The sequence below is a fragment of the Manis pentadactyla genome, chromosome 19, assembly GCF_030020395.1.
Source record: "Manis pentadactyla isolate mManPen7 chromosome 19, mManPen7.hap1, whole genome shotgun sequence".
NCBI classification, from domain to species: Eukaryota; Metazoa; Chordata; class Mammalia; order Pholidota; family Manidae; genus Manis; species Manis pentadactyla.
Genome location: NC_080037.1, coordinates 3,300,112 through 3,442,880, shown reverse-complemented (window position 1 = coordinate 3,442,880; position 142,769 = coordinate 3,300,112). Strand labels below are relative to the sequence as shown.

Sequence of the window (142,769 nt, the reverse complement as noted above, 5' to 3'; positions counted from 1 at the left end):
CTGCCTTCCCCCCTTGTTTACTGGCCCTCAGCCTTCGCCGGGCAGTTCTCCATCGGCTTCCTGGCGCATCTCTCCCCTCTGCGCTCCCGTTCTGCACTCCTCCACCTACTGCTTCCCTCACCTGCCCTCTCTCCCGCCCCTGGTGCCTACCAGGGGGCCTGGAATCCTGGCACGTAGTATTCGTTCCATACTGATCATTGAATGAGTGGTGAAATGAATGTGACTCAGAGAGACTGGCTCTCAGGCTGGCGTGAGCCCTGCTGGAAACGATTTGCATGTGTGTGGAAGGGAGAGCTGGGCGGCCTCAGAATAACAGTAAAAGGCAGATTTTAAAGCAGCGTCCATGCAAGCAGCACCACGGAAGCTCGCTTGTCCTGATCCCAGTGAGCAAGGCTGTGTCTAAGCTGGAGATGGAAGAAAGGGCTGCAGCCAGTGGAGTGCCAGTCAAGTGGGTAAGACCCTATTGTGGAGGTAGGTGCCCAGAGGTGACCTTGGCCCGTGCCACTGAGCATCTGATCCATCCTTCGCCTTCCTCTTACCTGCTTCCCGAGTGATGCCAGCTGTGATGTGGCTTCTCGCACACGCCTGCTGACAGGGTGCGGGGACGGGGGCCTGCAACCCCCAGAGCTGTTCTAATTCCTCTTGGACATGAACTGACTTACTTTCCGATTTCATGCATCGGCCCTGTTTGATGTGAGTCTGACCCTGCGACGTGGCTCTGCTCTCGCTGTATGGACAGGTCGTGTTTCCGGCCCCGGGAGAACCTGGATGATGGGGAACTCACCAACGTAATGATGCGTTCTCTCCCCCACGTCCCTCCACCCCCACCACCATATTGGCATGTGGATCCTGTGGGCTTTTTCCAGGGGATACCCTGGCTCACCATGTGTTGCGACCCTATTCTCTATTTTGAGATTTCCATGAAGGGTGGGGCAGAGACTTCCTTTCTTCACTTCAAATAATATTACCTGGTGCTGGGTGCGTGTTCGCTATGTAATGGGACTAGACGAATTCAGTGTCTCCGTGGCACCTGGGGTCCCTCGGAGGGAGGGCTGCCTCCTCAGGGTGATGGTGAGGCGTCTCTGGGGCCTAGGACTGAGGGGGTCCCTGCAGGACGTCACCTGGGGTCCTGGAGGGCTCTTTAGTTTGCAGCTAGGCTCTGAGCCTGGGTGTAGAAACAAATTAATTTTTTTATGGCTGGGACTAAAACCATTTATATCCTGTAAAAAAAATCCTTTAGCTCTGTCCTGTCTATAGGATTTCCTCCATTTTACCCTGGGAGAAGCTGAAACCTAAGATTGCATCACCATGATCATTATCAAAAAGTCTTTGACAGCAACTAACTGTTTCCTGCTCTGAGGATATGGGAAGTTTCAGAACCGTGATCCTGTTCTCGCAGACGGACGGTATTACATCAAACAGTGGCCGCAGACTAGACGTATTGACCCAATCCGTGTATAGATGTTATACTTTGTGGATTTTAAGATGTGCGTTTTTTTCCACATTTGTCATCTCTGAAATTAGGGTAAGCTGTTTTATAATCTATATAATGTCATGGTTTGAACTGGAAACAATTTTTCTTTCTTAATATTATTACCTACAGTCAGGGTACCCTATAACTGATGGTATCTTAGACTAAATGAAATATGAGAATAAAATATTATACAGCATTCTTGGCTGCGGGGAAGCAAGGGATTGGAATGGACTTTCTTCTCAGTTTTGTCCTTCATACACGAAATATTTTGCCCTTTGGGAAGCAAGGCCATTGTCTGAGAGGAAGAAGCACGTCCCAAATCCCATCAGGAGGAAGGGGAGCCCTGCTCAGGGGCAGGTGCTGGCCCCGCCCCCAGCCTGGTGTCCAGTGCTGTGTTCTCCTAGTCGCCCTCTCTAGGTAGCACCTGGGACCTCCCCTCCCTTCTGTCACTCACAAAACCTTACCTCTCCTATCTCCTAACCCCAGAGAATTAGCCAATCTCAGCAGCAATCCTGCGAGAACCCTCCACAGCAGCCCCCTGCCCCACCCCGCCCCTTCCGTCTCCTGTGTCATTTGCATCTGCACAGCGGCTTGCCGGGTGGCACTGCCTCAGCGCAAGGGAGCAGCTTTCACGGTGGAGGTGCAGGCATCTGGGACAGGCTGGTGGAAGTCATGTTTCATGTTTGCAGCTTCTCTCAAATCACACTGCTCATTAAGGGAGCTCAATTTTGATTCTATTGGGCCATTTACAAGACATACATTGCCAAACATTTTCTCATCAGGCACCCCAAAACTCTGTGAGGCAGGCAGGGGAGGCTTCCCCACCATGTCTCCGATGTGGAGGCAGAAGTCCAGGGAGATGAAGTGGTTTGGTCAATGACACTCACTTGGCAAATGGAGGAAATAAGGTCAGAACCCAGGTATTCTGATTCTGCAGCCATTGTTCCTCTTCCTTGGAAAGAGACCCCTCCATACACCTGCTTCCCTTGCTCCTGACTGGATGGCCTTCCAACAAAGCCAGATTATTCAGAGCCTGATAGGTTATGTCAGAGGTGTTGGTCTTTATTGCAAGGGCCCTGGGAAGTCACTGAGCAATTTTTAGTAGGAGAATAAGATGAACAGATCTTTGTTTATTTGTTGAAGAACTACCTAGATACAGTGGAGAGGATATAATGTAGGAAGACAGCAGTGGTAACATTTAGGAAGCAGTGGTTCAGGCAATAGAGGATGATGCCTGGTCTAGGAAAATGACACTGGATAGGAGAGAGGTAGAGGGAATTCTGGGAATATGGGTGGGGAGCAAGTCTCCTATTGCCTTTCTGCCCTAGCTCCAGTTCAACTACCAGCTAGAGGTGCAGTGTACTGGGGGTAGTCTTTGGCCTCCTGGGCAAACAGGAGCCTGGAGACAGGAGAAAAGCCATGGGGCAAAAAGGAGAATTACTACGGGGAGTTTGAGCCACAGAGATCCAGTGGTGTGGCAGGCCAGGGCCAGCCCCTGTGATCCTAGGCACGCCCGCTGGCTTGCCAGCTCCCAGGGCGCTTACCACGGCATGCACAGGGTTCGTGCATCCCGAGAGCTGGGGGCATGGCTGCAGACACTTCCTCCAGGGGGTCCACCAGGGGACAGACAGCCTGTCACCCAGCTCAGAGGCTGCTGCGTTTTCCGAAGCTCCCGAGTTCATTACCATCCTTGGTCGCTCGAACTGGGTTCCAAAACAGAATAAACCAAGAGCTCCCATGGGAGAAGGCAACGAGCCCAGGGATTCCCTGCAGCCACAGAGGCAGCGACAGGCAGAATGCGCAGAGAAGGAACTTCTTTGGAGTAAAACTGCTACAGGAGATGGGCATCGATCTTATGTAAAAAATAATACTTAAGGAGAGTCATACAACCTTAAAAATAAAAGGGAACATCAACAAAAAAACCAACAACAGCCATGATTTTTAAATTCAAAGATTAAGGAGGGGTTGATCCCTGCTGAAAGAATACTAACAACCTAGAGGTCAAAGTGGAGGAAGTCGCCTTAGCGCACAGGTCCCGAATCCAGAGCCAGGAACCATCAGGGAAAAATGGGATTCGGAGAGCAGGTTGCAGGGGTCCTAACACGTGAGTCATAGGAGGCAGGAGGGCTTGATGGGAGTGAAGAAGGGGAAAGGCCTTGGCCTCTGGCTGGTCACCCTTGTGGAGAGCAGTGCTGCCACCTGCATGGGCCGTCCCGGAGGGCAAGGGGGTCGCAGGGCCAGGCAGGCAGGTTGGGGGGATGATGGGTTTGGTTTAAAAGATTTGAGCTTGAACAGCTTGTGGACACAGACGCGGAGGCATCGAGTGGCCATTGGATATGTGTTCCAGGGAAGAGATGCCCGGGATGGCGAGAGAGGATCGGAAACCATGCACCAGGAAAGGGCATAGAGGAGATGCCCTGGGCGACGGGAGAGAAGCAAAGAGTGGGGACCAGGGGGCAGTGTGATCGCAGTCTCCCTTCCCTCTGCACGTCTCGGCTCTCCATGTCCTTCCTTACTGCGTGGCCTGGCCGGGGACTTGGTGGGGAAGAGGAGCCGGTGGCGGGGGGGTGGGGGGAAGGAAGATCAGGGGGAGAGTAGGAGGAGGGGTGCCTGCAAATGGGGAAGCGGAGCTGGATCTGTTTCCACCGCCCGAGCAGAGCGGCGATCTGCGGGGAGGCGGCCGACCTAGGGGTCTGTCTGTGGAGCCCCACAGAGAGGCTCCGTGGGCGGGAACCCAGGCAGAGCCAGCATTTTCCTGAGCAACGACTATGCACTGGCCGCTGGACAGGCTCTCTGACATTCACTCACTTAATTTCCTCTAATGATCTTATAAGGGAAATGTAGCCCTCAGAGGGCAAAAAACCTCCCCAAGATCAGAGGGCTGAAAAGTAGCAGAGTCAGAGTGACCTGTGCAGCTACCCGAAGCCCTTGCTTCCTCCCCTCTGCCACGGAGCATCTGTGCCGCAGTGACCCTGGCGGCAGATTCTGACGCCTGTGGCTTAATTTGTCTTTTCACCGGGCTTTTATTATCTCAGGGCATTCAGAGATTTATCCTCTCTCTCCTCCCGGAGTTAAGCACACCCTGCCAGACTGACCTTTCAATCGGAGCTGTCCCCTGGCTCTCCCAGTGACTGGTCAGCTCAGCCAAACACAGAAAAATGAGCCGTCATTCTTTCTGGGGAGCCAGACGGCGGCTTCCTTGTCAATACCTAGAGAAATCAATCCTCTGTGAATTACACTCTTTCATCAGCTATCAGGCAGCTTCTAAAATCATTGATAAGAGGGAAACCTCCTGATTCACTGATCAACATCTTGAGGCCTTATCAGCTCAAATAAAATAAAAGCAACATTTGGGGGTGGTACTCAGCAGTTATTCACTCTGAGGAATCAGCTATCCTTGTTTCAAGTTGCAAAATGCCTGCTCTTTCCAGGACTGAGATAGGTGACGTTCCTTCTACCTTCATTCATCACAGAAAAGAAAGCAGCGTTTGCAGGGCTTTCTGGAATGTGGAGCCCAGTCTACTAGGAGCTGGGGAGTCAGCGGAGTCCTAGGTGAACCTTAAGTCCCGGGTCCCTCAGGATCATCGAGATTCAAAATACCCACTTACATCTCCTCAGCAGTGCGCTGGAGTCTGCCACAAAGTTTACCCTGACTTTGCTTTGGAGACTCAGGCACATCTTCATAGGATTCCTTAAGGGCTTGGCCGTTCTCTTTGGGGGACTGAATATGCATAACATGCACGAGGCAGCTCTACCCACGTCAGCCAACGTTAAGGCCTGCCGGTTGGCCGTATTTGTGTCAGGCGTTAAAGTTAGAGATGGAGAAGCCCATGGCGGCTCTTTGTTCACTGCCCTGTAGCGGACGAACAGGGGAGGAAGCAGGAGCTGAGCTTCCAAGTAAAGACGGAGACCGAGTACATAGATTTATCCCTTCTCCCCCAAGGCCCCTTGAAATGATAGTAAGATCACAAAAAAGTTATACTCTCTCTACAGTGAAGAGAATGAGAGATTTCAATGCATTCTGAATGATGGGAAACATGTGGGAGTGTGGTACCTGGTGCAAAGGACAGGAGGGGCTACAAAGAAGGAGAAAACGTGGATGCCAACAGGCATTAGAACGGGGACCCAGGCTAACGGAGGGGCCATGGCGCGTGGGGCCGTGCAGAGGGACGCCGCTGCGACCGCGTGTGGAGCGGTCAGCCCCCCTCCCTCCCCGCACTGACCGCCTGGCATCAAGGCACGCATTCCCTGAACTCAGGCAAAGCACCAAGCAAATGAAAATAAAAAACGGAAATAATCGTTAAAGAAATTAAATGAACCTCATGGCGGATCCATGTAGAAAGCTCAGTATCTGACTAATAGAAGTCCTACAAAAAGAATGCACATCAATTGCAGGAAAGGAAATTGTCAGAGAGATAATAGAAGAAAATTCTTTGAGTCAAAGAGCAAAATTTTCACGTCAAAAGAGCCGCCACCTTCTCAGCGCAATCAATGCAAAAAGACTCAACTCTGGACATATTGTGGTGAAACTCAAAACTGAAGGATGCTCCTAAAAGCTTCCAAAGAGAAAGCAAACAAACACAGAAGGTACACAAGGCAGTAACATGAGCAGGGCATCTTCCACCTCACCAGCAATTGGGGACATCACATCCCTGGAGAATGAATTTTAACCTGAAGTGCTATTCCTAGACAAGCGAATAGTCAAACGTGAAGGTAGAATTATTTGCATAAGGACTGGGAAACATACCCCGCATGCACCTTGTCTCAGAAGTTGCTTGAGAATGCACTGCCTCTGAAGGCAGGGCCGGGTCTAGAAGTGGGGGATCCCGCCCAGGAGAGCAGAAAAGTCCATCCCTCAGACTGGGGGTCTGGCTCAGGACACTGGACCAGAAAAGGCTGTTTGAGGTGGAAAGTTGCAACTGCATAGATGATTGAGAATTCACTGATTTCTAGCTGCTTTCCTGATACCTCGATCATTCAGTTGAATCCCAGAAGTTTGATATGCTGTATTTTTACTGTTATTTCAACCCTCTTCTAATTTTCCTAGTGATTTCATTTCTTCATTAGTTATTTAGATGGCATAGTTCTTCATTTCTAAACATATGGAGACTTCTGGTAATCTTTTCCTTATTGATATCTGGCTTAATTGCATTGTAGTTAAAGAGACTGTTTGATTTCTCTCCTTGGAAATGTGTTGAGACCCGTTTTACGGCTCCACATATGGTTAGTTTTTGTAAGTGCCCTGAGTGTGTTGAAAAACGAGTGTGTAATTTTCAGTTGCTGGGTGCAGTGTTCTAAATACGTCAGGTTAGGTCTGTTAGTTAGGTGGCTTGTTACACGTGCTGTTCAAATGTTCTGTATTCTCACTAATTTTTGTTTGCTTGTTCTATCAGTTTCTGAGAGAGATGTATTTACATAGGTTGGTTACATAGATTTATTGTCTCAGCAGTTCAGTTCTTTGCCCCTCCCTCTCTCCTTTCCCTTACATTCTCTGTGCCAGGCCCCATGAAAAGGAAGCAGAGATGGGGGCCCACAGTTTGGTGGGAGAGACATATATACAAAAGGGTCATACTTGTCAGCATGTAAGTTACATCTGTGCCTAAGGTACGTAAACTCATCACTGCAACCCAGTGTAATAATGAGGGTAAAAATAAAACAAGTAGGAGCACAGAGGCAGGGATGGGAATCCCACCTGAGCACATTAAAGAAAGTTCTGTGTGACCAGTTTTGGTGCATAAAGCAATATTTCAGACTTATCTGGAAAACTCTCTTGCATGTAGAAAATCTAACTTCCAGAGCATGTTCCGTAACTGGAATACACCTAAAATACAGAGATCATTTATGTTTAATGAACAGCAATTGAGCTCCAAATATTTGTCAGGTACTGTGTTAGGCATAATTGCTGCCTTGAGGAATTTATGGTCTAGTTAAGTCAGACAAACCCCTAAGAGATGATTCCATTGATATAACAGAATGACTGGTGACAAGACATAGCTTTTGTTGTATTGAATTATTCTTCATAGAAAATATTGGTCCCTGGACCAGAAAATTCCAGGCACCAAAAGCCATTTATAAGGGAAGGCAGATAGCTTTGTTATGTAGAACACTGTAAAGTCCAGATGCTCACATGATGGGACTTTCTCATTTTCTTTTATAACATTTTCATTCATCTTTCCAGGCTTCTCATCCTTCTTATGAGCAAAAAAATAAAGAATAAATGACTTAGTTTAAAAGAAATCTCATTTAAACAGTTGAAGACAGATCTTTTCAAAACAGGGGATCCATGCTGCAGGATGCCAAATGGGTGCCTAGTGATAAACACCCCGGGCCTTCCCCCCGCCTGGTCAGAGGGGCTGGTTCTGGTTCTGTGGGCCCAGCTTCAAGGTTACAGGCAGACCTGGACTCCTGGTGGAAGAGCAAGGCCAGGTGCCAGCCCTGTGAGGTCCTGGATCCGTGACTGTGGCAAGTCACCTGTGGGACCCCTCCCCACACCTGCCACACAGCCTTGTAGGGAGCAGGTGCTCAGTAAATGTGGAACCAAGCAGCTCCAAGTTTATTCCCTGCACCTGGGAAATGGGGCCAAGCACTGTGGTCAGGACAAATTACATGAGCTGGGGCAGCGGACAGACCTTTGTGAATGGTAACGGGCATGCTGACCTGAAGGGGTGACTTGAATCCCTGCCTGGGCATGCTGGCCCCCTAAGTGGGGTAGGAGGTTTCTGGCTAAAGTGAGACTGGGTTTTCCTGCTATTGTTTGCTTGTTCTTATTAATTGTGCTGATGTTCATGGTGTTCTTTAGGCGGGGAGATAGGGAGGGAAATAGCTTGCTCTTTAGGGCCAAACGGCTGCCTGGGAAACAGGTCCTCTCCCTGGCCATCTTTTCGAGGACTGGTGAAAAATAAGGGTCATCTTTGCTCCAATGATCTGTTTTCTCCCTGGGTCTGGCCTGATTGTATTATTGCATGTTCTGGAGCCCTCTGCACTTATTTAAGTATTATGACCCTTTACTTATGGGCTTTAAGATGTAATTATGGTCTCCTCTCCCTAATGAAATGAGAGGCTGTAACTGAGTTAGCCCATCAGCAGCCCCCGAGGAGGCCTGGCAGACCTCCTGCTGGACTACATACACTCGATGTCGGTGATGCCAGGGCGCTGTCCTTGCCCCACAGCCTCTTTCCTGTGCTGGCTGAGTGATAAGAAAGCATTTATGGCATCTTCAGAGTCAGAATGGAGTTAGTGCCTCTCAGGCCTGCCTCCTAGAGAAACACCCACGCTGGGTCTAATACGCTTGGAAAAGTCTCTGTATGAACTGAGCTGCAGCAATCAACCTTCTGAGCGGGTGGCGTAGAGGGTCTGACCTGCACACAGGCAGGAGGTGGGGGCCTGGGCAGTTCCTGCTTGGGGCTCCCCCGGGAGACTTAGGTAGGTGTCTGCTACACTATACTGTCAGTGGGGCTAAAAGTCCCTTTTGTGAAGGGAAAGTCCTCAAGTGGCCACCAGCCAGGTAAAGTAGATTTCCCAACCTCAGGCTGGGAGGGGATGGCACTTAAACGCCCTGGGCAGTGGGCTCATGGGTGGACTCCGGGGATGGACATAGCAGAAGTGAGAGCTGGTGCAGAGAGGCCCAGGAGGGACGTGCCGCGAGGCCAAGACGAAGCAGCCGGAGGATGGTGGGAGGGATTGTGGAGTCGGCCATCTGGCCTTCTCCCTCCAGAATTCCCTTTCCACAGACGCCAGTGCTTCTCAAGGGTTCATGGAAGCAGAAGCCACCTGCAGACCAGCGGTCAGTGGTCCTGAACAAATGTCCTTCATCCCTGCTGAATTAATACAGCCACTTGTCTTTTATTAGGCACATTCTCTCTTCCAGACATTTTGCCAAAATTGATATGCATTATTGTGTTTTATAATTATGATAGTGGATGGTTAAGTGACATGGCCAGTGCCACAGAACTCATTCCCCTTGACACAGGAGAAAGGCCCATTATTCATTTACTCATCCACTAATTCTCCTTGAGAGACTTGCTACGTGTACGACCGACACTACTAAAAGCTCATCGCTGGGTTTCTTTTCAACTTAGCTGTATTTCTTCCTGATTTGTTCAGTCAGCCTAAGAGCTCCTAGACAGATAGTAATGTTATTTTGAAAAGCCTGAAGGGAAGGAAGTTTCTTATGTTTTCTTGGCAGCTCCAGTTTCTCAGAACTTCCAGAAATTTCTCAAGGTTAACATAAGACCCTCTTAATACAACTGAAGCCAACTCCTCATGAGGAGATAGGGAACAGCCAGAGCCCAAGGGAAGTCCTTGAGAACACCGTGTCCTAGAAGGAAGGTCGTATAAAGAGATGGAGCCACAGGGTCAAAGGACACTGGTGTTAATTGGGACCTTCGAGGCTCAAGACTCTAATTGCGCCCCACCACCTGCTACTTTATAAGAGAGAAAATGAAGCTAGGGAAAACGAACAACTTCCCCAAATTACTGAGCTTTTCAGCAGAGGAACTAGAACTAGTGTCTGGGCTGCTGATTTCCAGGGAGGCAGAACACTGATAGAAATAGCTGGAGCTTGGAGGGCAGGCCGGTCAGGATTTGAACCCTGGGCCTGCCTCTCCTAGCTGTGGGACGAGGCAGGCTCTGCAGCCTGTATACTTGGTGACTCGGTTTTCCCATGGGGCTCATACCCACTTTGTAGACGTGTTGTGAGGATTAAATGACCTGATGTGTGTGAGTCCCTGAGGTATACTGAGGGCTCAGTTAATGTTATTCCTTTGTCTACCTGGACCCAGTCTTGCATCAAGCATATTAGTTAATGTAACAAATCACACCAAGACTCAGTGGCTTGAAAAAAAACAATAATCATTTATTATCCAGCAGTTACAGTCGGTCAGGAGTTTGGGAGCTGCTTGATCGGGAGCTTCTGGCTCAGGTATCTCCTATAACGTTCCAGTCGGATGTCGGCTGTGGCTACATCATCCGAAGGCTTGACGGAGGTGGAACACTCGCCTTCTATATGTCTTGCTCACATGGCTGGCATGTTGGTGCTGGCTGACTATTGGCTGGCAGGTGTGTGTGTGTGTGTGTGTGTGTGTGAATTCCAGACCACATGGGCATCTCCACAGGGCTGCTTGAGTAATCCAAGAGACCCAAGTGGAATCTGCAACATCGTTTACCCAATAGCCCAGAAAATCATACATTTCTGCTCTATTGTGTTGGCCACACAGGGACCCAGAGACCTGGAGGTGAGGGTCCTTGGGGGCTGGCTGGCACACGGTCTGGAAGATGAGGTTCTATTTCTGGGTCCACAGTTGTGCCAGGGTGTCACATTCCCTCTTGCCCTCCTCTGTTTGGGGGCTGAGCGTGTGTGTTCCATCAGGTACCCCTGGCTGCTCAGAGCAGACAGGGGCTGTCCCTGCCTCGGTCTCTTTTGGAGTTCTGAGAATGTTGTTTGTAATTAGCCGAGCAGCAATCCCCACCGCTGAGCTAACTCCAAGTCTCGTCTGCTCGCTTCTCTGGAGGTTTTTAAATAGACAGGGATGTGTTAATGACACAGCACGTTATCTGTCTGTTACCGTTGCGGCAGGTGGCGTGGAAATGTGACTCTTTTAAGAAGGAGTTAATCAGTATTAAAGTAGCTTCTGTGGCACAGGCCTGGCACAGGTACCAAAAGGCTGCCTGGAAGACTGGGGTTCTGACATCATGACCTTTGACTGGCCGGTGGGCATGACCTGGGGGCAGTGATGGATGAGGCTAATAGGAGATTTTCCTGGAGCACCTCATGCCCTGACCCAGCTGGGATCATTGCTACTGACATCTTCCTACTTCCTCTGCACCTTAAACGCATTGAGCTGCCCCCAAACTCAGCACCATTGTCAAGGAAGAAGCCTGTGAAACGTGACTGCTACTTTTTTGCTGAGAACTCTCAGATCCATTCACCCTGCCCCCTGCCAGACCTGTCTCCCGAGCTCCAGGCTGCCCACAGCTCATTTTCATCTGGGTGTCCTGCAGGTGTGTGCAAAACTCAACTCACAACTTCCTTCCCACCCAAATTCACGAATCCTCCTGTTTCTGCCTCAGTCAGTGGCACGCTATTCTCCCTGTTGCCCACGACGGACACCCACATGGTATGGTACCACCACTGGGAAGGAACGACAGGGGGATGGCACTAGAGTACCCGGCCTGAATCTCAGCTCTGCCATTCACAAGTTTTCTCCACTTAATATCTCAGTTGCTTTTTTAAAAATGGAGATAATAATAGAAACAGTCCAAGAGGCTTGTGAGGGAAGTAAATAAAATAGTTCCTGCCTGGCATATGGCAGGAGCTCCATGAAGGCTTTAAGAATCATCAGGCTCTTGGGATTCTGTGTCCTAAATATTTCCTGAATTCACCTACTTCTTTACCTTTGCCAGCCCCCCGCCTGGGTCGCCATCGCTGCAGCTGGACAAGGACTTCGTGATGAGAAGCTCCGCAGCTGGACGGCTGCCGCACAAGTGCAGATATGAGCGATGTCGTGTCCCAGCTCAGCCCCAACCCTTTGTCCTTGGGATTTGGGACAAATTCCTTATGTGGCCCGAAGGCTGTGCAGGCTCGGCCCCTGCCTGCCTCCCCAGCCTGCCTGCCCGCTCCTCTCTTCGCGCTTCCTTCAGGCCCCCGATGGACCACACCATCTCACACCTTTAGGCCTCACCTGTGCTTTATCCCTCTTCAAGAAAGTTCCCATCAAGCCCCTTCTCAGCGCTCACTATGGACGTTATTGTTGGGAAAGAAAGGGGGAGGCAGGCAGAGGTAAAGCAGACCAAGGTGTTTTAGTTGCTCCTTTCAAACTACTCTAGGCCTTCAACAGACCCAGGGAGGCAGCGGGTCCGACTGCCCGGTGTCTTAGTTGTCTGAAGAGCTGTGACAGGGGGGTCTTCCAGGCTGGAGCCCGATGTCCCAGGAGTGTCCCAGGACGGCACCCCTCCTGCCCTTTGCCTGGGCCCTGGGCCCTTTCATTGTTTTATCTTCTTTACACTTCACTCCTGTGGGTAATTGTTCCACACCAGGACTTGCCAGGCGCCCCACCTCCTCCCTGGGTCATGCTGGCTGACCTCCCCCTACCTTCTCTCTCAATCGATTGCACTTTGGTGAGATTGTGTATCATCTGGCAGTGGTCAGACTCATCTCTGTATCCTTGGCGGTTACAGAGCAATGGGTGCTTAACAAATAAGTGTTAAATTAATATGTGAATGGATTGCTACAATTTTCCACGTCTCCAGATGCTACAGTATCCAAAGGGCCCCCAAATATCCCTCTTTGCTAAAATTTTACTCTTATTTCCAGAAGTAGGTGCATACATCAGATTCTTAGATTGAATGTATATGGCACTTCCTTGAATAAAAAAGACACCCAGAAGTCCTGTTTTCCCCTACGAATATTCATTGAGTATTTCATATGGAAGACATTGGAGATGCGAAGCTGTATATGACCTGGTCCCAGGCTTCCTGCCATGAGTTTTAGCTGGGAATTAAATGAGGTATTGAACAAACATTTGTTGAATGGATGAATACATGATGAGTATCATATGAGTATTTAATTTAAAAAGCAAAGCGTTTAAACTTTATAATTATCTAGAACACTTGAATGTGTGTTGCTGTGGTTCAGTGAAAACCTGTCCTCAAATTCACTCCTTCGTTTATGTTTTCATGCAAACTATAGCTATTGAGCGTGCATTATACTTTGAATACATGAATATCTACTAGTTTCTGGTTGGGAGTCATTAACCCCACCCAAAATAGAGAAAAATATTATGGGCCTTTCAAGACGAAATGAAATGTCAACACTAAAGACTTATTTGCAATGCAGATATGAAGCCACCAGCTTTTGTAATAGCCTGGCCCATGGGACAAACATGGGAGCTTCTTGTAGGGAGGTCTGGTGTAGCAGTTTTGATGAATTGCCAAGGTGGTGAAAATCTGGGGAACTACTTCTAATCTGTTTTTCCTCCATGTCTAAGGTCACAGCGTCAGCCTGTACTTGGGCAAGAGGCCAGACCATTGCGCCTGTTCGTAAACCAACCAGTTTCTGCCTATAGATCACCCGTTTCTACCCTTTTATGGGACACACTGCCTTTGGAGAACCTGCTGAAAGTAATGAGCCCTCTTCCGAGAAAATGCAGGCCCAGCACACTTTGAGTTTGGGTCCAGAGACGATTCCCTGGGAGCCCAGGGCCCGTGTTGAGGACTGTGGAGTGAAGCCACACATCTGACTCCAAAAGTGGCCCCCCAAAGCTTGCTTTCATTACTTGGAGGTGGAACTTGGGTGCCTGTGAGTGACTGCATGGTGGGGTTGAGTGCCTGGGTGCCTTTGGGCATCTCTCTGGTTTGGTTTCTGGAACACTTGAGAGGCCCCCCGGGAATGGGCAGGAACACTGGGGCCTGTGCATTAATGAGGAAAACGTTTCCCGTGTGTTGACTACATTGCAGTTGGGTCTCCTTGACGGGAGCAAAGAGGACCCAGAACTACAACCTGGAAAGGCCTTTTAATGTGGGTGGAAGCAGGTCCTGGTTCCGAGCATCCCCACGCAGTCCAGCTAGGCTGGCAGCGAACAGCTCCCAGGTTGGGCTCGGATGGCGGAAGGCCAACAGCTGTGGCTCCTGTTCTCCCAGCAGTCTCTCTGCTCCTGCTCTGCTCCTCCTGCAAGGGGAGGTGGGAGGAAGGGGAAGAGCATGTTCCTGTCAATGTCAACAGAGCTCTCAGATCCTCAAGTGCTGGAAATCTTCATTTGTGTCGCTATGCATCACAGCCCTTCACTCCCTAGGAACCTGGCACTTCCTCAAGGGGCTGAACTAGAAGCTAATTTGAGGGGTTCTCCATTAAGCCCCAACTCCATCTCCCTGTAGGTTCCTTCTTAGTGGTATGGAGGGGGTTCAGGGGCGCCTTTGCCCCAGGTCCTTGGTGGAAGATGTGTGCTCGGAGGGATGCAGTTAGAGGTCAGCCTGCCCGTTTGGTCACTGTCTCAGTCAAAGCACCAAATCCCGGGCAGACCCCACGGGCATGTCAGGAGAGGGTCAGAGGCGCACAGACACGCCATTGTTTGTTGAGCTCCCTGAGCGTGCGGTGCCTGTGCGGGTCTGAGCTCTGCTGATGTCCTTGTGTCTCTGGACTCTCTGGGAGTGTTCAGGGCTGACTCAGTGCGTGGTAGCTCCGGTGCCGCGCTGCTTCTGGCCGACACTCTGACACTTCACTCCGGCGGGAGGGCCTCGGGCCAGGGCTGGACAAGAGCTGCCAACAGCTGGAGCTGCCAGGGTCAAGCCCTTGCACGTGCCCACCCGGACTGCGCCAGCCCTGGGCTTTCACCTCCCGGTTCACCCTGGTGGCTTCCTGGGGTTTGACAAAGCCCAGCTTCTACACCCCCAGCGCTGCAGGGAACTGGCTGTTTGAAATACATCAGCAGCTGCCATCATATCCAGCTGGCAGGGTGCCAGGGAAGGAAATTAATCTTTGCATCTCCCCAGCCCGCCCTCCCCACTTCCGAATGGCTAACCATTCGATTCTGTCCAGAGTCTGAGAGGGACAACCCTTGCCATTTGCCAGGACCGTGGCACTTGGAGTTCTCGGTGAATTAAGATATCCATTTAGCCTCTGCCGACCCACTGATAGGCTCTGAGCATTCTGGCATTCTTCCAGAGAAGGGTCCTTGCCCACCCAGGCTCTGACCCTGAAGTGGGTGTGGCCTGTGGAGTGACGGAGAGGAAATGGGGTGGCCAGCATCCCAACCTGACTCTTGAATGGTGGAGGAAAATAATTCCTAAAAGTCAGCAAAGTGATATATGTCAACAGCTTAAGAAGTCAGCATGTGGATAATGAATTCTGGTTCTATGTGTTCCACGACAATCAAACTGTGCTCTTTCAGTGCGAGAGAAAATAGCAAGTGTACCGTCTTCTTGTGGAGATCCTTACCACGACATGCCTGAGGACATCTCTGTCCCTCTTTCCCCAACCATTTCACCGGACTGCTTCTTGGCCCATGTCTGGTAGGGGCCACAGAAATGTGGAAGGCCCATCTGGGCCACTGGGAAACTGAGCCACTAGGGGAGACAGCAGATGCCTGGAATGCAATGCTGTAGGGCACATTTGTCAGAGAGAAAAAGTGTCTACAGTGTGCATGGGGCCCAACGCACACCCATTCATCAGACAACGTTTCCGGGACTCTTACCATGTTCCAGAATGATTCTTACCCTCAGGACCTAAAGATTAAACACACAGTTTCTATCCTCCAGGAAGTCACAGTTAGTGTGTAGCTAGGGAAAAGCCATGACTTTTTTAGAGAAAAGATGTGGGTTCAAGTCCTAGCTCTCTCTGGCACGTCACTTTTCTGCTCTGAGCCTCTATTTCCTCATTGACAAAAGGGAGGGGAATCAGAACAATCTCAAAGGGATGGTGAGGTAATGGAAATGGGGTAAGGCATGTGAAGAGGCCAGGTAAGGAAGCAGTAGAGCATGGCAAATGGGGGTGTTTCTGGGCCACTATGTGTGTTGAGAGTTGGGTAGGCTACTTGAGGTCTCCCCCTGTTAGTGGTCCTGGGGATCCTGTGATCTCAGGGCTGTGGAGCTGGGGCCTGGGACTCAGAGCCTCTACTTCTCTACCTGCTGGGCTGACCCACTGCAAATGAATCCTCTTATCTCTAGAGCCCACCTGCCTCTCTCCTCCCAGCCCCGGGGAGGCCCTACCATATTGTGCGTGAAATCTGCTAAAAGCCTTGTCCTTTATTTGTTTATTCTCTATAGCTTTTATTCTGGAAAATCTCAGCCTTCATGAAACTAGAGACAGTAGTGTAATGGGTCCTCATGTATCCATCCCTCAGTCAACGATTATCCTCGCATATCCAGTCTGGTTTCATTCGTCACCCCACCTACTCCTGTCCCTTGGATTATTTTAAAGGAAGTCACTTAAAAAAACCCCACACAATCACAATACCACTACAACATTTAAAAAATTCAGAAATTATTCCTCAGTATCGTCAAACATTTAATCAAAGTTAATTTTTCCCTGATTGTCTCACGAGTGTTTTTGTGGAGTAGATTGCCGCCAATCAGTATCTGAGCATAGTCCATAGCTTGATGCATTTTGTTGCTATTTCAGCATATGTGTGTGTGTGTGTGTGTGTGTGCGTGTGCGCATGTGTGCTGATGGGAATCATCTAGCAGGGAGGGGAAAGTAGTCGGTGCAGGAAAGTGAGAGGATAATTTCAGGACCAAAGTGTTCCTGTGGATGCAGGGATCAGAGCCCAAGTGGAGAGGTTTACTTTAGAGAGGAGCGGAGGTCCTTCATCTGAACAGAGGAGGGGGCAGTCTGCACGGCCCGCAAGGGGCATGGATGAGGTGATTCTTAACTTGTTGCTCTTACTTTCTCAATAAAGTATGACGAGGGTAAGAGAGTTGCTTTGAGCTGGAGAGCGCCTGAGAACTACTCTGAACAACCTTCTTATCTTGGTATAGATAAGAGAGCAAGACCCAGAGATTTGCCCAAGGTTCCGTAATTAGTTAGGGGCAGGTTTAAGAGCAGTACCCAGGTCTCCTGGCTCCGAGGCCGGCATCCTTTTCATTAACCCTGCCTGTTAAGAAACAGGAACATGTGCTTCTCTGGTGTTCCCCCTAGTGATGGCTGGCCGGGCTCTGGTGGGCTAACGGGGAGGGTGTGTCCCTGGACGCTGCCACCACGTCCACATTGGCTTGGGCGAGTCTGGATATTGAGCAGTGGGTTTAAATCCAAGAGGTGGTCAAGGAGAAGACTCGGAATTTCGAATCTCAGACTTAAAGAGGCATCTCCAAGGTCCAAGCTCGCTGCTAGGAAGCCTGTCACCGCATCCCACAATCCTCCAGTAAGTGGCCATCCCGCCCTTTTTGATCACAAGCAGTGACAGGTGCTCACCTCCTCTCAAGCAGGGTACCCTATCTTGGGCCCGTCTCTAATGGCGAGAAAACATCAGGCTAATGTTGGGTTGAAATCTGTCTCCCTATAATTTCTACCCACTGAGCCTGATTCTGCCTCTGGAACTATACAGTTAGACTCATCTCTCTGCTTCCTGACAGCCCTCCCGTCACTTGGCACTGCCTCCGGGTCCCCCTGCTGAGGAGTGTGACATTGCTTCTGAGTCTCAAGAGACAGAGCTGCCCCCAGAACAGACACCTCACCCCGAAGCCTGGAGGACCGATTCTCTCGGGAGCTCTGTCTTCGTTACTTGTTCTGGTGGATTCCAGGAAATAACTCTGCTGTGCATTCCATTTTATATTTCTTAAAATGCTTTCTCTTCCCTCTCAGTGCCCTGGGACCCCAGTCAAAGCTCTCTAGCATGCCCACTGCTGCTGTCTGCCCCTTCTCACATGCCCCAGGCACCCCACAGGGCCTGCCTGCCAGAGACAAGCACCTCACTTCCCGTTAGAGTGCCTCCCGGAGCCCAGGGCGCCAAGCCCCAGTCCAGAGGCTTCTCTGCCGGATAACCAACCGGAAGTCTTTGGTGGTAGAAACTCCTCAGTGTGGCAGACGCACAAGTGTAATCTTGCCTGGAATTCCTGTGCTTGTCCCCCACGATTGAGTCTTCCCACACACTGGGGTTCCACCTCAGACCCTCCTCACTGGAGAACTCTTCCCAAATGCTCTACCTACTCTAACCTCCCCTTTCTTGAGAATCTTAATCTTAACAGCAGGGGCATATGGGTAGGAGCCCTCTTTACCTGCGGGGAGGAATACTGTAGCTCAGATATTGTTTAGAGATGTGGCAATGATGATAAAGAGCAGACCCACCTTCGGTCAGTCTATCGCCTCAAAGTCCTCTACACACAGTGCACCTCCTTATCGCTTGCAGGGGTGGGTGCTCCAGCGCACCCCCCCTGGAAGGCCACTGCTGAACGGTGACCCACAGCCTGCCCCATGGTCTCTCTCACTGTCGCATGAGTCTTCTCCCCTAACCAGGGAGAAGCCTCTGATGGCTGGGATGTCTTACCGTTTTTTGCCCACCCCTGCTGAGCCTGGCACAGACCTGGGCGTATAATTGCTGCTAAACACATAACTGCCTGAGTTTGTGAGTGAATAACTGCGGTGGTTCCCCGTTCCCAGCGACTGCACAACCCTGCCTTGTAAGCTTAACCTTCTCCTTGAAATCCTCCCTTCGGGTCAGCCTCAGAGAGGCAGGAGACCAGAGTGAGTGGGCGTCTGTGTGTATGTGCAGAAGAAGCATGGCCCACCTGGGGACAGCCCTGTACATCCGCCACCCCCTGCGAGTGGGCAGAGCCTGGCTGTCCTCCACAGGCGGGGTCCGCCCCCACCCAGAGCCCCCCATTTCATCAGGGGCGGGAATCTGCTTTAGTTCCTCTTCGCTCCTCCTTCCCCTTTCTCACCCCCCCTTCCTTTCCTAATTACTGTGATGGGATTTCAAAGACCAGAGCATCTTTCCTGACCTCAGCTGTCCACATGATTCCACTTTGATTTGCTTTGGCTGAGCCCTTGACCTGTTGTGATTATTTTCCCCAAGCGCCCGCAGTCCCCAGCGCACCCAAGCTAATTATCTGCCGAGTGTGAGAGCGCCTGCCAGCCGCTGATGCATCTGCAGGTCTGCAGCCCTGGCCTGTCGGCTGGTGCCGGGGGCTCTGGCCGGGCAGCTCTGCACCGCTCACTTAGGGCTTGGGCCTGTGCGAGCCTCAGTCAGGCCCTGGGCCTGCTGAGCCTGGTGTGTGTGAGCAGCAGCCAGCCAGGCCTCATCTCTCCCCGGGTAGTCATTCCCACCGCGTGGTGGCCGGCCTGCTTCCTGGGGATGAGGCCGCCCTAGGAAACGATTTCATTCAGTTCCTTATTCAGTTCATTCCTTCACCTGCTCACCATCTTTGGAGATCCTACTGTGTGCTAAGCACTATGCCAGGTGCCCTGTGCCTGATTCAAAAATGAATACTCAATTATAATATAAATTAGTCACGGGGATTTTAAAAAGATGAAGGTATGACCTGTGCCCTGAAGAACCTCGGTCTGGTTGGGGAAATGGCAATGCACGCGCAAGTCTGATGTAGGGTAGGAGGCACAGCTCCAGTATGGCAGGAGTTCATGGGACAGGAGGGAAACGTGCTTGTCAGTGGGGGCAGGGGAGGCCTCTCGGGAGAGGACGCGGTTGAGCTGGACCTGAAGGATGGGCTGACCTGGACGTGGGGCGGCCGAGGAGGACGAGGGGGTCTGCACGGTCCTCCTGAAGCCCGTCAGGGGAGCCGGCTTCCCCGAGGCCCGCTGCAGGGTCCCTTCAGAAACCGCCAGGCCCGGTCCTCATGCCGTCCTGCTAGAGCGCGATCCCGTGGAGGCTGCTGCCCAGGGTCCCCTCCGTGCAGTGTCCCAGCCCATGGCTCCACCTTCCTCCCCTTTCTGGCTTGTCTCCGGAGAGCTGAGGAAGTTCCCCACTTCCAACCCTGTCCCTGGCCAGGGCTGCTTCTCATTGTTGTTCTTTTGCTCAAGCCCATCTTCCCTCCCCTGCACCGCTCCCCACAGGCTGACTCCTCACATCGGTCCACTCTCAGCTCCCAGGCAACACCTCGGGACCCCTAGGGACGCCTCCCCAACCCAGGCTGCAAATGTGCCCCTCTCAGTGTTGCCACAAGCACCACCATTGCTCAGAACTGCAATATATTAAACTGGCCGGCTTGCATTTGAACCTGTGCCCGGCTAGTTCTTTGAGGGCAGGAACTCCACACTCTTCCATCCCATGGATACATAGCAAGTGCTTAACTGGTGTTCGCTGGATCAAGGGATAAAACAGATGCCTCTGCAATATACGTGGAAAATTCTGGGAAGAGGGCTTGAAGAGAAGGACTTGGCAAATTTTTCTTAAAGCCGCCATGATATTTAAATTATGTCACTGCTCTGACCGTATTTTGTCAAGCCAGAGGTTCTGGGAACAGGCTCAAAAGGGGGAAAGGCTTAAGGGGTGTGACAGGGGGTAGCAGGCTGTGGCGTCTATAGACCTGGGGGCGGGGCAGCTCTGCTGCCCAGACATATGGCCTTCGTCAAGCCCGGGCCTCCATAGTTTTCAGAGGCCAGTGGTTCTCAAAGTTTCTGGTGCCCAGTGGTCCCAAGACCAGCACCATTAGTATCACCTGGGAGCTTACTGGAAATGCAGATTCTCAGGCCCCACCCTGGACACACTGGATCAGAGACTCTGAAGGTGGGGCTCAGCCCAGGACTCGGCACCGTTAGCAAGGGACCCTGGGGACTCACATCCATCTCCAGATCATAGGCTCAGTCCATCAACGCAGCAGGAGATGACCGCTGAGGCCCCTGTCACGGTGGCTGGCGCCTGATTCTGACTGGCCAGGAGCTGTAGGTTCAATGAGTGTCGGAAGGCGGGCTTGAGAGGCAGCAGCACCCGCCTTCCGGGGGCCGGGGGGAGGCCCTGGGGAGCACGTGGGATGCCTGCATGTGGACAGGACTCCGAGGAAGAGGCGGGTACCCCAAAGGGACAGTCTTTCCCCGAAGTAGACTGGAGTGGCACCAGGAGGAGGGCATAACACTCCTGCCTCTTTAAACACCCTTGTAATTTGCATTTAAAAATAGAAAGGAGCTTATGAATAATTTGTGAGTCATGAGCACGCCCCTTCAAAATACAGTCATGAATAAAATATCCCGCTTTGCCTCCTCTAATGGCCCTGGCCTTTGATGTTTTATGGATGGCTTGCCTGCCCCCGGGGGCTGCCAGGCTCCCGGATTAATCCATGCCCCCCGGCCCTCCCCCCCACCCCATGGGCTTGCTGGCTGGCTTGCTTACACATAAATGCACCACCTTGTATCAGATGGTGCTAAAGGGCTGCCTCAGATCCCTTTGGAACAAGAAGCACAATTAGAGGGCTGTGGAGACCCCTGCCCCGGCCCACCCAGAGGGTGGGACCTAAATCACAGGAGCCTCCCTTTGCAGCGAGGCGAGAATTTAGAGTAGGTCCATGTGCATCTCCCACTTTCCTGCTTCCAGGCCAGGAATGGCAAGCAGACAGGGAGGAGCTGTAAATAATAACCTCCCAAAGCCTGCACAGAGCACCGCCCCGGAGGGATGTGCCCCATCTACACAGAGGCTCTGCCTGCCCAGGACTGAGTGTGTGAAACAGGCAGAAGCCCCACAGAAGGAGCTGGAGTGCAGGACTTGGCTGTGCACCTACCTAGGGAGTCTGTAGGCCCAGGCACCTGCCAGAGACCCTATTTTTAGGCAGAGCCCAAGGGGCTATGTGGGGTATATCGCTGTCTACACAGGCATAGGAAAGGTGTGGGGAGCGGTGGGTAACTTCATGGCTTTTAAATTTAAAAACAAACAAGCAAACAAACCTCATAAGAAGAAAAAGTCCCATGGATAAAAAGGGACACTCAGCCCTGGGTATCCGAGTCATGACTAAGAAGTGGCCAGCATCCCCAAGGATGATGGGGGTGGGCTGGGGACCCACCCCGGGCCAACAGGCTGCTCAGGTGCTTTGCATCTGCTCTAGGATGCTGGGCACCGGCTGGAGGGTGGGATAGTTCTGGGGTGGGACCGTGGGGACCGACAAATGTCTTCTGACTTAAGTCTTGCGTCACGTCCCACGTTTGTTGAGAAAGATGGCTGTAAGACCTGAGAGACAGAAGCCAGGGCTTTGGGGACCTATGACTGGAACCGTAACAGGTGGGAAATGAGCCCTCCAGCCCCTCGGCCTGTCTGTGTCCTTCGCTCCAGTCCCTGCCATGGTTCCTGAGAGGACGCCCCCCAAGGCTGGTGGTGAGAAAACGGAGGGACACCAGGGACGCAGCAGGAGCAGCCGAACCCACAGGCAATAAACTGGATCTTTCCCTGCCTGTCGCCCCTTGGGCTGAGACCGACCCCAGGCCTCTTCCTTGCGTTGCCCACCCCCCATCCCGAGCCCACCAGCAGGGAGGGCCCTCTTCCTGCTGCTCTTCAGGCAAGTCAGGAGGCTAAGCAGCAACTGGACCTCAGTGCTCACGGCTCAGGCCTGACCTCTGCTCTCACCTCCTCAGTGGCACTACTGTGTGGCACGCGGGCTTCTCTCCTCTGCACTTCCCAGCCACGACCACAGACGGAAACTCCCATAAAGCCCCGGCTCTGCCATTCACCTTCAGCCCCCAGCCTCTGTTTTCTTCGTATGTAAATCAGGGCTAGTAACACCCCACAGGGTTGTTGGTGGGATGAAGTGAGGGATTGTATGTGACGAACTTCATAAACTTCTAGATTTTATACAATGTAAAGCGCTTAGAAATCTCTGTGTTCAGCAAATGAGAGGAGTGTGGAAGTCAGGGGCATAGAGGCCCTGAGCTCCTGGGGAGCTGGCTCGCTTCTCTCTCAGATTAAATTGCCCATCGCTGCCAATGGGTGGCCGCCCGGAGGCAGCGCTGTGTTCCGTGAGCAGGAGATGTCCGCCCATCACTAAGCCCTCCGGAGAAGCAGGTGCCCGCCGTCTCTCTGCGGCCTCAATGCGCAGCCTGGTGGGCATTGTAGGTTCTGCGTCCCTCTGCTCCTCCGGGGGTGGCTTTCCTAAAGACGTGGGATTTGGGGGGTCCTTCTAGCCATCAGTTGAGTACTTTGGAATTCAGAAGAAAGCTCCAGGGTCAACTCAGAACGGCCCGGGACAGTGTCCAGCCCGAGTGCCTGCTGCCGCCCCACAGACCCCTCTGGGGTGCGAGAGGGGTGTTAGGAAAGGAAGAAACAGTCTCTCCAGATACCATTTGACTCTCTCAGAATCTTAAGGAAGGATCCCTGCAGCTCTGGCTGGAGCCCGTGTCTCTCTGTCATTCCTCCGTGACAGGAAAATAACCGGCTCCCTTCACCTTCAGCGTAGACGGTGGCACTAGGACAGTTGATGCTCTGCGGATGGAGCCACTGGGCTGACAGAGACAAATCCCAGAATTCTGGGGGCCGATCATGCTTGAGTTACTCTGTGTCTCTGTCAGGCTCTGCACACGAAGTTTTGGTTTGGTTTGGTTTGATGTTAGTGTCCCTGCGCCCTTTGTATTTACGCCTGGAGATCGTCCACCCTCTGCCTCGGTTCATTCTCTGTCCTCCCCGGGAGCCTGAGACGTGCCCGCTCCCTTCACTTTTGAACCTGGGGTCACCAGGACACCTCTGCCTCTGGGTGGTTTTGTCTCACTCCCCGGAACTGTGTGAAGAGGTGCAGAAGCAGGGAAAGGACGCCCTTGCGTATGCGCCGAGCTGGCCGTAAGGGTGAGTGGGAGGCCGTCCATCCACACCTGGCGGCTCTGTTTGTACAGAACGTTTTTCTCCCCAGTGGTGGGTACATTCCCCTGTGGAAGCACAGAGCCTGGTTTCAAAACCATTTTGGGAAATAGAGTCCGTCTCTCGTCCCTGCAGGGGCCACTACTACAGGAGCACCAGGAGCAGGCTGCCCACGGTTCTGAGGCTGGAAGTCCGGCAGGGGCGGGCGGGAGGGAGGGCACCTTCCCGGCTCCCTGGCCTGGCAGAGGGAGGTAGAGAGGGACAGAGAGAGAGGGAGACCCCGCCCGCCCAAGCTAACCAGCTGGGGTCTCCTCGTCCCCTCACAGGGGCACCAAGCCCATCATGGGGCCCCTCACCCATTACCTCATCCAAACCGAATCACCTCCTACAGACCCCATCAGATACCATCGCTTCGGGGATCCAGGCCTGAACACGTGAATCTGTGGGCGGGGGGACACACATTCAGTCTGTAGTACTTCTCCTTCTATAGTTTGTATCTTCTAAGCTTTCCCAGAAGCTGCTGTTCAGTCTTATTTACCAGCGTAGCCTGAAGGCTCAGTACCAGGGCCTTTCAGGCCAAGGTGACACTTTCTGTTCCCTGGTGGGCTTCCTCCAATGGCTCAGATAACAAAGATTACAAAGAGGAAGCAGAGGCCTGGAACAGGACAATAAACCCGACTGATTGTTCACAGCCTCACCTGTACCCCAGGGATCTGTCACCTGGAAGCCCTTCCTCCACACAGTGCCTGGAAGCTAGCAAGGACCCCGCACAGGTGCATCTGCAATACACTTAGTGTGATTACGCATGCTCTTTTATAAAATATCTTATAAGTGGGCTTGCTTTAGATCCATTTGAATCAGATAATTCATTTATAGACAGAAATATATACTGTTTTAATTTTTCCAACGTGAGTGAGGATTGCTTTGGGAGTTGTGTGTGGATGCTATAAAAATAACTCCTCTTAATTATATTTATTTACTCTATGAATCACACCGATAGTAGGTAAGTGGAGTCTTGAGGGAGCCTGCAGTGCTGCCCCAGAGCACCCCATTTGGTACCAGGCCTTATGATTTATAATGTAATTTTACATCCAGTCTTATCTTAGGTTTGCAGGGAACTTTCCAAGGTTTTGTACACCTCGTGATGGCGATGCTGGGTCCCAGTCGTGGATCTCCTGGCTTCGTGTCTTACGCTCTTTAGAAGCACATTGAGAAAAATCACACAGTGGAGTCCAGAGGGCCTCATTGGTATCCTCAGTCAGACACTTAGCAGCCATGTGACCTTGGGAAAGGCACTTAACCTTTCTCAGCCACAGTAAATGAAGTCTCCATGGGTTGCTTAAGATAGGAGATGATAAACCTGAGATGTTGTGGAATGTATAAAGTGAAGATCTCAAGACCTAGGAGGAACGGGATGCCTGTAAAGGCAGAAATTAAAGGGAAGAGCCCACCATTGTTAGTATTGTTGCTGTTTTTGGTGAACACAATTGCCAGCGGCCTCTTGGCATATAGTCCAGGCAGGAAATCGCCTGGGAGCAGGTCTTCCAGAACTTTTGATCCCCCTTATGTGTTCTTTTCTCCCTCAGGAGTGTTCCTGACCAACTAGCACACAGTTTCCTTGTTTATTATGTGTATTGTCCATCTTCCTCCCACTTGAATGCAAGTTTCAGGAGGGGTGGATTTTTGTCTGTTTGGGTCCTTGGGGAATGCCTACCATTTCTCCCATAGTGACTGGCACAGGCATGCTCTGTAGATCCCTCCTGTGCTCTCCTTTACGTGTGCCAATGTGGGCTCTCAGGGAGGGGGCCTGGAAGAAGTGGATCAATTTGCAAAGGGAGCCGGGCCTTTTTGTGAGACCAGGAAGGAGCGCCACCTCGTCTTACCTGCATTTGAACCTGGGACTCCTGTTGGGATGTCCTGAGACCCAGCCCTGGGCTCAGAGCAGGCGGAGTGATGCTGGCACCAAGCACAGGGGCCCCCAGGTGTGCCATGTGATGTGCAGATGATCTCAGAGTTGAAAACAATCAAGGTGCAAAAGACTCAGAAAGAAATTTTGAACCTCTCACCCCACAACTGCATAAAAAGAATTTAGGTAGAGGACCTGCCCCAGGATGAGAGCCGTCCCCTTAGATGGCTATATTACAGTGTGGCCTAGGAGTGGTAGATGGGAAGGGAGGTGGCTGGCTGTTAAAACTCCCCTCTGTGCCCCAGTGCTTCTGTGTGGCCCACAAAACATCTGTTTACCAAACATTTACTCTTTCATATTCCTGTGAGTTGCTTCCCTTTTTCTTTGAAGCCTCAGACCCCTACCCCTTCCCAAGGTACAGGATGCCACATACACCTCACTGTCCCTGACCTTTGGAACCCAAGTCTGTCATTTCCCCAAACGCATGTGATTAAACATTTTTTGTCCTGTTACTCTATCTCACATCCATTTGATTCTTGGACCGGCTAGGAGAACCTTGAGGGGCAGAGGAAGTGTCTTCCTCCCCAGCAGTGATGAGGTCGCCTGGGAGGACAGGTTCTAGAGTGGGGATGGACCTGGGTGTGAGGCAGAGGCCTTGAAGTTTGTTGGGAGGGTGGTTTCAGCGCAAGTAGGTCTGATTCTGGAAGGGCCTCCGGCTCCCTTGAGAGGTGATGGAGCAAACACGGTACCCGAAGCTGTTACCAGGTGACAACCTGTGCTGGGGCTCCTGGCAGCAGTGGGCTGCCACCTCGGATGTTTAAAAACGTAGCCCCGTTGCCTCGTGACACGCGGGATGGAGAAATACTTGTTCAGGTGTGGAAAGCAGTGTTTAGTGCTCTATTTCAGTATCTGTGTCTCCTTGCTCTCTTTTGAGAGGAGTGTGTGTTCATGTACGTGCATGCGTGTGTGTGAGAGACAGAGAAGAGAGTGAGTGTGAATCAGTGACTCAGCCCTCTCAGAGCTGCCCACCTCACAGAAGGGTCACATCTCTCGAGGAGAAGGGGCAGGACAGACCTGAGTGAAACGCCCGGGGAGAGAAGAGCTGGGAGCTGGGTGCCACCCACACCTAGCGGCCAGGCTCCGGCTGCCCAAGCGGACGAGCAGGGGGCGGCGGGCCCGGGGCAGAGGCAGGAGAGCTCCGGGGCCCGAGAGCCTGGCCCTCAGTTCCTCCCACCTCCAGGGCGTCCAGAGCCCAGGTGCCACGCCAGGACCTCCGTCCCAACCACACTTTCCGCTCTTGCCTAGATGAAAGTCCAACCACTTAGAGGGGCAACTGTGGGGGGAGAAGACACCATGCGAGGAGCCTAGCTGCCTTTGGGAACACACGCTCTTCCAACCATCTTGTTGAGTCAGATCCCAGGGGGCAAGTGTTAAGCTAAAGAAAAATCACTTCAGCAAAAGCAAATCAGAAACTGACCAAACGCAGGAGTGGCTGCGGGGAGGGGAATGGAAGGGCGAGGTTCGCCCTCTGCGGGTCTGGAATGTTCTCCCTTCCTAGTGTCACAGCACCGAACCTGCCGCAGCCTCCCGGGGTTCCTGCACATGCCCTCTGCGTGGCCGTTCCCGGGCCCTCTCCCCGCCTTTGTAGAAAGCCAGGCGCCGCATCTTTTAAGGACCCAATGAAAGAGAAAAGACATTTTGTTGTTGTTGAACACATACTGTATTTAACTTTTTTTTAATCCCAGAGAAGTGAAATGCAACATCTGTTTGAGTTTACGTAATACCTAAAGACTGACGACTCAGAATTTCCTAATTAAAGTCATTTTTAAGGCACTCTGCAGAGCCAGCTTTCCTCTATTCCCTCGTGGGGCTTTTCTCCAAACGGGAGCAGAATCCCTGGCTTCTCTTTCTCCAAAGCGATTCACACACGCTCACGCTTTTAACCTGCTCTTTGTCCCGGTGACGCGGAAAAGCAGCACAATTCCGGATGGGAAATGGGAAGGGAAGGAAACGCGTTGGCTGCGGGTGGGGTGGGCGAGCGCAGAGACCGACCCAAGCACATCAACCGGTACCGGCGGCGGGGAAAAGGAGCAGAAGGGAAGTGGAGCGGGGTGGGGTGGCCAGATGGCTGGCAGCCGTGGAAAATAGGCTACATTCAGTGAGGTTTAAATTAATTTAGCTGGTTCTTTTTTCTTTTTTTTCGGTTTTTAAAGAGCGGCCACTCTAAGGGAGGTGTCTCAAAATTCAAGAAAGTGTCTGGGGATAAGTGTGCTTGCATGTGCTCATGCACTTAGGAAGGGCTGATTTTAGAGATAGGTATGGTTTGGGGAACTCTAAAAAGCCCCCTGATAAAAAAATAATCTCCCTTACTGGCCCACTACTGTGCCTGAAAACCCCACCACTAGAGCTGCTCTTTCGGATTAAGGCACGATCTGTGGCCCCTATTAACACATAAATGTCACCTGGGAGGGGTAACGCTCAGCTCTGTAGCACCCACTGGCTGGACTGTCACTTACCAGAGAGTAGGATCCTGAGACGTGGGACGCAGGGCAGGGACATGCTGGCTCACGGGGACAGGGGGCTGGGAGTGCAGGAGGGCACAGGCCGGGCAGCTGGGGGACACGAAATAGTACTTGTCCCGGGAAGGTACTCGGATAGGGGAGACCGGAGAGCAAAAACCACCCTTCCCACTTCACAGGTTTCCTGTGTGTGTGTGTGTGTGTGTGTGTGTGTGTGTGTGTGTGTGTGTGTGTGTGTGCACATCTAACGCTTAGTGTCTATGCAGCATTCTGTGTGTATATCTAGGATGGCATTCCCTTGGGCCCATTATGAACACAGTGCTTCTCCGTGGGTCTTGACGGTTTGTATTACATGTGTGCACACACACACACACACCTGCTCATGCTCAGCAGTGGAGACCTTGTGTGAAGGGTGAGCTGTCTCTTCCCAGCCATCTGGGGTTTGGCTGCTGCCTGGCTGGGGGGCCAACAGGGCTCCTTCCTCCTGAGCAGTGGGCCCTCCTTCAGCTCGGGGGGCTCTGCAGACGCGGCCAAGGCGTGGGTTATAAAGCCTGGGTGTGGGCCTCCCTGGCAGCATCGGGGTTTGGAGACCTGAATGTCACCAAAGCACCCTTTAAACATTTGATGTTTGGGAGCCTTAGGTGGTTCAGGTAGAGGAGAATCTGGCAAAGGGCAGCTTTCTGTTTCTAGAAAAGCTGGAAGTCGCCCGAGAACGGCCCCCGGGCTGGGCGCAGGCACCGGCTCAGGGAACAGCGGGTGGGACCTGCCACCTCTCCAGGCGGGCTGAGCTGACGGGAAGGTGCAGGGGGGAGGAATGGGAAGGGAACCCGGTCGTTCCTCAGGGCCTTTCCCACTCGGTGCCAGAGAAAGCTTGGGAAGTAAAGGATAATGGGTGTGGGTGGTGGGAGGCGCGGAGGAGAGGGGCTCCCGAAGTGCTTCTCAACCCTCGGCTCACATTAGGATCCCCTGGAAACTGTAAACACGCCAGGGCCTAGACTCTTCCACCAGAGGGTCTTCCGGTGAGTCAGGGAGGGGACCAGACATGGATTGTTTTAAAGCTCCTGAGGTGTCTGTAAGGTGCACGTGGCATTAAGAAGATGGCACCAGAGTAGGACGAGAGTCTAGCTCCGAGACGATCAGCCTGGCGCTGAGCTGACTGGCCACTCCCGGTGGGCGCCTGGAGGAGGAGGGCTGCTGGAGCGGTGGGGTGGGGGGCAGGGCCGAGAGAGCCGCGAGCTTCTGTTTGGACAGCCGGGCCTCTGCAGATCTGTGCGCCTTTACTCACTAACTGGTGCTTTCTAACCCCATTTTTGGCTGAAAATCTGGTTGGGGTGGTTTTTGGACACAGGGAGAGAATTTACCCCCCAGTTTTTGTGGCTTCAAAGAGAACTAGCACACTGTGCTCTAAGGGGTCGCAGAGAGAGATTGTGTAGCTGGGTGCGGATTTTTTGCTGTAAAATAAATACATACTTCATAAATAAGTCAACCAGTAAGAAAGCCAATAAATAAACCAATGAACAAACCAATGGACGCCATTTTTGCCCTCTTTGGGTAGTTCTCCCCCTCGTCCCATCGATCCTGGTGGCACCTGCTCTGCCCTGGGTCACCTGAGGGCACCCAGCCTGGCCTCATAGGGGAAGCAGGGCTGCTCTGGCCCTGGCTCTCCAAGGAGGAGGGGAACCTCGGGAGCATTAACAGTGGCCACCCGTGTGGAGAAGCGAGGGGCGGGGAGATGCACATTCCCTGTTTCCCACCCAAAAGCGTAGGGCGGGAAAGCTGGGGTCAGAAACCAAGGCTGGCCCATTTTAGGCGTCTGACTTCAGTGCTGACCAGCTCTTCATCCCTGGGCAGCTTCCCCTACAGTGTGGGGATGGACCTGGGATCTGGCGGGGTCCAATCTTCCCCCACAAAAACACACAGCAGGCATGACTCCCCCTTCAACACAGCTCCCCAGGCGCCAGCCAGCCAGCCCAGCCCGCCCTCGGGGAGTGCTGTGTGGCACACGGCAGGGTTGTGGGGTTACAGGCTGTGCGCCTGGAGGATGGTGAGGAGACAGGTAGGATAGCACTAGATCCAGTGGGCGACCAGATGTCCAGGGCGTCAGCGTCTGGAGCCAGCAGCCGCTGCTCGCTTCCTCCCCAGTCTGTGGCATGTGGTTCTGCTGGCTGGGTGTGCCTTGTGCTACCAGGTGACCTGTGTGCAGACATGGAAACATGTAAGTGGGCATTAAGACGGTGATCGAAGACTGTCATTCCTTAAAAGCAGGTGTTCATAATCTAGCCTCTATAAATAGATTTCAAGGGGACAATGACCTTGAAATTTTATGCAAAACTATGAGTGTTTATTTACATACACATTTCTCTATCAAGCTGGTCTAGGGCATTTATGTGGGTCTTAAAAGATCATTAAAATCTAAAATAATCTTAAGGGATTGCAGATCATCTATAGGTGCGACCCATCAGCAAAACACAAAAGGATCTAAAGAAATGGGTGTGAATACCAGGCCCCCAAAGGCCTTGTTTCTCTGCATCTGAAGGCACAGGATTTACAAGAATTACCAGCTCACGGGAACCCTATGGCTGACCCAGTATTTCTGTGCATGGCTGTGTTCACCAGCCAGCTAAAACCTCTTGAATGTGAGCATACTGTTCAACCTGACGTTATTCATCAGTTTTTCTTTAAAAAGAAAATTTGTGCATGTGTGCATGTGTGTGTGTGTGTGTGTGTGTGTGTGTGTGTGTGTGTGTGTGTGTGTGTGTGGTGGGGGGTACTTGTATATATTGCTTTATATAATAGTTGTGGTCCTAAAGAAGAAGTGGATGAATTAAACTTTTAACATAAAAAAAGTATTTTTGAATGCATGCAAGGGGTTGCTCCTGAGTAAATCCAAACCTTGCAATTCTCATTCTTTCCTGATCATTTTTTCTATCTTTGGATTTTTGATAGACCAGGTTTGCTTATAGGGATGTACCGCTATAGTGGCACAACATGATTTTATGATTAAAAATGAACCCTGTTGCATTTTCACACTTTATGCATGGTTTCAGTTGCAGGAAGAAAACAAATCCCTAATTCTTATATAGGTGGTCAAATAACCTTGTCCCTATTGTTTGAAGTTTGTAGACAACCCCATTGTACATAAAAGTGAGGACTTAATAGCCTAGAAACCATTCTAGAAACTGCCCCTGCATATACCCTGTGCTCCAGAATAGCCACTATGCTGTAGTCTCAGTGAATGCCAGCTCCCCTTCCTGCAATAAGGGACTGGTCGGAGGCACTGACCATGCTGGGCTCTGCCAGCCCTGGATTTATTGCATGGTACAGAATGACACACACAGTGGGTAATGGGGGAGGGGTGGGGTATGATGTGGGCACATGTGTGCAGAGGCCATGAGGCAACCTCAGAGTCTGTCTGCTGCTCATGGACCATATTAGTCAAATGTCTGCACACAGAAGTCCCATCATCCTGATGTCTGCCTTACATGCCCATTATATTAATTGTATTACATTACACAATAAGGGTGCCTTTTTGTAGAGAACATATTTTAACTGCATTGTTGAGTGTTGTCTATCAGTTTTCCCCAACACAAGCCCTGAGCTCCCTGCCAATACGCCCTCACAAGGCTAAGAGCTTTGAGGGGGTGACTGGCACTGAGGACAGACCTTCTCCCCGTTCCACAGATGGGAACATGAAGGTGGCCTGCATGCTAAAGTCAACCCCTGAAAGGGTCTCACTTTGAGCATTTGAAGTTGGGAGCTGGCTTGGGAACCATCTAAGTCTGCACTGAAAAGGCTGTTTTTTGGCTGCAGGAAGTTGGCCAGCCAACAGAGTTTAGAGCGTTTATTCTCCCGCGAAAAATGACAGATTTCTTTTCTGTGCAACACGCCCAAGGCCGGCATCTCTGTTTGAGTTTGTGGGTGGCTCTTGGGACCAGGGACAAGGACTGGTCACTTACTGCAGGAAGGGGAGCTGGCATTCACGGACACTAGAGCATGGTGGCTATTCCAGAGCACAGGGCGGATGGCCGAGGTTCCTACAATGGTCTCTAGGCTATCAAGTTGCCATTTGTATGTATAATGGGGTTGTCTGCAAACAGTCGAACAACAGCTGGAGGCCCACGAACTGCCAAAGGTGAGACAGAAGTCGAGTCTTCCTTCCCTGATGTGTGTGCGTGCTGCTCTCAGAGAGGTAGGTGGGCTAGCTCCTCAGTCCGGGTTCTCCTGATAGGCCTATGCAGCCCTTCTTTCTTTCCTAATTAATTAGAAGTGATAGCTTCCTATAGTTTCTGGTATGTGAGGGAGTGAAGTGGGAAATAATTTAATTGGCTGTATTGCTTGCAAAGCCCAGCTTAATGAAACAGTTCCCAGCCTGAAGTGCATATATTATCCTTCCTGTTATTTTTCCAATTACCATTTCATTGGCTCACATCTGTGTGGAATATTCTAATTGGTTTGAAGGGTGGGGGAGATGGGCCAGAGCAGGCGGAGGGATGCCCAGCGGCCTCTGATGTGGGCAGCACCTGTGCCTGTGCACGTGCATGCAGTGGCAGGTTCTCCCTGAGCTGACCTTGGAGGGGCGCACAGAGATGGGCAGCGCGCAGCGGGTCCCCTGAGCTGTCATCGCCCGGCCTTCCCCTCATAGACAAAGGAAGCACTCGCCAGAGTTCTGGGGCTCCCTGTGATGTGTGACCCTGAGGGGGAAAACAAGAGGCCCCCAAAGCCACTGTGAGCCCCGGCTCCCTACGGACAGGCGCTTGTCACCTGGCACACAGCGGGCGCCCTACATGATACGTGTTGACAGACCCCTGCACCCGCTCTCCCTGTGAAGGAGGAGACGGCACGGAGCAGGGCCGGGACGGGCGGGGTGAGCAGGCTTCCAGGGCAGATGCTGCAAGGGCCTCACGCCGGCAAGGGCAGCGGCCTACACACCTGACTGGAGGCCTTCTTAAGTTCTGTATCTTAGGTGCCTCTGTTGGGCCACCCGAGCCCCAGGCCTGCCTGAAGCAAAGCCCTCTGTCCCCCTTCCTGTCTCCTGCCTGCTCCCCGCCATGCTGGGCCTCAGCCAGCCGAGACCAGCCCCACGCTGAGCCATCCCGCTGGTCAAATACCCAGGGGCTCTGAGTATCTGGGCCACTGCTCTGAGCGTCGGCCTTCTCCCCTCACTGCTGTAATTCCAGTGCCCATCTTCCCTTCTCGCAGGCATTTCTGACCCAGCACTCGGCTGTTTTAAGAATCAAGCCACATTTTCTGGGTTAGCCAAGAACAAATGGGGGCCTAGAGGCAGAAGAGGGGTTCTTGTGTGTGGCCACAAGGCCTGCTCCCCAGAGGCCTGGTTTCACATTGGCCTGAAGGAGAAGAGCTGGTGGGCTCTCTTCGGGACCACACTCCCCAGCTGGGCAAAATGACCTCTCCTCAGAGAGCCTGTGCTGGGCGGCCCAGCTGGGAGAGATGAACAGGTGAGGATGTGGGGACAGGGGGCCTTGGGAAGCAGCCTCGAGGCAAGCCACGTGGCTGTATGGCTGGTGCAGGTGGGGAATGAGGCCACAGCAGGCAGGGCAGGCGGGGAGAGGGGCCGCAACCAAGTATGCCCCCTGCGTGATGAGGTGCAGTGAAGGGAGAAGCATTTCTTCTTTGTATGTGCACCCACACAACCACATCTGTAATGCTACCTCCAAACTGTGGGGTCTCAGCCAAGAGCTAGGGCATCAGAAACTGTTTAGGGACAGACAGGCCAGTGGAGACCCACATAAAGATATATATATGTGTGTGTGTTGTGTTTGTGTATATAAATAATTGGAGAAATATTTTTAAATTATTATTATTTTTTCCCTTCTGTATCTCTTGCCTGAGCCCATGACAGGAAAAATGCAGCTGTCCCTGGATGGCTTCTTTAGTCTGCTTAAACTAGGCAAATTGTGCTGGGATTTCAAGTCTGGCCCACATCTGACATTCAGCCTTCTTTCCTTTCCAAAAAGCCTCTTGGAGTTCTGGCTACAAATTCTGCCTGGAGTTGCCTTCTAAGGGGGCTGGGCAGTGGTCTCCTTTCTTTCCCCGACTGCCTGCATCCAGGCCTCTCCTGCACGGTGTCTGTGGGCGGAGGAGCTCAATGCCCACCACCCTCCACCAAGCCCAGGCCTCACTCCGCAGGGAGAGGGGAGCTCCCTGAGATGGTTTTGGGCTTCCAAGTAGATGGGGTCTGAGGGCCTACAACTAGCCCCAGGCCCTGAGATTCCACTCATCTGACAATACATTTCACTGGGCAGCACTTCAGATACTTTGGCATGTTTCTAGACATCTTCGCACTGTGCTGTCCTGACTGTGATGTTGACTGGGCTGTGTCTGTGACTCAGCCCACAGAGGGGCAAACCAAGGCCCAGGTGAGCTAAGTGATTTGCCCAAGGTCTAGTTCACCTGCTGGGAACAGAGGATCTCAAGTCTGCTGAGGTCTTGGGCGCTAGCCTCTGACCTCAGAGCTTCCAAACAGGCTTCCCTTCCAACGTGGGACAGAAGAAAAATCCCATGAAGGCACAAGCCCGGGATGGCTGAATGCGGACTCTTCAGGGGAGCTTATTCTGTCTGCTCAAAGTGCATGCAGGGGAGTCAGTTAGGGGCCCAGGGGCGCTGTGGCATGCCACCCCCCCAGATGCATTCCTACAGAAGTATTGAGAATGGCCAGATAACTTTGGCTGTTCTCTGGCTGCTGAGCTGGCAGCCCTCCTGAAGGCCTTCCACGGGCAGATGTCCCACCAGAGAAACTGGAACCAGATGTACTCAAGATATCAAAAGAAATTAATGGCAATAAGACGCTGGGGTAAAAATATCTGTGTGCACTGAGCTTGCACACTCAGCTCTCTTCCTGTCTAAGGATCGTTTAGGCTTAATTATAGAGTTCAGACGTTCATTGGGTTTTTGATTAATTTTCTTTTCAGCTTGAAGAGTGTGTGAGTGTAGCTGGCCTGCAGGTGTGTGTGCGTGTGTTTACATCTTTCTTTGCAACTCAGTTGGGAGCTGGCTCTGGCAATATTTAATTGTGCCCTCAGTTCTAACAGGAACGTTCAATGTGCCAAATGGAGCTCGGAAAGCCATTGTTCCCACTGCCTCCGTGCCACAGGTTGGCACAGGTTGCTCCTGCCGTGTTGAGAGATGGCGGGTGGCAGGGCCTCGCTCAGCTGGGACCTCAGCTGTGGGATGCATGCTTTCCTTCTCCTTCTGTGCTTATGGTGTTTAAGTGATTCTGAGTCCAGGAGGGCAGATTCCCTACGCCACTAATCACCAGTCCTGTGCTAAGGGCTGCCGAGTGACAGCCAGCTCACCCACACTGCAGCCCACTTTTTTTCTGGACCACTCTCCCTGGGGATTACAAGGTGCTCTGCCTAAGAGGACAGTGTTCATTCTCTTGTTTTTAATATGTCCACTGGGTAGGTTGGTAGGGACTACGTGACTGCATAGGTGACAGTGACTTGCCTTCTCCTTTTCCTCCTCTGCTGTGTCCTTTACTCAGGGGACCCCTGGGGAGGCAGCACAGTCTAGTGAGAGCAGGGGTTTGGGGCCAAACAGCCCTGTGAATCCTCGCTCAGTCCTACCTGACATCTTCTGTTTGTGTGTCTATGGATAAGTCATTTAATGCCTTCGTATTTCAATTTACTGTCTGTAAAATGGGCATAATAGTAATGATATTAACAATACGACATCCCTCCTAAAACCTATCTTGGGATGAGAAAGTGCATGTGAAGCCTTTTGTAAAACAGTCTATAAATCATAGTCCTTTTATTTTACTGCTCAGAATTGCTCCTTAGAACACGATTTTGACCTTTGAGATATCACTCCTAGCACCAGGAGAAGGAGTTGTAAAAAGGCCCATGGAACAGGGGGTGGACAGGGGCTAGCCTTCAACCTTCTCATGTGCTGTGGTCCAAAGCAGTGACCAGGGAACGCACAGCACATGCTGCAAAGGGCCAGAATAAGACTTCAATCTCCAAACAGCTGTCCCAGATACAAGGGAATCTGGAACGTTCGTTTTTTGGACATAACTATGACAAAGATTCCTCCCTATGTTTTAAAGGATGAATTAGATTGTCTCTAATGCTGAGAGGATGGATGGTCCAGGATGATGGCAATGTTTTGGCTGGAGACAAGGAGGGGACTGTGGGTCTCAGGTAAGGTGACCATGCTGTGCCATGAGATATGGGATACCCAGGCTCTTCTCTGGGCTTTGCTGCTAATTAGGTATGTGATCCTGAATAGATGACCTAATTTAACCAGACCTCAGTTCCCTTGAGGTCAGGGAATAAAAGATCTCAAAGGGGACTAGATTCAAGAATCTATGACCTGAAGAAATGCTCTTTTCCCCATAGGAATTAAAAACTCTTGTGCTACCAAGAAACTATTGTGTGTATGTGTATGTTTAACATCCAAATATAGTCCTAAGATCACCCAATGAAAACCTGATCAAGGCACTGAAGGAGGCCCTTTGAACAAATGGCATCTTGCTTCAGGCCCAAGGACTCTCATGGGAAGAAAGGGCTCATGGGAGGTTGGAGGTGACCTCAACAGAGATGTCAAGAAATCTCTCTTGCTGGAGACCCTTGCATTACACAATATGCTGACTAAGCTGAAAGGTAATGATCTGAAGATCACAGAAGAAAAGGGGTCATTTCCTTGTAAAACAACTGTAACTTTAAACTAATAACTGCAGGGCAATAGAGCATTCTGCCAGGCTGATTTCAGAACTGAGAGACCCACAGTAGTATCCTGGACAATAATCATTATGTTCTGCACAGGGCTTTTAACTTTTATAAGCACCATCCATCTATTTTCTCATTTTGTAATTACATAATTTTCCAGAAAATTAGCCTTGGACCATTTATTTTGAAACTCTGAAAAGTGTGGGGAACAAGCCAGCTAAGTATGCTGAACCCTACTCTACAGATACTGACAAGCCCTTGAAAAAGTTAGGCCCTATGTAAATACAATTGTGTAAGTCATACCTTATTTTAATGGGCAAGGGGAATTTGAAAATGGAAATCTTATATAGGATTTTGTAATATAAATAATCCATTCCCACTAATTTGTTGTTTGTTACAACTATGGATTTTTAAATATCAGGTTTTCTTAAAGTGGGGTCACAGGGATTTGATTCTAGATCAGCATCTTCTGTCCAGAATCCCATACGGGTCGCATCTAATTCAACCAGAGGGACAGATTATTGTTTCTGATGTCAGTGTGGAAAATAAGTGGCTTTATGTTCCAGCCATGGAGCTCTCTGGGGCCACCTCCCCCATAAAGAAAATAAGGAAGAATGGGAAGAGACAGCAGAATCCAAATGTAACAGCTGAATTATTTCTAAATGGCATGACTCCAGGTCATCCGTGAGTCACTCATGTGTCATTAATGTGCTGTTATGAATAGCTCAGCATGCCATCAATAACTGATCTATAACAGAGTGGCCGGTGGTTGGGCTGTGCAGTTCACACTACATAATTTGGAGTGATCTGTTAGCCCTCCCATGTAAATAAGCACCATTCCCTGGGACTAGAACCTGAAAGACATTAGACTAAATTGAATTTTTAATCAAAGCAATAAAAAAGGCCTGCTTTTTCTTCTCCATCCTAAAACTGGTAGAAGACAGATCTCTGGAGCCAACCATGGAACTGTAATAATTGTTCTGAACCTCAACTCTCGACTCTGAAATTAGGCTGGCAGAATCTATAAAATCCACATGACATGGTGAGAGTCTTATAAGTATTTTGCATGGGCGGTTTTGAATAAGGAACCATATATTGATATGTCACAATTTATATGACTGAGAAGAAAAGAAAAAGCCTTTTTCGGGGGGGTGATATACGCTAGAAGAGCTGGAAAAATCCTTCCTGGAAAGCCTGGAAAGAAACTTATAAAGCTTGAGATTGACCTCATTAAAGAAAATATGGGGTATGATCTTCATTGGTTGGATTTCAGCCATACAGGCATGCTTAATGTGAGTAGCTCAGATTTTCATTAAAGAGCTCTGAAGTTAAGTCTATGAAGCACTTTCTCATAAATGCTCAAGCAGTTAAAGTTGAGATTCTGTGAAGCTGAGCTAAAATAAACATATACAGTGTCTATACTGTGTATGCATAAAGACTTCAAGTACCTATGCAGGAAGGGCTGGAAAATCTTTTTAGTAATTAAGCTATAAGCATCCTGGTGTGCATCCCAGCATGTGTGCACATGTGCAAGGATATACATGTGTGCATTCTATATGTTTGAGTAATTCAGAAACAAACAAAAAAATCCTCAAAGATTTAAAATACTATTCTTATTTGTGAAATGTTCCTGAAACCCTGCATGGATTCATGGCTTATAAACAACTTTCTTTTTGTAATTTTAGGGCTGGTAACGGGAACAGAATAAGCAGCTGTGAACAAAAATCACAATTTGGGTTTCACTAAAAACATGGTGAAGGCCCAGATAGCATAGCTCCTGCATTCTTCAGGAGCTATCTTTCCACAAGCTATGATCAATAATACTCTGAATAATCAATTCTTGGAAAGAAGTGGGGTAGATAGAACCACTGAGAACTGCCGTCAGCCGGTTCACATCAGCACCGTGGACAGCTCCCACGGGGCTCCCCTCAGAATGGAAGGAACAGCAATAGAGCTCCAGTTCTCCAAGTGTTCCCTTCATTCCAGTGTGCGTGCTGATGACTTGATGATCAACTAATAAACGCACAGGTATTCATTTGTAACGGCAGCTTATCCCTCCCTCTCCCCACCACCCATTCCCCTTGGAGCACCTGTCATTCCGCCCCTTTCCCCAGCACCCTCCAGTCAGACAGGAGAACTCTTACAAACACCTGGTATGAATGTTTTCACTCCCACATCCAATTGGTTGGGAAGCAGCATTGGCCACAGGCACTGTTTAATTTCATTTCCATCCCTTGCGTCTCACAGGAAAGAAATGGTCAATAGTTCAGAAAAAAGAACCATTCTGGTCAGCTCCAAAATATGGCTCCTTGCATGGTAATCACAGCAAGTCTGTCCAATCAGTGATCTCTTTATTCCTAAGAGGAAGGGACATTCCCTAAGGATCATGGTTCTACTGCCCAGGGAGCAGCCCTGCTCCTCACAAGGGGCTGCAAAGGCAGGCAGACCGCGAGGTCTGCTTTGGCTCAGAAACTCAGTTTGGCCTCTGCCGTTCCTGGCAACCTCACTGCGTGTCTCAGCGGCACGTGCTCCACACACAGTCCGAACAGGCTGCTTCTACTTAGGGGGGATCACAACCAGAGGCGGGCCCCGCTTGGGCCTCCACATGAGGACCTGGGCATCGTTGGCATTGGGTTTCGCTAGTGCATTGGGGGGGATGGATTCCATCCGGCCCAGGATCCGGGGCTGATCCTGCTGAGTCCTGCCCACCAGCCGGGCCCGCTGCCCCAAGAGCTGCAGGGGGTCCACCTCAATGTCCACCCTCATCCTCCATTTGATGGTCTGTAGAATGATCTTCTCCTTCGTGGTGGTGTTCATGGCCACCAGCCAGGTAGTGAAACTTTGGTTCCTCTTGATCCTCGTGAGCAGTGGCACATTGCTGTCGCTCACTGGCACTGCCCACGTCACACTTGGGTAGAAGTTGTCATTCATGCTGACGGAGAACCTGGAGATCTTGTTGGTGGGGCCAACCAGGGTCACAGTTTCTGTGGTGTTCCCGTACCAAGGGTAGCTCACCCCATCTGAGTCACTGATGGCTTTTACTCTCCCTTCCCTCAAGTCAGGCAGTTCCCAGCTTGACCTGGCAAAGCAGAAGAGATGCACAAGAAAAGAAGAGGCTGAGTGAATTTTTCAAAAGCTGGGAAGGGGCCCGCCACTTACTAACACAGTCACTCGGGCAGAATGGGAGGTTCAGAGGGGGATTCCGATCGAAAAGTCCTATGCTGTGCTGTTTCAGGAGTAAGCAGGAACGAATCAAAACAAAACAAAAATAAAAAGGCAATACCAAGACAAATAAAAAGGCAATACCAAGACAAATAAAACCGGAGCTGGTCCAACTGGGAGCAGGAAGCTCAAAGAGGCATTTGTGAGCCTCCCAGGAGGCATCAGCTAGTTGGGGTGATGGACTGTACCATTCAGAGGCACTCCATTCCACTGCACACACCACTTTCTTGGGAAGTATGCGTGGGTAAGGATTGTTGGGAAGAGGCAGTGGTTAAAATGTGATGTACCTGGAAGGAAATGTCAGGTGGAAAGGAGAGCAAAATGAGGCAAAGTTATAGGTCACACTGATTGCCTTGGAAATCACATAATTTCTACTCAACAAAGAGGGCTACATCAATTCCAGTCATTGGCCAATCCAGCCCTTGGAAAACATGGACATAGAGACTGATAGCACAAGGAGATAATGGTCACTTCTGGAAACCACACCTGGAAAGCTGTGTTATAGGCTGGCATACGTTGTCTCTCATATGCTGTTCTCCTGACTTCAAGTCCAGCCTGGAAGTCTAAGTGCTTAGTTTAGCAAACTTGCCCTTCTGACCACGTTGCTACTTTTCCTGGCTTCCCCAAAAGGGGGGAGGAGGACATGTGCCTTATTCTTAGCCCATGTCTCTCCCCTGAGATGGAATACCCTCTATCATCATCGTCACCTCGACCGTCACCACCACCTCCACCATCACCATCACCATCACATCATCATAGCTGATACTTACTGAGCACTCACTCTGTTCCAACCACAGTGCTAAAGTACCTGCATTATGTTACCTCAGTTAATGCTCAGAATATCCCACAAGATGGATGATTTTTTATTTCCCTTTTACCTGAGAGGATGGGGGTTTTAAGGCACAAGTGGAGGGTTCTACGGATTTCAAGACATAGAGCTGAAAGTCTAAAGCTGTTTAAATTCTATGCTTTTGGCCACTGTCCCATACTGCCACCTGAAGTGCCCTTCCGTGGTGCTGGAGCCAGAGAGGAGGGGACTCGGGCTGTCCAGTGAGCTAGCAGCTCCCAGAGCAGCCATGGGGGCCGGACTGGACCCTAACAGAAGTTTAGCCAGCAGAGACTGGCTTTGCCTTCTCCATATCCACCACTGGAAGCAGGAGTGATCCTCAGTAATATTGCATAAGAATTCAGTAATTAAAGAAAGACATGCAACTGCTCCACTTATCAGCTAGGAGGTGGTAGCTTGGCTTGACGTGAAGTTCTTGCTCTTACGAGGTGACAGCAGATCCTGCAGGGGTTCGTCCAAATGGCTGGCCAAGAGGGAGTTGCACCGCCAGCTGGGTGTGGGGCTGTCTCGGCGTCCTTTACCATCACACGGCGACAGGGGGACGCTGACTGCCACCTCCTGCTGCTCCCCACACCCCAGCACTCCCTGTGCCAGTGGGTCCGGCCTGTAAGGAAGGGAGGGCCCCACTGCCTGCGGGGAGGGGAGCCCACGGCTGCAGGCACCTTTTCCCGTCTTCGTGCTCTTGATGACCGCCGGGAATAACTGCAGTGTATCATGGTTGGTGGATAAGTAAGAGGAATTGACCTGGTGCTGAAAGGTCGGGGAGCCCATTGTCCCACACACGCTGGCGGCCACCGTGCCAAGGAGTAGCTCCCGGTAATGCTGCAGCCGTTTCTTACTGCTCAAAGAGGAGGGTTATTTGAGCGTGATATCATCGTACAAGGTTCAGAGGTCAGGCGAGACCCAATCTGCCTGCTGGGTTTATGAAATGGCCACACTGGGGTCAGCTTTGTGCCCCTGGCAAAAGGGCTGAGACAGTTACTCGGTCACTGGGCATTTATTTCTGTGTTGCCTCAACCCTGTTCTTCATTTTATTTAGTGACCAGGCCCTGTGGGTTCCTTTGTGGGGCTGGAGGACAAGTATTCTCAGCAGTGTATAATTGTACTTGCTCTCCTGTCCTGAACACTGTGCCAACTGGCATATTGCCCGGGGAGATTGGCTTCTGATCCTGTTATAACAGTGTATTTTTCAGGACTGGTTATCTTGTTGATCAGTTCCGTTACTTTGTCCATGGAGTCTTTACAGTTCGCGTTCACCCCCATCTCCCCCAGGGGAATGTAAGCAGAGACTTGGACCCAGGGCCTAGAGGTCGGTCTTGTGGGAAAAAAACACCCCACAAAGCTTAGTTTGGTTTCAGATTTTCTGCAGAGATAATATAATGAAGTTGCACTTTTGTGCCTGTCTTGGGAAAGAAGGAATAGTTGTTTTGGAGGGTTTTCTGGAGTAGAGAAATAAAATAGGCTTCTTAATTATCACATCAGAATGACGGCACCAGGCTGAGTGTAGCCAGTAGGGAGTAGGCTTCTTTTTGAAAACACATTTTTATTTCTTCATGACAAATACGTACTAACGTGCATTCCAGGGTAGTGGCATTTTTTTGTGGCGGGGGTGTCCAAAAGAGAGTTATGCCTACCAAATGCATGGCTGGTTTGGGGAGCTAATAAACTGGCTTTGATAATGGTTTTCATAGAAGTCTCTAGAATGACAGCACCACTGGAGTCAATGACCCGTAGGATGACATTGAATGGGATGCTCGAGGCACTTGAAATTGCACACGGCCCAAAATGAACGTATCACCTCCACCATAAACTTGGCCTTTCCCTTCTCTCTGCTGCAGGAGCTGGCCCACTGCCCACCCAGACTTCCAGGCTAGCAGTGAGGGTCATCGCTGGCCCCCACTATGCTTTCCCTCAACAGTTCCCGCTACTTTGTCAGGGCATCTTAGGAATTTTGCCCCATAAGTGATGCTTGAATTTACCTCCTTTTCTCCATCAATCCCCACTGCCCTCATCTAATCCAAGCCTTCAACAACTCTTACCTTGTCTGCTGTCATGGTCTACAGCTGGTCTCTCTGTATCCGTTCCTGATCCCTCAAATTCATCTTTCAGGTTGCACTGGTAGTCACAGGCTGATCTAATTATGTCCTTTCTATACCTAAAGCCCTTCAAATGACGCTACACGGTCATCGCTAGTGTCACCCACAGGGTAACATTCAAGTTCCACAGGAGGGCACGGGGCCCTCCATGGCCAGGCCCCCCTACCCCTGCCTCTCTGCTCTTAAGTGCCCTCTGCCTGTCCTTCTGTTTCCCCTCCTAAAATCTCATGCTATCTAACAAATCCTCTGAGAATCACTGCATGTATCACCTTTTCCAGGAAGCCCTCCCTCCCATGCTCTCATGGGTATATCCAGATGTTTATAGGTCCCAGGTTATAATTATATACTTATGTGTCTGTCTTCCTCATTAGATTGATTTCCTCGAGGATTGGGATTGTGACTTATTTTTTAATTATTAGTGTCTAGTACATTACTGGGACACAGATTTTAATAAATCTTTGTTGAAGGAATAAATAAATATTTTACATGAAGCATTTCCATGCCTACGTGTCTGGAGCTTGGTAGGGAGTTATACAGAAAAGTGCTTTAATCATAATTTTACACTTTTTATATTTATTCACCATTCTAATGAAAACATCTATTAACTTAGAGTCTATTATCAGAATGACACCATGCTTAACACTGAAAGTTATCATCAGGGGTGAGGTGAGCACGTCTCACTGTTGCTGACAAGCCGCCCCCACCCCCGGACCCTGGGGATTCCAGGTGCAAAGCCCGGACTCCTCCCCCAGGGAGGGAGGGGGGAGTCAGGTCTGTGCCGGGGCTCTTTGCCCAGAACATGGGGTCTGGCGCACAGCGTGGCTACTGCTCTTGTTTCCCTTGATCTCACCATCCCTTCCTCAGCATCCTCTGCTGGATCCACTTCGTTTCTCAACCTCTCACCCTTGGAGGGCCCCAGGCCTCAGTCTTTGGTCTTCTTCTTTCTATCTACTCACATTCCTTGTGTGAATACAGCATCATGGCTGCCAGTCCCATCTGCACTCTGACAACTCCCAAGTTTCCATCTCCAGCTTGAACTGCCATCCTGCGCTCCAGACTCACACCGCCCCCACCCCACGTGCCCACGACTTCAGAGTCACTCCCGACCAGTCCCTCCCATCCCATGTACTAACTATCAGCAAGTCTGACCGGTGCCACCAAAATCCAACACCTCCCCATCACCTCCCTCACTACTGCCCTGGTCCCACCGTCTCTCCCGGGTCCCTGCCACAGCCTCCTAACTAGTCTCCCTGCAAATACCTCCACTCTGTTGCCCTGTCTGTTTTCAACCCAGCAGCTAGTGATGTTGCTAAACAAATGTGCAATCGTGTCACTCCTCTGCTCAAAATGTTCCCACGTTCCTCCTGGGAGGAACCGCTCGGGAAAAATCCTGAGTCCTTAAAAGGACCTACATGACCCGGCTCTCCATTTCTTCATCTCCTTTGCCCCCCTTCTGGCCTCCACGCCACTCACTGAGCTTACTGGGCAAATTCCCGCCTCATGGTCTTTGCACTTACTGTTCATTTCATCTGAAGCGTTCTTCCCCCAGCATCAGAAAGGCTTGGCCCCTCGCCCCCTCATTCCTGGCTCAGGTATCATGTTCTCTGTGCAACCTTTTGTGACGACCATGTTTATGACCACAATGTCCTGCCCCAGTGCTCCCCAGCCCCCAGAGCTGCTTTATTTTTCTCTACAGCCCCATCTAATATACTGTATGACTTACTTGCTTTGCTTACAGCCTGTCTACCTTCATCCCACGCTCCAAGTGTAACCCCAAAGAAGCAGGGATTCTATCTGCTGCCATATCTCCACCACCTAGAACACTGCCTGGCACATAGAAGGAGCTCAAAATTATTTGTTGAATAAATAAGTATCAAATCCATTTGCAGTGAAAAGACGGGAGGAGATTATGAATTCAATGGGAATCACAAGTTTGGACGAGAGCTCAGGAGAAAGTCGGGGCTGGAGGCGGAAATCCGGCCTGTCTGCATGGCAAGGATCGGTTGGTGCCACAATGATGGTGAGATCTTTGGGGACAACAGATCCCAGGAGGCTTGTTTAGATGGCCAGGAGATGAAGAGGAACCTGGGAAGCATGACAGCCAGCCAAAGGGGAGAACTACTTTCCTAAGTCACGAGAATTTCAGGGAGTCATCAGTGTCAAAAGCCACATACATCAGAGAGAGTGGGCTTAAGAAAGAGACAGGTGGATGCATTAATTCTCAGGACAGCAGTCGAGATGCATTAAAAGAAGCTATTCTGCAAGGAGTCATGGGAGGAATGAGCAAGCACGAGAAGAGAGTGAGAGCTCAGGTAATTCCTTCAAGAAGCCGGCAATGAGTGGGGGAGCAGAGCAGCTGAAAGCAGGGCTTCTGGAGCCAGATGCCTCGGCTTCTGGCCTGGGCCAAGCTCCGGCTCTGTGCGGCGGCCGAGCCACCCGCCCTTCCAACGCCAGCTTCCATGTCAGTGAAGCAGGCATCTCCCGGTGCCTACGTGGGCACTTGGCATGGGAGTCAGATGAGGCGATGACCTGGAAGTACAGCGTAGTGCGTGACACAAAGTGATGGCATTTAAGTTTAGGTATTAGTAGGGAACAGAGATGGGGCAGGGTAGGGAATGAAGGAAAGTAACAGGCCTGGGACCCTTCCGGGTGGACGCACCGACAGCAACCACCCGAGGCAGACATGGCTGCTCAGCAACAACCCGCACACATAGCAGGACACAGGGAAGCAGCTCCAGTGAACCGGGCTCGGTCACACAGATGGGGGTGAAGCCCAGCGGCAGGACTGGGTGCCGGGCCCCTGATCCCAACCCCTGCCTTCACTCTGCACCCCACTCGTGCATAGAGCAATTTTGCGCTGCTAATCTCATCTTTGCTTCCTTGTCGTCCTTGGTGTGTGGGCGGCAGGAAGCACTAGGACGGCGCTCGGGAGGCTTGGGTGTCAGCCCCAGGGAAGAGCCGGCCCCAGGCTCCTCAGAGCAACACGGGGAGAGGAGCACCGGGTGCCCTTACCTCTCAGCTCCCCCGGGGGTCAAGTGCACCGATGCCGTGTGAGCAGGCGCTGCGTGAGCTGCAACGTGCGAAGGCACTGTTAGTTATCATCCCTCTCCCCGTCTTCTGCCACGGCCCTCCTCGCTGTGATAAACACGGTGCTTTCGTTTTAGACAATCAGCCACTGACCCTAAGCTCCCAGCTAATGGACTTGCCAATGGAGCTAAGAAGGCAAACATCGACTTCTCAACCTTCACGCCTTCTGCATCCCATCTTTAGGAGAACGAGGCAAACCTCAATCAAACCCACGTGAAGTATTTCATTCAAATAAGTGGCCTCCGGGTCGTGGCTCAGGCCCCACCTGTGGCAGCCACCTCTCTCAGTGCCCATGAGGGGCAGAGCAACCTCCCTGAAGGAGCCTTGCTTGGCCCCCCCTGGAGCCCAGTGGTCACTGACGGGACGGGGGCCCACCAGCAGCAGCATTCTACTCTTTTTTTTAAAAAACATTTTTAAAAACTTTTATTTTTTGACATACGGAAAGCTGTACATAGTTCACCTGTTCAACGTGATGAACTTGGAGATATGTATACACCCACGAAACTGTCACCACAGCCTATGCCATAAACCTTTCTAAGACCTCCAAGTTCCCTCCTACCCTCTTTTTATCTGTGTGTGATAAAAACACCTAAAATAAGATCTACCCTCTTTGCAAAATTGTAAATGTACAATACAGTATTGTTAACTATAGGCACTGTGCGCCACGGTGAATCTGCAGCATCTTGTAGATGTGTATATATCTATATATCTCAAACTCTGTGCCATTTAACTAATACCTCCTAGTTTACCCTTTCCCCCCAGGCACTGGCAACCACCAGTCCATTCTCTGTTTCCAAGAGTTGGGCTATTTTAAATTCATCACGTAAGTGGTACCAGGTATTACTCATCCTTCTGTGCCTGGCATGTTTCAGTTAACATATTGTCCTCCAAGTTCATCCATGTTGTTGCAAATGGCAGGATTTCTTTTTTCATAAGGCTCAATTCTAAATCCCACACTTTCCTCACAATGACTCCCCGGTCCTGAATTAGTGGTCTGAAGCTCTGAAAAATGATGCAAACAGTCCTGGACGGTGATAGCTGCCCCACACCATATGGCTCTCAGCATTCCAGCTGTTAAACCATTGAAACATTTTTTGGAACAACTGCTAAGCAGACTCTCCTCTCCTGAGCGCCTCTTCTCCGGCCATCCGGGTTCCTCCCCAGGGCCCCGACGTCTCCATAATCTGCCAAGTGAAGGGTCAGTGCAGGCATGGCGGAGGCCCTCGGAGGCCCTGCTCCAGCTGCAGGGCCGGGGTTCCATCCCCATCACATCCCAGGCACCCTTCTGAGAGTCTATGGTCCAGCCATGGAGCCTGTGCCTCAGGGATCAACTTCACTGCACTTAGACGCTGGGGAAGAGCCTCCACCTTTTCTTCTTCACAGCTCAGACCTACGGCGTTACCCCTGAGGAATACGGAAAGTTTAGTTTAAGAGAACGCCATGCTTTCTGAACCTTTTCATTCAGCGCTGAGCGTGCAATGTGCCCGCATGCCAGCGAGGGTCCTGCTCGGTGTAGATATGACCTGGCAAAGGCAGCCCCCAGCACCTTTCCTTCCTGCAAATCCCCAGGAGGAGCTGGGAGTTACAGCCCGTGGTAAAGGTGAAGGGAGGGGAAGGATGGAGACCAGCCTCTTTACCAGGAGGCGGTGGGTGCAGGGCTCAGGGCTGGGAGGGGGCGGTGGTGGGAGGTGAGGGTGCGGAGCTGGGGGCGCTTAAAGCCAGTGCACGTCCACTGGTAAGCACTGCCCCTGGGCAGCCTCTTGGCCCACTCAGACAGCAATCCCAGCCCTGCCTCTGGCATGGGGCCCAATTCTCAGATGGTTTGCACCATGATTACAGAGTAAGTTTTAAAATAAGGCTTTTCCTCATTCTGCACTGTTTATGTCAGACTCAGAGAAGCCTATAAATGCCACCCTCCCACCCCCATCCACCTCCTGCCTTTCTGACCACATTCTTTGCTTTTCCGTGCACAGGGAGGCACTTTTTCCCACAGCAGAAAAGATAGTTTCCGGCGTTTTTCAGGAGCCGCCAGTGGAGATGCTCCATGTTGAAGCGAGAGGATCCTCTTCTCCCCGTGCTGTCTGGACTGGGCGTCTCTTCTCCTGCATTTGTCCTTCACTACCTGGAGGCCAGCTCCTCTCAGCTGGGTTCCCAGAGGCCCCCACTGGCTTGTTCCTCTCTGACAGCCTTGAGGTTTCAGGTCAGTGGCCAGTTTTCTGGGGCATGTCTGTGGTTCACCTCCAACACCAAATCAGAGCTTCTTGGGCAAAGTGCCTTTCCCCACAGACGGCTGCAGGCCAGGTGGCCTTCAACACACACTGTCCTCATTCAAGGCTGCAGGGTGGGTCTGCAGGCTGGGCTGCGTCCCTAAGAAGCACTGAATCTGATGGCTGGGCTCGGGGGGTTGTCCCAGGCCCAGTGGGGTCTGTGCCCCAGCCTCAAGGAGCTCACAGCCTACCCGATACACCCCCAGGAGGAACACACGGCTGGTTCTCCTGCAGCTCCGAGACCACTGGGGCTGCAGGGTGGCTTCCCTGAGTCTGTGCTGGGCCTGCGCACCCCTTTCACGCTCTGCCTCAGGGCTCCGGTGTCCTCCAGCCCGAGCGTCCCTACCCCTGGCCGTGGGGGCTGGGGCAGCCCTTGAGCCCCGACTGTGTGTGTGTGTGTCTGATCTGCTGGTTGTCAGGCTTGCAACCTGTGCACGGGTGGTGGAGGCTCTGCCTTCACACGCCCGGATGGCAGGCCTGCCCTAGAGCTCCCACTGGAGTTGAGAACCCAGCGGCCCCGTGATGAGGGACGAATGGCCTCTCACACTGCGAACACCCCAACCCTTCTTTCTTTGCATTTTGTCCCCTTACTCCCTGTTACGGGCTGGGCGGAGGTGAGGCTCGCTTACTGTTATCTGCGGGACTCCTAGCACGGAACCTTCTGGTGGACCCCTGGAGGAGGACATCTTGGGGTCCCCCCCATGTACCCTGTCCTGGGGAAGGGACACAGCCTGGCAGAGCGCACCGGGCTATCTCACTGACTGTTGGTACAGGACGCCTGCAGTTTAGCAGACACAGCTAGTTTTCTGGTGGCTGAATCTAACGTGCCTGACGGAGATGATGAACAACAGGGTGGTTGGCTCGGGGCCCGGGGCAGCCCCGAAGGGGGCACAGCCACTCTGCCCCCCGCTCTGCCATCCGGACCTAATGCTGGTGGGAGCTGGGCCAGAGCTCAGAACCCTCACAGCCGTGGTCTAGATGGCGGCTGTCTGGATCGCTTACCGTCTGATTTGGGGTCATCGAGTGCACCGATTCTTCAGGGTCAGGGGGATATGGGTGATGACATGACTACCAGGTCTCCCCCAGAGTGAATCAAGCCTCTGGCTATTCACCAGCTGAGTGAGTGGCTGAGTGCACATGCCCGAGCCGGCTGGCAGGGGGCACAGCAGCCCACTGGCCCCGCAGAGCGGCCCCATCCTTCTCCTGCCCCGGGGCCCTGGCAGCCAGTGAGGAGTGGCCCCAGCCAGGACATGCCCGCTGCCGCCCTGTTCAAGCACAGCCCCTCTGACCAGAGCTCCCTGGTCCCCACCTGGGGAGGAGAGGAGATGGCCCGCCACTCTCCTGCCCACCCCGCCAGCTAGCCCCATGGAAAGGCCCACGGGCCCCAGGTTGCTTTGAGGGACTAGACCCGGGGAGGAAGGGAGAAAGGCTGACAGAACCCGTATGGGCCACCGAGCCAAGGACAGGACTGAGGAGAGCCCGGGAGCCTGGGCGCTGGGTGGGGGGTGGTCAGTGAGGGTCTGGGGTGGGGCTCCTTAGCCTCAGCGGTCTAGAGGGGCCTAAACTCTGGAAACCAGGAAATAAACCCAAAGATCTGTCTAGTGGAGGAAGAACAGGACCAGGGGAGCCAGGCTGAGCAGGACACTGGGGTGCCAAGGCCAAGCAGCAAGGCAGGTGGAGGTGGGGGTCTCGGAGGTCGAGTACTGTTGGCACTGCTGCTGTGCACTGGGGTGGCTGCTCTTTCCTGGGGCTTACCTCGTGCCAGGCGTGCTGAGACTTGATACAGCAACCTCAACGTGCTTGGGGGTCGCCAAGCAAGCCGGTGGCCAAGCTGGTATGAACCTGAGTCTCCGGCCCTTTGCCCACTCATGGCTCAGAACCAAAGGCCGTTGGCAGCCAGTACTGACCTGGGTACCCTAACCTGATTCCCTCTCCCCACCATCCCCAAAGCTCTGGTTTTCTGTACAGGGGACACTACACCTGAGGCCATGTCCCCAGGGGAGGCACAGTGGAGGAAGGTTCTGCTGGGAACCACTGGCTGGCTGCTGGGGGCAGTGAGCTCCCTGGCACTGGGCAGGGTGTGGGCAGCAGCGTGGAAACAGCATATCGGGACATGGCCGGTGCCCTTCCCCCATCAGCACTGCCATCTTCTTCCAGGGACTCCTGATTCCCACGAGTTACACCATGGGGGTGGGGGAGGAAGGGCGGGCTCAGGAAGCAGAGGGGGGAGACAGATCCGGGGACACAGGGGGACGAGGCCAAGGACAGAGGCGGAGCGGTCTAGTGGCACAGACTTTTAAAATCAGTTTATTGTTTTCCTTAGCTCTCCACTGTGTGTTTGCCGCACACACATCTCACCGCACGCTGAGCACGGCAGCAGCTAAGCTGGGGGCAGACAAGATGGGGCGCTGGAGGCTCAGTGCGTCAGTGACAGGGCCATGAAAATGGCTTGTTAGGTCTCTGCCTAGCACGCAGAAAGCGTGTCTGTCTGCAGGGAGCGCAGGGGGACACATGCAAGCAGAGAGGAGTTCGCATGTGTATCACCAAACTAGGGGCGGAGATGCCGAAATATCTAGGGACGGCTGGGTGCTCCCCAGTGTGGCCGTGAGGCACAGTCGGGGTGGGAGGCGCCTCTCAGCTGTCCTGGAGGTACGTGCTTTGAGCACCTGCTCTCCTTTCCTCTGTAACAACACTACCTGGTGGCTTCTATTATCACTGCCCCACTTTGCAAAGGAGGAAACCCAGACGGGAGATGGAGTGACCCCCGGGTCATGCAGCTGCTAGGCCATGGGGCCTCCTAAGCACCGAGCTCTGGAGATGGAAGGACACCACCGTTTCTCAAGCTCCTTCCGTGCTCCAGGCACCACCCTGGTGCTTTGCCTGGTCAACCCACTTGGTGTGTGCAGCTGCCCGTGTGAATGGGGCATTGCTAACTCTGCTTACGGCTGTCCCCCCTCGGGCTGAGGGAAGTCAGGGAGCACGTCTATATTCTCTCAGCACCCAAGTGGCAGAGCTGGGATCTCAGCCCAGGAGGGACCCCACTCCCTTTCCCCTAAACTGGCTGCCTCCCACTTTTGATTTTCTAAAGTGACATTATTTATTTGCCCTCCTCGCCCATCTACTTGGTTAATCCCTCTAACATGTGATTTCTGAAGGCCTCCCGGGTCCGAGGCACTGTGGGGGAGGGGACACGGAGCTGGCTGTGACCTGCCTTGGGTGGGTGTAAGCTGCACACAAAAGGCCTGGATGCAAGGAGGAAGTGAGGGGCGCTGCTCAGCCCCGAGAATGTTCTGAGGATGCTGGACGGCAGGGGCACGCGGCTGAGTATTTTATCCCTTTCGATGCTATTGTGAACGGATGTTTCCCCAGTTTCCTCTGCAGACAGTTGGTGATGTGTGTGCAGAAACGCTGCTGGTTGGGGAGCACAGTGCCTGCTGCTGGGTCCCGCTCCCAGGGGAGGGTGGCTGGAAGTCAGCCCCCACCGGCCCTTGGGGGCTTTGAGCCAGTCCTGGTCTGGCTGTCGGTCACCTGCACCCACCACTCGGGGGCCTGGCGTTTGCCCCTGGATGGCCACCTCTGTTCTGAGGGTTCTGGCATCCACCCGAGAGCCAGCCGGGGAACTGCCTGGCGACAGAAGCCTCCGGAACCTCACGCTCTTTAGAGGTTAAATCAAAACCAGCTTTGTGGGACTTCCTCTATTCAGGGGCCCCTCAAAGCCATGGGGGAGCTGGCGTGGGTCCAGGAGCGCCAGCACCGTGCTGCACACCCGTTCAGCTCCACCGTGTTGCATTTTGTCCTCTCTTCTCTTGAGGGGATTTTCTCTCTTCTGCAGACCCTGCAGGGTGGGCAGGGAAAGCGCTGGACTTGAAGGCAGAAGACCAGGTCCACGTTCCGGTGTGTCCCTTGGCTGGTGTCTCCTGTGAAACGGAGACGATGCCCCCTCTGGAGCCATCAGGTGGGTGACATGACCAGTATGTGGAACGTTAGGTTTTATGCCCCTTATAATCTCCAGGCTTCACTGGGGGACACCAGGCTACAGCCCAGCCATTTCCTGCTGGGGACCCTCTGTGGAGGGCTCCCTGACCTTTCCAACCCGACTCTGGGGGTGCTGTGTGACTTTCCACAGCGCTTGGCCACCCAGCTGTCGGGCAGAGCGGGCAGATGCTGGAGTCACTCACAGTTTGGGTTTTCGCTGGGTTCGTGGCCCCCCTAGTTTAGGACTCTCTAATGGCTCCCCTTTGCAGGTCAACTAGCACCCAAACCCCTAGCTTGCTCCATCCAGCCCTGCCCACTCTGGCTCTGATCTCTTTCCACCCTCACCCCCAGCACCCTCCCCAGTGCTCTCAGCACAGCATCCCTGCCAGCTTCCCTTTCAGTCCTGAAACAGGCCAGGCTCTCCTCTGCCTCAGGACCTTGGCACCTGCTGTGTGGAATGTACTCTTCCATCTGTTTCACGGGCAACTCTGAAGGAACCTTAGCTCAAAGTGCAAGTTACTTCCTCTGGGCCCTTCCCTGACCTGCATGCCTCCTCCTTCCAACACCGAGCTAAGCTTGGTCTCTCTTACAGACCCTCTTCTTTTTCTGATTCACAGACCACATTGCCATTTGCAGCAACATAAGTATGAGTGTGTTTATGGCTTAATGTCTGTCTCTCAGCGTGGGTGGAACGTGTCAGCTCTGCGGACTGAGTACCTGCCGCGTCTGGCCCACAGTGGCACTTCATAAACGTGTGGATCTACAGAAGAGGCGAGAGGACAGAGGATACTGCAGAAAGAGGGGTGGCAGTGACGTGCCAGAGAGGTGAGGAGGAGGGACACTGGGGTGGCTCTGGAAGAATGAGTCCAGTGGAAAGACCTGAGGATTCAAGACTTCAGAGGAGCAGCTGTGAAGGATGGTCTGTTTTGGGGCCCCCAGAAGGGGCAGATGCTGCCTCCTGATGGGGTCCTGTGCAGCTGGGGCATCCAGTGCCCTGGGAGCTGGGAAATCGGAAGGGAGGAGAGGGCTCCACGGAGAGGACCCTGTTGCCCGTGTCCCTGTGCTACGGGGTGACCCTGCCCTCCAGGTGTCCCGGGGACTAGGGCTTCTGTGAGTTCCCCTTGGACTCGGCGGTGGGAGCTCCCTCTGGGAGGCAGGGGGCTCTGTTACACCAAAACTGTGCCAGCTTCTCCTCCTGGTCTGCACCTGCGGTGGGCAGTGCTGCAGCGACTCAGCGAGACTCGGCTGGCACAGTCCCTGAGCGGTCCTCATAACCACCCAGGTTGCACCTGGCATTTTCCCCTTTTAAATGGGAGCAACTGAGGCACGGAAGTGTGAGTAAACTAGTGCAGGATAATGTAGGATTTGCACACAGGCTGGAAGGCTCCTGAGCAGAATCCTGGAAGAGGATGAGGAGAGGAGGCGGCGTATGTAACGGCCACACATGAGGCTGCTCCACGCACATATTACCTGAGCACCATGCTGGGCCGGGAGAGGGAGACCGGGCTGGGCGGGGGTGGCCTTGCCAAGGCCCCCGGGGGCTGGCTGGCCCAGCTGGGGCAAGGAGGTGGGGTCTCAAACGTAATTCTTTGTGGGTCCCACCACCTCCCGCTACCACGGTGATGTGCCACAAATATTTGGTGACACGAATGGGAAAAGAACCATAGCCAAACATTGGCTTAGCACTTGGCGTTTCACAAGAGCCTCCACTCATTTCATCCTCACAGTGATCCTATGAAGCAGATGCCATGCCCCTCATTGTGCAGACAGGGAGCCCAGAGCTCAGAAAGGCCAGCCACCAGGTGATGGGATGCGCCCCGAGCCTGTGCCCACATCCCGTTTGTTCTCTGCCACGCTTCCCCTGCCCTGAGACAGGACGGCTGGAGAGCCTGGACACCGTGGTTAACACGACCAGGCTATCATTTTTCTGGAAAACAAAATGGATGGGAGCCTTATGTATCAAGAGTCTATTTTTCTGAAGAATTTTCCAGAACTTGGCTTGCAGGGAGCAGATCTGTCCAAACTGTCTGAAATATACTTGGTAAACACATGCCAGGAATAATTAGTTAGTGAGCTGGCATCAAGGCTAATTATCTGTGCCAACAGAGGTGAGCACTGCGGAGAACAAAAAGCCATGGGACGTTGTCCCTCTGATGGTGGGGCCGTGGCCCTGCTCCCCCAGCAGGTGTCCCAGGCTGGCCTGCCCTACGTGCGGCCTGCTCTCCTGAACCTGCCTGGTGTCCTTAACCCTGCCCCCCGGGGGCTTGCTGACAGGGACGGCTCCAGGACGGTGGGCTCTCGCTGTGCCCCCAGCCCCTGCTGCCCCCCGTGAGCCCCGCCCCAGTCTTCTCTCCCACAGCCCTGTCACCTTGGATTCAGGTCTGGCTCTCTCCCTCTTGGTCTTCAAGCTTCCCTAAGCCTGCTCTTGTCATCCAGGAGGCAGACCTTGGTTTTCCCTTATTCCACGTGCCTCAGCTGCAAGGCAGCCTTGCCCAGCCACAAATCTGGTCCTGATCCTTGGGGTCCCCAAGCATAGGCTCCCCACAATGAATTATGTGTAGGCAGCACAGCTTTTATTTTAGGTCCAACCATCCCAAACATACTGCCTTACATTTGGTGACATCTATTTGTGTGTGACACGGCAAGAGTAAAAGAGGCCCTCAGAAATGTCATTTAATCCCATTTTTCATGAGTGAAGAGCAACTTGTTTAGTCCACCACCCACGTCCACTGCAGAGATGGGCACACTGGATCTCACGCCTTCTGACCTGCCACTACGTGGCCAGGCTAGAATTAAACCTAGGCGTATCTGAGCGGAGCCCCGAACCGACACTCTTTCAAGCCCGCTGGTAAACTTCAGCAGTAGTTAAGGATATGTAAAGAAACAAATATCCTGGGGTAGCTACTCTGTAAAGCAGCTTTGCAGAACCATTTTGGAACAGAAAAATCTTATGTAACATATAAATAGGCACCTGTTGATTTTTTGTTTTGTAAATTTCTTAAAATATATATATCCAGTTTCTTGAAGCGATGCATGTCAGGCTGTGACAGATGACCCACAGCTGGCATTGGGCAGAGCGCGGTGGGCAGGGGACGCGGTCAAGTCAGGCCTAGCTGTGAACCGCGGTCACGAACAGTAGGAAAAATAGGCAGATGATCATAATTCTAGCTGTCACGTGGCTATTCCACGTTCCTGCCCTTCCCCTTTCTCTTATAAGAAAAAAGAGGCCCGTTGGCACATTTATCTCCTCAGACTCCCTTTTCTCCGAGGCCGAAAGCAGAAGAAAGGAGCCCAAGACATCTCTGCCGTAACCCGCCAGGCCCACATGACCCAGAGCTCACTGACCCCTATTTTAAAGCCAAGGGTTCTCCTTTTGCACAAAATATTTCCGGCCCTTTGCACATAGAAAGGCTCTGAGAGATCGACCTGTGCAAAAGAGAGGACAGGATCATGAGAGAAAAGCGTGTGAGAGCAATTCCTTGCAGAATAAAAGAATCCTGTTTGGCAGAGGCTTCGCAAGGGGCAGTAAACGGCAGGCAAGCGGCTCATATGGAAAACACTCCTCGTTATTTTTTTAAAGAAAGCAACAGAATAAGCAGATGTAGGCTCTGGAGTGAGGCAGGCGCTGATTTTCAGGGAGGGTTTGACGCGTCCCAGTTGGCTGGGATGACACAGCTCAGGGTCCCTGCCCGGGAAGATGCCCAGTCCTGTGACTGTAAACAGAACAGGGAGAGGGTCCTCAGGACAGGAGGGATGTGGGAATGCGAATGCGGTGGGGTGGGGGGTGTTCTCGAGGCCACGCCTGACAGGGCCGAGGGAGGCTCATCGCCGACCACGGAATGCAGCCCCAGGGCAGAAGCCACCTGAGGGGACCGTGCCTGGGAGAGTGCCCGTGCCCGCAGCCCAGGGAAGTGGTAGCCAGTGAAGAGCAGGGACAGGGGTAGTGGGCATGGAGGTCAAGTGCCCCCCCATGTAGTGGTGGGCTGCAGCCAGGAAGCGAGGGGCAGAAGCAGAAGGCCACCGCCCCGCGCTGGAGGGAAGACGTGTCCCAGGCTCCCCGCAGGAATCATCTCCACGCTGTGGCAGGGCCTCCGCCCAGCGGATGTGTGCTGCTCTGATGTCGGGGCTCTGCCGGCGGCTGCAGGGGCGCTTTCCAGGCAAGGTGGACCCGACACGCCCTTGGCCCTGCTGCTCGGGGCTGGAAGGAACGTGCGGACTCATGCCGTCATCTGTCCGGGCAGGTTTCCCTTGGCATCGGGCGGTCTGCGCTTTACTTACAAGAATGACGGTGCCAGAGCCTCCCGCAGACGCAGGGACAGAATGCGGCTCAGATTTTCTACCCTGAAGATTTGGCCCCTGTATGGATGAACCTAACTGGCCACATATTCTGGAGGGAGCCAAGAGGAGCAGAGGGCCGTCGGGGCCAACCGAGGCCAGCTGAGGTGTGCAGGGGCAAGATGGGCTTCTACAGCCGTGCCCCCAGCAGCACGAGTTACTGCGGTTTGCACACCTACTGCATGCCAGGGAGTGTAGAGCACTTCACACACATTTCTTCACTTAATCCTCGGAACCACCCTTCAGCACACTTGTGAAGAGCACCCACTGCCCCAGGTGCACCCACCGGCGCAAGGCCTGCCTCGTATGTGTTCTGATTTCTCCGTGCCCATGAGCTCTCCCGCCTGCCCTCCTTGTCCTCTGGTGGCTGGTGGTGGGCATGGGAGGGGATACGTTAGACCCATTTAATATACAAGAACACAGGTTCAGGGTGCTGAAGCAACTGTCCAAGGTGGTAAGTCTGAGGTGGCTGGGCTGGCAGGCCTCTGACAGTCAAGACACCTCTGGCCCTTCTCACCAGGCGTGATGAACCCCGGGCCTCTGCACCTGCCTGCAGGGGTCCATAGGAGCAAGACTCCAGGCATACCCTGCCCTGGGGGCCCAGGGGGTGGCATTTCCCATTCCCAAAAGGCTTCGTCCTCTGGTGGCTGGGGGTGGGGACGGGAGGGCACCTTCTCTTCCTCTGAGAATGGAACACCCAACACACGGGTCCCTCCTGCCATCCCAGTCCCACAAGTGGTGGCAGGCCAGCGTGGCCGGGGTGCCCGGCCCAGGAGGATTTAGGTAGAGGAGGAATGCACGGGCATCGCAGGGTGAGGAGTCTGGGCAGGTGCAAAGGAGGGCGGAGGGGCAGGTGGGGCAGCAGCCAGGGAGACCAGTGGGCCAGGAGCCAGGGTGGGCAGGTGGGAGGGCTCACGGACACAGAGAAATCAGAGCACATACGGGGCAGGCCTTGCGCCGACCCGAGGGTGGGCGCACCTGGGGCAGTGGGTGCTCTTCCCAGCTCTCCATTCTGCAGCGTGTACTGTCAGAAGCCCCAGGGGAGTGGGGCAGGGACGGCACGGGTCGGACAGCCCCCACCACCGTCTTCAACAGGCGTGGTACAGCCGGCACCGCAGAACGCTGGTGCTGCCCTGGCAGGGAATGCTCACCCCGCCTCTGCCCCAGGACTTCTGAGCTGCCAGGGAACTCCTGGCCTCCTCAGTCGCCCCTCCCCTCACCCCGGGCAAGAAGGGGGCAGAGGGGAAGGGAGAACTGCCGAGTGCTAGACACAGTGAGTGGCGCACACACCCTCCCGGGGAGAAGGTCCCTGGGCTGCCGGAGGTGAGCGATGCCAGAATATTTCTGGGGCTGACCCTCCACCAGCAGAGAGAGTAAGGTGCTGACTTCTGAGGACCAGTGGCACAATAAACACAGAGAGCATCAGATCCTAAATGCAGCACGCGGCAGCAGACATCTCATTTCCCAGCTGGAAATGGTAACACCAAAAATACTGAGCTGCGGATCCCCCAGGAACGCTCAGCGGCCCACGTCCAGTCTAGAAAGGCTTCCGGATTATGGGTTAGAGTAAATAAAGAAGATCATCTCAGCAACATAACCATAGGGTTTTAGCTAAGACGACATCTGGTACCAACATATTGTCCGTCTCTAAGAAACTCGAATTGCCAGGCTCCCAGGGGCCTCTGCCGCTCCCAGCAGGTTTTTGCTGCGTTGCTCTGACTGTGGGACAAACACGAGTTTGGTCTCCGGCTCCCATCTGTGTCTTCAGGTCCCTGTTCTTAGCCAGGAGCCCAGGCACTGGCCAGCCAGGTGGGCACTGGTCTGGTGGCTCTGGTGTCGCCGTGACCTCAGTCTCCTCCTGGCCGGCTGGCCAAAGAGCCCCGCAGATCCCCGTGTACTGTCTCCTCCAGGAGAAACGACTCTAAGCGCACAACGTCTGCACGGCTGGCTGGTGGCAGCATGGCCCTGGGAGGGAAGGAGAGCTTACTCCATGATCAGTCTAATTCCTGGCCCTACAGCGAGCTGGCCATGGGATGCAGGTGGGTGACCGAACCGCTGTACGCCCTGGTTTCCTCGCCCACGGTGGGCACTAAGGGTAAGAATGTCTCAATGCTCTCGCACCCTCTTGCCTCCCAGCTGGGCACCCACACGGCAGGGCTTCCTGCCCCACTGCACCCTGGCTTTGCCTCTGGAAGTCAGCCCAGGTGCTGGGGAAACCAGGCTGGAGTCTGAGGATAAAGAGCTAATGAAGAGATGTCCTCAGAGGAAGAAGAGCAGGGACTTAGCAGCAGCCCGACCCTGGGCAGCACGGAATCCTGGCTTCACCTCCTCCCTCTGCACGGCTGGGCATCTCTGAGCGTCAGGCAGTGAGACTCACTGCTCTCCCTTCCACTGTTTGGGACGCGGCTCCACCTTCCCGTCCTGGTGCCGAGGCTAGTGACAGTGGTGAGCCATCGCGGGATGTCCTCCCGGGCACTGCTGCCCGTAGCCCAGCTAACAGTTCACCTCCTGCTCCTTTCCTGCTCTCTCGTCACTGACGCAGAGAGCAGATCTCGTGTGCACACTGGCAGGCTGGGTGCGCAGCATTCACTTTGGGCTCCATGCAGCTTGGAGCTGAGAAGGCCCAGCTTTGGGGAGTAGAGCTCATGGCCCCCAACTATGGGAGGCTCAGCTGTTCATACCCCACCGAGCAGAGCCCCAGGAAGCTGGGTGCATCTGGACTGCTGAGGAGCAAGGCAGAAGGTATAAGGGGTCTTGGGATAGATAGGCTCACACCCTGTGAGCTCTCTGCACGTGGTACTAGGAACCAGGGAGTGTGAGAGTGAGCATGGGCTGGCTGTATGCAAGCAAGCTTTGGAAAGTACTGTGCCCTATAAATTGTACTGGAATGACAGAGAAACCTGAGAGGTCCCTGCTGAGCAAACATGAAGGATGCAGAAGTCATGAGAAGCAAAGGAACCCGTATGAACTGTCTTCCATGACCAAGCCTGGTGGGTGGGAGGTGTACAGCCTCCATGTGACCGTATGTCAGGGCCCCTGTACGTAGGGTTCTCCTGACCATCTCAGAAATGCTGGCCTAGACCTGACCTTCTCTTCCACATGTCCCCTGGATGAAGCCAGCCCTGAGGTCCAGATGGCAAGGATCTGTCCAAGGAGTGTACTTTTCAGTGCATTGGCTGTTTTCTGTGCTGAGAAAAGCCCAGATTCATGGAATTTGCTAGAAACAGGAACTCCCTCCAGGACTGATGGGCAAGCATAGGAAAGGTGGGGTTCTACGGGGTTCACATTCATTTTGCACCCCAGCAAGTAAGCCTCTGTTTTCAGAGCTTGGGTGTCAACCAAGACACTTACATGAATCATCTCACCCACCCTGAGAGAAAGCTAGAAACCTCTGATGCGTCCCAGGCCTGCGGAGGACATTTCTGTTACAGAGGCTCAACAGCTGTCATCCAGCAAGAACGTGCTGAATGTGGTTCATGTACAATGTCCCTGCTCTACCTGTAGTCTGTTCTGGAAATGTAATTAAGTCTCTTGCTTTAGTTGCAAGTAAGAAAGAATATGACTTCTTTTTGGCCACCTGCAGTGGGGGGAAAAGTCTAACCCACAAGCTCCAAGATTATGTCTCCGTATATCAGAAAACTGTCAAGTGGTCACTGGGCCAGGAGGTGTTCTCCACGGGCCTTTTGAGAGGATCCAGTGAATGCACATCATTAAAGTTGGCAGCACAGCCCGTGGTACATAATGGGCACTCAGTAAATGTTCAGTATTATCTAATTTCCTGTAATATTTAAAATATGACCAGCCCGGGAACAGGGCTCCTGGCTTCCCAGAGGCTAGCTCATTACCTGGGCTTTCTGTTCTTTATTTCTCTCTGGCTGACCTTCCAACCAGGCCAAGTGACTTTGCCCTAAGAGAATATAAATTGAGTCCAGGAAGTTGCACGATCCACGTTCTCAAAGACTTGATTGGCAGCAGGAGACATTACTCAGCGCCCTGGCCTCCCCTGGCTGTACGCCTGCCGTGTCGTGGCCAGCAGGAGCCGGGCCTCTCTGGCGTGGCTGCGTCTAAATTCTTCAGGTGTCGCCCAGCACTGGCCCTGCCCTTCTCCTTCAGCTTAGTCATTTCTAGCTTCGGGATGGGCTTACCGGGAATCAGTCGCCTTAGCAATTTATCACATTTCTAGTATAATCGTACTCACAACCCTGGTCCCAGGATAGACACAAAACAGAAAGACTGAGGGAAAATACAGGTGTGAGCCCAAAGCCAGGTTCGAGGAAGCTCAGCCCATTTCTTCGCCTCTGAGCATCATCTCACTTTATTGATACTAAAGCACTCATCAAGTGTTTTAGGCCAAGGGTCTGATGTTGCCTAAGAGAGAACTCTGTGGAGCCCAAAAGGGCCCTTTCACCTAGAGTCCTTCAGTGTAGCAAGACCAAGAAGCTCCGGGCCTGATGACATTGCCTCGGATAAGGTGCCTGGGGACAGGCCGGAGGGCAGCACGAGTCCTCGGGTCTCACCGATGAGGAACAGAGCTCACACTTCCCACGCCAGCCACTCCGTGTGCGGCCGCCCCGCTAAAGGAGGAGCTAGAACACGCTGGGTGCTCTGCCACCAAGAGGCGGTGCTGCCCGACCTCCTCTCCTTAAGCCAGGAAGGTTGGGGACGCAGCCACCAGGCCACAGACCGCCTCTGCGTCCACGAGCACTTCCTGTGCGCCAGGCCCCATGCTCAGCATGCGGGTCACACACAGGCATTTCCACCACTCTGCTCAGAGGACATTTACACGCTTATCTCCTCCAGAACGGAAGCGCCTGCAGACAGGCTGGGGTCCAGTTCAGCTCTCCGTATCCAGGGCCCAGCGGGACTGCCATATAATAGGTGCCTGATGAATGTATTAAAAAGATGAAGATTCGCAAAGAGAAGGCCAATTCTGCCTCCCCTTGGGTCTCACGGTGGGAAAGGCCCAGGCCCCCTGTAGTTTTGGTCAGTGAGGGAGAAGAGGGCTTAATAAGGAAGGGGCACGTGCCCCCAGATGGGGGTCCAGCACCCCTTTACCCACAGAGACCTCACAACCCCGCGTCATTCCTAAGTCTCCGCGTGTAGAGTCCCGGGTCGGCTGACATGTCCTCAGGACACGAGGGGCGGAAATGTCTTTGTGTGACCCACCCCTCCCCTCGTCCTGCCCATTCCACCCCAAGAGCCCCAGCCCTGCACAGTCCTCTGCACACACCAAGCATCTAGAAAGTTCTGTAGGGATGCTGAACCCCTGCTGCCTCCCGCCAGGATGGGGGTTAACAGAGACAGGTTCTCCTGTACTGACTTTCAAGGAGGAAAGAGGAAATTCACTTCAAGCAAGAAAGCTGGGTATCTGGGAAGGTTTCCAGCCAGGAGGTTTCCAGCAGGACTTGAAGAGCTCAGCCCACCCCCACTGTAACCTTGGGGGAGGAGGCGACCTTTTCTCATCTGTCCCCAGCCCCGTGCTCCCCCTGGAGGACCCAGAGGATGAAGACACAGAGCCCACCGGGAGGGCGTAACAGCGTGGGGTCCTCATTTCCTAAGACGATTCTCTGCTGTCTCCTCCGACGGCAGAAACCGGGCTGTGCCGGCACATTAGACCGTGTCTGAGCCACTGGCTCCCGTGGGCCCTGCACCCCAGGAGAGAGTCTGGTCTTGTGTAAAGTCTCCCCATGGCCTTCTCCCTTTGGTGGCCCAGAGATGGCGATTCTCAAATTTGGGAGGGTGGGGAGGATGAGGGGCGGGTGATGTAGGAGGGGCACGGGGCGTGGCTATTCTCTCAAGCTGCAAAGGGAAGGCAGCTTCTGGTGCTTTAACACCAAACAGCATGATTTCTTCATTCATTCAACAAATGTTTACTGAGTGCCAGGAATGCTCCTAAGCTCTTGGGGTCATGGCGGTGAATAAAACAAAGCTCCTGCCCTCAGAGAGCATATCTGGTGGGGAAATAAACAGCCAGCAAACAGGATGAGGCCGAGGTGCGGGGAAGGCCTTGTTGAGAATGCGGTCATATTGTCATTTTAAGCAAACACCTGAACGAAGTGAGGGAAAGAACCATCTGGATGCAGACAGGGGTCCTGCAGAGAAGCCAGCAAGGGCGAGGGCCCCAGAGCAGGAAAGCATTTTGTGCATTTGCATTCAGCTTGGGGAAGGCGGGCAGAGGTGGGGTCCCAGGGCTCACAGACGCAGCAGTGGTGCTGATCCTGTGTCTATGGACTTGGCATTTACTGTGCATCTTCCATGTGCCAGGCATGTGCACCCAGACCCTATGGTCAGTGCTGAGAGGCACCGGGAGGGGCAGAGGGCTCAGCCAAGGCCCCCAGAGATGACGCCGGAGCTGGCGAGAACAGCTGTGAAATAAGGCAGAAGTCAGCTATGTTCTGGACCCAGCTGTGCCCACCTGCCATCTCAGTTAAGTCCCTTGATCTCTCTTGAGCCTCCACTTCCTCGTGAGTATAGTGGGGAGTAACAGTTCCTGGTCTCTAAAGAGAAAACAGGGTCAGAGCTCTGAAAGTGCTTGAAAGCTGTGAAGCCCTAGTCGGATGTAAAACACAGCTCCTAGCTCACCACAGTTTCCTCTTCCTTTCATTCTGCGCCTCTGCGTGTGCCCGCACCAGCGCCTAGCCTCTCTCCATCCTCCTGGCACCCACCGGAGCTGCTGACTCACAGTAGGAAGATCTTGAGCCACGTGTCTTAGCTGGAGGCCATGCTGCATCCTGGGACTCCATGCCTCCTGTGCCACCAGAGGGGCTGCTGGGCACACCAGCCTTCTGGCAGTTGCACCAGTGGTAAATGGCATTGCTTAAACATGCATGCAGACTCCTGTGTGCTTGTGGGCTCTTCATCCTCTCTGCCCAGAACCAGAGGGGAGACCCCACCCCTACTCTCCTGAGCCCAGAGGAGAGGTGGCCCCCCTGCACTGCCCTCTGTCCATACCCAGGAGGAAGCCACTGTTCTCGCATAAGCCAGGCTTGGCCTCCCAGAACTGCATTTCTCTGTGGCAAGAGGCACTCAGCCAAGGGAAGAGAAGAGCCTGCTCTCTCTATAAAGAAAGTACATCTGGGGAGTAAATTTCCACCAACAGACTGGCAAGGTCATAGTTTAGCACCAAACGACTCCAAGTGAAGTTAGAATGAGGTACATTCCTAGTGCTCTATTGTGCGGTTAAAACGCTCATCTCTAGGTCACCTTAGGAAGAAAGTCCACTTCCACTGGCCCCAAGGCTTTATGTATTCGTCTGGCTGGGAACCTTCTCCAGAGCTGGCCTGCGGGGGCTCACCCTGCTCAGCTGAAACACCCGCTCCCAACCCCCGGGGGAGCCCGGGCTGGGCCAAGCACTGGCCCTGCCTGTGAACCTGAGCACCCTTGGGCCCCAGTGACTAGCATAAAACAGGGTGATGATGACGGAGGACTCCCAGGGCTCCTGAGTGCCTCGGCTCACCCTGACCTTTGCCTTTCCATGGGGTCTTGCTGCTTTCCTCCCTGGCCTAGGAAAGACATATATTAGGAGGGATTTTTGCCTAATTTTGCATATTGTGGAACATGCAGCGTGCTGATGGTGCCCCATAAATGCAACAGCAGAGCAGTGGACCCCAAATAGCAAGTTTTCCCTTGTTCATTTAGAGGACCTGCCAGTCCAGCCCTGGCACCCCAGGTGCCCCACCTCCTTGTCACACAAGCCTCTGCCTCCCCAAATTGGTATTATCAGCATCCATTTGCTCCCATCTGAGATGAGCACCCCTAGGGCCTCCATTTCATTCCAGTCCTTATGGCACTTATTTTTCGATGGATATATGTTCTCATAAGCATAGATTTCTGTTGAGAAAGCTGTCGGATGTTTTATTTGTGGCAGGAAGGGCTGAACACTGGACACACAGGCAGGTTGAAGGCCCTGGGGGCACAGAGTGGTCAGGAAAAGAGTGGACTTTAAATTCCTCAAGGGTTATCGTGCATTCTAAGCCTTCCTCTGATTGAACTGGGGCCCAGGGGCTGGACTCTGATGTGTGTTAAGGGCATGAGGGCTGAGGGGTCTGTGAGGAGTCAGGGGTGCTGCTGGGATGAAAGCAGAGCAGGCTGCCCTGCGGGAGCACGCGCTGCATCAGGCTGGCCAGGGCCATGGAGGGGGTGGCGGCTGTCTAAGATCTCTTTGAGCTGACACGCTATGGAAATATTTTTAAAGTATATACCAAGATAGCGATTTAATGTATAATTTCAGTTAATCACACAACAAATAAAAGAACTAAAATTTCACATTCTAACTGGTTTTATGCCTTTATTAGAAACAACCTTATTGGATATGTTTATTACCTTGACTGTGATGATGGTGTCATGCGTGTATGCATATGTTTAAACTCATCAAATTAAATATTAAATGTGTACAGGTATATCAATTATACCTCAATAAAGCTGTTAATTAAAAAAAGAGAAATATTGTAAATAAAAAAAAAAAGGAAACTTGTTGGTCAATTGGTCCTCTAATCGAGGGTTGCCAAACTATGGCCTGTTGTCTGGTTTTATAAATAAAGTTTTATTGGAACAGCCATGCCCACCCATTTGCATTAGTGTCTTTGGCTATTTTCTGGCCACAATGGCAGTGTCTGAGCAGTTGCAGCAGTGACCATATGGCCCGTGACACCTAAAATATTTATTATCTGGCCCTTCAGAAAAAATGTGCTACTCTTCTATTTAATCCAATCCCACATTTTACAGGTAAGAAAACTGAGGCTGACAGAGTCAGCTGGCTTCCTTTAGGCTGAGCTCGTTGGTGACGGAGTCGGGACAAGAACCACGGTATCGGACCGCCAGGCCCCTGCTGTCTGCTCCACCTCACAGCGCCCCATCTCTGGCTGCTGTCTTTGCGAGTACCTCTGCACCTCGTGCCACGTTCTCAGGCCTGAGGGGCAGCCGCGGACCGACTGGCCCAGGGTCACTCTATCCGCCTCCTGGCTGCATGAGGGGCCGCACACTCACAGACCTGACCCCACAGCGCCGGCTCCAGTCCGCTGCTCTGAAGGCTGTGGTCCTGGGGGCAGAGCTAGCTTCTCAGATAAGCGCTCATCTTCCTCCCGCGTCCCCTCAGCATTAGCATTCACCTTCTGCTACCCAAGAAAAGGACACATTTATAAGTGTCTGGAGTTCGACTTGAAAACCCTTTTCACAGGTTTCCAGGGAAATTACTCCAAGCAGCCCTGATGGGTTCAAGTGATTTTAACACACCCAGTGGCCTTCAATTCCGTCAGTGGCATCTGCTACAAACAGCAAGACATATTAGTACCTGATATTTATCTTCTTTTAAAACAAGAGAGTCCAAAGAAAGACAATGCAAAGGGAAAAAAACAAGCCCTATCTACCCACAATCACATTTAAGGAACAAAAGGCCAGTCTGAGCCCCTGCTTTCCGTGCAGGAGATTCCCTGGGGCTCCGTGGATCGGCCAGACAGTGAGGACGCTCTCTGCTTGTCCGGGAAAGGAGGCCCTGGACGCCAGCGCCCACGTTTACCCTCCTCCCAGCTGTCCTCCCAAGAGGGTTGTTTTCCTTGTCCTTGTCATTCATGAGCCTCCCCTTCTGTATCTCCACTTCTATTACACATCTTCCTGGACAGATAGGAATGAATATTCGCGCAAACGACGACAGCGCATCGGCAGGCCTAACTTAAGTGGTCAACAGAATAGAGCCACGTGCTGCAAGCAGCCACGAGACTCCCCAATGCCTGGCCCAGGTGGCAACATCTGATGTGTGTGGTTCCCTGGGCCCGTGGAGCTCCTGCCCAGCTCAGACACAGGCTTGGATTTCAAGGGGGACGTTTCCCTGCGAAGGGAGGAGCACTAGGGATGAGCTCTGCCTGGGTCTCAGCCAGGGGATGTCTTGTTGCTTCGGTCTCTGAACTCAGCCCGGCCCTCCCAGCGGAGTCAGCTCCTCACGGCTTAAAGATGAGAACCAACATGTACTGTGCCGGGCCCTGGGTGGGGTGCTGGGAGTCAACGTCTTTACCTTCATTGAGAATCTGTCTGTGCCAGATCCTATGCTTGGAGCTTTACATATGCCATCTCTGTAAATCTTTGCACAACCGTAAGGTTGGCATTATTGTTCCCGTTTTAAACATCGAACACCCATAGCTCAGAGAAGCTAAGGAAATGGTCCAAAGACACACAGGAAGTAAGTGCTGGGGCTAGGCTTTGACCTCACGTGTGTCTGTGTGCTTCCACCACACCGTGCCACCTTCAAAGCCTGGGGACTTCCTTTCATGCAGATGCTGGCTGAGTGTGCCTCACCCATGTAGTAGGGTGCCTGGCAGCTGCAGGGACGTGGGCCAAGACCCAGATGCACTGCATGTGCTGTGCATCATATTGAAATGAGAGCAAGGGGGAACACTGAAGGCCATCAGAGAAAGGAGGCAGAGGTCTGAAATGAGGCAAGAACACACCCGATGTGTGTGGAAATACAATTGTTTATGTTGGTATGAGCTATTTGGATTGATCGCAGCTGGTGAGAGGGCCAGATGTACAGACCTCTGCACTCACTCAGACCCCAGGGGCTCCTGAAGAGGGGTCCCCTGGGGCCACTGCACAGGATGCTGAAGACAGCAAGACCACACGATCCCAGCTGGCTCTGGAGTGAGGGGTGCAGGGAAATGGGAGGAGCTAAGGGCTGCTTAAGAGAAGGGGCGGGCGGTGAGTAGAGGACCCCCACCGAAACGTGCAGAGAACCAGGGAGAACAGACGACCACTCGGAGCAGGAGGGGTCAGCCCAACGCGGAACCCTTGGCTACGTGTGCAAACACCGTTTGTCTTGTTCTTTACACCTGTGTCCCCAGCACCTCCACCCCCATCTCCTCGGCCACAGCTAGCAAGGGAAGTGAGAATGCAAATCAATACAAGAACACAGTCACTTCGAGGCGTCCCCAGAGCTTCTGCTCAGAGGAACCATCCTAGAGGTCACTCCCTGCCACCAAGATTTATCACCAGCAGACCCACCCCTTGGATTTTCAGGGTCTGGGGCAAGAACAAAAAAGCCCACATACCATATGGCTAAATATTTAAAAGTTATACACCACGTCTCCAAACTGCTAAGTATGTGCTTAATCTCTTGCCTTAACAACTATACATCCCATACTTGGAAGGTCAGGTTCAAACTGACAATTCTCAGACTCCACAGAGTTCTGTTGGACCAACGTGGCCACGGGTGGCACCCACACGGATGTGGACACCATGGTCCACGAGGGACCACACCTGCAAGGGCAGACATTCTCAAGGTCCACGAGGGACCTCATACACAAAGGTGTGGACATCATGGAACCTGGGGCGCTGACCACACCTGGGCATGGGCACACAGTCTGCAAGAGGCTGCACACTCCTGGTGGGCCACCAAAGTCCAGGCTCCATCTGCGCCCTCACCTTCAGTCGCCCTGGGTCAGTGGAGTCCATCCCCAGGAGGCAGACCTGGGGAAAAGGTCCACATGGGCCCTAGAAGCAGGCTTGAGGCTGTGCTGGCAGGGAATCCCAGGGTCCTGGGAACCTGAAGAAGCATGGCTTAGGAGGAGGAGCACGGACACATCTTCTCGGATCTTCAGGACTCCATACCCTGTGGATCGCAGGGCCCTCGACCCAGGAGCACCCAGGAGTGGCCAGGCTCTTCTCTGATGCCCATTCAGCAATATGCGTCAAAGAGCTGTCCAAGCATTTCACACGGGTGACCTTATTCAATTCCCACAACTCTAAATGGTAGGTACTATCATTATTGCCATTGCAGCTGAGGAACCTGAGACCAGGGACGGTAAGCAACTTGCCCACAGTCAGAGGTGATAGAGCGAGGCCACCGGGGGCTGGTTCTCACCCCCACCAACTACCCCACACCCCTCCTCACACGGCAGAGCCCGCCTTCCGGTGCAGAAGGCTCACGAGGCAGGCTCCTGATCAGGCACCACAGAGCGCCTGCTGTATACTCATGAGCCATATTCCTGAATGTTTGGAACTGGCTGCTTTGCTGAGTCATGGGTGAGGGGGACTGGCTGAGGCATCATTCTGAAGGGCTGGAAGTGAGTGCGGACACGCACCTCTTTCCTTGCCGTGGCCCTGTTAGGGAATGGAGTCGTCCCTAAGGGATGGCAAGCTCAGTCTGAGGGCATCTGTGCCTGGATGCCATAGTCGCTAACCAGGAGAAGGCCGCTCTGCCCAGGGCACAGATTTGCCTGAAGCATGAAAGACAGAAAACACCAAAACACCGCAGATGGGCAAGGTTTCTAGCAGCAGGCATGGGGGCCAGCCTCGAACTAGGGGAGAGGACAAGGGAAGGGAGCTGTGGTGTCTTGTCTTGGTTCTCTTAAAAGCCCAGCCAACCTCCACCCAAATCAGATAATCGATGTACAGGCAACAGCATCAACTTGCTATTTGTATGTGTGTCAAGTTTACCATCCAACACGATGTCAGACAACGTGCATGTCAGATACCAGCAGAGCTCAGGGGAGAGAGAGTGCAACCCACTCACAAAAGGCCGAAAAAACTGTCTAAGGTGAGAATCACCACAGATACGAGTCCACATCCTGGTGCTGTCCCTCGGCAGCTGTTTGGCGCTGTGAGTGTCATTTTATCTTCCTGAATCTTGGCGTTCTGGCCTGTAAAGCGGCAACAGAAACTACCCACCAGGATTAGTGTAAGAACTCAATGTAATAACCTTAGCAAAGTCTCTGAGGTGTAGAAAGCCCTTTTAAAATGCTCTCTCGGCCCGTCCCCCAGGCCACTTCCAGCTTCGACCCCTCCCCTCCTGGGGGCCTCGGACCTCAGGCTGCTGCAGGGTCCCGGGAGTGGGTTGGGACAGCTGTGGGAGGCCCTCCTGTGTGGGGGGGAATCACGGTTGGCTGAGATCCCAAAGGGAGGGTTTAAAAGCAGCGGAGGACGGAGCCTGCTTTTGATCAGGAACCACTGTAAGGACAGTGGGAAACTAGACAAATACCTTTAAAGGCGATACCTCAGAGCGGCGAGCAGGGCAGCGGAGGCAGCCCTGACACAGCAGGTGACAGTGCGGCGGGGCACAGAGGCTGTGCTGCAAGGAGAGAACAGAGGCGTTGCCTCTGCTGGCTGCTCGCCTCCGGGCCTTGACTCAAAGCCAGGCCAGGCCTCCCCCACACCTGCAGCGGGTCCAGGGACCTCAGGGCCTCCTGGGCGGGGACACAGCTGCCGGTCAGGGTCTGGCCCTGCCTGCTCTTGGCTGCCCCAGGTAAGTCTGTGCTCTCTGTCCTCCCTCCATCACCTCACGTCAGGCCCTGGCCAGTTCTCTCCAGGATGACGTTTAAAAGTGACCCCTTGGAGGGAAGAGCAGCACAGTGGAGGCAGCCCTGACCCCACTGCGAGATGAACAGGCAGGGTGCAGACGGGGCCCCAGCTGAGGTTTGTCGTCATCCCAGACAGAATCAGCCAGGGCCTGACTTGAGGTGATCGCGGGAAGACAGAGAGAACAGAATTACCTTGATAACCATTGTGCCCAGTGGACGGGGGAGGGGACTGGTACCCATGCCTGGGCCTAGACCACCTACGAGAGGAGTGGGATCAGAGCTAAAAGAAGTCAGGAGAAGGGTGCTGAGCTGAGAGGCAAATCCCTATGGCCTGCCCACCTCCACCCCCACCGTCACTCAGTGACCCGCGGGCCCTTACACAGCCGCACAGCAGGCTCCGTGCAGTTTCCACGGCTCCTCGTGTCTCGTTCGTGAATGTCACCATATATAATGTCACCATTTACTTATGCCAGGCACCATTCTAGGCACTTGGCATACTTTAATTCATTGCTCCTAACCACAACCCTCTAGGCAGGTGCTACTATTATTCCCTATTTCGTGACGCAGAGAAACTTAGGCATAGACGGTTTACGTAACTTCCCCAAGATCACAGAGCAGGTAAATAGCAGAGCCAAGTTCAAACCCAGGACCTGCATCTCTGAGTCTGTGCTGCAACTCCTGCCTCCTGAAACGGCTTGAAGGGCCTCGGTCTGCCCTGTGGGCTGACAGTCATGCCCACGCTCTGAGGGACCCAGTCGGCATGCACGAGATACTGTCCCACAGCACAAGCAGGACCTTCTCTGTCGGGCAGCAGGAGGAGGAGGAGAGGAGCCTACATGGGCCCCGGGGAGCTAGATTTTACAGAGCTGCGGAAGGAACGGGGTCGGAGGAGTCCAGCCCCAAATGGCCTGTGTCCTGGCAGATGTGGGGTGTCGGGGGGCTGTGGCGCAGACCGACAAGCTGCTGGAGCCCAGCCGCCCTCCCGGCCACCGCTGTGAGCTGTCTCTGGCCGACTCAGCACCTTTTCTTTCTCTCCAGTTTGTCTCCATATCTCTAAGCCCATGTGGCTTCTCCTGGGTTAGCTGAGACTCGCCGAGCAGCACAGAAAGGAAGCTCCTGCCCTGAGCTCTCACAGACGCAAGTCTTTCCCATGTGTGACGTGGTAAGGGTCACGCTGAGGTGTGTGGTGCTGAGCTGACCCCACCCGGAGCTGTGGCAATCCTCAGTCGAGCCTCGCTCCGCGCACCTGCTGGACCAGCGGGCAGGCAGGTTTCTGACTCACCTCCTTTCCTCAGATACGCTACTAAATGCTCCCTGACTTGGTCTCTCCCATTGCACACTGAAGCTGACTCCAATAATCTGCCTTGATAAAAGGGCCTGTTTGATTTCACTAGGCAGGCAGGTGGCAAGGAGGGACCAGAGCCACCCAAACCCAAACTACAACCCAACAGCCATTTAATCAGTATCAGCATCAGACAGGATGACAGCGGCCTTTTACCGAGTCTGTCCTATAGGTCACGCTTTGCGCTAAGCTATTAACAAATACTAATTCGTTTGCATCAAATTTAATCCTCACAAACCTGTATTAATCACCTTGAGCACCATTTATGCCAGGCTCTGTACTGGGCACCAGGGACACAGCAATGAGCAAAACAAAGAACTCTGACTTGTAGACAGACCACAGGATAGGCCTAATAAACTCCAAGGTAGGCCATGCAGGAGGCGAGGGGAGAATACTACAGACAAAGTAGCAGGTAAGCGGGGCTGGGAGTTCTGGGGATGGTCCAGGTAGGCCTCACTGAGAGGGTGATATTTGGGCAAACATTCATTTTGGGAAGCATGGGAGTTGGCTGTGTGGGTATCTGGGGGAAGAGCATTTGGGACAAAGGGAATGGTCAGTGCAAAGGCCTGAAGGGGGCGCAGGTCCGGGGTGCTCAGGGGACAGTGATGAGGCAGGGGAGGCAGGGAGTGTGGGCAGGGAAGATGAGAACGAGGGGAAACAGGGGGCCACAGTCCGAGTACCATTATTACTCCATTTTGCAGGTGAGGAGGCTGAGGCTGAGAAAGGTTATGCCAAGATTACCTGACCTGTGAGCCTCAGAGCCGGCAGGAACCCAGGTGGTCTGCATCCGAGCCCACAGGCACATCCTAGCGCTATGTGCTCTCTCCCCACACATGGCAAACTAGTTCTTGATTTCCTCCCAAGTCAACCAAGTGAGGCTGGGTGGGACCCCAGGTGCAGAAGTGTTTGAGCTGGAAAAAATCTCAGAGATCTGCTCACACAGTTCTGGTGTTTGGAAGAATCAAGACAGAGGCTGAAGCCTAGGTCTCCTCCCTTGCTGGGTGACGGGACACCTGACATCCGACGGGTCTCCCCGCCTGCATAACGGAAGCCGCCCCCTCACCTCACAGGGTCGTGCATCAAATGAAATGACATACGGACAGGGGCTCTGACAATGCCAGCAGTTCCCTTCTCCCTCCCTACCTCCTCTCCCAGCTTCTTGACAATCACGTCCAAGTTCAATGCTGCCCCAGACAGGCAGCCTCCACCCCTTCCCCACCCTCCCCATGGGGAGCCTGGGTGTACCTGGGATGTGGAGCACCGATCCTTGACCCGTCCCCACGCACGGCAGGGCCAGTTTCTCCAGCAGGCCCCGGGTCTGCCGCTCCAGCGGACCCCAACCTCGAGTCTCCGCAGTCCCGCTCCCGCCAGCGGAGGCCCTGCTCTACGGGCTCACAGTTCCGTCCAAAGCATTAGGCATGTCAGGTGCTCGATAAATGGTTATTGTTATTCCTAGTAGAAATGGAACCCGCGGCCACCAAAATATACTGCCGGTTTGCACAGATACTGGGAAAGGGAAGCGTGGTGATGGAAAGAGAAAGAAGACATTAGTTCATGAATTTGTGTGAAGAGCCACTGCGGTCGGGGGAGGCCAGTGAGGCCAGACCCGCAGGCTGCGAGATGACCCAGACCACAGCTCACCTGCGGCACCCCTTGGTAAGGTACCAAAGGGACCCGCAGAATTACTTAGCACACACCTGTGATAATCTTAGAAATAACCACTTAAAACGTAGAGCCGTCATGTTGGACAAAGCACTTGCTATTTGATAAAAACAACTGGGTAACATTGGTCTCACTGTGTCAGCTTTATTGCAGGAGGATCAGAAAACATAAAATAAAACCCTAGGACACAGGAACTGGAGGAAATGTGGAAACTGGAAAACAGGAGAGTTAAGTCAACAGATACCATGTTGACACCCTAATTAGATCTATTACTGGGAACTTCTTTGCATCTCACCTCCTTTAATTCCTGCTTTATTTATTCCGCCACCTATTCCTTCTATTTATTTATTCCTTATTTTCTTCATTCCTCACTCACTAATTTATTCCTTCTTTATTTATCCCTCATTCCACGAGCAGTGAAATGGACCGGGGGAAGCCAGCGATGGGAGGAGAGGAAGTAGAGGGCCTTGGTGGAAGTGGCCAGGGGGCAGGAGCCGGGACGGGCAGTCAGGTGCCCGGGGTCTGGTCCTTGCACTGCACACAGGAGCTGTGTGCTCCTGGGCTAGTCACCCCTCTCAGCACGTCAGTCCTCCATGAAGTGGGGGGTTGATACCCAAGCCAGTTTCCACTGTAACAACTGGCTGGGCCAATGGGGAGGGAGGTGCTTGCTCAGCTGTGAAAAGCTGTGCACAACTAAGCGGCCGACGTCTGGCGATCAGCAGGAGAGCAGAGGGGAGAATGTTCCACCCCTGGATGCCAACAGCCATAAGCCAGATCCTGAGAGCGTGATGCCTGGGCCCTTCCCTCCAGTTGCCCCAGGGAAGCGAACCTGGCCCGGGGCTGCCAGAGAGAGTGGCCGAGGCCGGACCGCCTTCTTTCCCGTGCAGACCCACGGATGGCGGAGAATCCCTGTGGCTGGTTAGCAGACAAATATTAATGACCAAATATGTAGGTAGGGTGGAAGATGGATGGGTGTCCTGGGAGCCACCCCTTTGACTGTCCCCTCTTAGATACATTTATGGATCTCAATATCACAATGAAGTAATAAGAAGGGCTGGGGAAAAATAAGCCACAGGCCACCTGCTAAGGGCACAAGATGTGAATGTGAGTGAGGTGTCCCTGCGAAGGGCAGAAGACCTTTGCGGGGCGCAAACATGGGGAACCTGCTCACACTCTTTTCCTGCTTGGGTGTGTGAGCCACGGCAGGAAGCTCAGTTGTGTGGGCACACGCCAGTGCACACAGATTCCGAGCATCCTGGTATATTGTTAGACTATTAGGGAAAGACAGCATATGGCATGCGCTCTGCACGCAGTTCTGCTCCTGCTGCTACCTTAGTTGACTCCAAACTCTGATCCTTTCTGCTTAAAAAAGGTGCTTTGCACAGGGATGAAGGCCCCGGGCTCAGCTCCTTGACTTGGTTTCACTGGCTGCGATTTTTTGAGGGTCACAGAAATAGCGCTTAAAAAATGATGAATGGATCTGAGAAGCCGGTCGCCACTGAAAACAGCCGCGTGTGCCTTTCCCCCAGGAAGTGTGAGGTGGTTCAGGCACGGAGGTGGGAGTGTCTGGGAAACCCACACGTGCCCCAAGGTCCCGATTCCTGGTTCTTTACCGTCTCCTCCTGTTCTATTAATGGCAACCTCCTTCTCAGCAGCCCAGATCCAACACCATAGCCCCCTCCGCCCCCTGCCACCCCCCTACCTCCCTGGGCCACTGCTTCTCCCTCTGCACTTTCTTCTCTCTTTGCCTCGCTACCCCCACTCCCACCACGGCCACTGGCTCAGGTTCCCAGTCATGTGTGGGATGCACGTAGGCTTGGCCTCTCCTCACCCCAGCCCACTCCAGACGCTACCACCAGACAAACCCTCAAACAGCTCTGAGCACGCCACCCTGCTGCCCAGAAATCTTCCGGGACTCTGCATTGGCCCTTCCGGCAAGGACACGTCACAAACCTGACGTTCAGAGACTTTGTAAACTGGCCCCAAGGTCTTACCTCCTGCTGCTTTGTCCTCCAATTCTACGTGCTTCTCTGCGCTCAGCCACAGTGCTCCCTCTGCTTGGACCACCTGCAGACTGTGCTGCTGGGGTCTGCCTGCTGAAATCCTGTCCAACCCTCAGGGCCGATCGCCTTTTGCAAGCGCTTCCTCTCTGCCGTCGAGCACTGCGTTCTGGTCTTTGGCATGCACACGCAGCGTCCCTGGTCTCTGTGCTTACCAGTCCTCCCACTGGGATTTGTCACCCATGAGAGCAGGCCAGCTATTCACCTGCCTGGCTCTTCACACACAGCAGATATTAAACACATTACAAGAAAGAAACGTATTTGAATTGCATGAAGTAAAGCACAGACGTATCGAGGTACTTGCTGGATCATGCAGGGGTCTGGCATGGAATATGCTGTTTCTTTCTGCTTCTGCGTATTTATAGTCAAATCAGATGAGACCAAGATGCTAACGGATGGTAGCAACAAGCATGGCGCCCTGTTCTCGCACACACTGTTGCAACTGACAATCCTGTGAGTTCATGCAGTGGTTCTCAACTAGGGGCAATTTCAGCCCCAAGGGGACACTTGGCAATGTCTGGAGACATTTCCGGTTGTCACAACGGGAAGCTGCTCCTGACCTGGTGGGTGGAGGCCGAGGAAGCTGCCACACACCCCACACTTCCCAGGACAGCCTCCCACAACAAAGAACCTTTTGGGTCAATATGCTGACAGTGCTACTGCTGAGAAACCCTGAATTAGCATAAAATAGGCATTACTGACCCCAGGATTGAGATGAAGAAAACAGTCCCATGTTCCTTCTCCTGGGCTCCGTCCGCAGGCCAGACACCATGGCAGGGACTCGGAAGCACGGGACTGACTGGGAACGCCATTATGAAGCCTGGTGGATGTCTAAGGGACTGGCAGCATGTGGGTCTGGTAGGATAACGTGGTCTCCCCCTTTCCTGTGTCAGGAAGCTTTTCTATGGCCCCTCCAAACTCAGCAAAACAGCGGGAGGCAGTGCCAGAAAGCAGAGGGCAGCAAACCCCCAGGCTGGCAGGACGGCCAGTCGGGTCTGGGGCTGAAGGAACTCTGCCGGACCACGTGGGGAAGGGCGTTGGGAGAGGAAAGCCTCCGGCAGGCATCGCCTTTGCTCAGACCAGACAGCCTGCATTTCCTTGCTCAAAGCGCTCTGACAAAGCCTGGGAGGCGGCCTGGTGCGTCGCAGTCTAGTGATGGGAAGGCCAGGCTGGGAGCCCTGCCCCGGGCCTGGGTGGCCGCACTGCTGGGCTGGAGCGCAGAGGGGTGGCATGCTGGCGCCGGAGGGGAGGGGCTCGGCAGACACAGGGGCTGTTTTTCCCGAGCATCTGGGCTCAGGTCCTGTGGGCGAGCGGTGGGATGGAAAAGGGGCGGGAGACTGAGGCTGAGCGCAGGAGCAAGGGGCCCGGCGCACGTGCTCAAGCATCCGTGAGGCCCGACAGGGCGACAGCACCCTTACCCCCAAGGCGTGCCTCTCCCGCTGCTCGTTGCCTCTTGCCAAGGGGTCCTACTGCTCAGAGATGCCCAGGTCAGGAAGAAGGCGCCAAGTTCAAAAGCTACTTGCGTCCAGTTGTTTTCTATGAAGGAACCACTGCTAAAAAAATCTACTACATCAGCTGTGGGAACCAGTAAGGTGAGCTTTGCTGCTAACTGCCCAAAACTATTATTAGATAAACTGTGACTTGAGTAACAATACCAGCATCACTGGTGTGATAAAACAATTCATCAGATTTGCCGGTTTCCCAAGGAAAACCGTGATGGACGTGGACAGGGCAGGAGGTGTCCACTGTCCTATGTATGCCTTTGGGATGTGGGAGACTCTCTGGGGCCAGTCTAAGGTCACCAGCAGTGCTGGGAATTTGTTGTGGAATCTGCACTTCCAACAGTAAGGGAAGGTATAGATTGTTTATGAAACTGGCAGGACCTGGCAGGGCAGGGATAATAGCAAGTGGCTCTCTCCTTCTCTCTGGGAACAGGAGTTCTGCTACAGCCGGGGCCGGGGCTCACTGTGGCTTTATGTACAGGGAGCAAGGGCTGAGCTTTGCAGAGCTGACAGTCCTGGCTCAGCAGCTGTACGCAGTAACCTGAACTCTTAGCGAGGCCCCTGTGGCCTTCCTCAGGAGCAGGTTATGAGAACCCAAGGAGAGGATGCTTTGTATTCCCTAGTTTTAGGGTTAGAGTTACACCTTCCCAAAGATGCACGTTACAGGTCCAATTCTGCAAACCTGCAATTTGCACATTCTGCCGGCAGGTGACAGCAACGGGAACTACAGTCCTGCTTCACGTGAGGCTCTTTGCCTAAAGTCCACAAGTATATAACTGTGGACCACGGGCAACCATGCCCATCACTGGAGGGTGTGTCTGCTCCAGATCAAGAGTCTAGATTCCTTTCTGTCTCCCTCAGCAGGAAGAGGATCTAGAGGCCTGGTGGGGGGGCTCGAGGTCCTGGCCTGACCAAATACACGTAAGGCTCCACACCACGTGATAGTTGGGGCCTGGCACAGAGAGGGCGCTCCCTCCGTATATGCTGAGGCTTTTTTTTTGCCAGGAAAATCTGACTTTTATTTCTTAAATACTGTGAAGAGGGGATGGTCCCCTGGGGAGGGAGGGCCATGGAGCAGAGAGCTAGGAATCATTAGCAAAGGCCCGGTGGGCACTAGGGAAGCGCTGAGGACTGTAGTTTTCACTGATTTATTAAAATCTATACAACTTTTAAACAATATTAATCTGCATAGTTGAGCAACCTTAAAGAAGAAAAAGAACCGTAGAGATAATGTGGAACACTGAATCTGACTTCTACTGATTAGAAATGTTTTCCTACACTAATCTAAGGGCTATTTATTTAACCAGGTCTTTGCATAGCTGTGCGCTTCAGATGCAACCTTCCCCAGGCCGCTTCCAGCTGTGATGGCTTGTCTTTTTCTGACGACCATTCTTGAGGAGCTTGTCATGGTGATTGTCCTGCTTGGAACTCCCATCTCCTCTCTCTATGCGTTATTAGTTATTGAGCATTTTTCTATATGGAACTGGACAAAACACTTCATGTACTGGTCTCATTTCATTGTCACCACAATCCCACATGTTCTGTTTATTATCGCCATTTTACCAAAGAGAGACGGATTCAGCAGGTGACTGGGTCACACCTGGACGCAGATTTGCCTCTTGCACACCCACGCTCTCCCCCTGTATTCCCCACTTCCTCTACCAGGTTAGAAGGGAAGGATGTTAGGGGGCTTTTCCCTATCTGACAGTGGTTTCCTGGCTGCCCCTGTGCTGTTTGTCTCCTGTCAGAAGGGGGGACCCCTCCACTTTATCCTTTTTGAAGAGCAAGACAAGCACCTGTCTCTGGTTCTAGGCATTCCTTGAATGAGTGTGCACATCACACTTACCTGTAGACTCGTAGGAATTTTCCACCAACGGGACCTCAGCGGAGACTGAGTCTAACTACCTGTCTTTGTGAACCGACAAGCAGGCAGGAGAGGGGCAGTGACGCCCCAGGGCCAGGCAACTAGTTGGCTGAGGAAGGGCTGGAGCTGTGGTTTCCTGTCTTACGGTTGGGCTGTAGGACCCTCCAGACTTTCCAAGTCATTCCAGAATGTTCTGAAGAAATGACCAATTCAAAGAGACCCTAACCTCAAAAAAGAAAGAAAGAAAAAGAGTGGAGGTTTAACTGGCTTAGAAAGAGGGGTGCATGAGAACTTAGAACACCGCGGTAGGTGAGGCCAGCTTTTAGCCCACCTTGATGGTGGCATCATGGACGGTCACAGAGGCCCATCCATAATGTTGACTTTATACACTTAGGAAATGTCCCTATAACGTCTCTCTAATAACCCAATTTATATCTGTCATCCATGACGCTCTGAAAGTTCGTTCCTGGAATCTATTTATAATTCCAACCATACGGTTCCTGGGAGTAATGATTTGCATACATATACTACCTACGGCGAAAAGTAATACTTCTTTTATTTGGCCTGAAACTATCACACTCTCTGGCTCTGCTCAGCAGGGCAGGAGGAGAAGCCATTAACACCTTTCACCTGAAGAATTGTTTTTAAAGAAACTAATTAAGTCTACCATGAAAACAGGTATATTACTAGGCAAAACATTAATTAGGCCAATTTTGTGGTTCCTACAAGCTCCCTGAAAGAGTTCAGTCCACCTAGGAGGCCTGACCTGCTGCAAATGACTTCCAGGTAGCACCTGCTTCAGTAGTTTAGACACTGGTGTGGACAGGGCTTATGGCTGCCCCAGGAGAAAGGGCCCCCTTCTATCTGATGCCACCTGGTGGGCAGCAATTACTGCAAACCTGGAGCCCTTACTTCTCCTCCTCTTTACAGCATAACTTTAGCTGTAAGTAATGACCCCAAAGAGCAGACCAAAGAGCAGACCAGAGAGTGAAGGAGTAACAGGAAGTTTCTGTCACAGAAAAAGCAATGCACTCCTGGATGGTAGCCTTGTGTGACACACAAATCCACCTTCTGTCTCAGCCCCGGGCGACCTTGCCCATCACTGGAGGGTGTGTCTGCTCCAGACCAAGAGTCCAGATTCCTTGCTCTCTCCCTCAGCAGGAAGAGGATCTAGAGGCCTGGTGGGGGGCTTGAGGTCCTGGCCTGACCAAATACACGTAAGGCTCCACGCCACGTGATAGTTGGGGCCTGGCACAGAGGGCGCTCCCTCCGTGTCTGCTGAGTGGACGTGCTTGTATAGCACTCCACAGTGTGAGAAGTGCGGGCGCACCTTCTCCCCTTCAATCCTCATAACCACCATGCAGGGCAGGTGCTATTACACTTGAACCGCCAGGAAACTAAGGGGGGAGAGCAGGGGCCTGAACCCAGACCTTCTCATTCTCATTTCCCTAGTGATCTATGGAAAGGAAAGCTCCAGGCTGACCTGGTAGAAAGGGCACGGGCTGGCTGGCAGGGAGGAGACCGGGCTTCCGCGCCCAGAATGTTAGGCCAGAAAAGAACTCGGAGCCCTCGCTGGGGGATTTCAGTTCAGTGCTGACTCTGCTTTTTTTTGCAGTGGCTGCTGGGTCCCAAACGGAGCTGCTGAGGACCCCAGGGCTGCTCGATGGGGAAGTGGGCTGTGATTGATCTGTCATGTCTGCCACGGGCACAGAAAGAGCTGAGGGGACCAAGATGTCACCTATCTGCCTTATTTCCATTTCCTGGTTTACTTATTTTATACATAATAAAAGTTCATCAGAAAATCAATATATCTTAAGTTACACAGTGAGACAGTAGCAGGGCTGAAATTGGAATCCAGGACTTGACTACAAGTCTGGTAATTTCTTCACTATGTCGTACTGTCCTGGTCCCAATACTACTTGTAGCTCCGTAAATATGGATAAACGAGTCCCCCAGGACCCTGTTTCCTCACTCGCAGGCTAGGGGAGATGGTTCCTGTTTTACCTATCTTGCAGAATTACTGACAAAACAAATGCCAGGATCCCCAGACTCGAAGCTCCGGGCCCCTGTTCCTGCTCCCGCACCGCGAGGCTCTCGGTAGGTGTGCCCACACCGACAGGCATCAACAGCCCCAAACCTCAGGGCGGTAAGCACGAGTGAGTGGTCCACGGCCCGAGGTTCTGCCCCCGCTGCGTCTGCTCCACGCCTGCTGGCTTCTCTCCACAGCCCACGTGCAGGAGCTCAGAAGACTCACAAGGGGAGCAAATCAAGGCTGACAGCTGCAGCAGGGGCCAGACCCCTGAGGCAGGTGACCTCGGGCAGGCCGCAGAGGAGAGCCTGTGGCTGCGGTCCCCCTGTGCCCCTCTGCCCCTCTGGCCTGCTCTCCAGGGAGGCGTCCCACACCTAGTCGGTGGCCTCCCACCTCCTCAGAAAAGAGGATGATTGATGGCAGGGGGCCGGGGGTGGGGGAGGCTGGGTGTCCCAGGTCTCCAGGCAGCAAGTCCTGTCTGCCTCCTACGGGGGCCCTCCTCAGCCTCCTCAGCAGAGGCTCCACGTCCCAGCCCCCTAGCACCCTCTCCTCCTCCTCCTGACTCCCTCATCAGCCCTCCAGCCTGGCTGCCCATCCTCCGAGGCCCTGTCAGCCTCAGTGTCCCGAGAGCCAAGGGAAGAGAAGCCCCTTCCTGCCCCACCCTGTGCAAGAGCTGGCTCGGGGTGCCCGCCACATGGGGCCGCTGCATCCAGGTGCCGCTCCCCGTACAGGCACAGCTGCCACAGGAGGCCACGCGCCGGCCCGCGGGTGTTACAGTGGAGGTTTCTTACCTCTCCTAGCCTTACCCTCACGGGACTGCACGGCTTAAAGGAGCCAGCCCCAGGGCACTGATTCTAAGTGTTAAAATTTCCCTTGACCAGAATCCCAAAGAGCACCCAGGCACCTGTTCAGGGGGTCCATGACGTGCCCACCCATCCCATCAGTTTTATTTTTGGATGGTCTCCACTCATTAGAATATAAACTCCATGAGGGTGAGGATTTCTGTCTGTTTTGCTCATGACCGCATCCCCGTTGCCCACTGAGTGCCTGGCACACGGCAGGTCCTCAATACACATTTGCTGAATTGATTAATAATTGGTCTTGTTTCTAACCTTTGGGGCTTTTCAGAAGAGTCTAATCCTTTGTCTTCTATAGGGCAGCACCTTGCACAATTCAAGACGCTGTCACGCTCCCCCCCTAAGCACCCTACAGTCCCTTGAATGCTATCTGAAGAACACCCAGGCCCTCTTGCCCTTGGGGTATTCTCTCCACATGCTCCAAATCACGAAGCAGCCACAGGGGCCCCTGAACCTGCCCTGGCCAGCCCACGCTCGCATTTCACAGACGAGAACGTGGAGGCCCGTGAAGGTTCGCCAGTTCTGTTAGAAGGGGAGGCCTGCACTGGATTCAGGAGGTGGGCCAACTTCAGAAACAGCTGAGAGAAGTTCCGTGATGCAGAAGCCTCGTAGGTAATCCCAGACCAACATACGTCCCACCTTCCTGACGGTCCTCAGGAGTAGCAGAATTCCAAACCAGGTGTCTCCAAAGCCAAACCAGCCACCACTACGGCCTCATGTGCAATCAGACTGACTCTCCAATCAACAACCATTGTTGAGGCCAGTATATGCCATCGACCGCACTGAACCCTGGGGTACAGAGTCGGGAAGGAAAAGGTCTCTACACACTAGACACTTATGGTCTAGTGAAAACACCCAAGCTGATAAACAAATGGCCGTGGCGATCTAGAGCAGAGTTCAAAGGGACCAGAGAAGGAGGAGCCTCTAACTCACTCTCAGGGAAGTAGGGAAGGCTTCCTGGAGGAGGCAGCACACGGACATCAGGGCCACTCCTGTTATTCTTCCTACAGATGCTGTCAGTCAGGCCCTAGTGCCCCAGGAGGAAGACAATATGAGCAGCTTTACGAGGGTCCCCCCCATTGCCACAGTTTCCTCATCAGGGTCCAAGGTGGGCTGTCCCACCCTGGGGATGGAAGTAAGCGGTTGGACTCTTCCAGCACGTGGAGCCATGGTGGCGGCACCACTGGCCAGGGACCCCTGGGAGACAGGCTGTGGAGGGCCACGCAGGTGTGTGCGGGGCAGTGGAGGCAGGTTTCTGCAGACCCCACAGCAGGGCCGGGCTCCTTACGGCAGAAGACATCCTTCCTAGCAGTGGGCAGGACATTCCAGGAGCGGCACTGCTACCCACGCAGCCCACGACCGGCCCTTCACAGGTGCAGATCCCACAGCCACTGGTTCCTCCCCACACAAGCCACCACCTTCTGAGGTGCCCCGCCTGGAAGGACGAGGTCAGTGTGCTGGGAACACAGAAGACAGCACTCGGACGCACGCCCCAGCCCCAACTCCAGCTGCCTGGGGGCGTCTGCACGGACGGTGACAGCGAGTATGCAGACTGGCCTCCAGACATTGTTCAGGGCTAGAAACCTCGATTACAACTCTGGGAAGCCAGACGGCAGCATTACAGAGAGCAGCCCAGACAGCCCGGGTTTGCTCGACAGCACGAGAGGCCACAGGGCCTGGGGGTCACAGGCGCAGACTCTCGCCCATCACTGGCTTCACATCAGAGCTCTAAAGAGCCGGCAACTTGGCAGGCCACTTACTCTCTGTGTCCCCATTTCCTCGTCTGTAAGGGCCTGTAGGATGACAGTGGTTCACGGGGTTGTAGGGATCACAGAAGTTGAGACATGAAATATTGGGGAATGCCTAAGAGCTAGCTACTAACATGTCTAGAGGCAGGGACAGCGGCAAGGACTGCCGGAGTGCCAGGGAGGGCCTCCGGGGAGGTGCCCAGGTGTTTCTGCAGAAGGAGGGTGGCTTCTCCTGGGGAACTGCTCGGGCAAAGGCCCAGGGGCGTCATGGCGAGGGACGGCATGAGATCTGGTGAGGCTCTGGCTGAGGCACAAGGAGGGACTGGCGATGAGACGGGTCAGAGGCCCTGGTCTCCTGTGCAGGGAGGGTCGGGTTGGTATTACTTGGTAAGGAGTTTGAATTTTGTCTCAAAGGGCATTACAGTAGGAAGGGTGATGTGGTCAGGCTTCCACTCTGAGATGCCCACCGACAGTGACGCAGAGGACAGGGGACAGAGGGGAAGGGTGCATGGACATGGCGGGCAGGGAGGCTGCTGGGGGGGCCGTGGCAGTGATCCAGGTGTGAAAAGGTAAGGCCTGAACTAGGAGGTGGGTGGGAAGAGGGCAGACGGGGCTGAGGACTGTGAGGCCAGGTGACTGGCCGGGCAGATACTAAAACCGCACTCACATCAACAAGTGCGGAGCCCTCACCCTTCCCATCAGGCAGCCCTTGTCCAAGCCCAGCTAGCTATGGGCGCGTGGGGGCAGGGCGCGGGGCGGGGAACTGGATGCCCTCGGGACTGAAGGACAGAGGCTCCACGACCTGCTGACGTGACACAGTGAAAATGAAACCAGAGGGGATCGTATCACTGGGTAATGAGGAGGCGGCCAGAACAGCTGACAGAGGCAGCGAGGGATCCCCAGCCCCAAATTAGTGGGGCCCGGAACCACAGTCCCCAAGGGTAAGGGGTGGTGAGTGCCTCCTTCTAATTGGTCAGGAAATAGATACCAAAACTCAAATCACCTGATGGTCTGCCCAGTGCGTGCGTGCGTGTGAGTGTGTGTGTGCGCGTGTGTGTGTGTGTGTGAGTGTGTGCGCTTGTGCGGGAGGCGGGATTCGAGGGCTTCACAGATCCATTCATGCCCAGGCATCTGGATGGGAGGAGAGAGCTGTGAGTAAGGGCGGGTCTAGGAATGGGTCTGATCCGCCTTATGGGTGATCTGCATGTGGGTGTCACAGGAATGAAATCAACAGATGGCAATGCATTTGTAGGAAATGAAAGAGACAGATTTAAACCCCATCACAGGGACCCTTACGCTGCTTCAGTGCAAGGGAGGCATGTGAACATTAAATATTTCCCCAAGGATGAGCTCAGCTCCCAAAGGTGGGAGGCAGGGATGTGGAGGCGTGGCTGGCTGTCCTCACGGTGCAGCAGGAGGAGAGTGAGATGGGGCAGGCGGGGAGCTGAGAGGGGTCTCCATTATCCCTGGGCTGCTTTGACTTCTGACAGACAGGGAGTGGGTGGCTGTTTATCTCTCAACCTCCGCTATTTTCTTCAGTAACAAGGTGTAAACTAACTTCCCTCAGGGCAAAACCTTCAAGGGGAAGAAAGCATAGGCAAGGTCCAGAGCCCACAGGGAAGGCAGGACGTGCCACCCCCCATGGGAGAAGCCCCTCTCTGGTCCCCGTGCTGCCCCTCCCAGGGCTTCTCTGTGAATTCGTTCGTCTTTCTAAAACACACAGCAACCTTCTCTTCTAACCCGTGCCTGGAAGGGCGAAGTGCTGAATTTCTTTGAATAAGCCAGTGATGGGGTGGGCGTGGGGCGACCGCCTGCTAGCCTTGACCCTCATCTTAACAGTGCACATCAGACCTTGCAGTTGAGACTGAGCCAAGTGGCCGGGTGGCCGGATGCTCTCGAGTGGGGCTGAATCCACTTGAACCAAAGTGCAGGATGTACAAAAAGCTGAACCCTGGATACAGACGCGGTGCTGCCCACATCCTGTCAGCCTCCGACCCGCCTCTCCCCTCAAGGTCGTTCCCATCACATTCACCCTTCCCAGTCACAGGAGCCTCTGAGAAGGAACCAAAGCAAGATTTGATGTTTCAGTTGCGCTTTCACCCATCTCACTCCCCTGCCCAACCTGTCTGAGTGGCAAAAAAATCATTCCCGAGCGTCTCTGGCAGCCTGCCTTCCCGGGCATCCTGCAGGCTGGCACCAGACGCCACCACAGTACCACCACTTCGCCTGTGCTTTCAAAGGGAGAGAAGGCTTTTCAGCAGGCAAAGGGGGTGTGCGGAGGGCCTGCATCGTGCAGGACATTCACCCGCTGCGGGGTTTCTCGGAAGAGGGGCAGGGATGAGTCAGATGTCTCCCCAGATTCCCTTCCAGCTGCTTTATGACTGTAAGAGAAGAGGTCACAAAGCATGAGCTCAGCCAAGTCAGCAAAACGTCCAGTCTTGGATCTGCATTTGATCAAAGACAGTCACAAGTCAGACACATTTTTTTGGCACCAAATGGAGCCCATCTATGCAAGTTTTCCAAATACAAGGTGACTGACTTTTTCTTGGCTGGCTGAACATTAAGCCAGTAGGACGGCGACGTGGAAAAATAGCGGATGAGTCAGAAGATACTTTTTTAATCTTATGTCTGTGCCTTCTGGCCCTGGGCAAGTCATGTAACTTCTCTGGGTCTTGCTCTCTCCATTTGCAAAACAGAGACAGCACCTTCTCTGCCTTCCTCTCAAGGGCTGCTGGGAGGAGCAACAGAAAGGTCATGAGCGGGAGCACTTTGAGGTTTCTGTTACCAAGAAGAAGGGTGGTTATTATTACCATGGCGCGGAAGGCCCAGCATCGCCCCTGAGGAGCCCCCTGGGGTCTGCTTTGGGCCTTTAGCTCAGTGGGCTGACCTCTCAGGGTTACCGCCGCCGCCATTGCGTTGAAAGGCTTTTGACCTCAAGGGCCAATTTTACCTTCTCCGTTCAGAGTTTTACGGCCCCTGGGACCACAAAGCATTGCTTACTTAGGATCCTACGTCCCTTCTTCTACCCCTGATTAAACTTACTGGTTATTGGGTCAGGGGTGCACATTAAGCTGCTCCTCAAAAGCAGAAGGCAGGAGGCCACCAGGATGGTGAAGTGGGCAGGGCTGGGGGTGAGTCTCAGGGGACAACCCCATCGCCCTCTCGGCCCAGGGAAACAGTCCCCTGAGCATCAGTCACCACTGTCCTTGGCTCGCATACTGGGCGGAGCTCTCGGAGCTTCCTCTGCACGTCCTGCTCCTTCCTGAATGAATATTCAGTGCTCAGGCTCAGTTTACACCTTTGTGCGGTGACACAATCTCTCTTTGCAGAGCTCATCCCAGCCTGGCCCACGCTGGGAAGGCATCAGGGTTCCTAGAAATTCTGAGCTCACGACCTGATTCCCGGGCTTTGGGCCCTGGGTCTGCTCTCACCCGGCGGGGTGCAGGAGACACCAGATCTAGGAGGAGATGGCCGGAGCGAGCCTCGCCCCAGGACACGGCGTCAGGGAAGAACAAGGTGCAGTTCGGTAAGCGGAGCAATGGACACAGGACGGGAAATTTGCCCACGAGCAGGACAAGAAAGGCTGGCTGTGTGTGAGGGGAGAACGGCCAGAGGAGTCCTGGCGGGTGGGGAAGGTAACAGGTGACTTCTTTTCCTGGAAAGCTGAGGTTTTGGAAATACAAAGCAGGCACGATGCTGGGAATAATGGCGGGATGGGAACTGTGAGCAGGACGCATGGGAAATCCACTTGTGGCTGCTGCCCACTCGGGCCAGACCTTCCCCCGGGAACAGAGGCCCGAGGAAGCCCAAGCCAGCCTGCGAGGATGCTTCCGGGAACCAGCACGATTCCAGGAGGCTGGATGAAAGGCAACCGGTGGTGATCTTCAAATGATCTTTAGGAGAACCCGGTCTGCCTCCTCTGGGTGGGCCTCCCTGCCCACGAAGCCCTGGGGGGGCCAGCACCACGCCAAGCAACTCGGCCTCATGAACTGGCCGCCCCAGACGCAGGAAGGGCTCTTATATAATCATGGCGAGGTTTTCCTCATAGCATGAAAAATTCCCTAGCATAGTTCCTGGCACATACCAGGTAGTCAATAAATATTTGTCTGTTAAGCTATCTGTTCACACATTTGAAAAAATTTAGCAAAACTTATAGTGTCTATAATGCATCAGGCACTGTTGTAAGCAGTTTATAAATGTTAACTCATTTAATCTTTTGAACAACTTTACGAAGCAGGTACTATGAATCCTCCCGTGTATGGATGGAGGCGCAGAGGTAAAGAGAGGTCAGTCAAGCTGCCTGAAGTCACACAGCCGGTAAGTGATGGAGGCAAGATTTGAACATCTGCACATTTTAACACTACGTTGCTTCCAGTCAGAGAAATTAAGGGCAATGAATTTTCAGGGACTGGGGGCTCTGAACCTCATGCCCTTCTCCATCGTGCACCCTTTTACGGTTCATCCAGTGCTCGATCTTTAATGAAACAATGGTGCTGATCAATCTCCCAGTCTGCGGTCCTCCCACAAAGAAACCTCAGACAAATGCAAGGTAAGATGCGAGTGGTCTAGAAGCCGGCAACACAAAAGAACTGGAATCTTCGATAATGTGTTTCTGAAAGAGATTTTTTGGCTTACAGAAAAATCTTGAAATGTCTTTCATATTTTGGTAAGAGTGTTCCCAATAGTTTTGTTATCTGGGGTTCACGTTATTTGCTGTTCCCAGTATTCTCAAGCTCTCCTTGGAATCTGAGGTTAATTTTTCTTTCTTAGGTGAAGCTATAATATGCTAATAATGATGGTCAGAAGCACAGCTTTGGAGTCCTTTGAACCTGATGTCCAATTCTAGCACCATGAGTTTGGGCAAATGACATGATCTTTCAAGAGCTTCAGTTTCTTTATGTATGAAATGGAGATAATGTTAATTTAAGTGAGCTTTAAATGAGATGTCATTTGTGTAAAACACCTAGCCTCTCAGTGTTCATCCTGTGTCTATACTAGGTGACGTAGCCATGAATCAGGGATGGATGAGCTGGGTTAGAAGGGACTTACCTGAGAGTCAGGTGGGTGACCTACAGCTCAGACTTCTGAGGGGCATGAAAATGGACACAAGGGGCAAGACAATTCATTGTGTCACTTGAAGCCTGGGGGCCCAGCTGACAATGGAGGCCCAGGCCCTTTGCTCCCAATACGGGGCTAGGGCATTCCTGCAGACTTCAGTCCATCATAGAGTGTGTTTCTCATAGAAATAATAAGCTTTCATTAAAAAAAAAATTCACTGAATTGTTATAAAACACACAGACTTGTTTTATTTTTAAAAACCTTTGAGGGGTCTCAGCTGGTCTGCCACTGGCTCTGGTATGGCCTTAGACAACTCCCTTTACCTCTTTTTGTATCTTTTTTTTTTTTTTTTTTAACCTGTAAAATAAAGAAGTCAGCCTGGGAAACTCCAGTCTTTTCACCTTCTGAAGGTCTATCGCTGTTCCCCTTTCTGGATGGGCTACCCGAAGGCCGCGCCCCATCTGGAATCAGACGGCAGTGTGGCCGCTTCCTAACCACCTAACCCGCCAAATCACTCAAGCCTACTGAGCCTGGGCTTCTCCCTAGTTCCAGGGACCCCACGGCCTCTAAGCAGAGGGTGAGGCCCCACGGAGCAGGTTCATGATCGCATGTTTGTAAACCCTGAAGTTCCAGCCGAGCCTTTTACCTCTGGATTCTACCTTTATGTGCCCCCCACCGCCTTGAGAGCTCCACACCCCGAGCAGCCCGAAGCAGGGATCCCCCACCAGGCCCCACCTCTGGACAGAGTCAGCCTGCTGAGCACCAGGCCACGCCGGCCACGTGGGCCTTCTCAGGTGCCCCTGGTCACACCTTCCAAGAAGCAGCCAGCTGTGCCTCCCACCCTCCCTCCTCCTGTCGGTCCTTCTGCGACCATCTGGAAGAGGAGGAGGCCCAGAGGCTCACCACCTGCAGGAAACCAAATGCCAGGGCAAACTGAGCCTCAGGGGCAAGGCCCAGGAAACGTGGAGCCAACTCCGGAGGGCCTGATGCCACAGAGGGACCCTGCGGACAGCTAACAAGCAGGGCCTCGGGCTCCTCAGCGAAGCAGCTCCCTCCCCAGCAGCACATTCTGGCTTGTCCAGGAAGACTCAGGCCCCAGCGCGTGTACAGATGGGTGGCGCGTGCTGTGGTCATGCATCCTCCGAGACGCTCCATCCGCCGGGGCAGCGGGTGCCTCTGGCAGATGTGCCAGTGCACAGTGGGGCTCTCACCAGACCTCACAGTGCCCTGGCACCCTACCCATCCTCACGCTGGGGTGCTAGGACACCTTAGTTCTTTCTACCAAACCTTCCCTAGACAGACAGCTTGCTCCAAAAGACGCTCATTCGAATCCCAGAAAAAAATAGCAAGGGTTTACATTTGTCTACAGCTGAGTAACAGAAGAAGCAAGTGAGGAAATCATAATCTGGTAGAGTAGGTATCTCGGAAAACCCTTCATTACAGATTTCTTAACAAATCCATAGTTGAACTTACAAGATAAATCCCCAAGGGTCAAAAATGAAGAGGAAATCGAAAAACCAAGAGAGGTAAGCAGGCTCGGCCTCAAAACGTATAAAGGAAAAATGAGCTGCAAAAAGAGTCGTGAGCACACAGGCCTGGAGAGAAATTTCAACAGACCCTCTCAATAGCTGACGGCTCGAGCAGATTAAACTGGGCAAGAAGATAGCACATTCCTACGACACAGACGTCTAACAAGCTTGATCTTATGGACATGAAAAATACTAGATACACATTCGCTGAAAGCATGCAGAGAAGCCAGTCAGGCAAGTTCCCAGGCTGGATGGAGTGACCCAGAACGGGGTATTTGAATTTGTATGGAAGTTGATTTTTGCCTAGGGAGATGCATCTCAGTTCTGTCCTGGCTCACATGCATACCAAAATTTTGACAAATGGGGATGGCATCACAGGAAAAATGGAACACTTGAGACTGGAAAGGGCTCCAGGGAGAGTTGTATCAGCTCAAGAGTTCAGTGCTACCCTGTAAGGTCAGTGCGCTTGAACTCTGAGTAGTTAGCCCTTGACCTGTCCCTGTGAAGGCAGCCTGGCCATTCCACCACTTATTTCTCTCTGGCTACTCTGCTTCCATTACCCAGAGGAGTTTCTAATAGAATATATTTTAAATGTCTTTGTTCTTTTGGAATGGCATGAAAACATTCCAGCATGCTTTTCCTGTTTGTGGAAAATCAGAAATACCAAGACGAAATTCTAGATCCTAATTCTGATGCCAGACGTTTCAGGAAGCACTAGATGCTAAGGGGAATCTTATAAAACCAAAACCAAAGAAGCCTCTCCATGTGGAATTGGGGACTCCCTCTGAGAATGAAGACCTCAGCACACCTGTGTTCTGACCGGGGAGCATCCCACTCTTCTCAGCTCGGTGGTAGGAGTCTGTCCAGTTGTAGGATTACTGGCCTATGACTTCTGAGTCCTGAGTCCAGAGCTGTTGATACAAACTATGGCCTAGTGCGCGCAGGAGAGCCCCCCTTTCTCCCCAAGTGTTTACAATCAATCCCCAGCGGGGACCACGCCCAAGCATTTCTGCTTCAAGGGCAGGACCTGCACAACCATTCAGCTAAAGAGAATTGGCTGCTGAATGAAAAAGTAACTGCACAGATCCTAAGGTTAAAGGTTGACAGATAGGGTTTCCATGAAGCCTTTTATCACGCGGGCAAATGCCACGTCTTCCCTTCCATTGCATGTTGCGGACCCGGTAGTTCCTCCAGGCGTGAGCGGCCCTTTGGTGCCCGACCTGCACAATGACCCTTCCAGCCAGCCTTCCTCCAGGTCCAACTCTGCTTACACAACACGCCATCTCTGAAAGCCTTGGTAATGGTGATTAAGCAACCCCACAGGTACCCGGATGGTCTGGATTCTCTGTGGGATTCGGGTTCTGAAAAGGCGTGTGAGAGAAGCCGAGGCATTGGCCAGCACAGGAGGACACCCACCTTGGCCACAGGGGGGCCACTTCGGGGTTCCGAGGGCAGAACACCATGTTCTTAAGCTTTCGTACCCCTTCTCTGGCACAGACTTACTGTGAGTGGACTCCCCCGAATGCCCGTTGACTCCGTCCGCCTTGCCCCTGCCCCACCCCTCAGGGGAGGCCCTGTTGTCTGGTCTCATCCGTTTCGGCTTCCTCACCAGCCCTCCAGAACTGTAGTTTAGCCCCCTGAAGTCACAAACAATTTTCTTTATAAATGTCACCCACAGGTTTGAGGACCCACCAGAGGCCCAGCGTGGGTCAGAGGGACGAGGGGGATGGAGGGGCTCGTGGGCTCCCGGGGCGAGGACGGGCTCCTCTTCTGGCTGGGGCCCCCCTGCACCTGTTTCCCCCACCTCAGAGGACCCAGGAGGAGAGAGGCCGGGCCTTGAAGGTGGCAGCTTGAGAGAAGCACAGGCCAGAATCCCGGTGGGGGGCTCAGGAGGCAGTGGGGCTGCCCAGGCAGGCCCAGGGGGCCCCGAGAGTCACAGGACTGGAAGGGGCCATGCCAGGCGGATGGGACGACAGTGAGGGGCCTGAGCAGGCGGGGAGACCTGAAGGGGCCCCCCTCCTCCAGGGAGGGTCAGAGGTAGGTCCCCAGGGTAGGTTTGAGAGGGACGGCCAGGCTGGAACAGGCCCATGCAAGAGGACAGGCCATCCGGCACGGCCTGGATGTCAGAGTCCCCTGCAGGAGAGGCGGCCTGGAGTCGGCCCAACGGGCAGCAGCAACAGGCTGCTCGGAGGCACACGCGCGGGCCCCCTGCCGGCCTTCCTCTGCACCCCCTAAGACCCCAATGGGGCCAAAGCTGTGTGACAGCTTCAGCCTGCTCAGTCGGCTCCTCCCCTCCTCCTTGACAGCAAAGAGGGCACAGCACAGTTAGATCACATCCCGGGCTAAGTGCCTCAGCAAAAACCACGGAAACCCAACGAGAAGCCACAACAGAAACAGAACCTCCAGGCTGCTGGGACATCCCTCCCAGACTCCCCATCTGTCCCTCTCTGCAGGGGCCTCCAGCTGAGCCCTGCTGTCAGGAGGGCCCCTGGCCCCTTCACCATCCGCCCTCTTTGACACCACGTGGGTCTTGTTTCCCTGGCCATACAGCTGCCCTGCCTGCCTGTGGGCAGGGGGTGAGGCCCTGAACGGCACAGCATCTGGGCCGGGCGCTGCTGGCTTGCTGGGCACCCAGGCTGAATCTCAATCGCCCCATACGCCCCACCTCCCTTGGGCCACCAAGGTCCCCTCTCCTGCCAACTGTCAGGTTGTCTCTGGGGAGACCCTGTCCTTTCTTGCTGCTCATCCCTGCCTGCAGACACTGGGAATGGGCTGGTCTCCCTGCTCCTGGCAACCGAGGGGCGCCCCTTGGAGATCTGATCTCTCTGAGCTGCTGAGGGCCAGGTCCTCCTCTACCCCAGGCTGCTCCCCTTCGGAGCGGGTGGCCGCCTCCGCCCAGGCTCTGGGACTCCCAGCAAACAGGAGGTGGTGACCCCTGGTTACCGGCTTGCAGACCAGGGGTGCTCCCTGCCTTGCCCCACGGAGTGAGCCACCTGCTTCCCACCAGGCCTGGTGAGGCCCAGGGTGAAGAGCACAGGGGGTGGCGTTAGGTGGGCCTGGTTCTCCTGCTCACTAGCTGCGTCACTGCCCATCTCTGGGCTTCCGAGTCCCCGTGCGTAACGTGAGTGGGCGCTGGATGACCCCCCGAGCGGCCCTGACAGCCCGCCAGGCTAGGATGAGCCTGCCGACTGACCACTGGCTTCTCTACTCTTCAGCTGGGACTCTGCCATGACTGGGAGCTACAGGGGCAAAGAATGCTGACTCGGGTGCCGAGAGGGCCCTTGGGTCCCACCCCAAGACCCTGGTCTCATTCACATCACGTCCTGACCGACGGCGCAGACCATCTGGGAGGGGAGCAGGCGGCCTTTTTCCAATTTGATTCCAACCCTTTGTTTCCTCAAGGACACACATGGGCACTCAGCTCCCTGTCACACCAAAACCCTTCAGCTGGGTGGAGTGACAGGGATGCCAGCTGGGTGATGCCAGGCAAGGAGCCCGGCCTGAGGCCCCTGCCTCATCCTCACGGGGGGGACGTCCTGGCGCCTCCTTCACAGACCTTCACAGGTAAGTGTCCCACAAATGGTGGTGATTGGCAAGCTGAGCAAGTTGCTTACGGCCTCCTGGGGAGACAGACAATAAGCAAATACCCAGCCCTTCCTTAAAGGGTACCCGCTTCCCAGCCGAAGACAGGCTCCCTGGCCCCCAAGGCCAAGGAGGACTCTTCAGTAGGAATTTGGGTTTGGTTTCTTGGCATAAATCCCTTCTCTTTCTTGAAAAACGTGACGGTTGTTCATGGATGTTTGAAACAGATTCTCAGTATTTGAGTCATTTAAAAAACCCTGGTCCTGTGTTGAGTTCCCCAGGCTCGGGTGTGGCAGCTGCCGTTCTGAAACGGAGGCTCCGCGGGGGCTCCTGGGAGGAGGACTGAGACAGGGACACCCTGCCCTCAGAGTGAGCCTGTCTGAGCCCCCTCAGCCTCCGTCCTGCCTACCCAGGTCCCCGGCCCCTGCCCCTGCCCCTGACGTCTAGGGCAAAGCAACATCTCATTCGCCCATTTCTGGCAGCTCCCAGCCTTGTGAAAGCCTGCCTGCCACTGCTCACGCCCAGGGGGCCTGACCTCATGGCCTGCTGCCCCTTCTGGGCACTGTAGGGCCTGCCCACTGAGGATGCTCATTTATCGATTCCCATTAGCTGGACCTTGGACCACCTCTGAGCTCCTGGCCTGACACAGGCCCATAAGCCAGCTTGGAAAGGTCAGTCCCCAAGACAGCGAGCAGCTGGGCACTTTCTGGGGCAGGCCCATCATGGAACCTCACTGAGGAGCCATCAGAGACCAGGGTCTTATTTATTTGGTTTTAATCTGACATCCTGAAGATTTTTCTTTGCTTTTGTTGAATACACTGTGATGTTCCTATAAACCCCCTCTTGTCTGCAGAGGCCAAAGATGATGCCCCAAAAGTGCCCATGTGCCGCCTGACCCAGAGGTGCTCCATGTACAAGGCTCTGAGGAGGCCCTCTCTCACCCCCCAGCTCCTGTGCCAGGCTGGCTGACCACATGCACTTGGCGCAGGAGGCCACTGGGACAGGAGTTGGGGGGTCTGGGGACCAGGCCTGAGGCTACCAGCCCCTGCCAGGGTGATCTTGAGCAGGCTATTTAACCTCTTTGGGCCTCCACTTGCTTATCTAAAATGGGAATAATGGTTGCCCTAAATATGTTCCAGATATTGTCAAGTTAATTATGTGAGGTCTCCTTATAAAGAAACCAAACCATGAAAGGGACTTGGAAAGAATAGAGTATATTAAAAATAGTTTGGGACAGAAATGATGCTGGTCTCATTTACAGCTGGTCTCACCCAGGCTGTAAAAGTCATGACCTTCCTGAGCACAATTACATGCTCTAGTTTGGCCCCGCCCCTGAGTCCCTGGCTCCACACTCGGCTGTCACCTCCCGAGAGCCTGGGGCTGGGGCACACAGTCCCTACGGTGCATGGCTGAGCTTCAGGCTTCCTCCCCAGGAACTGGAAGCACTGGGGTCCTGGACGCTCCTGGAGTCAGTCAGGGAGGTGACTTCTGGGTGGGATGAACAACAGCCACCATCTTCCTGTGCACACGTGGAAAATGACCCTGGCTCCCTGGCTCCCCAGCACAAAGCAAGCCTCTCTCCTCCCTGCCGGCTCTGAGTGGGGCTGTGGTCGAACGGTGGCTGACAAGTCTGGGAACTCTGTTGAGGGTCCAAGTGCTTCTCTGCCCAGGGAAGCCGCAAGGCCACACACATGACCTTCCTGCTTCTTGAGGCTGATCCATAGTCACTGTCCAGCAGTAACGGTCATGCCCGTGATGATAAAAACAGCATGTGCGGAGCACGTTACAGTTTGGGGAACCTCTACGGTCTCATCTCACTTGATTCCTGACCCAGTGAGAAGACAGGACAGCCCTTCTATTGCCCATGTGGCTGTGCGCAGACTCAACACTGAGTTGTTAAGGGACCTGCCAAAGGTCACACAGCTGGCAAGCAATCCCAGTCTTCTAACTCGAACGCCCGTCATGCTGGGGAGCCGGTTCAGTGAACAGTGCCAACTGCCTGGTATCCTGGGACCCAGCGAAGAAGCAGGGGCCCCATGATGTCAGGACGGCCTGTGGGGGCCTTGGGAGAAGAAGGAGCCTCAGTGCAAGAATTCCTGGGAGCTGGGGCAGGGTAAGGGGGGCGGGCCCAAGAGCTGGGCAGAGCCCGCGTCCCTCCCACTACCAGCAAGGCGTCCTCTTCTCCTAACTGTCCGTCCAAACAGCAACCATCTGGAGGGTCTGAGGGACACATGGCTTCCCAAGTCTAGCTACTGAGTGGTCAGGGTAACTGTGTGGGGCTGCCCTGGTGGAGGGGGCGTGGGGCTGAACCTGCAGCCGACTGGCCAGCAGGGTCCCTGAAGTGGAGCTGTCCGGGGAGCCTGCCCCAGCCCATCCCCATACCTCTCCCTGTGAGTCACCTCGCATCAGTGGTCGCATCGAGAGAGGAAATACACAAACCAGGACAAACAGCACTTCTAGGCCCAGTTTGGAAAGGAACAGAAAACTCCAGAGGAACAGTGACATTTTGCAGAGGAGCTCAGAATGCCTCCCATAGGGGTCATGGCTTCACTCCTGCTGGGCGCTGCCCGTGGTCCTGCGCTGCACACAGACCCCCTCACCCTGGGATCTCCACCCGGCAACGTGGGGGAAGCGCCCAGCACAGACCTCTGATTTTCCCCCACCCTGAAGGTCCTCCTGTGAACGGGGGCACAGTGCACCCCCCCTGGGCTAAAACCCAGCACAGCAACTCCAAAACGCCTCATTGATTGGACTCGTACAAACAGGGGGTGACCTGCCCCATGGTGGCCTCTGGGGGCAACTCCTGCTGTGAGCTTCTCTGCTGCTGGCGTGGGGGCTCCAAGCCCTCCCAGGCACCCCTGGCCCAGGGCGGGCCCTGGCCCTGTGACTCTCACCAGAAGGATCATGTGATTCCTTCTCACAATAGCCAGTTTATGTAGTATGGCCACTTCTTGGGGCCTGTTTAATGTCGGCACAACAGGAATCGTGCCCCTCTCCCGTGTGTGACCACTTTTCTTATCAGTGGCGGCTCCACTGGCTGGTGAGCACGGAGCTGCTGCGGCTCTGGGGGCCTGTGATCTCCTCTGGGGCCGCTGGGGAAGGAGGCCCCCTGGGCAGCCATGACACTGGGTTCCCGGCGCTGACCTGTGCCCCCGCCGGCCGGGCCAAGCCACGACAGAGTACAGGCAGGCAGGGCGCGGGTCAGAAGACGTCCCAGCTCCGCCTCTTACTAGATACCCAGTCCCCCGCGTGCTGTCTGCTCTCCTGGGGCCTCGGTTTCCTCGTCAGTAAGGTAGTGTGATATAGTGAGTCATAAGAAATACACATTTGGTCATTCGGATGACCAACTACATATTTCCCAGGTATATTTGGTCTTTATCCACAGTTCCTGAAAACACTGCTGTCTTAAAAGTGAAATGGGTGTTTTATCATGTTAATGACAGACTTTTTGGTCCCCACCCAAGGGCCAGGGCTGGAGCTTGGATTGGCCAATGGCCAATAATTTAGTCAATCATGACTGTGCAGTGAAGTGCTCACAAAACCCCTGAGAAGAGCGTATGGCTCTCTCGGATCCTGCTTCACCGTCAGCGAGCTTCTCTGCTCCGGGAGCCAGACGCCTCCCCGTGCCCCGTGTCCTCCTCGAGGACAGAAGCTCCTTTATTCAGCACCTTATCCTATATGTCTCTTCCTCTGTCTGTTAACTTGTATCCTTCATGATATCCTTTATTAAACTGGTAAACTAAGTGTTTTCCTGAGTTCTGTGAGCCACTCTAACAAATTAATCGAACCTAAGGGGGAGGTTGTGGGAACCTCCCATGTGCAGCCGGTAGGTCAGAAGCACAGGGAACTGCCCGGGGCTTGTGACCGGTGTGTCTGGAGTCAGGGGTGGAGGGCAGTCGTGTAGGAAGGAGCCCTCAACCTGGGAATCTGGTGCTGCCTCTGGGCAGATGGCATCAGGATTGAGTTCTCAGACACTCTGCTGGTGTTGGAGAATTGCTTGGTGTTAGTATGGGAAGATCCCTCCCACATACCTAACACCCATTGGAATCGGGTCTGGGAAGCGGAATGGGGTTACACTGCTATTACTGTTACATACGAAAGAACACATACCAGGTAGGCATCCAGCTCACGGCTGAGGGAAGGGCCAGGCAGGAGAGCATGCTATCCACGTCAGAGGGAAAGGGGATAGCCGGGCTCCCAGACCGTATTCTGCATTTCCTTACCAGTTGCCAGCCTTCTTTCCTAACCTGGAACGCGAAGCACCTGCCTCTGTGGCCATGTGGAAGGTCAGACACCCTACAGTCGACACACTCCCAGCCGCTGTGTCTGCTTTCCCGGTCCCACCTGCGCCCATGCAGCCATCTTTCAGCATCCCAGGCATCTTTAACTCCCCTTTTCTTTCTCCCCTTCCAACTCATGGGCCCTTCATTGGTCTCTTCCCCGCTCCTCCCACCCCTCCAACTCTGAGCTGCTCTTTATCTCCAGTGAGCTCAATGCTTCCTGGTAAGACCAGCTAATCCTCTGCTGCTCCTCTCTGGCCGAGACAGAGAAGATTAGAGGCAAAGGGCCAGGCCATCTCCCCTTCAAGGGCACATAGGCCTCTAACAAGGGGACTGCACCCTGCTCTGCCATCTGACGCTGCAGGTGGGGGTCCCCCATGTTTCTGGTGAAGGGTATTGATGGGAATGGGGGGTGGGTATGGGGGCAAGTGGTCTGGAGGCTCATCAGGCCCCCCTGGGCAGATGGGCTGGGCTGGCCCTCCCGGAGCAAAATGCCCAGAGGAGGCACCTCTGGGGCCAGTGAGGGCCACACCCAAAGCCGTGCTAGACAGGCATGTGCAGCTGTGCACAAGAAGGGGAGCATTAGCTCTGGGGGCCTGACACTCCCGGGCAAGGTGTTTAAGCAATGGTTAGGGCCGTTACCTGCACAGACCAGGGATTGAGGTCCCGAGTAAGTGACGCAGGTGGAACAGCACCTCAGGGTTTCTATGTCACGCCTGCCTGGGTAGATTAAATGACCTGAGAGTTGGGCTTCAGTGTTTGCAAACACCACTCCTGGTGCGCAGGACACCGCAGGGAGGCAGGGGAAGTAACAAAACACAAAACAAGCCGTGCGTTCTGGTGGGGGATGCAGAACACAACGAGCCAAGCACAGCGGAGTGAAACTCTTCCCGTGCTCAGTGACGGCCACAGTGTCTAGAGCTCAAGGCTTGCCTGGGGTTTAGTGTGGAAAGCTGATGTGAAGAGGCGGGATTTGCTGAAGACGACAAAGACTATTTGAGGTCAGAAAAACAGCTCATTTATTTATTTTTATTAAATGTTTATTGAACATCTACCATGGACGAAGCACTGTTCATAGGGAATAAAACGGATGCAACACCTGCCTTTGTGGAGTTTACACTCTAGTGGGTGGGCCACAGGTGAAATAAACATAGTTCCATTCTTACTAACTGGGACAAAAGATGCTTTATCACCATCCAAGGAGAACAGAACCCTATTTTAAACAGTAAAATCAGAGCTGGCCTTTCTGAGGGTGCAGCGTGATTGAGGAGCAGGGAACTGCGAGGGAACCGTAGGCGAGGAGGGCACTTCAGACAGAGCTGCACGTGGAAAAGTTCTGACCCGGGATGAAGCCGGTTCCTTTGAAGAAGCAGAAGAAGGCTGACATGGCTTCAGAACAGAAATTCAGCGCAGGGAGAGGCCTTCAAATTTTACCCCAATTGCAATAGAAAGTCATTCCACGGTTTAAGCAGGTAAGTGATAGTATTTATGCTTTTAAAATATCACTCCGGCTACTGTGTGCAGAAGAGACCAGAGGGAGGGCAAGAATGGAGGAGGCAGGTTTGGTCAGGAATCCTCTGCTGGAGCAGGCGACAGTGGGCGGTGACATGTCCTGAGATGGGTGGGTGGACACAGGGCAGCGGCAGGATTGCAGAGCTATCCTGAGTCGGGATCGGTAGGATCTGATGATGGACTGGATGTGGGGGGAAATGTCCGCGATGACACAGAGATGTCTCATCTTGAGCAACTCAGGAGCTGGAGGTGTTTTTACTAAGATGGGCAGAAGATGTAATGGCGATCAGGAGCTCAGATTTGGATGCATTAGGCTTTGCCGTCTTTCAGACAGCCACGGGGAAATGCAGACACAACCCCCTAAAGGGCAGGTGACTATGCATCCCAGAGAGCAGCTGCACGGCTGGGCTGGAAGCAGTGACCCAGGGAGAGTGCAGCACGCAGAGTGTCCTGATGAACGGGGTGTGGAGGTAAGACAGTGGAACACCTCAAAAAATAGCATGAAAGCTAAAAGATGGGGGTGACTCAAGGCAGAGGAAGCTGTCAACTGCATGAAATAGTGCTGAAAAGGTGAGTCTCTCTCCAAAGTGCCTACTGGATTGGCCAACGTGGGAATCACAGACAGACGGAGCAAGAACAGTTCTGGAATAAACAGTAGCCAGGACTTGGACCGAACTGAATAGGTAACAGAGTCAGACCCTCAATAATGCTGGTGCTGAGGGAGTAGAGGCAGGTAGGAGCTGTCCTTTGAAGGACAGGAGTGAGCTCTGACCTCCTAACATTTCACCCAGGCCAAGGTCCTCCAGGTTGGCAGTGGAGACGGCTCCACACCAGCGGCCCTGGGCTGACCAGAGGGTTCCTTTATGCCCCTAGAAGGCAATGCACGTGAGCTCAGAGAGCGGGAAGGGCCTTTGGGTAGCCACTGCCACGCTCCCCTGACCGTGGATGCACCTCATCCACCCTTGACACATGGACTCCATCCTTGTTCAGCCCCCTCAGGAGCCCTCCTGGGTATTACACTGGAGCATTCGGAACCGTTCCATCATGAGGGTCTTATGCCTCTCCTGAAAAGCTCCTGCGTGCCCGGGGGGCATGAAGAAGGACTGCAGAGCTCCGACAGACTGTCTCGGTAAGAAGACCTGACCCCACCCTCCTCTTTTCCAGATCAGATTGTCCTAGGCCTTCTCCGCCAGACCTCACCACCTAGTGTTCTACTTAAGGGAGCCTACGTTCGCCCCTCAGGACACCTTTGGGCTCCCTATGCTGTCCTTCCCCTTTAGGATTGGTCTCTCCTTGCCTAGCTGAGTCGTACCCATTCCTCGAGCCCAGGTTCAGTCCCCACCCCTCCCCCCAGCATGTCTCCTACAGTCCCTGGGGGCTCTGGCTTTCTCTGCATGTGTCCCTGCCTCCTACACCGAGGAACAGTGAAGCTGCCTGCTTAGTCCCTTGTTTTCTTTGCTGGTGCCTGTATATTGGAGGCATTTGGTCAATATTTGTTTATTAACGGGTTGACTGAGAAAAGCCAGCGTCCCATCCTCCCTGGAGGATGGGCTTACAGAAGGGCTGCATTCACAGGCCTCACAGGGCTAAATGAAAAATAAATCCATGCCACAATTACTCACCAACCCGGTTTCTACAGAAGGCTTTGAGGAAGTCCCAGGTCACTTGAGTTCATGTTCACATTAAGCCCGGCCACAATGATCATCTACTACTCCAAATGCTCTTTCGGAAGCCTACCCTTTCTCAGGACTGTGGAAACCACAGAAGCTCATGTTTTCTTTGAAGCCGGTAGACAGAGGCTTTTTGCCATTTTAAGTGGTGGATTTCTTCTGGCATGGTCACTTTTACAATGTGGAAAAGGCTGCTGTCTAACCTACACATCATCGTATCAGGCCTTATGTAACAAGGGCACTGCACAGGGGTGAAAACGCGGCTTGGCATGGTGTTCTGCCCTCCCGGCGCTGGCTAAAGTGGACATAGTAACTAACAGACTGCAGCGGCTTTCGTGCAATGAGTTCCCACGAAAAAGTTTATAATCCCATGAAAAAGCGAGCAGGGCATACACATTTTGTGGAAATTGGTTCAACCAAATCTGGGCTCCAAAGTGGCCTTAAACACACACTATTACAACCATGAACACCGGTAGTTCTGGACAGATCTACAATAACATACTTCCTGATTTCCTGGGGACTGCTTTTGTTCCCATCCATCAACAATATGGACATCAAGGATCTTAAAATCCTGGCAGTGGCAGCTTCAAAGCAAAACTTCTCTCTAAACCCCAAAGGCAAGAATTCAGCAAGGAATGGTGAGGGAATACGTGTCCCACAGAGCCAGTACCGATTCAATGGAAGTTGCTTCCATTGTGGATACATAACCTCCCATAGATTCAAGGAAATTCATGCCTGCTTATATCTCAACATGGCTTTTTCTGAGGTAGAATATATTTTTTCAAATGGGAAGAATTATTTATTTGCTTTTGATCTACTAATTTACAAGAGATGTGAGGTAACGGCCATGGCTGTGCAGTCTCGGGAAAAGTAGGGCTGTTCCTTCTCAGTCCCTCCTGGCTGCCTCTACAGGCCAGGCAGCAATGACCACCCCTACCCCCGGCCCCCCGGCCCCAACAGGATGCACACAGCCATAAGGGGCAGGCCAGGGAGACAAAGGGGAGGGCCTTTGCCCAGTCTGTGACTTTCTCCAACTTTGTTGGAAATAATGGGTTTCTAAAAAAAAAAAAAAAACCACAGCATTTGAGAGACACATGAGTTCAGATATAACCATTGTTTGGAGGGTGTGTCTGTTTTTAAATCGCATGATTCACCCAAAATAATATGTCCCCTGTTTCTCACATCCAGCTGCCTTCCAGAACAAGAACCCCGCGTATAAGGCATAAAGGAAACTGCACTCTCCCAGCGTTCTCAAGGACTGACCTTTCTCCAGCATCCAGTGAGCTGTCATGCTTAGAGAGAGAAGTTCAGACTCCTGGGGGAGGAGAGGGATGCAAATGACCTGTCTAAACTCTTTTTAGCACCTGTGCCTAGTGCTAACTTACATGCTCTCAGGGTGCAACCAGAAGCCTGCAAACTGCTGTTAAAAACAAAACAAACCTTTAACAGAACTCGCCCACCCCATAGTCATATTCAATAGCTGAACCTTGATAGCGCTAGAGTTTTCAATTAATGAATGAAATGAGGCTGCATTTCCAGAACAGGGATTCCCTGGGGGCTGCAGGCTAATTGGGGTGCTCTAGACCTACATTGCAAAACAGGTAGAATGCAGGCCCCAAACCTTTCAGCTACTGTAGTTGCCAACTGCTCAGGATCAACTTCTGAAAGGTGGTGGGCAGAGCATTGCGAAAACAGAAAATTTCACAGCGCAGCCTGAGACTCCGGGGCAGGCGGTGGGCTCCTGGCGGCCCGGGTCGCCGCGGTCCCGGGTCCCCCGCAGCCGCGCAGCCAGGCGCGCGCCGAGCGGCGCTGCTGAAGGAAGTTGGAGAGCTCCCAGCTCTCCTGCAGGACGTGGTGGGCGCCGGGGACTCCCTTCCAGCGCCGCAATTGATAAAGTTTGGAGTAAGACCCCAGACATTTAAACAAGAGACCCATGCTTTCCTTGAGCATAAGACACCCAGCGCGCCCCGGTCCCCGCCGCCGCGGAGCTCGTGCGGTCCGAAGCGCTCCGGGCCGTAGCGGGGGCTCGGCGGGACTTGAGGATCCGCATGGAAACGCCTGCGGGCTTCCTGGCCAGGAGCACCGGACTCGACTTCTACAGTCAAGGGAACTAGAGCAGACCCGCCAAGTCCCGCTCGGGCGCCCGGGACCCCCTCCAAGTCCACTCGGGTTTCTCCAGGGGACGCGCGGCACTGCCCACGCGCCCCCGACACTCCTCTCCTCTCGCCACAGGTCCCCCAAACTCTGCCGGAAGCCCCACAAAGCACAGACAGCGCCCCGAAACTCCCCGGGCCCTCGCCAGCCGCTCCCATCCCCGTCTCGCGAACCGTCCCTGGCGCGTTCTTCCCGCCGGCACGGTTCCCTTCGCGTCTATGGGGAGCCAGAGGCGAACCACGAGAAGACGCCCCCGCGAGGAGCCTCCCTACACCCGCCCTGCCGCTGAAACAAAAGCGCTGGGAGGAGGGAGGTGGAAGAGGAGGCGGGAGGCAGGTTTAGAAGGAGGATGGAGAGCGCGAGGAGCTAGGGCGGAGGGCCGGGCGGAGCGAGGAGACGGGGCCCGGCGCCCGCTCCCGCTCCGCGCGGCCGGTCGCTTACATGCCCAGGTCGCTGTAGGTGTTGAAGAACTCCATCTGGTTGCACGCCTGGATCCAGCCCACCACCCAGGTCTCGTGGCGGGGGATGGGGGGCATGACCACGCGGGCCGAGGCTTTGAAGTAGGGGGTCTTGTAGCGCAGGACGATGGGCGAGGTCTCCTCGATGCGCGTGGGGCACTGGTCGATGGTGGCGCACACATCGTACACCACGATGTTCTCGCGCCGGATCCGCGCCTTGCAGGTGATGCTCTGGATACAGCCCATCCTGCGGCCCGGCGCCGGCGCGGCGCGGCGTGGGGCAGCGCGGGGGCCCGCGGGGGCAGCCGGGGGCGCCCGTCACGCCGGCATGGCGACGCGCCGCCTGCTCCCGGTGCCGGTCCGCTCAGCTGGCGCCCCGGAGCGGGGAGCAGCCGCCGGGCATCCTCCGGGGGAGCCCCCTCCTCCGGCCGCCGCGCGGGGTCCCGGCCGCCCCGACGCCGCCCCCGCCCCGCCCGCCCCTCTCCGGCAGGGCGCGCCGAGCGTGCGCTCCTAGGAGGTGGAGGGCGCCCCCGCCGGCTCCAGCGCCCGCGAGGAGGGCAGGGAGGGGAGCGGCGCGGAGAGCAGCGGCGCCCACCCGGGGCCGGAGCCCCCCGCCCCTCGCTGGAGAGGCGGCGGCATGGAGCCGGGGGAGGGCGGCGGCGGCGGCAGCGCCCGGTGCGTCTGCCTCCGCGGCTGCAGCAGCGACAGCCGCCGCCGCCGCCGCCGCCGCCGCATGAGCCTCTGCACCGCGGCGGTCCCCCGCGTGCAGCGCACCCAGCGGCGGCCGAGCGGGCGGCCCGGGCGCGGGCGGAGGCGGCGGCGACCTGCACCCCCGCCGCCCCGCCCCGCCGCTGGGCCGCGCGGACACTCCTCTGCCGACCGCCAGGGGCCGGGGGCGCCGGGAGCTGTGGCCCAGGGGGAGGGCCCCGCGGGCTGGGCCGCCCGGGACGGGATCCGCGGATGAAGCTGGCTGTGCGCCATGAGTTTTGTCCCTCTCCGGCTGCCGTCCGCGTGGTGCGGGGGGTAATATGCGGGGTGGGGCCGTTTAAAGGGCCGCTGGCGCCGGGAGGGGCCGACATGTATGCCGGGGGCGGGGTTGCGGGTAGCGGCGCGGGGACCCCAGACCCGGAGGGGCCGCCACGTGGGGCCGGGGAGGGGCTGCGCGTGGGGGCGCCGGGACCCCAGACCCGTTGGGGCCGCGACGTGGGGCCGGAGAGGGGCTGCGGGTAGGGGCGCGGGGAACCGCCGGGCCGGTGCGGCAGGTGGGCCGCGAAGGGCGCGGCGCTGTTCAGAGTCACAGCCATGTGGGACCCGGCAGTGAATGTGGGGGGTGGGGGCAGCGATATGGAGATTGTCCAGTTATTTTAAGGTGGTTCGTGAGTTAGGCTTGAGGTCCACTAGTGTCCTGCTTTGAGGACGGGTGCAGTCGGGGCTCCAGTAGTGTACGAAACGCAGGATTTGCTTTGCAAGCTTTTCTCTCCACCACTGTCCACTTTGTGTGGGGAGGGCCCACAGAATCTCTCCGTGCCCTGAAACCAAGTAACCAAAATGCCAAGAGTTCTGGTTGAAGCAGGAGGTCGGGTCTGCATTCGAACCTGTTCCTTCTTAGAAGATGCTCTTTACTCCCCGACACATTGGGGAATTTGAGCAGCGGTAGATTCACGCTAAACACCACAGTTTGAATGTAGCTGCATCCTAGACACAGGTTGTGCCCAGCACGACCATCTAGCTGGATTAGAAGGCTTGGCAGCTGCTTGGACATTACACAAAGTAACCAGGGACCTAAGTACAAGGGGTACTTGGGGACATTTTGGAACCAGGCTGGATTGAAATAGTACCTGTTAATGATACAAGTCCAGGATCCCCTTTTGTAGTAATCCTGCTGCCCCCATACAAAGCCTGGAATCTCGGACCCATTCCTGTCTTTGCTTCTGCAGAGCATTACACAATGACTGGCACATAGTCTGACCAACTGCTGTTTCTGCATGAATGGAAGAGTGGACAAAGGAGGGCCTCCCTGTAACTGACCAGGGGGAACTGCCACCACAGATATTGGACATTATGTACAATGTGACCCATGTCGTGTGTTTGATTTGTGCCAAACAGAAAAAAAAAAAACTTAGCAAATGCTTTTGCAGGGCATCTTTTTACATTTACATTTTCAAAGCCAGTAGCTTCTTGTCTTCTGTAAGCATTGAACATTTGTAGGATCTGGTGCCTCAGTGTGAGATACTCCGACTTAGAGACTGCAGGAGGCTGGCTGGGGTTAGTCTTTAGCTAGGACAGATGTGATGAGTAATTTTAAAAGTCAGTTGAGATCTAAAAGCCCTCTTCATCCTTGTTTTAACTTTCCTGGCACCTTGATTCACTTTATAGTTAACACAAAAGCGTTTTTCTGCCCTTTGATAATAGGCCTCTCTCATTTTACTCTGTTGCCACAGATCTCAATCACTGATCCTTTCGTTGAGCAAACACTGACTGCCTGGCAGGAGCCAAACCTTGTGTTGAACACCAGGATTCAGAGGTGAACAAGAGCTCACGGATCACTGAAGATAAACCTGTTAACAGGTGTTATAAACTATGACACATGCTTTAATAGTGGTGTGTATCCGGTGCTACGGGAGCCCAGTCACAAGAGCCACTGAGAGATTTACACGTGGCTCCTTTGAATGACATTTGAATTGGATCCTGCAGTAACTGATAGAGGCTCACCAAGAAGAGCAGAGAGGGAAGGGGCAGTGTAGGACAAGAGCTGGACTAGTGCAAAATACATAGAGGCACGACAACACAGTATTTCAGAGAATAACAGCTCGCAGCCAAGGTGATTTCAAAGTGTTATGTGTAGACCATGAGCATTAGAATCACTAGCCAGGAGGTGGTTGCTGAGAGGACCCTAACCTGATCTTCAGTGGAAGCCAATGAATGCAAGATCTGCATTTTGAGGTTAATAACTATCAATCTGGAGCATACAGCAAGGACAGTTTAGAGGCAGGTTGTCAGGCTGGTGATGACAGATGATTTGGCCCTGGCTGCATTCGAGAGCCGTTTAAGAGGTAAAATTGAGTTACTTGGTTACTGATTAGATGTTGGGAGCAGAGTCTGGCCAATTCTGAATTTTCTGGTTTCACCAATTAAATATATATGATCCTAATAGTCAAAGCAAGGAGACAGAAGTGGAAGCAGATTGAGCTTGGGTCTTGTCATGGTAAGTTTGAGGTACAGGGAGGGTGTTTTGGGGAGGGGGCCAGAGCTTGCATTTCAAGCGTCATTAGGTTCCAGGAAATAGACCAAGAGAAAAGCACTCAATATGGGGAATGTAGTTATCTTTGTTGATTTGAGCTAATTGGCTGCAATTTTGTGGATAAATATCATCCTTTGCCTTCTGGTAGCATATGCTAAGCCTTCATAAACAGGATAGAACTGTGGCCTTGCCCAAATTTAGGAAAAATCATATAAGAAGGATATATCTTTTCTTCAAACTTCAAATGAGACCTTGTTATATCCAGCAGAGTGCCAATAAAATATAACTCATTATTCACAGGCTTGGACCTTTGACGTTCTCAAAGGGTTCTTCTGTGACCTTTGTGAGACTCCAAAATCATGAATGTCACCCTGACATATAATTTACACTATAAAAAGCAGTGAAGTGTGACTGAAAAATGTATGGGATCTTTTCAGAATCTTAATGGTTCTATAAATGTGGGACCAATTTCTAAAGGTAATTTCTAAAGCTACTTAAATAAATTTTGCCATTAAAATCCTTACTTCATTAAAACTACATCTTATTAACTCCCTTTTTCCCTGGCTCTGCAAAGAAAAAAAAAATGTGAATCACAGTATGAGAATTACTACATAGGCATCAATAAGAAGAAAAGCGCTTGGCTGTGCTGGGACACGAATGCCAGGTGCCAGGCGTGGTCCACTCATTAGCCAGTGGCTGGCAAGTACACTCTGGCCTCCTGCTAAGCCATTCAAATTTGTGTCTCAGCAAATTACCTCATGACAGGGACCTTTCAGATGACTCAATGGAGACAATTTTCATCCATGAATATTCAGTCTGCAAATGCCAGTGGACCAGACGCGTAGCTCAACTGAAGGTCCTCAGGAGTGCAACAGTGTCCAAGTTGCCCTGTCTCTCCGGGCATAGTAAGGCTCCGCTGCCCCCATCAGCATCTTGCGCCTGCCTGTTAGCTGTTTCATGCGGTTTCACAATCGTTTGCTCTCACTTATCTCCCTCAATAGGCTGTTCACCCTTCAAGGGAATGTATCATCCTGTCCCATTGCCTAGCCTGGCACCCAGGAGCTACTCAATAAATGTTTGAGTGACTAAAATGATTTTTTAAAAAGCTAATGAAATATTATTTCTTGTAAGGTGAATGGGGGCTCCGTCGTCTTACCTACAGCAAGCGTATATTTTTATCCTGATCCTCTGCACACAGTTCCTCTGGCGTCCCGCTCTTTTCCCTCCGTGTGCCTCCCTGAGTTTAAGTGCTGCCCTTGGCCTCAGGGGTTATCTGTTCTAGGCACCAAGAAATGGAAAGACTTCACTGACAAGTGCTTGATGACAATCATTCCTTGGGAATAACTTCATTCGAGTATATTCTCAGGGCACAGCACAAATGCCGCTTTGTATTCATGCTTTTGATGTCCTTGTGCATGACAGTGCCCCTCAGTTCTCCGAGTTAGAGCCCTACAGAACCCCCTCTGGGGTGCTGGCCTCTGCATCTCCTTCACAATCCACTCCTTCAGCCTCCAATGACCCCACACTCTGTCTTTCCAGAAGCAGGGCAATCTCTGACTCTATTTTTCCAATTGGTTGACTCATTACTTGGTTTGTCAAGTGAGCTTTTCAGAAATTCTGGGTCACAGGCACCTATTTTCTCATTGAGCTTGGCAAAGGTTTGCAGAAACTGTAGAGCAGGCTACCAGAAGTTGTTAAGGAATTGCTCTGGAGCTCTTAAAAATGGAGATGGGTTTCTAGCTAGCTGAGATGCTCTGAAGACAGGAAAGCAGTTAAATGAATCCTCAATGTCAAAAGAGTGCAAGATCAAAGAAGTAACTCTGTGTTTTGGTTCTGAACTCCTCCCACCATTACTTTAAGTCAAAGTGACCAACTTCTCTCCCAGGCCAGGCTTTGAAGCTCAGGAGACCCTGGCAGTGAACCTGAGCTGCTTTGCAGAAGGCATTCAGCCCAAGATGTGGGAGCTGCTTCAAGTAGCCAATATTTATGAAGCTCTCCCCACCAGCCTCACAGTACATTAGGCCCCGAAGTCTATTAAGAAACTTGCCCTAGTTTCTTAGCTGTCCTGTTGAGGTTCCCTTGTGCCTGTCTCTGCCACGTTCAAAGTCCTTTTCTCGGTCTTCATATGTAGGGTCCGATGCTCTCCTCTTCTTTTAGTCCCACAATTCTGCGAATCCCTCCTAGCTTCTCTGGCTTCCCCAGTTCCCCTAGACTAGTATTCCTCCCCTCCTTGATCTCCCTCAGGGCATTTACACATGCTCTTGGTTTTAATTATTATTGTTCATGGATGTCTTCCAAGTTTGTCCTCTAGCCCAAACATTTCCTGAATTCAAGGCCAGCATGTCCACCTGCCCACTAGATGCTTCCACTGGACGCACTGCCATCTGCTCCATCTCCATGAGTCAACACCTCTCTTCCTGCAAACCAGGGTCTCTACCTGACTACCCCGTCTCTGGCTGAAGGTTCCTCCCTCTCCATCTTTGCTGCTGTCAGCCAACATATCAAGCAGAGCAACTTCTGATCATGATTCTCCCTATTTTAAAAACTTTCAGTGTTTTTTTCTTGCTATCAAATTCACTGCAGAGCTCTTGGGTTGGTACTGAAGTGCTCCGTGTTGAGACCCAAGCAGCCCCTCCAGCCTTCTTCCCTCTACTTCCCACATACCTGGGGCCCCAGCCAGAGCTGATGGCTCACCGTGTCCCGCACAGGCCTCCATGCTTTCCATTGCTCCGTCTTTGTCTCAGTCAGTCCCCCAGCGCTCCTTCAAACCCCGCCCTGCTCCAGGACAATGATTATAATAGCAATGGCATTTGGCTCATTTATTCCTTCTTTCTTTTCTAATAGGTGAAGGGGGCCAAAAGGTATAAACTTCCAGTTATAAAATAAATAAGGCATGGGTTATAAAGTACAGCATGGTAACTATAGTCAATAATACTGTGTTACCTACTTGAAAGTTACCGAGAGAGATCTTAAAAGTTCTCATCACAAGAAAAAATGTTTTTGTAACTATGCAAGGTGACAGATTCAAATAGACTTGTTATGTGGATCATTTTGCAAAGTATACACAAATATCAAATCGTTATGTTGTATACCTGAGACCAATATAATGTTGCATGTCACTTACATTTTAATAAAAAGTTAAGTTTAAAAAATGACATTCAATAGGCATTTAGGTTTGTTGAATGAGTACAAACATGTCCAATGGCATAAACAAGTGTGAGTTGATTTTTTTTTAACTGCAGTATAGTTGATGTACAATGTTTTTTGGTTTCAAGTATACAACATGGTGATTCAACAGTTATCTACATTCTAAAATGTTCGTCCCAACTAGTGTGGTTACTATTTGTCAGCACAGAAAGATGTTACAGAATTATTGACTATATTCTCTATGCTGTACTTTCATCCCCATGACTAATTTATATTATAATTGAGATTCTCTGCTCTTTAGCCCCTTCACCTATTTCACCCACCGACCCCAACCTCACTCCCATGGTAACCACTAGGCACTTTTCAATGCCTATAAGACTGTGTTCTGTTTTTGTGCTTTTGTTTTTTAGATTCCACATATAAGTGAAATCATATGGTTTTTGCCTTTCTCTGCCTGGCTTATTTCACTTGACGTAATACCCTCCATGTCCATCTATGTTGTTCCAAATGGCAAGAATATTTTTTTATGGTTGAATAACATTACATTGCGTATATAACTCAACTTCTTTATCCATTCACCTGTCGAAGGACACTCGTTGCTTCCACATCTTGGCTATTGTAAATAATGTGGTAATGAGCATAGGGTGCATATTTTTTGAGCCAGTGATTTGTTTTTTTGGGGGGGATAAATCCTCAGAAATGGGATTGTTGGGTTGTATGGTATTTCTAACTTAAGTTTTTTGAGGACCCTCCATACTGCTTTCCATTTATTCCTTTATTCCATTTATTCTTTATTTTTTTCCATTTATTCCTACCTAAGTCTGTGAGGTAATATCATTACCTTTTTTCACAGATGACGGTGCAAAAAGAGTAAGGGGTGGTTCCAGGGTCACAGGTAGTAAGTGGCTGGGTCAAGACTCTCATCTCTCTGACCACGCAGTGGCCGTCCGATTCTCATAAGGGCTCTGCGAGTGTGTCAGCTAGAAGTGATCGTTTCCACCCCAGAACTCCTGCTCAGAACATACAGTGGACGCTAAGTAACTAATACATGAATGACTCGAATAACAGGATTTTATAATAGCTGTATGGAAAGATCAAAGGAGAAGAAAGGGTCCAGGATAAATCCAAGACTTCTAGGCTAGTTGCTTAAGACTGGGCATACCACTGAAGGTGAATCACGTGAGAGGAGGTGAGTTGAGTGGGCGACAGTGACCCGGATGCAGGTGTCCGGGTGCTGAGGTGAAGCGTGCCAGTGGGGACGTCATCTTGTCTGAGCTGTCACGTTGGAAAGCACACTTAGTGCATCCCTTTCTTCTCTCATTCCTCCCTCCTTCCCTTTTTATCTTGGACCTTCCCTCCTTTGCTTTCTTCCAGGACTATCATTGAGCCTTTTCCCGGCGCCTGGGAGTGTGATGGTGCTCGGAGACAGGGAGGCTTAGAAAATGCTGCCTCCTGGTCTTACCTTGTTCAGAGCCCCCCCAACCCCCCACTTAAGAAATACTACTTCCTGACACGTCTCTCTCGTGAATACATCATCATCATCTTGGGTACATGCCTCACATTAACTGGAGTTTGGGTCTCCCGTGCTAAGCACAGTGCCTGGCACGGCTGTAAATGCCCAGGCAACATGGAGTAAAGGCAGCCCGCTGAGGAGGGAGGCCAAGGGCACTTCAGGCTGAGGCCAGTGCTTCTCAAATTATGATGCATATTCCAACCCTCTGAGGATCTTAAAATGCAGGTCCTGATTCAATAGGTCCGAGGTGGGGCCTAAGATTTTGCATTTGTAGTGAGCTTCTAGGTCCTTGTTACTCAAGCTGTGGTCTGCGGACCAGGAGCCTTGACGTTCAGGTTTGAGACGCTGAGAGAGAGGCTGGGTATTAGGAGCGGAAGGATGCTTGACGTGGCTGAGCAAAGCTCATGGGAATGCTGGCCCGCCGGGCAACGGAGCTGGGAAGGGACGCTGGGACCAGGGCCTGCGGCTCCCAGTGTCCGTCCGCGTGAGGCGAGGGAGGTGCAGTGAAAAGCGGACGCAGCTGGAGTCAGACATGCCCGGGTTCTAATCTCGGTCTGGACAGGAACAAGCTGTGTAATCGTGATGTCCTTAAGCCTCATCTTCCTTGTCTGTAAACGAGAGAACGGTGTCCTCTTTGTAGGGCCGCTGGGAGCACGCGCGAAATGTAAGTCTCCCTGGCTGGTGCTGGTGCACGGTGGGGGTTCGGGAAGCGGTGGTCGGCGTTATCACCTCCGAGAGAAGCTACACGCACGTGGTGAGCATTTAGTAATGGGATATTGTCGGATCACTATGTCTACACCCGAAACCGGTCTAATACCGTGTGTCAACTATATCCCCCAAAAAAAGTAGGTAAGTAGATAGATAAACAAGCACCATAGTGGACGAGCAATGGTTGGATAAAACACAGTCCCTGACGCAGGCATTCCAGAGTGGACGAATCATCAGTGTAGACGGGCCTCGGGGCTACAGCCCTCTGCTTTCTGTTTTGGTTCTGTGACCGGAGGGCAGAGCTGTACACTGGCTGCACAGCGTGAGGGCACCCTGGTCAGAGCACGCCCTCGGCAGAAGGCGGTCACTCTCTCTGGATCTGCTTTGGCCCCCATCGCCTCTCTCCACCCACCTTCCCTTCCTCTCCCCTCTTACCTCCCCCTTGAGTTATCCCGCCAAATGCGGATAATCGGGTTTGACCCTGTGTGCCTTGGCCTTTACCTGCCGCACTTGGATGAAACGTGTTTCCCAGCAGTCCTCCACGTGGGTCAGGTGGTGGGGTTCAGGTCCAGGGAGCCGGGGCGGCTGCTCAGTGCCAGCGTGCACCCACAGCTGCCCCTTCATATCGCGGCCGCCTGCTGTCCGCTGGGGGCAGGGGCACCCCGTGTCCTCGGACGCACTGCCACCGTCCAGTCCTCCTCCAGAGCGTGGCTCCAGAAAATGGTCTCCACTGGAGCGGAGGGAGAAAATCATCATACATTCTCTATTTTTAGCTTTTTGCTGAAATATCTACTGTTATGTATGTTTTATTAGCTGAATATATCAGTATTGCGGCACTGATGTATATAATTCGTGAATAAATGAACACGCAGACCTGTGTCTAGACAACTGCAATTCCCCCTAGCTCGTCTCGTGTCTCAATCTCTTCTTTTACGTTACACTGAGAGTCTTCTTTCTGAAACTTACTTCCCATTGTTTTCTGACCTGTCTAACGCCGTTCATTCATTCATGCCTGTGTGCACTCATTCATTTGCGTGCCGCGCAGCAGCCAGGCATTGGCTTCGGTGCTGGAGATGTAACGATGAGTGGGTGCTGCCCCTGCCTGTACATCACCCAGGAAGGCCGGCCCCTTCTGATCTCGGGCTCCTCTGGGGCTGAAGCAGACCTTGGAACCTGGCCCTTTCCTGCCTGCAGCGTCACCCTCCAGCTCTCCCTACCGTTCAGCCAAACCATGGTGTCCACCCACCCAGTTCTGACCCTGTGTGCGTCTCCCTTTACATGTCACAAGCAGGCCAGCTCCAGGCAGGCAGAGACCTCTGCCTTTGTGCTCACTAATGGATCCCAAATGCTCAGCACAGTTCCCGGAATATAGTTAATTAATACCTAATGAATAAGTATTTATGGAATGAATGAACGCTCAACACATGCTGATTTCTTTCCCTCTAGGACTTTTCTCCAGGCGAATGTCTTTCATGCACCAGCTCATCCTTTAGAGCTCAATGTCAAGGCCCCTCCCTCAGCCAGCCTTTGACCCCCCAGACCCAGCTGGGCTCCCTCCTGTGTGCTCTCAAAGCCCCTTGGGCCTCTTCCTCACAGCATCTATCATGTTAATAATTAGTTAATCATTTCTGTGACTTTTTAATTATGATCTGTGCTTCTTACTAGATCATAAGCTTCAGGAAGGTAGGAACTATGTTGAATTTTTTCATTGCTGTTTGTACATAAACAAGGCCTAATGATATTGACTCTATTCCAATAAATAAATACATAAAAATAAAATGGTAAAGTCCAAAAAAGCCCACAGCCTGCTACATAGTGCTTGTTCGCAAAACATGCGCAGAGTGACCTGGGGGCCTCATCCTGGTAACCTGCCCAGATCCCAGTCCTAGAGCTGCTGCCTGCCCACATCCTGAGCATCTTTCTTCCGCAGGGTGGGAGAGACCCCCAGGCTCCCTGGCACTTGCTCAGAGACCCCCTCATGCACCTACTTTCTCATGCTCCTGCATCTGCCCGCCTCTGCCTCCTGCTAGGACACCCCCGTCACTGCAAAGAGGCTCTGGTGCCAGGCCTTCTGGACACTGTGCTGGGCCTGGGGACAAGACACCCTTCTCTCAGGAGCCACTTTGGGCTTTTCACGTAAGCTGCAGGTCCCACCCCTCCCGGACTGCCCCATCTACATTGTGTTGGGGACACGCGTCTGGAGGTGTAACCGGAGGTTGTAAGGACCCCTGGAGACTGTGCGGGGTCCCCAGGGACTGGCTGTGTGGGGAGTTCTAGCTTGTGCTGTGTTTCCTCAGAAAACTCAACCTGAGCCTCAGTCCAGGCTAAGGAAACATAACACGAGGGCAGTAAACTTTGCATTTACCATTGGAATAAGTACTTATTTTTATTCTTGCTGGAAACTACTGATTTATGAATAGAAAGCAAGTCCCAGTCACATGATAACAGAGGAAATGAGCAGTACAGGAAGAAAACTGTACAAAAGGGAAGGAAAGAATGTGAGCATCTCTTTCACTTGGGTATTGGGTTTACTGGAATAAAACTTACCTTATATCAGTAAGAATCACACTCATTGGAAGCCAAATAACATGAGTGTTTACACTTCCTGAGGCAACTGGAGGCAACACCCCGGTCCTGTAACAACATGACACAAGCAGGTCCCACAACACAATTTCATTCCACAATCCCCCACACCCCCACCAAGCTGGGTGGAGAAGGTCCTGCAGTTTCCATAAAATGTTCCAAGTGCAATTGATTGAATCTTAAAATAGGCCCACAGCCTGGCCCTGGCAACTTTACTGGAAAGTTATGCCTGAGGCTTCATGTATTTTGGTTAACAGAGAACTGAAAGTGGTTTCAACTTGGTGGTCATGGAGGGTCTGTAAAGCCTCTGAGCGTCAGTTTCCTTGTTACTTAAAATTCAAAGCAATTATCTTCATGGCTATCTCCAGATTTCCTCCTGTTCCTTTGTTGAACAACACCTTGGGAAACTGCTTGGGGCCGAGGGTGAGAGTTTGCTGACAAGGAACTTGGAGACCTGGAGTAGAGGTGCGGGTTGGTTCTCCCACAGAAACGAGTATGAGTTTGGGGGATGGGAAGACAGTAGAGCAAAGAGAAGACGAGAAAGAGGAAAGTCACCCCAAATGGGTAGGGAGAGCTGCCTACTGCCCACTGGAGATTCAATGTCTATTTTAAAAGGTTTGCATTATTTTTTCATGTAAAAGACACACTCCTGAAGGAAGAACAAAGCTGGGGGGATTATGCTCCCCGACTTCAAGTTCTACTACAAAGCCATAGTAATCAAAACAATTTGGTACTGGCACAAGAACAGACCCACAGATCAATGAACAGACTAGAGAGCCCAGATATAAACCCACACATATATGGCCAATTAATATACAATAAAGGAGCCATGGACCTGCAATGGGGAAATGACAGCCTCTTCAACAACTGGTGTTGGCAAAACTGGACAGCTACATGTAAGAGAATGAAACTGGATTACTGTCTAACTCCATATACAAAAGTAAACTTGAAATGTATCAAAGACCTGAATGTAAGTCATGAAACCATAAAACTCAAAGAAGAAAACATAGGCAAAAATCTATTGAATATAAATATAAGCAACTTTTACCTGAACGCATCTCCTCAGACAAGGAAAACAAAAGCAAAAGTGAACAAGTGGGACTACATCAAATGAAAAACTTCTGCACAGCAAAGGACACCATCAGTAGAACAAAAAGGCATCCTACACTATGGGAGAATATATTCATAAATGACATATCTAACAAGGGGTTAACATCCAAAATATATAAAGAACTTATGCCTCAACATCCAAAAAGCAAATAAGCCAATTTAAAAATGGGCAGAGGATCTGAACAGACACTTCTCCAAAGAAGAAATTTAGATAGCCAACAGACACATGAAAAGATGCTATACATTGCTAATTATCAGGGAAATGCAAATTAAAACCACAATGAGATATCGCCCTCCACCAGTTAGGATGGCCAACATCCAAAAGACAAAGGACAACAAATGCTGGTGAGGATGAGGAGGAAGGGGAACCCTCCTACAGTGTTGGTGGGAATGTAAATTAGTTCAACCATTGTGGAAAGCAATACGGAGGTTCCTCAAAAAACTAAAAATAGAAATACCATTTGACCCAGGAACTCAACTCCTAGGAATTTACTTGAAGAAAACAGGATCCCTGATTCAAAAAGAAATATGCACCCCATGTTTATTGCAGTACTATTTACAATAGCCAAGATATGGAAGCAACCTAAGTGTCCATCAGTAGACGAATGGATAAAGAAGATGTGGTACATATACACAATGGAATACTATTCAGCCATAAGAAGAAAACAAATCCTACCATTTGCAACAACATGGATGGAGCTGGAGGGTATTATACTCAGTGAAACAAACCAGGCAGAGAAAGACAAGTGCCAAATTATTTAACAAAGCAAAACTGAAGGAACAAAACAGCAGCAGACTCACAAACACCAAGAAGGGACTAGCGGTTACCAAAAGGAAGGAAATGGGGAGGATGGGTGGGGAGGGAGGGAGAAGGGGATTAAGGACACTATAATTAGCACTCACAATATGGGTAGATCACGGAGAAGGCAGTATAGCATGGAGAAGACAAATAATGACTCTATAGTATTTTACTGCACTGATGGACAGTGATTGCCATGGGTGGGAGGGGGGACATGATAATATGGGTGAATGTTGAAACCACAATGTTGCTCATGTGAAATTCTCATAAGATTGTATATCAGTGACACCTTAATTTAAAAAAGTAAAATAAAAGGCAAAAAAAAAAAAAAGACACACTCCTTTGGGTCCCCAGACCTTCAGAACAGTCTTCGTTATTTATAAAGATGCATGCGTGTGTGTGTACACGTATGCCTGTTGGTGAATTAAAGAATACAGCCGTCAGTTATAGGGCAAACAGTCAGACGGGTTACAGGGGAGACCAAGAGCTGAGAAGTAACATGAAGTGAGACTCAGAGGACAACGCTATGGGGACATGAACCTCCTGCAACTGACCAACATCTTGGAGAAGTGAGGGTATTTTCTGATGGTATGGGTTAAACTTTTGAGCCAATCCAGTCCTCTTTCTCAAGAATAAGGAAGACCTTAGTACGTGAGATCACCAGCAAAAAGGTGAGGATAAACAACAGGAGGGCAGAATCTTTGTGAGCACTGAATCCTGGCACGAGAAATTATTTTTATTATTGCTGCAGTCTGCTGTGCCCTGCTTACCGTATGTGGCTGTTAGGGGCTGAGGGGGGCCGTCAGTTGGATAATGTAGGTGAGAAGCTTACCATTGTCAGATATTATTACTGTTACTATTTTAGGGGGTTTAGAGCCCTCTCTGCTTGTGTCCCTGGGCTTTGTGATTCAATTCCAATCTGGGGGGCATTAGGCAAAGCCTACGGTTTGGTTATTAGAGACCCAGAGCCCCCCCAGGGGGAGCATCTTCCCAAGCCTGCTATGGGAATAACTAAAGTGTTAAACTGAGATTGCATAAATCAGAGGTATAAAGAGATTGAGCAATCTCTTCCTCAGAGAGGAAGAAATGAAATTATGACAATAAATAAATGAAAACTATGAATGAGCAATGGAGGGACTTCAGCTCCTTCCATGTTGATGGAGAGGGATGGGACCCGAAGAGGGGGATCTGAAGGAGGCAGAGCTTTTGTCGGCTGCACCCACATTTCCTGGGGATGGGGAGACCGTTGAGCAGAATGGGTAAAGATAAAGGCGGAGTCAGTAAGAATCAAAACACAGACTGGAGGTACCAGTGTGACAAGATATGTGTCACACAAGGGTAAAGGGACCTGCCCCAGGCGCTGCAGATGGGGCAGTGTCCCCAGGATGCCCAGGGCGGGAGACGCATCGCCATGGGCTTGGCGCGCTGTGGCTGAGAGACGATTTCTAAGATGTAAAAGGGGAAAATGACCTACCCTGCCTTGGCCTGTCTGGCTGTACCTATTTAACTTTCATTCAAATTAGTCTTTTTCCATTTTTAGTAGTGACTTTGGAAGAGGAGTAAAGGAGGCCGAACACTCTGCTGGGGGTGAAAGCAATGCCTAGAAGGGCTAGAGATCAGAGGGCACCCAGGCTGCCCAGGCAGTGAGGGCCCCCAGCCCCTGAGCAGTGGTGGAAGTCATCCAGAGGGCAGGCAGTTCAGGAGTGTGGATGGGGTGCATAGAGCCCAATGCAAAGGCCCTATTAATTTCCGCTCCCTCCAGGCAGGGGTGGGCACCCGAGGCATCAGGCAGAGTGCGGCCCGGGAGCCAGGCTGGGCGTGCAGGAAGCTGCTCTCACTATCTCACACCATCATCTTGAGTGAATAATTTATCCTTCCCAAGCTTCAGTTTCTGCATCAGAAAAATAGGATTAATCACATCTTCCTTATCACCTTCAAATAGAATATTACATGTATTCTATTCGCTTTGGCATAGTGGGGCTCTGAACACATCTAAGTCAGATGATGTCATTTGGAGTGGAAAAGATGATGTGTTTGTTTTGGAATTCTTCCAATTCCCTCCGAGGATCATTTCTTCCCTTTGGATTAGTTCCTTCTGTCCTGCAGAACACCGGAATGCATCTCAGGGGACTGTCAATCCTTCTCTCCTAAGTTGCCCAGTGATCAAAAATTTATGAAGAGTCTCCCATGTGCCAGGCACCAGGCTAGGTATTGAGGATTCAAAGATGAATTGGACACCATTCCTGTCCTGGTGGAACTCGCAGTGTGGGAAGAAAGTAAGCATTCCGGTGGGAGGTGAAGTCCCCTAACAGAAGGCCTACTAGAGTGCCGCGGGAGAGAGGGGAGACGGGGCGGAGAAGCCAGAGGCACAAGGGGAGTTTTCTCAGATCGTGGGAAGATGTCTGTCCTGGCATGTGGAGGATGAGCCAGTGCCCCCCAGTGGGTAGGCAGCAGAGCGGTGTCTGCAGTGGAACAGCAAGAGCGAAAGCCTGGGCATGGGGAGACAGCTGCGTGTTTGGGGAATGGGGAGATGGCGGATGCACGCAAATCCTGAGTTAAGGGTGGAATGGGGACAGATGGAAGACGAGATAGGACGGGTTGCTGGAGGCCAGGTCTGTTAACGATGCCTGGAGCAGGTTGGAAAAGCAGGGGAGTATCAAGACATAGTAGCTTCCCTGGGTTAAGCCCCATTTGGTCGTGATAATTTATCTGCTTTATATATTGTTAGGTTGGATTTGCTAAAATATGGTCATGATGTCAGTGTTTATATCCTGCGGTTTCGTTGTTGTTTTGGTATCAAGATTAAAGTAGGCTCCAGAGAATGAATTGGAAGTGTTCCCTCTTTTTATTAGTTTTGTATTGCTGTTGACCAAATTAACACATGTTCAGTGGTTTAAAACAACAAAAATGTGTCGCCTTGCTGTTCCAGTGGTCCAAAGTCCAGACTGAGTCTCCTGGGCTAAAAATCCAAGTGTTGGCAGGGCTGACTTGCTTCCAGAGTGTCCAGGGGAGAATCAGGTTCCCTTCTCTGGCTCCTGGAGCTGCCTGCATTCCTTGGCTCATGGCCCCTTCTCCCATCTTCAAAGCCAGAAGCACAGAACTTTCCAGTCCCTCCTTTATTCTGATTCTCCTCGTCTCTCCTTCACTTCTACGGACTCCTGTGGTTCCACGGGGCCCACCAGGATAATGCAGAACAATCCCTCTATCTGAAGACCCTTGGTTTAATCTCATCTGCAAAGTCTCTTTTGCCACATAAAGCAACACATTCATAAATTCCAGGGAATTAGGACATGGGCATCTGTGGCAACCATCATTCTGCCTACCACACTCTGCTTCAACTTTTGGGAAGAATTTGTGCAGAACTTCTTAAGTGTTCAGTAGAATCTGCTCTAAAGTCAGGGAGTTTTCTTCATGAAAAGGTCTTTAGTTACAAATGCAATTTCTTTAATAGATTTAAGACTTCTTAGGTCAGGTTATCTGCTTCTTTCTGAGAAAGCTTCAGTAAGTTATGCCTTTCAAGAAATTTATACCATTTCATCTAAGTTGCTGAACATATTAGCATAAAGTTATTCATAATTTGCTTTTAACTCTATAGGCTCTGTTGTGATAGCCATTCTCATTCTGATTTCATCATTTGTGTCTTCTGTCTCTTTTTTATTTGTGACCAGTCTGACGAGGTTTATGAATTTCATTGATTTCTGAAAGAACCAGCTTTTGGTGTCATTGATTTTTCTCTATTGCTATTTACTTTTCTTCTTTTATTGATTTAGACTCTTATTATTTCCCTTCTTCTTATAGTAGGTTTAACTTACTTTTTTTTTTTCTAGTTTCTTAAAGTGGTTTCTTATTAATTAAGTCTGTAAGTTTCTTATTGACTTGAGACCTTTCTTCAGTCATTTTAAATCCATCTTGTGTGGAAGTGGAAATAGACAAAAAGTAACTTAAAACGAGGCCACTTAAAGACTTGGCTTTTAACAAGCCTCACATCCAGAAGAATGATGCCGTAGTCATGAAAGCCTCGAGCGTGGAAACCTAAAGTATTTTGGAGAGCGAGAGACTACCCTCAGCGCGCCCCAATCTGTACAGGCCCATCCTGCCCCAGGTCAGGAGTCCACACTAGACCCTCCTGTAATCTGCCAGCAAGACACAGAAGCACCTGTTGTCGCGGGCGCTGGGCCGTTGACCTTACCCTTTGTTCTGGTGACCCACTTGCCCCAGTCGGCTGGAAGTGGCTGAGTGTGCAGGCAGTGTCGGGCCGGGGCTCCTGCTCACAGTGGATGTGCCTGGCTTCCTGGAAGATGATTTCTGCCTATGTTTCCAGGGAAACAGGTCTGAGCCCCGTGGGGCCTCCTAACACTTCAACACAGAAATTCAACACTGAGAAGTGAAGCCCTACTTCTGCCTCTTGGGGTTGTGGTTAACTCTGTGGCAGAAGCAGGATAAATGACTTTCTCTTCGCACAGAAATTCAGATCTCCCGGGTCGGGCGGCTCTGCCGGGATGAGGAATAGTTGGCTCGCTCCCTGTCTGCAGGGGAACTGGTGGCCTAGACGGCTGAGCGCCCCTGATGACCGCCCTCTGGGAACAGACAGATCGAAACAGTTAGCTGTTGGCCAAGCCTCACCGCAGGCCTAGCAACCTTTTTCAAAGAGCCTGGCGAAATGACCTAAAAGGTTATTTGGGTGTCTCCTTGGAACTCAGTGCCATGTCCCTTCTGGTTTCTTTTTACTGAGCCATCTATAGAAACCACGGAGGTACAGCCAGGGTGGCCCTGCCGAGGAAGGCTCCCTCCCTGAATGGCCACAGAGGCCTCTTTCTCAGGGCAAACTGACCGACCCTCTAATGACGATGGATTGTACTGGTGATAAGCGCCAGGCATCATCTCTGTGCACTTTGCACGGAAGGCCCTTTGACTGTGGGGTTGGAGCATGTGTGTGCCAATTTGCCCGCTGAAATAGCTGCAATAAATGCTCAACGCAGGTCAGGACACACAGTGGGTGCGCGGTAAGTGCTCACTGAGTGAATAAGCAGAGAGTTGGTTTTTAGTTATTGGGCGCTTGGAGATGCCACGTTTATCAAGCTCCTCCTGGGTGCATGGCACCCACAGTGTGGCACATAAAACTGTCAGTGGTGCCTCATCTGCCACAGGGAGCTTTCCTGTCTGGGGGAAAGAGCTACAGGACAAAATAAGGTGGTGGTGTCTACAAAAGCAGCAGTTCAGAAACCCTGCGAGGAGGAGACGGCTCCATTCTAGCTCCTTCCTCCAACATTAGCCCTCTGACACTAACCCTTGTCTGTTTTCTAATCTCATGCTCTAAAACCCTTCCTAGGTCCCGGAGTTTCTGCATCACGAGCCACCCTGCCCAAGAGAAAGCCAGCCCTCGCTCCCCCTGCCGTCCCTGCAGCGGGTGTACATTCATGGTCTGAGTTTGGACCCTCAGAGGTGCAGCAGGAGACCCTGGGCGAACAGCGGCCGCCATGACCCATTTCTGACGGCCAAGACCGTTGGCTCTAGGGGACCAGCAACGGCAGGGCAGCTGGGGGCTTCCAGGGCCCAGGGTCGGGGTGCTGGGCCACCCAGGTGCGGGGCCACGTGCTGTCCCTGATCATGTTGCCTCCAAGTCTGGCCTCCTGACCCTCCTGGCGATTTTCTGAGCTACCCAATATCCTCTAATAAATTCTTTTTCTGCTTCAGGCAGCCGGAGGGGGCTCTGTTACTATAACAGAGCCTGACTGAAAAGCCTCCGTGGTGGGTTGGTAAGGCCAGGCTTCCAGTTTATGTGGATGCAGATGGAAGTCCCTTGTTCCGTGGCTCAATGTTCACCTTCCCAGGAGCTGCTGAGTCAGACACATCAACCTTGAAGGAGTGAGTGCAAATCTCACTTCTGGAAGATTTCTTGCACTGTCTGCACTTAGAAAGTAGTTACTTTTTTTAAAGAAGAAAGAAGGAATATACTGGGAATGAATTCTCTTCTGCTTGTATCACCCACAAGGGGGTGTGCGACTGGATGCCCACGCCAGAGATGTGAGGCCATCCTAGACCCTTCCTCGTGCTCATCTCCCAGGGACACCTTTAGAATTCCACGCTGCTGTCGTTGCTCAGATCCTTGCCCTGCTCTCTGTCCCCAGTCGCTTCCCTTCGCTTGGCCCCTCCCCCGCCGGTTCTGTCCCTGCTCGGCTCCCCGCCTCCAGCCCTCCCACATTCCAGGCCATCTAACACGCCACCCTTCCTCCCAGGACGAAACCCTTCCGTGGCCCTCGGTTACACACAGGCTGATGCCCAAGCCCCTGTGGCCTTGCCCCAGAAAACCATTTTAAAACTCACTTCCCGCTACCTCATCACGTCCTGCGTCTGGCCACCCACCCATCTTCAAACACCAGGCCCTCGTGGCTGCATCTTAGTGCGCACCCCTCTGCCCTCTCGAAATGTCCTTCGTCACACTGTATGTCTGGCTTCCTCCTACTCATCCTTCAAGGCTTGGTGACAGTGCCACCGGCTCTAGGAAATGGTTGCTGCCATTCCCAGCAAAGTGCAATGCTTCTGTCCCCAGAGTGACACCTTTAGAATTTGACTCTGATATCGTTGCTCAGATCCTAATGGTCAGAAACCATTAGGCAGCAGCACCGTGTAAAGGAAAATGCATCCTCCTAGCAGAGCATTTACCTCGTTGTGTGGTTATTGACTTACACGTGTATCTTCCTACTAGACGCCAAGGGGTGAGGCGTAGGGCCCGAGTCCTCTTACTTCAGGCCCAAGGTCAGTGGCAGGCACTCGGTAGATACTCAGCTGATGCTCGAGAAATTAGCTAATTAATTAATAATGAAAGCAATTGCAGTAAAGAACCTTGAAAGTAATCTGAGACACTGGCAACTTGCGTTCCCAAATAGAGGCTGTTATTAAAGTGCTAAGATCCTAACCCCTCCAGCCACAGCTGTCCCCTCTCCAGTGGGCCATATGCATTCCCCAAAGGGAATCTTTTAGATTCTTAAAGACAGTCCCAGAGAAGGAAATGAAGCACCTGCTAATTTACAAACACCTAGGTATGCGGAATAGCAATTAACACAGAGCTCACTAATAGTTAGGGAGGAATTAATAGCTACATGTTGGCATTTAACAAAATGATGTTTTTCCCTTTTTCTACCCAAGCAATGGTTTTAAGTTGAGGGTGCTCAAAATGGCTTGAAATGGGAGGAAATCAGCCCGGACACCATGTGTATTTAAAAAGCAGTGGTACTCGTAGGTGGCCTGCACTGCTATCATTAACCACAGTTGGCACCGGGCAAGCATTCCGAGCCCCTGCCAGCCAGCGCAGAGAGAGGGCAGGCCCGCGTTCACAGGACTGTCTCATACGAAACCAAACTACACTTGCAAAGCAAATGAATTCAGAGGGAGGCAGGTGATCATTCACAATCCAAAAAGACCCTTTGCTATACAAAAGGGTCTCCCACGGGGCTCCTTTAGATTGGACACTCCTTGGAAGCACTTAGAATATCACTGAGTTTATAAGGAATTGACTAAGAACTAAATCTTTCAGAAACCCAGTCTCTCGCACAACGGGGAGAGCTGCCTTTAGAACTGCTGTTCCAACCTTTGTCAGAAACCACTGGGCAGCAGCCCTGTGTAAAGGAAAATGCATGGGCCGGGTCAGGAGACCTGGGCTTGAATCTGGCTCTTGGCCATGCTGGTCTGTCTCAGAGTTCTGGTCTGGACCCGGGGCCAGCAGTCTTGGGGGCAAGGAGCGAAAAGAACAGGGGTGTGAAATGGCTGATGACGCAGGTGGGTGTTCACTCCATTCGTTCCCCAGGGCTGCTGCAAAAAGCACCACAGACTGAGTGGCTTGAACAACAGACATGCACTATCTCCAGTTCTGAAGGCCGAAGTCCAAGATCGAGGTGCTGGTGGGCTGGTCCCACATCCTCTCCTAGCCTCTAGCAGCTCGCAGGCACTCTCTGATGCTCCTCGGCTTCTGCTGTGTCACTCCAATCTCAGCACCGTGAGGCATTCTTTCTGTGCGCACGTCCAGTCTGACCCCATCTTACTAATTACATCTGCAATGACCCTATTTCCAAATAAGGTCACATTCTGAGGTTCTGGGGGTTAGAGCTTTATGAATTTTAAGGGGCTCCGTTCAAAGCATAACTATTCAGAGCTCCGGCCTTAATTCACTGAAATGGCAGACAAGCTGTGTTTTTTCTCATTAGATATTTTGCCTTTCTTGGCTGAGATGTTGCCAAGTGAAAGAGATTTTCACAGAAACAATAGCAAGCCACAAAGAGAAGATCTTAGACGTAGAAATCTGGACAGAAGGGAAACTTCAGCAGAGAGCAGACGAGGCAGCAGGTCCAAAGGCAATTTTCTTCTTCCTCCAGCGTCTTTTGCCCCTTCCCTCAGGAAGGTGTGCACCCAGCAGGGGTGGGCTCACATTCTCCGTGCCCCGCAGAGGAGCACCAGGAAGGTGCTCTTCTGTACCCTGACCCCCTTTCTGCAGGAGGATGTCTCACACCTGGCAGAGTCATCCTTTTGTCAGAAGGAGACAGCTCTCTGCCTCCAGGGTCCTGCCAAACCAGCCAGAGGAACAGCGAAGCAGTCATTTCCTCCCAAGCATGGTTTCCAATAAATGCTAAAAAAAAGCCAGCCGATGCTGTCGTCCCACAGCAGGTCTTACCACTGGATTGCTGGAGGCTTGGGGCTCAGAGGCTGGAAGGAAGGACTTTGGGGGCTTTACAGTCATGACGCACTGGTTTTGTGCTCTGTTCCCACATGGTGGTCCCTGTGTCGGGGGCAGACAGATTGTAGCACGACTGCACTTCTTCCCACGTCCCGTACCTGGACCACAGTGACTCCTGCCCTGGCCACGTGCCTGGCTCTGGCTAAGGGGCTTGTGCCCTGGGACTTGTCCTCCTGAAGCTCTCGAGACCTGTATTGCTGCCACCAGTGGTCAAGCTCAAGCCAGCCTGCTGGAGGAAGGGGCGCCGCATGGAGCAGAGGTAACCCATCCCGGCGGAGCCACCACAGACCAGGCAGCTGCCAGCCTCTGCAGTTGGCCTCAGAGAGACAAGTGCCCACACGGCATTAGTAGGGTCCGGCCCAGGCTGGAAGAACCACCGAGCTGTGGGAGGCCCCAACCGCAGACTTACAAAAGATGAGCCAAAACAATATTTATTTTCCTTCTCTTTTTTTCTTTCCACTGTCAGAAGCCACTTGGTTCTGAAGTGTTTTGTCGTGTACCCAAAGCTAACTGGCACAGGTGCTTTCCTCAGAGTTCTGCTAGAGTCTGGTACCACTGGCGAGACCATGTGTGTTGGGATTTTAGGGACAGTTTTCTAGGTAGCCAGGTGCGCTTCAGGTGTTGCGGGCCAGGAAGTGAGATCTGTGGCCAGTCGTGCTCTGTGCCTCTGGTAACACAGACCCTGGAGTCAGACTGACCTCGACTCAGATTACAGCCTGGGGTCGGTATGGGGTGAAGCTGCACCGGAGTCACAGTCTTGGTGGCTTCATGCCCTAAAGGCGTAATTCTCCCGCACATCACAGCCCATTTATACACTTACTTACTTACATTTCTTACTTACTACGTGTACTTACATTAATATATTTATTTACTTGGTGTCTCATGTGTCTGTGGGGCTGACTCATCCAGAATGGTTCACGGGGGGTGGCTTGTCTCTGCTCCGTTGGGGACCTCAACCTCCAGCACACGGGCTTGCGGCTGATCATGCTGCATACACCCCTGCAGTGATTCAGGGACCCAGGCTCCTTCCAGGTGGTGTCTCTCCTGAGTCCTCCATAGGATGCTCTGCGTCCAGCCAGGACACAAGGACAGAGAAAGAACATGGATTGTCTGGTGGGATGCGTTTAGAGGCCAAGGCTGGAAGTGGCATGAGTCACTTCCTCTGTCATCCCCCTGGCTAGAACTAGTCACCTGGCCCCACCTGGATGCAAGGGGCCTGGGGTCAGATCCAGCTGGGTGCCAAGGAAAGAGAGAGGATGGATACTGGTGAGGGCCCTCAGCCTCAATCCTGGGATAGTGCCCACCAACTCTGCGGCCGGCAGGGACGGGACTCCGTGGGGGCCTTACATGTCTTCCCCAGGCGCAGAGACCAGGGAAGAAGGACAGGCTATCTGCCCCCAACTCACCCAACATACAGTGGCAAAAAAGACAGAAAAATGGTAATTGACTCTCCTGTTCAAAAAAAAAAAGAGAAAAAAGAGACGTGAGCAGCCGCTGATCTATAGCAGTCCTGAAATCCAGCCTGGCACATGTCCCGATTTCTCTGAATCAAGGCAGGGGATGTTCCTGGATGAAGGCACAAGTTTGCTGTTTAGGAATGGTTCCCCTCGGCTCTTTGCTTCATCGTCTGGGCTCTGGCTCTGAGTCATTCCTCTTTTTCATAAGAATGGCCCATGTTTGTAGCTGCATAGCTCTAAGCCTGTTTCCTGCCTCAAAGTCTACAAAAACTGCCTCAGCATACCCCAGCTCCTGTGCACATCCTTCTGTGGTTCCCTCGCTCATTGAATCTGGGCTGGCCCGTGACCTGCTTTAACCAACGGACTATGGCAACAGGGGCTGTGCCAGGTCTTCTTAAATCATTATTACGTTGGGGTAGTTCGTTGTGCCCCAATGGATAACCAAAACACATGTTCATTCACTGAAGGCTATTTAACCTTGCATCTGTGTTTGGTGACATGATTGCAAATTAAATAAAGCATTGATTCTGGACTCTACCTCGTTATATGTTTGTGAGCAAAAAATCTCTGTAGACGGAAATTTTTTTTTCATAGTTGAATGTTTTCTTTTATTATTTTTAATTTTTTTTATTTTTTGAGAGGCATCTCTCATATTTATTGACCAAATGGTTGTTAACAACAATAAAACTCTGTATAGGGGACTCAATGCACAATCGTTAATCAACCCCAAGCCTAGTTCTCAACAGTCTTTTATTTATTTATTTTTTTTTGAGAGTGTAGACGGAAATATTTTAAGTTTACATCTTAAAGGTGCAAGACTCCTGTTAAAATATATTTGTAGTGAATCCTTTTGTAAAAAGGAATAATTGCTCTGAGATTTTTCCCATTTTTCATTTACTTCATGTTAGAGTTTTCAAATAGTGGAGCACACCTGAGGTTTTACTAATATAATTTAATTCAGCAAATATTTTCTGAGCCCTTACTACATGCTTCCTCTGTATATTTTTCAAATCTGTGTTGAAATTCACTATTTTCCACCTGACATCTATTAGCTTGCAGGGGGCTGGTTGTTCTAACTTACATGGGATCCTGTTTTTCTCTATTAGCTTGTATTCATGTTCCTATTATGCATCATCCCCTGGCTGTTCTCTTATTGCTTCAGCAAGAATTACATTCGGTTGTTCAGTTTCCAAATGACCTGATTAGCACTTTTTCCATTCTTTCCTTAGAATTCTCTCCATCTGCAGTTCGCCTCTCTCCCCATCACTCTCTTTTCCTCGCTGAGTTGTACTCAACATCTTCCTAATGAGTTCACATTCCACTCTTGTCCCTCCATGGATTGCTGCCCAGGCATTTGGAGGCCTTCTTGCCTTAATTATTGGAGAAAAAAATATCTTCTTTGTCTTTCTTTGCTAGACTCTGCTGGCCCTGAGTTGTCAGCTTCTTACCTTTTATGTCTCTGTTTTTCACAGAAACAGAGACCATAAAACAGAGAGGCACCTTAGAGGTCATACAGTTTTGCAAATGAGCAAAAACAGCCAAGTGACTGTTCAAAGAACCACAGCCAGTTAGTGCCAGAGCGAGGACTAGAACTCACATCTCCAACCCAACAGGTCTTGGTTTCACCATGCAATGAAAGTGCTATCAAACCACCTCAAACTAAGGTAAACAGGCCATGATGATTGATCTATCGGCTCTTTTGACAATTAATGCATGGTTTTAACATATCTAGTCTCGGTTTGGGACTAAAACTGGAGGAAGGTAAGAGGAAAAGAAGAGAAGCACAGTGGATTCAGAAGCTACGAGGTCTACAGCAATAGCCCATAATGTTCTTTAGGGTTTAGGATTTTAATAAGCACTCTGGAGCTTCTCATTAGTTTATTCAATAAGTATGTGTTGGGTACCTACTAGGTGCACACATACACACATGCACACATTTCCTCCAGATCCTCTTTTAAGGGACATTATGTGAAATAGTGAACAACTTCCCTATAATCATCTTGATACCACAGGTTTGTTGGTTTTTCAGGAAAATGGGCACTGTGATTCCTTATAGATACTTTACCTTCCTAATCATTCCCCCACCCCCTGTTCTTAGAGTCATCGGATCCTTGTATTTCGCAGTGGGAAACCTAAAACTCAAATGTCTTCTAGGACCATGCAGTTAACGTAAATAAGCGAAGCCAGCTCAGCGTTACACAGGTGGGGGGCTGGGGGCTGGGGGTGGAGGGCTGGGGGCTACAGATCCCACATAAAGGGAACGGATGCTATGCCATGTCACGTGATCTTTGTCATATGGGAATTTAAGGGCCAATATGTCTAGAACTTCTGCATTTTTAAGAGATGCTGGAAATCCTTGTTTTATGTGAAATCTCCTTTTAAAATGTTGGTGATTACTAAGAAAATTAAAACCACTGTGTGGGCCAAAGGACACCTGTTCACCAGACTCAGACCCTGGGCAGACCGTCTGCCCCACCACCCTGGCGTGTGCCTTCTCCATGGGCACAGAGGGCAGGATCCAAGCTCTCCAGGCACAGGACTCTCTGCTCTCCTGGGAATTCTGTAAGTGAGGGCTCGGGGGCAATAGTTCTTACTCACTGACCTCTGTGCAGTGATCAAACAACCCACCCAGTGGTCTGCCTGGTCAGCCTTGACTTAATGTCACCGAGAAAATCAAAGTCCCTTCCTAGAGGAAATGAGTGGGGAAAGAGTTGCTGCTTTTGTGAAAATTCAAACAAAGGGTTGTCTTGCTTTTATTAGTTCAAAGTGTACTAATTATTCTAGAAATGAAAATATAGTGTCAGCCATGTTCCCCAATGGGTGTGTAGGGTGCCTGGCCTGTGGGTCACATGAGCACAAATCCACATGCACCATCTTGAGTCCTATTTCTCCAAACCCAACAGTGAGTGTCTGATACTAGCTCAGACTGTGCAGTTCAAGTCTTCAACGGTCTCCTTACCTTCCGGCCTAACTGCCTGTTCTCTTTGCTTGTCTTACTTCATTTGCCGGTTTGTCACATATTCAGAGTGCCTTCTAGGTGTCAGGTCTGTTTAAACACTGAAGACACGGCAGTGACACACACAGACACAGTCTGTTCTCTCACGGAGCTAACCTCCTGTGAAGGCTGAGGGGACAACAGTCACGTAGATGGATGAGTAAGTAATACAGCTTCAAGTAGAGGCAATTGTTATGAAGGAAGGAAAATGGGGAGATGGGATGAGAGTGATCGAGGAAGGCCTCTACCACAGAGGCATTGGGGTCGAGCCCAGAACGGTGAGAAGCCAACAGCAAAGCAGGGATGTGGGCAAACAGCAAAGATGTGTCTCCAGTCAAGGGAAACACTTGGTGCGGAAGCCCTAAGATGGGAACAGATGTGAAGCGTTCAAGCACCAGAAAGAACACCCGCGGCTGGATCTCCAGCTCTCAGCCCTGCTTACAGCCCCAGCCTGGACAGCGCTCACCTGCCTAGTCCTGAATGCTGCCTTAGCTGGTTCTCTCCAAGGTCCTGAAGAATGACTGTGCCTTCATCGGAGAGTTTAGCCGCGTCTAGGGTCTCAACTATTACCTCAGTGTTGCACCCACCTGAGTACTCCTGCTAACTTATGCATTCGGGTACATTTTGTATGCATAGAAATGACAAGAAGACTTACTGCATTTCCATCTTTCATCTCTCTTGAACTCAGGAACACTTAGCAGTGGTCAGAAAGACAATGTCCTGAACTAAGACAGTGGCTGAAGTAGGATCACTGGTGCCTGAGAGTCTATTAGACACATGAGTGGGTGTGAGTTTGTGGACTGGGAGTGAGGGGACATATTGGGAGATGATTCCAAAGTGCCCAGTAGATGGTGGTGCCATTCACCGAGAGTCAGGCAAGAGGAGGAGAAGCAGGTGTGGTCTGGGTGCAGAGCAGGGTGGGTGGGTGGGACCAGGTAACGGAAGGCAGGACAGAGCAGAAAGGGGGCTGAGAAGGAATTTTCAGATCTGAAATGGGCTCCACCAGGGCTCTTTCTGCCATCTCAGGTTGGAGCTCCAAATCAGTGTTGCCAAGCAAACATGATTACAATGGGGATATGGTTCTATAATGCTATTCTTCTTCTTCTATTACTCAGATAAAATTATTTTATAGGCTGTTCTAGAAACTTACACACCAATAATAGAATTGCTTCTATTGAAGGGAGAATGTTACAAACCATGCAAGTTAAAAGATGAAGTAATTCCCTGGGAAATTCAGGCTAGAGTTGTTTGGTCATTTCAGTTTCCCTTCTGTCCAACTAAGTCGATTTTGTAAGCGTAACTATTGGGTTTTGAGAACTGGAGTGCAGTGGCAGGCGTGGCCAACATTATATCCTGCCTGAAGCTCATCAATCATTAAAGAAAATTATTGGCCAGTATGTGCCAGACATTGTGCTGGGTGTTGGGGTGCCAAGATGGGCAAGACATAGCCCTTGCCCCCAGATTTTCAACAAACCTACCTGAGCTGACCTTTCTTCTTTAAACTAGTGATTCCTTTTCATAAGATGGATACTGTCTTTAAAAATGGTCTACATGGGTCAAGAGCATGTGGGACCAACGTGTGTCTGCTCTTTTATTCTGAAGTGAAGAGGGGAGAAGTCTAGTAGTGGTCAAGACCTGCTAAATTTTTAAGAGTTTGTTCCACTTGGAAATAATTTCCTGGGTTATTACTTATGAATTTTCTCACATAGTCCTCTGATAAAGCAACTTGAGGGCCTCTGTTGGTGACATTTTGATGGAATGGGTTTATTTTCTCCCTGGAAACTAGGTGCTACTTGCTAAAAATGGTGGAGGATTGAATCTCTTCAGCAATGCAGCAAACTTGGCCGCTGAGCTGTCCCAGCCTCTATTACTTTCCTCCCTAATGGGAGTGTATGTGTGTGGGTGTGTGTATGTGTGTATGTATGTGTGTGAGAGAGAGAGAGAGAGAGAGAGAGAGAGAATGCTTCTGTGTCCCTATGCTCAAACACAGATGGTGTTCTCTGCCTTCATTGTCTCTCAGGGCTTTTCTGAAAGTAAAATAAGATAAAATAGGACAATAAATATGACTATGCCAAGAAAAAATGAGCTGTGACATTTAAAAATATTATTAACTAATTTGTGGTATTAAATCAGTGTTATTCAGCATTTGTAGGAGAGAGAGTATAACCTAGTGGTTAAGGCTCTGGGCTCTTTGATTTGGCCTTTGTTAGCCCTGTGATCTTGGGCAAGTTAATCTCTTTGAACCTAAAGTTCTTCATCTGTGAAATAAAGATAGTAATTTTATCTGCCTCATAGGTTTGCTATGAAGGTTGAATAATTTACTGTAGGTAAAGAGCTGACCTAGTGTCTGGCAAGTGGGAAGTGTTTGTTGAAGCATTTGCCTTCCCTTCTCCCTGCCATGCCCAACAGGGCCTCACATCTCCTTCCTCATATATTTGCACAGAAATAACCACCTATATTCTCCCATGACCCACTGAAGACCGAAAATGTCTGCAAAATAGAAAGACATCATGTGCCCACAAGAAGAAGCTGTTGAAGCCTCTGGATTTCACTTCTGATTCTTTGGCCAATTGGCTGGGTGACCTTGGAGAGACTCTGTGTTCCCAGCAGTGTGAGCATTTCTGCAATACAAAGGTGAAACAGCTGAGGTCTGATCCGTTCCCCGAGGGTAATAGAAATGCTCGAATCTCTCCCACCTTTAAAACCCACCATGCAACCAACCGACCAATATCCAGCCAACCATTTCCATAAAAGATGTTCTCTTTTTGGTCATAGTCAAGCTTCTTGAAAGGTTGTCCACATTGATTTTCCCCAATTTTTCACCTGTGTTCACTTCTTAACAAGGCATGGTAATTAATCCATGGCCTCTGTCCTTCTTTTACACCTGCTCTGGTTAAAATGACCTCTTTATTGACAAAGACCAGTGGCTATCTTTCAATCATTATCTTCCTTAACTTTTGGCCACAAAGAGGAGGCAAATGACCTTCGTGTATGGGAAATACTTTCTCAGATGAATCCAGATACAGTAATCCTTGATGTTCAAATCAAAATTGCTATTTAAAAGGATTTTGTTCTGCTGAAAACACCCCAAATTCAGATACAAAATGTGAATTATTCAAGTAATCAACGAAACGAGGTCTACCAAAATATCTTCCTGTTACATCAGACACCAAATGTGAAATCTGGTGACAGGAAAATGATTAGAGCACAAAGCAATCTGTGGCTTTGTTCCTATCTGCAGTGATGATGGGGACGTAGGCACCTGATGGCTTCTAATACGGTTCAGACCATTGTCTAATCATTCTACCCCGGCCCAATCAAACCTATTTGTCCTGTGTCATATGCCATCTCTTGATGTTCTTTGTTAAGGAGCCTCTACAGAGATCCAAGCGAAATGTTAAATGTAGGCATTTGCATTACAACAGACATTTTCAAGGTTTAATTGCAGGCACACAGGCAGGTACCCGGTGCAAGCAATGTTTTTGGTTAGAGGAAACTTTTCCCAGCCCCCTGAAGTCCCCTCCTGGAACTGACTGAATTTTAATGGGACATTTGGTGAAGCTGCTGCCTTGAGCTGAGTCAGATCATCGCAGAGAAAGTTTGTCATTCTCAGAGGCTGTCAGGATGATTAAATAGGGCCATCGAGCAATACGTCCCCAACAGTAGAAGCAATGGAATGGAGTAACAATATTGGACAGGCATCAGGAGCTGGTTTAGTCTGGTTCTGTGACTCCAGACAAGCTTCTTACACTGTCTCACCTGGGCATTGTCAACAGTACGAGGAGCGGCTGGCCTAGAGGTTTCTAAGGTCTCGTCCAGTTCAGTGATTCTGAAGTCAGTTTTGTCATCTCCTCTCTCTTGACTCTGCAGCTCTCCTCCTAATTTCTTTGACCTGTTTTTACCTTGCCTGATTTTACCACTACTTTCCAAAGTGAATACTTCTTATCTCTATGCCTCTTCACTTACCTTCTGGCTGGTTCACTCAGAGATAACCCCAGGAATATGTATCTCACAAGCAAATCACCTCTCCCTGTGGAGATGGTGTATCTCTGTGCTATGTTCACAGCAAAGCAATTGATGGTAAATTTTGGATGTGTCCCGAATCTTTACTCTTACACAACAAGGCTCTTCAGCCTAAGCTCTGGGTCATTTCTTTTTTTTTTTTTTTTTATTCTTTTGAGAGGGCATCTCTTATATTTATTGATCAAATGGTTGTTAACAACAATAAAATTCTGTATAGGGGACTCAATGCACAATCATTAATCCACCCCAAGCCTAATTCTCAACAGTCTCCAATCTTCTGAAGCATAACGAACAAGTTCTTACATGGTGAACAAGTTCTTACATAGTGAGTAAGTTCTTACATGGTGAACAGTACAAGGGCAGTCATCACAGAAACTTTCGGTTTTGCTCACGCATCATGAACTATAAACAGTCAGGTCAGATATGATTATTCGTGTGATTTTTGTACTTGATTTATATGTGAATCCCACATTTCTCTCTGGCTCATTTCTTAAGATGGTTCGCTGAGCCTTGTGTGGAGTGCCAGTTGGGTGGCTAGGTTTGAAACCAGATAATTTAACAAGATGACCAGGGCCTATAGGAGTGGACTGGAGTCTTCCCATGCCTCTGATCTGATAATTACTTTCTCTAAAGATTTTCGAACTCTAAGGTTGATAAAACTTTTTACGTTTTTTTTTTCTGTTGTTGTTCCAGTTCCTCAAATGCAAGTTGACAGAGGGCTGGGGCCTGGAAACAGTGGAGACTCACCAGTTAAACATGTCAACAAGAACCATGTTCCACTTTCCTGGGGCTTAGTTAGCATTCCTATATTGATGGTTTGTTTTTTTTTTCCCGTAAGACTCACAACTAGAAATGCTGTGAAGTTTCAGAACGCCAAAGATAAAGAGAATATCCTGAAACTTTCCTAATAGAGATAACAGATAAAATATAGGACACCCATTTACATTTGAAGTTCATATAAACAATGGATATTTTTTTAGAATAAGGATGTCCCAAATACTTCCTTGTTTATCTGAAATACAAATTTAACTGAGTATCCTCCATTTTTACTTGCTAAATGTGGCAATCCTATTTTCCAGAACAAAGCTAGATCACCCAAATATCCCATCAGCAACAGTGGATGGTTAACAGCATTTCAAGGGATGTTTTCAAAATTCTGAGGTATTATGATTTTCAATCTAGAAGTCATACCCACCCAACTCATTAGTGAACTACAGGGTAGAAATTAAAACATTTTAAGGCATTCAGGGAGTAAGAAAAAATGACTCCTCAGAAAGTTATCCAGCATATGTTTTAGTAAAGCAAGATAACCAATCAATAGACAATGAGACTGAAAGTGTGATTCAGGCTCCAACAGGCAGTGTGGAGGCCTCCTGATGGGGCCGCTGATCAGCGTGGCCGAGGTAATGGGGGGAGTCCTGGGCTGCGTGTAATAGACAATCCGAGTCGGGTTGGCTTAAACAAAAACCAGAAGTAGGGGGGGCTCCCAGGTTGATTTAATAGTTGAAAGATCAAGAAAACCCAGGACTTTACCGTGATTTTGTTCTGTCACCCTTGGTCTTCAGCCTGAAGCTGTGTTCCCTCCTGGTCACACCATGGCTGCCAGAAGAGACCCGAGCTCAGCAAACGTTTCCTCATTCACACGGATCAGGAGAGAGACTGGCTTCTCTTTCCTCACATTTCGTTGCCCCAAACTGGCCTCGGACAGCTGCCCATCCCCGGAAGAGCGCCCAGCAAAGGAGACGGAGTCCCTTCTAGTCCTCCACTTCTCAGTCTTTACGTAAAAAGACCTTTGACATTAAACAGTAACAGTAAAATTAGCCTGTTCATCAAGGAGACTAGAGTCCAGCAAACTGAAGTTGAGTTCACCCTGATGCTAGTCAGGCAGCGAGAGCTATTAATTGCCAGACAAATGAAATGACAGATTTGTTTCATATCTGAAGACAATACATGGACACCGGCATAGTTAAGGCATGGTATTCGGGTCCTGCCTTCCCCACTGGCCTGGTCTCCCCTTGTCCCCAGCCTTCGCTCCACGCCCAAGCTGCTCTGACCTGGGTGTACGTCCTAGAATGTCTCAGGCTGCTTCTTGCTTCTGGGCTCTGCCACGCTGTCCCCTTTGCTTGGAACGCCCTTTGCAAGCCAGCTGGCCTGACAAATGCTACAAACCCATCAGGTCTCAGCTCAGATACTCTCTCTCTCCTGTGATATTAACAAGCCCTTCTCGGAAATGTTCCTTGTGCTACCACTAAACATTATCCATGCTGTGACTAGTGTACTCACAGTTGGGGAATGTGTTGTGGGTCAGACTGCTTGAGCCTGGCTCCCAGCTCCACCTCTCACTGGCCCTGTGAGCTTGGGCAAGTCACTTAACCACTGTAAGCCTCCGTTTACTCATCTGTGCAATGGCATTAATATCGAAGGATAAAAAGAAATGATGCTGAAGGCACTTGGCACTGTGACTATGGAAAATGCTCACAAACCCATGCAGTTACTTGCTGTGGTGGCGCTGCTGGAATGATTAGTTTGTGTGTCTACCTTTGAGGTCGCAGGCTGCAACTTTTCATCTTTATGTCCCCTGCGCCACTGTAGAACTCGGCATTGTGGCCTTGAAAAAGCTGGCAGACTGAATGAATAAGTGAATGATTTAGAGAGTGAATTCATCTGCCTCTCTTGTCATAATGATAATTTTTAGGGATAGTAGTTCCAAGAACGGGCCTCAAATTCATGCAAAAACTAACTAGCATTAATTCAATGAGCCAATATTTTTCTGATTAAAACAAAGAACCACTTCCTGAATACATTTACTCTATTATCAGCCCGGAGAAAGATTCATCTGAAAGATAGGAGCATTCTCCGAGCAATGTGGGATGGGGCCTCTTTCCTATAGGATTTCTCGAAGTCATACAGATGTTAGTACTTCCGGTCTACAGAGACTGATAATGGGATGATGCATTTCAAGGAGACATGAAGAATTCTAAAACCATAATACAAATGGGAGGGTCATTAAAGCGCTTTTTTATTATCTTAAGAAATGCATCTCTTAAGGTTTTCTATTTGACTGCTTTTCTTCCTTCTCTATAGAATTACTGTTCAGTAGGCCTTGGACATGTCCTTAGAATCCCAGGTACATTTAATGCCTCTGCTGTTGTGTGGGGCTGACGTGCGACCCCAGGGACTGTAGGCACCGTGGGCGATTCGGTCCTCACCAGGTGGCTCCCCTGGCCTGCGCCTCACGCAGAGCCCAGGGCTCAGTGCGCGCCACCAGCCCCGGGCACCACAATAAGACGCGACGCCTCAGCGCGCCCACAGGAGAACTGGGTTCTGCGGGCCTTTTTCAAGTCTGACTTCAAGCCAGACACTCCGGTAGTTACTTAGGAGATAATGTTTGTGCTGCTTTATCTTCCAAGCCTGCTAAAGACTCTAGTGAGCCAGGTTACAAAGCACAATGTGATCCACAAATACAAGGATTTTATTATTATTAAAAACACATCTTGTCTTCCACTGGAACATCTAGATAAGGATTGGAGGGTGTGATAAAGAGCTGGAGCTAAACGGGGAGAAACACTAAAAAACCTAATTACCAAATATCCCCCAAATACGACGAAGAGAGTGATTACTTGATTAATTGGTGGTAGGGGCCCTGTGTGTAAGTCTTTCAGTTATATCGGCATCAGCCCTCTTTGACTATCAGGATCAGCTTATTTCTGCCGACAGAAAGCTATCAAACCACTGAGGCCTAACTGACGTGTGATTAATGTGGGCTCTGTTAATTGTATGGCTGAGTTTTATGCACAAAGCCATACCCTTGATTTTTCTCCCTTAATTTCCTCGTTTAACTGTTGGTCATAAAACAGTTTCAAATATATCTGCTGAGCGTGAGCAAGTTTTGCAATTTGGAAAGTGCCTGAGTCAGGCCCGACGTCTCATGTAGTAAAACAGACTTGGGGGAACTCTTAGGCCGAAAGATGGATTGCCGCTCGGCTTCCACGCCCAGCCTGCTGGTTCCCTTCCTGCAGCTGCTCACGGGCGCTGCATCTCATCTGTTCCCACTAAGCACCTGCACAGCGACAATGCCGGCGAAAAGGCTCCATCACTTTCTTTCTAACGGTGCATCAGATGTGGCCCTGTTCAGCTTCATTCTGGACAGATGGAGGAGATGACCTCTGCCAGTCTAGTCCTCCCAGTATCCATTTACCCTTTTTGTTGATGGCACCTGATTATCATTTGGAAACCGTACCCCAGTTCCCGCTCTTCCGCTTATATTCTCTGTGGTCTGGTAGATGTCATCTCATTTCCCTTGCTCCTGGGCTGGGCTTACACATTTAGAATCCCAGTAATTGGTTCAGGGATGGGCATGTGACCCAAGCTGGGCCAATGCGAGGCAACCCTGGGATTTTTAGCAAGAGCTGTTGGGGAAGAGAAGCTCTTTTTTTCCTCTTGGGTTTTCAGATTGGTAAAACTTTAAGCCTCCAGTTTCTGATCTCTGCCACTAATAAGAGACAGACTCTCTGAGAATGAAGCCAGCACAGAGGAAATGAGAGCCGAGAGATGGAGAGGGACTCAGTCCTGCTGGCGTTGTCCAAATACACGGGTTCCGTCTTGCTTGAGAAAAGCCTGGGCCTCGCTATTTCATGAGTCAGGTTGAAAAGGTCTTTGTCAACACGACCTAGAGTCCTGACCCAGATGGCGATGCTGACCACAACACCTTTCCGCCTCGGCGTGTCATATAGGCACAGAGCCCTATGAAACATTAGAATGAGGGAGAAGGAAGTCAGTCTGCAGGAAACAAAATTCAGAAGTTTAGAAATACATGTTCATATTTAAAAATACAGATTTCCCCCTAGAAAAAGTTTGCTGGGGTCCATTAGACTTTTTCTCTTGGGCAGTTCTGTGACACAGCGCTGGTAGGAGAATGCGCTGTGTACTGTGGGCCAGACCATGCCCACGGATTCATTCACTCAGCTGTTCATTCAGTGCCTGGGTGCCTGCCTGGGTTAGGTCACGAGGATGCTGCTTGTGAACAAGACAGCTGTTTGTTTCCTTCATGGAGATTATGATCTAACAGATTTCGGTGAATCCAGACTACATGACCCACAGGCATAAAGGAAACCGGCAGATCTTGACAATGAAACCCCTTATTGGTGTGCAGCACTTCTGGAATCAGTCCTACAATTTCCGAGGAGTGCTGGTGAGCATTAATTACAGAAGCTCTGATGTTCATTTCAGTCTGGGATGACCCTCAGATCTTTCAGTGTTCAACCCTGAAAAGGAAAACTTTCCTTAACTAGGAAATCGAGGCAGTGCAACAACAGGAAGGTTGTAAGGACTGAAACATTCTACCGATTAATCCTTCGCTCTAAAACAATCGCCTTTCTTTTGGTGCTGCTAAGATCGCTGTGGATTTAGGGCACCTTTACTCCAGTGAGCTGTAAACGTTTTATGTGGTTGAATGCATTTTATTAGCCCCAGTCTCTGCTGATTGAATCAGAGGCCAGAGTCATATTCCCCAATTCACAGGAGGACAAACCACCGATGCAGAGAAGGCTAGAGGGCGTGTCTGGTTTGTCACAGGGGCTGAGACAGACACTGGTCCACTTTGACCCTCATGAGAAGCTGTGGGCCCCCTGAGTCCCCAGCCTGCACCAGGCTGATGTGTGTCCCCCAACACTGCCCAGCCCTGGTGGGGCCCTCGTCAGTGTCACTCAGGGTTCTGCAGTTTCCTCCTAACTGGGCTCCCCACCGCACTTGCACCCATCTTCTGCTGTGCGGGGCTGCCAGAGCAATCTTGCCGATGCACAGCAGTGACTGGCGAATCCCCTGACCAGAAACTTCTTGGCTTTTTTTCTTTTTTTTGCCTGCGAAGCAAAGTCCAAATTCCTTACGGAGGTAGGCAAGGCCCTGCAGGATCTGGCCTCCTGCTACCCTCCCAGGTCTTTCATTCTGTGCCTCTTTCCCCACTCCCAGGCCCGTTGCTCCAGCCCTGCTCACCATTCCCCCTACATGCCCTCTGCTTTTCTGTGCCCTCATTCCCACTATTCCTCGTCTCGGAATGCTGGCACCTCTGTAGGCTCCCACCCCAGTATTTCCAGTTACGGAACGCCTATCCGTCCTTCCAGGCCCCAAGAAAAAGCCTCCTCTTTCACAAAGCTCTGAGATCTTTTCTAGGTGGAAATAATTTCTTCACACACTCTCTCTCCTTGTAATGTTTGATTTAAGCTTGCATTTTATTTTTCAGATTTAGCCTGATGTTTATTTACATACCCGTCTGTTCCTCCTGATAACACAACCTCCTGATGGTTCCTTAAGACCGGGAACCAAGCCTGCCTATTCTTTGTGACTCCCACGGTGTCTGCAGCTTTGAAAGGGGACTCGGTAAGCATTGTGGATGGGTGAGGCCTGAGGTCTCTCCCAGGTTATCTGATCAGCTTCGTACTGAGGCCTTAGTTCTTCATCAAGAGGAGTCCTTTGTGCTGTGTACAGACACGAAGGCTCCTGAGGTGAACAGACCCTCCCGCCTCCCGGGAGGAAAGGCAGGCTCCAGCGGCAGTCAGTGTAGACGCGCAGCCACAGCTCTGAGCCCTCAGGGCCCAGCACCAACTCTGTGCTGGAATGTATGTTTGGGCATTAACTTTGGAGCCCAAGGCTGTGTCTGTGGTGCCCCTGGGACCTGCCTCTCTTGTCATGAGGGCACAGTGCCCAGCAGGGGTTCAGACTTGTGATTGTTTTAATTTGGTTGTTAAAAGTGCCCAAATAAGACTAACACAGCTGACAAAAATATTTTTGGTGCATAATTACATCAACCACTTGACCACTGACCTCTGAGTTGGAAATCTAAACTGAGCAAAATAAACAGTCCACGCGACGAGGAGATATTTCTCAGTGGGCATCTCAAAGGGAAGCATCTCTCGCGGGGGTCGTGCTGTGCCGGGCAGGAACTCCCTGGCCATCTTGCTGCCGTCTCCCTGCTCCTTATCTCTGCCTCCCTGAGATACACTCTCCTTCCCTTCCAGGTTGAATATGTATTGGACTATCTCTTCTTAGATAAACAAGTTTGCATTTTTCTCCTGAGATTAATCTCATTTCATTATGTGCTGTCCATATTTCTAATCTGCGACGTCCGTTTCTATTATCATTTGGCCTGGCCTCGGTGGATGGCCCACTGCTCCGTCCTGTGTTGCCATGACTTCAGCGTGGCCAGAGAACAAGCCAGGAGCATGGTCCTTCCATTAAGGGATGAAAAAGCCAATGAGAGGAGAAATAACCATCTGTTTACTTACTGAACAGGGCCGGCTGTGGTTTTGCACAAAATTTGCAGCCAAGGACTAGCCATACAGATAATGATAATAAATAGTAAATAATGAGATTTGTGTGTTTTAAACCTATTCACTTTTTCAACCCTCACAACCATAAAGTAGGTACTATCATGATCTTCCTATTGGTTGAGGAAACTGAAGCACAGAGAGGTTAAGTTATATGCCCAAGATAACACAGCTAGTAAGTGGCAGAGACTGGATCCTGTGGAGCTTACATGTAAGTCATACACACCTAAAATTTTAGTAGCTTTAAAACGTTCAGTTTTAAGCTTGGGTGTCAAACATACAGCTGGTATCTCATTGGAAAACCCATCCAATATCATCTCCCCGGCTCCAGCCACCCACCACCCCTGGGGCATTCTTCCACACTTCTCTTTTTGGTCAGATGATCACGTACAACATTTGTGTGTGTATAAATACACACAAATATGGGCATAGGAAGCAGGGTTTTTTGATCATCACTTATTTTACCAAAATGTGATCACATTATATGCACAGTTATTCAATTTGTCTTTCTCACTCATAAAAACTAATGGAAATCTTCTCAAGGCAACTGTTAGGGAATCAATGTATGCTTTGTAGTGCCTGTGTCATATTTCATGGTATGAATGCATGACATTAATCCAAACATCCCCTTACAGATGGACAGTTGATTTCCTTCTCTCACCTTAACTGTAATGCTAAATGTAATCATTAATGTGTTGGTATGAAGAATGAGGCAACAAAATAGATATACTTAAGGGTCGATTATGTACCGGGAATTGTATTTCTGAGGAAACCAACTCAATGGTTTTTAGAATATTTTCAGTCCTGCATTCATCACCACAACCAGTTTTAGGACAATTTTCATTACCTCACAAAGAAATCCTGCACCCAGTAGCTATTCACTTCTCCTTTCTCCACAACCCACCATCTCTAGGCAACCACTTATTAACCTTCTGTTTCTATATTCTGTTACCTATTCTGGGCATTTTATATAAATGGAGTCATACAATAGGTGGTCTTCCATGGCTGGTGTCTTTTGCTGAGCATCACGGTTTCAAGGTTTGTCCATGTGGCAGCTATGTCAGTATGCTGCTCCTTTTCATGGCTGAGTAATATTCTATTGTATGGACAGACCACAGTGGCTTTACCTAGTCCTCCCTTGACAGACATTTGGACTGTTTCCACCTTTTGGTTGTTGTCAATAGTGCTACTTTGAACATAGTGTACATGCATTTGTTTGAGTTCCTGTTTTTAATTCTCTTGAGTATATACTGTGTTATTCAGGGTTCTCCAAAGGAATAGAACCAATATGCATGAAGAGATTTATTATAAGGTATTGGTTCATGTGACAAGGAGGCTGGGCAGTCCCATGATCTGCTATCTGGATTCCAGAAAGCCAGTGGTAGTCTGAAGGCCTAAGAGCTAGAGGAGCAGATGGTATAGATTCCAGTCTGCAGGCCTGACACCAGGAGCAGAGGTGTAGGAGACGGATGTCTCAGCAAAAGCAGTCAGGCAGAGAGCAAATCCCCCTCTCTCTGCCTTTTTGTTCTTTTCAGGCTTTTGGTAGATTGAATGATGCCCACCCACACTGGGAGGAGCCCTGTGCTTTACTCAGTCCACCAATTCAAGCACTGACCTCTTCTGGGAACACCCTAACAGACACACCCAGATATAAGGTTTAACTGGCTATCTGGGCATACCATAGTCAAGTTAACACATACAGTCCACCATCACAGATACCTGGGAGTGGAATTGCTGGGTCATATGATAACTCTATGTTTAATTGCTACAAGAGCTGCCAGACTATTTTCCAAAAAGACTGCTCTATTCTACGTTTCCACTAGCAGTAGATGGTGGTTCTGATTGCTCCACAACGTCCCCAGCCTTTGCTATTATCTCTCTTTAATTATAGTCACTCAAGTAAGTGGAAAATATTTCTCATGGTGATTTT

The 142,769-nt window shown here is 51.7% G+C and overlaps 1 protein-coding gene and 1 long non-coding RNA gene across 2 annotated transcripts; one reads left to right on the top strand and one right to left on the bottom strand.

Moving 5' to 3' along the window:
* Nucleotides 1–27,298: 27,298 nt before the first annotated feature.
* Nucleotides 27,299–103,480, bottom strand: FAM78B (family with sequence similarity 78 member B). The gene is made up of 3 exons (XM_036877187.2): nucleotides 103,197–103,480; nucleotides 38,945–39,873; nucleotides 27,299–30,303 (listed from the first exon to the last, which is right to left on the bottom strand). Exons 1-2 carry the CDS (start codon nucleotides 103,457–103,459, stop codon nucleotides 39,351–39,353), a joined length of 786 nt encoding a protein of 261 aa, XP_036733082.1. The 5' UTR covers nucleotides 103,460–103,480; the 3' UTR covers nucleotides 27,299–30,303; nucleotides 38,945–39,350.
* On the top strand, nucleotides 103,128–122,007 carry LOC130681725 (uncharacterized). The gene is made up of 3 exons (XR_008994985.1): nucleotides 103,128–103,265; nucleotides 118,467–118,590; nucleotides 121,644–122,007. It is a non-coding gene; the product is annotated as an uncharacterized LOC130681725 (long non-coding RNA).
* The last annotated feature ends 20,762 nt before the right edge of the window (nucleotides 122,008–142,769 follow it).

Bases quoted from the DNA above. Each gene is read 5' to 3' on its own strand.
- FAM78B (XM_036877187.2), bottom strand. From the start codon at position 103,459: ATGGGCTGTATCCAGAGCATCACCTGCAAGGCGCGGATCCGGCGCGAG. The intron at 39,874-103,196 runs GTAAGCGACCGG...CTGCTTTGCCAG, and splicing joins ACCTACAGCGACCTGGGCAT to GTCAAGCTGGGAACTGCCTG.